Consider the following 144179-nt stretch of genomic DNA (forward strand, 5'->3'; position numbering starts at 1 on the left):
CGTCAGTCAAACGCTCATCAGTGTAAAATGATGTGTCTCATTAATACCTCATTTGTCTGATTGAAAATTATCATGTCAAGTTGCTAATGTCCCCCCTCCCCCCGGTCGCCATGATTTTGCCAAGTAAGACATGTTCCTGGATCAACATCTTTTGATGATCCTGGATCAACGTTACTGTCCAAAAATATAGACTTAACCCAATTCCTACCCCTAAACCTAACCCTACCCATAATTTATTCCTAAAATCAGTGGGAAATGATAGCTGATTAACAGGAGTCTAGAAGCACCTAACCCTGATTGTAAGCCCAAAAACAGATATTTCCTGAAAAGTTCTCAGATAATGTGGCGTTTCGTCCACACGGATCCGCCGTTTCCACACGGAGACGCTTTAATACGAACAACCAAAAATTTTTTATCGGATAGGCGTTTCGTCCACACGGATCCGCCGTTTGCCGAGTAAGGTGAACCGCTATTTTTTGAAACCGGGTCCCAAAGTGGATAAATTTGAAAACACCTCTACGTCACGTAACAGCAACAAAAACATGAACAAACACTGAACGATTGTCTTTTTATTAACTAACATTAACACAGATTAATAAATGTATTGTTCCATGTTCTTTTGTGTACCAACGCGCAAATTACAGCGCCACATACTGGTCTGGCATGTCTACAATCATTTTGCAGTGAGGACGCGGATATTTCCTGACGACAGGGAAAAAAAAGATCGGATTGTGGTATTCGTCTCCGTGTGGACGGGGCTCCAGGAACATGTTGTTCTTGGTGAAATCACGCTCACCCCCTCCCCCCAGCAGTGTCTTACCTGTGCTTTATGCAAACACTGTCTTGTGACTCTGTGCTAGTGGATGAATTTAATTTAAAATGAGGTAAAAATTAGAACTGATCATTCTAACTAAATATTTATGATTCAGAGTATATACCCTATACCATGATAGTAATGAGCACGAGGTCACATGAGGTTACAGTGCCTGAACTTTTCAGCTCATGCAGCAGAAATGTTGCTTAGCCATGGAGGTTTTAATTGTCTCATTTTGGGAAAAGGTCACCAGGTTAACCGTTCAGATCATTTTGTTCCTGCTGAATTTGCTTTTTTGAAGATCAGATTATGATACGTCTTGTGAAAAGGACATGCATACAATATGCATGCTGTGCAGAGGTTATGCATTTAATTGGAAGGTACAGACTCTTTAAGTCTGGGAAAAGATAAGCGTGCTTCATATTTTATTATATTGTTTTATATCATATTATGTTTTGATAATTGTCTTATTTTGCGGCATTTAAAACCTAAAATCAATTTCTTTTATAAAATGTCAGCAATACATTTTCACTTGGCTACTTTTTTTGATTGTACAAATGATTGTAAATTTGCAGACTTATTTAATTAGTACTTTTTGAATATCTTTATAATACAGGCAAATTCTGCTATTAATTGTTTTAGAGCTGATCAGACAACAAATTAATGCTAGATTATAATGTTCTGATGACAAGTGAATATGTTTGTAATAGTGCTCAAAAAACAAAACATTGAATTAATATTTTTATTAAAATCTTCATTTATTTATTAGAAAATATAATTATTATTGTTATTATAATATTAATAATAATTATTATTATTTAAAAGGGTTTCATTTTTAACATTTGCTGCTATAAAGAAATAATTTATTTTTTGTAATAAATAACAGTAATTTATAATTTTATTCTTGTTATTATTGTTATTATTCTATAATAATAACAGATGTTAATAAAAATGATTTATTAGTCATTGTGTTTTTGATTATTATTATAATATTATGATTTATAATTATAAAAGTTATTTTTTTTATTATTATTTTTTTTTTACATTTAACAATTGGGGTAAAGCAGCTTGTTATTCAAAAAAAGCAGGACTGAGGCAGTTCAGCAGATTTAATCTTTATGGGAAAGGATCTGCTTTTATTTGGCTCTTAAACGTGAATAATTGCTGCTATAATCAATGTTTCTTTGACAGGCCGTGCAGTGAGGTTTATGTAGACCCGTAGCTGCAGAAATCACTTGGGTTTTGTTACTTAAGGAGGTTAAAGATGTGGAGCATGCTGCAGCCAATCACAGACATTCCTCAAGGATTAATAAAAGGGCAGCTGTGACATCACTGTAAGATCAGAGCCACATGTTGTGTTTATTGGTGTTTAATCTGACCACAGTGAGTGTGCACATGCACACATGCACAAGATACCTCATACTAAGCACTGACATCTGGTTAAGAGATAGCAGGTCTCTTGAAAACATGCATCCTGTTGGAAATTCCTAGAGCAGATGTGTGAACGTATTCATGTTTTTTATTACATTAAACAAAATGGACATCCAACACTGCTGCCATTCTTCTCTCCTAACATTTGTTGTTTTTACATCATTTTATATCATAGAGAGTTATATAATCTTATTCTTGGTGTCCCTACTCATTTACGTCACTTTGATTTTGAATGTTGCCCTTGTGCATAAATGGATATGCTGATGTTACAGATGAATCATCTGTGTCGTGCAAGATTTTCCTAGCTTCTTTGATTTTACTTGAACACGCAATGAGAACCAAGAAGGGCTTTAGTCTTTTTGTGGTTTTTCTTTTAAATATTATGTACTTGCTTAATTGATATCCCCTGAAAACATTTATTCATTTAATGTATGTTTTTATCGAAAGCACAGTCATGCAAATGAGGAAAGCACACATAATTTATTGCAGGTTTAACACAGTGCGCGAATAGTACACAGATTGAGGTATAATTACAGAAGAAAAGGAAACAGAGAGAAAAAAAATTATCCTCAGAAAACCTATAAATCTGTCTAATATATTTTACTTTGGTTAAATTAAAATTTAAAATGCTCAAATTGGATCAAATGGTCAAAAAAGTGCAGAGAACCTCTATTTTATTCTGAGCTTTTATGGCATTTCTGTCATGCTCATCCTCACGTCCACTACAGGAAAAGAGATTAACTGTTATTAATTCAGGGGGATTTAAACAGAATGTTCAGGCTCACTGATTCAGGCCTGTATGTGCCAGTTGCTCTCGCTGGCCTAAATCAGAGGGCAACTGTGCCAACGTGAGTATGTCAGCATCTCTGACCATTAATCAGCATATTCATTAAAAAATCAGAAAAATAATCATAATTTCCACAACCTTTTTCTACAGTGATAATAAGACATTTCCAACCAGATTAGCATATCTGAATGATTTCTGAAAGATCAGGTTAGGGCTAAATAAATGCAGCCTTGATGAGGATGATAGACTTCAAAACATTTATCTATACACTCTCTTATAAATGTTAAACTAAGAGTTAGACAATGTTGCTCCTTTTGTGTTCCATGAGAGAAACAGTTCATATGGGTTTGCATGAAAGCAAATAAAAAGTCAGAATTTTTGGGTGAGCTATTCCTTTGAATGGGAGTCAACAGGAGTTTGTAGCCTATAGACAATTCAGAAATCCTTACTCTTTTGTATCAAGCAGACTGCAATACTGTATCTCAAATCTGCGGTGACCCACATCAGTAGTTTCTGCATTTCTCATTGTATTCATCTAATCCCAAGCGAATTAGATCTTGCGAGTCCGGATAATTTTTTTCCATCCCCTGAAAAGACCCACAGAACCATATTTTTCTTGTTCTAAAACCATCACCTCCACTCCAGTAGAACCATTAATGTCTTCAGCCTATTTCCTTGGTCACTAGAGCTTTGGATTTTGTATATTCAGTACATAGTTCAGATTTGGAGCATGTCTCCTCAGCGTTCACCGGGCTAGTCGTCCATATATGGGCCATCTGTGGTTTTCTGGGGCGGCGGGTAGGAGTTTGAGGTGGGTTTTAGTCAGCCAACTCTGACAAGACGATGGTTACACAACCCTGCTGGCCGCAGGATGTGAGGATAGAGGCTCTTTCAGACGGGGGGCATTTGAAAATGAAACCATTGTTGTTATTCATGGGACACCTCAGTTTGTAACAGCCATGATTACATCCATATGTGACCACTGCAGGGAAGCTTATACCCACAGCCAAGGGAAAAAGGAAAATCCACTGACGCTCAGTCTATTGTTACTGTATTTACTGTAAAAAGGATAGTAGGTCACTCAGAAAATCAAAAACCAACCATAGACGAAACATTATTAAAACACGATTGCTTTTCTGAGGTGACAAATCGGAAACATGCATAAGCCTTTAGTTAAACTTTCTCTCCCTTTCCCTTAAAACCACAGTGTTGGTTGCTTCAGTTCAGGATCTGGAAAAGATCAGGGACAAGCAGACTATCATCTTTTAAGCTACTTGTTCCAAAGATTGACAGATTGATCTTTCAGGCACAGCAGCCTGTCTTTCCATAACTCAAAACAGATCCAATAATGCTACCCTGCTAAAAAGACTAGATTCATTATAATTTGGTGCTGTTAATAGAATAAATTACCGAAAAATTAAAGTAAGTAATGCTAAATTCCTCCAAATCTCATATACCTATTGGATGGCCTGAGAGTGAGTATATTTTCTTAAAATTAAAATTGTTGTGGTAATGCTTTTTATTACCAATAAAATAATGTTGAGTTTTCAAATAATTTTGAGTAATATTTGACAGTTTCTAAATGCAACAAAATGTAAAGAGTAATTAAACAATCATTTAATAACTGCATGAGCAACTCAATAAGCATTCAAACATAACTGGTTAGAATGTAAATTTCTAGTACACACAATGAGAATGTAACAAACCATATCTGTTCTCATGAATATGCAGATGTGAATTAAATAGCCAGCCTTGATATACAGTAAACTGCTTTCGAAACAGTGTTGCTGAACTAATCTAAATCGTCCTCCAAACACAACAGCTAAATTGTTTACAATCCAGCAGTCTTTTGTGAGCAGCGTAGAATTTAATAGGAAGTCCACTGAAGTCTCTCCGCTCTTTGCTGTAGGTATATGACTTGCAGGCAAACATAGCTATCTCTTTCCCATTTAAATGCTAATGAATAGTAGGCTGGGGTGCTGAGAGTGGCAGCGGAGGCTGTGCATTTTTAATGTCTTATCTCAAAGGTAAAAGGTCCTGTGCCGTGACTGAGGGGTGATTACATGATCAGTCATTATTACAAGCACCAGAGGTGATCTGACCTGCGTATGTTTGTGTGTGTGTGAGAAAACATGCATATTCTTACAGGCCTGTCATGACAGAAATTAGGCAAAACTAAGAACAGATATTTATGGACTTGATCAAGAGTGCATGTGTAATCTTTTCATGATTGTGCATTAATCAAAACTTTTAGCTTGAAGTGTATACACACTAGAATTTATTTTATTTTTGTTAGACTATATAAAAAATTAAATATATATTACATATTAAAATATTGTTCTATATATTTTAAATATACTCAAAAATTTTTTTAAGTTTAATAAAATAAAATTACATAAAGTATTTTATTTTTTCATCCATCCATTTATTTAACTTTAATTTATTTATTTTTATGTATATTTAATGAAAATATTTAATTTTATTTTTAGTTCTTTTTCCATCAAGCAATGTTTTTGTCATAGGGAAAATACATCCCATCTGTATAGACGGATCTAGACAACTTTCCCTTGACCTTTATCTGTGAATTAACTACAAAGGAATTATGTCATTTCCTCCAGTCCATTTTTCCCTTGATTTAAAGTGCTAAGTGTTTTTCCATTCTGCTTTAATGCCCTTGACGGGATCCATCCATTTCTCCAGACGGTTTTAACTATTATCAAAGATAATGTCGAAAGAGGTTGTGGATCCCACTAACAATATTCCATACAGTCATATCTGATTCTAACACACTCCATAAAAATCCCAAGACATCTGCCTCGTTCTGAATGTCATTTTGATTTGATCTAAATTACCCAGCATCTGGTTGTACAATCATGGTATTTGATGATAATCATAAATGAGATTATGAAGCGTCACAAAGAACCGCAGAAAATCTTTCAGATAATCAAAAAGTAGTGATAATCGTACAATATATTTAGCTAACAGGCCTGCAGTTATAAATTACATGAAAATATTTGCATATAGATGATGGAATTTTTTATGAACTTGAGTAGTCAGTTTTGAATATTAAGCAAATATTTTGGATTTGGGTTAATCGCACTAAATCAAACCTTTATTGAATATATCACACACGAATCACGCTTAATCCACTCATCCGGAGTGTATCGCCATCTCCTTTCTATTTTATGAAATGGATTGGAATGTACTCACACGCACACAAGCCTGCACTTTGACTGACTGCTGATGCAGAGATAATGAGATGCTTTACTGTGCTGTGACTGGTAATTGCCTTGGCTTGGTGTATAAAAATCAAGGCCACTCTGTGTCTCTGTGTCATTGTCATCCTGGATCACACCTGTTATCGGTCTGCTTGGGCCGACTGCAACCAGACACTAACAGTTCACACACTCTCACTTACAGTACTCGGCTTAATCATTTCTTTTTAATTCTATCATATTCAAGGATATTTTTTGTGTGCTACATTTGCTGAGGCTTTTGAAATCCAGGCACAGTGAGTCATTTTGGCTATCGAGACTTCAGACTTGCTGTCCATTTCTTCTAGTGCACAAACACACACTGGTACAAAATGACATGCTTCGCTAGCAGACAGTCAGGTGTTGAAAGGAAGAAATCTCTCCCTTATCTGCCTATCTTAATCTGTGCTTCTTCAATGGGCTCGTCAGACAGAGAGAGTGTTTGCACACACATTCCAACTTCAAAGAGAAAACTTCATCAGCTATCACAGACAAAAGAGTGGTTTTAACTCCAGCTCATACATTCCTTTGTTTTAAAGAGTGATTTATTTTAAATATCATAATAGGGTCATAATTATTTAGTTTTAATAAACAAAATTTGATTTTAATAATCAAAATATGTTGCAAGGAATGTTGAATGTTGAAGCAAATGATATAATATGTAATGAAGTATTCATGCTTTTTGTCTTTAAGAAATAGTTTTAAATTTGATGAAAATGTACGCAAACTCAGGCCACCCAAGATGTAGATAAGTTTGTTTCTTCATCAGACCAGATTTAAAGAAATTGAGCAACAAACTGTGCATCACTTGCTCACCAATGCTACACTGCAGTGAATGGGTGCCATCAGAATGAGAGTCCAAACAGTTTATAAAAACATCACAATAATCCACAAGCAATTCACAAGAAGAGATGCTGATTCAAAGACATTTTTACTTTAAACAGTTTCTGGCTAAAATAGTCCTCTATCCACAATGCCACATTTTCTCAGTAAAAAGCTGTCTCATCTGAATCAGGAAAAAAATATGCACAGATCAAAAACTATTTACAAGCGAAGATCATCCAAAACAGTTCTAAACATATATGTTGGAGGTTTTTGATGTGAGAGGACAACAGGGGGTTGACTTTTTTATTGGAGGAAGCATTATTATGGATTATAGAATCATATTTTGGACAGAAGCAATGGTTTAAAAAAGGCCCAATGATGGATTTGTTTCTTAGAAAAATGTAGCTTTTCACTTCAGAAAACGCTAATTGATAGACTGTAGTCATGTGGATTATTGTGATGTTTTTATCAGCTGTTTGGACTCTCATTCTGATGGCACCCATTCACTGCTGAGGATCCATAGAGGATCCATTGGTGGGCAAGTGATGTAATAAATACATTTCTCCAAATCTGATTTGATGAAGTAACAAACTCATCTACATCTTAGACAGCCTGAAGATAAGTACAGTAAATTTGAGCAAATTTTCATTTTTGCTTGAACTATTTTGGAGACCGGATAACAAGAATAAGTATTGTGAAAATGCCATAAAAATGTTGCTTTTAACAAACCATTAGTCAAAACACCAATAAAGACAGACTGCATATAGACAGTTGTATTGGGTCAGAACATTGCAACATGACTTTCCACTCTAAATTACTCTCATAAAAAACACTAAAACATCAAAAAAAAAAAAACACACACACACACACACACACACACAACACACACACACACACACACAAAAACACTAAAACACTAAAACAGTGAAATAAATAAAATGTAATTCACAAATCTGTCAGTGAGCATTCTTAATTAAAGGTTTGTATATACTGTGGCTTGGATGTATTTTGCAATTCATCCATTTATTTGATGAATAGCCCTTACTGGCATTTCTGTGGTTAGGCAATAGCTATTTTGTGCAAACTTGGTCTAACATCAGGTTGTGCTATTTTTTGCACAAATACTCGGACACACAAGTATGCATGCAAAATCCATATTGCACTATGACTCCAGAATCTGAAATGCACAGAGGGGCTTTACAGTGAGTGCATAATGCGTTAAAATCAACAAATCTACAAATCATGCTGCGCTCTATGCCATTTTTACAGAAAAGTCACAACAAATCTCACAAAATCCTTATGTATTCTGCACTGACATGCCATTTTCGCTGTACTCCTCTCTCGTCAGGGCAGATTTCATACTTTACAGAATTTATTCTAAAATGGCATGAAATAAAATTGTAAAAAAAATAATAAAATAAAATCAGTCGTGGATTGAGCGAGTGAGTTTCACTGTGCTGAATAACAACAAACACATCTGTTTGTCATCATGCACTGTGAAATGTTCTTGATCCATGAGGTTGTCAACAAAAGTTCGATTTGGAGGTAAGTTGATCCAATCATGTTTATAATACTGCAAATTGTGTTGATCACCAGAATCCATGAACTTATACATTGTGCAACAGAAGCCTTGTGATTTTTAGTTTTGTGATCTAATAAAATCAACATTTCACCCAGTAAAAGTTTAAGTGAAAGGAAAGGAACACACACTTGAATAAAATGCCAACATATGATGTACAGTACCAAAAATGTTGGTTAATTTACAGAGATTTGTTTTAGTTTGGTTAATAGCTGACATCTAGCAAAGTATCCACTGTTCGAACACTTCAAAATCAGGTCTACTGTTTTATGAATACTGTGTTTTTGAATATCATACATGCTTTTTGCATGCTAAAGAGTAGTATGCAGGGCCCATTTGCTTCATGCTCGTGGTGAAACAGGCTTTTTTGTGTGATTTCTTTATATGCAGACTTTGTTTTTCCATCAGTATTTACTAAAAATAATAATTTTTTTTTTTGGTCATCTTGCACTTTAGTATCAGAAAATGACACGTTTTCCATAAGAAGGAGGTTGTATCTTAATGTTTAATAAATATAGATATTATTAGTCTATAATTATAGACACATTGTTTCCTTTATTTTCAGAACAATGCACTGCAAATGTAGTCTTTTCTCTTCAAAAAACAGTGTGCCACTGTTGTGAAGGCGTGTAGCGCGTGGGCGTCGCCCAGAGTGATAGAGAGTGAGTGAGAGCGCAGTCGTTCGCATGTTTGCCTGTAATTTAGTGAAGATAAGCGCTGCACCCCCATTACAAACATGTCCCGTGTTTTTGTTTTGATTTGTCTGCGTGTATTTGCAATGCCTAATTACGTTCAAAACATAAATGGGTGTTACTTTTAAGGTAAGTCTCCGCCCAGGGGGAGTAGCAGCGCTCCATCCACCTGCCAGACTACTTCAACAGCAGACAGTCAGTGGACCTGGAGCGCGCTCGCTACTGCTGCTGCGTGGACAAAAATACACGAGACGCGTTGAAAAACTCCGGGCGAGAGGGGATACGCGCACTTGAGCTGCCACGGAATCACAGTCACATAAATAAGTTTAAACGAGCTACTACTTTTAAGACACGTGTATGCAGTTACTTTTGACTGGACGCATTGTTTTGGTTTCTGTCCGTTTTCTTTGCGCTGGATTGCAAATGATTTGTACACCGGGACACACAGGACCGTTTGTGACGGACGGCTTGTAGGTGAGATCTGAATTCATTTCAGTTTATTTTTTATTAGTGTTGTTTTTATGGTTCACGTCACGTACATCCCAAATACTTGTTTGTATAAACGATCTGCACAGTTATTATCCAAATGTTTTTATACACGCTTATTTGTAAGAGGATCAGTCCATTACACGGCACCGAAATCCGATGAAGTCGAATATTTTAAGCGATTTATTGAGAGATTTTTGCTGGAAAAGGGTATGCCACTGCTATTGATAATTGAAGTTCATCATGTGCTGATTTTTTTATTATTAATATTTTTTTTATTATTATTATTTGATTGAAATTAGCAATAGGCCTAGTTGTGACAGAAATCAACCGCTTCAGTTTTTATGACTTGATACTTCACTGGGTTTTCTTTCTTGTCTTTTTTTTTTTCCAATCTCAAAAAGTCATTTTAAAAATAATGTTTTATATATATATATATATATATATATATATATATATATATCTATTAATTATTATTTCTTTCCAACACAATTAATTAAATGGCCATTATACACAAGCAATAAAAATATAACGTCTATTATGAATATTTAAATAAGTCAATTATGACAAAGTGAAATTTCCACAAAGAATTTAAAACAGTATTTTGCCATTTATTGGTAGACTAAGTATTACGGAATCAATAACAAATTAAGTAGAAGTGTGTAAATATCTGTGAAGATATCACTCAAGCTGTGACTTATCGGTCTGTCTCTATTACCAATTTCCATTTTCTTCCATTCAATAAAAAGATAAGTGAATGGTTATGTGAAATCTCAATCATGAATGTATCAGTGGATCCTCACCCCCTTCCTCCCTCCCTTCCCATGTAGGACCGAATAAATCTCTTGTGGGTCTTTGGATAAAGTGATCATGCAGGGAGCCGGGACTTTGGTGATGGGGACCCTTCTGGTGTCTGTGTTCTCAGCTGTCTCGGTCCACAGCAGCCCTTTGTCTTCCCTGCCACCCGCTTCTGTTCCACGAGTCTTCCTGTCCTTCAAAGGTAAGATGCATTTCTGTTGTAAATGCTGTGTCTCACACTGTTGCTCTGTGGATGACATCCACAAATTAACATAGAAATATAAACAATCGCTGCTTATATGAAATAGATTGCATGTGAAACATGTATTATTATATTTATATTTATATACTCAGCGTTTCCAGGAAACCAAGTCTCATTATAGTAACTTTCAGAGCATACGCTTCTACTGTAGTATTAAGCAAAAGGGTTTTTCTTATTGTTTTGTCAGAATCTCTTCTGTTTTTTGCTGCCTTGTCAGGTTACCTGTCTGTTCACCTTTCTAATTCAAGGAGTTTTCACAGTCTGCTGCCTGAACTAATTTTCTTTTCTGTTGCCCGTTATTGTGTTTCTTTAATTGGTTTTTCAAAACACTCTTTGGGATTGAGCATGTCTACCAGCAAAGACCTAAATTCAGAATTTGCGCTACACTCTGTGACTGTGAGTTTAACCCTTGCTGGGGGAATTGGATTTCGTGTTGGGTCAGTTGAGGTTTGTGCACGGCTCTTGGTTGGATAAGCAATGCAATTAGTTTTTAGTTCTGAAGCAGTATTTCCCTTGGGATTCTCTGAGCTGTTTTTTTTTTCTGAATATCTGTGTTCTTGGTAGTAGCCCATTTTCCAGGACTACGCATCCATGATTTCTTAACAGTGCAGTTTTATTGTAATTTTATTCTCAGGAATTGCAATTAGAAGGCAGCTTAAACTATATGTTTACAATATTTTCTCCAAAATGGAATACTGATACTCTATGCAATATTGGACTGGTTTGTTTCCCAGGACCCTTATGTCTGATCGTAGTGTACTTCTGTCAGTCAACACTGACACTGACCACTCTTTACTGCCAAGATATACACTGGAGACATACTACATGCATGCACTGGATGGGATATTCCAGTTTACGATATGACAAAATATGATCTGTGAGTTTCTGGAGATTATCAAAGCACTGTAGATGAAATAAAAGATCTATTCTGTTTTATGTAGGACGTGGTGAAAGCCCTTTGGATGGATTAAAGTTTTTAGTTGTGGTTACTTCTGCTCCTCTGTCCAGCCGCCTTGATTAAACACTTGAATCATGTTCCTCCCTTGAGAGTGAACGTCTTGTGAAGAAGGCTACATTTGTTTAGAGCTTAAACTCACTAAACATTCTGTTCTCTCCCACAAACAGCTTCAAGCTTAGTGGGATCTTGTTTTGGTTTTGTACTTGGATGTGCCATTAGAAAATCATTATGATGGCTAACCAAAATCCAGGCTTACGTTGTAATTGCTTGCCTCTGTGCCTTTACTCTTTGAGACACACAGTACATCCTGTTTTATATCCCTCTCAGTTACTTAAATGTGACTGTTTGAGCCATGAGGTCATCATCTGTTCACTGTTGTAACAGGGTTATGCACCATTCAGAATTACACAGAAAATGCCTTGTACATTTTATTTTATTTTACAAGCAAACTAAATGGGATGCACGATTGCAGTTTGAATGTAAGGAAGTAGTAATAAAATGAATTGAAATTCAAATAATTTTTAACTTGAAAATAAACATTTTTAAAGACCAATTAAAATGTTGACTTGGCAAAGCCTTGTTCGAAAGTTATAAAAAGACTTTTAGGTCTTATAAGTTCACTGATCTTCAAGCTTTGTATTACATTGCAAATGAACAATGTCTTTCTCCGTGTTGCCTGCACCTAGATATCCCTGTTTATTTGTCAGCATAAGTCAGTCGACAGAGGGGATTTATGGATGTTGACAATTTTGCCAAAAAGGAATGGCACAGCCCATTTTCTTTGTTTTAAAAATAAAAAATGCGTTTGTGCTGCATAAACTGCCAAGATTTATTAAAAAGCCTATCTTGCCAGTGGTGATTAGATAGATAGATAGATAGATAGATAGATAGATAGATAGATAGATTCTTCAGTTCTGAATTTTGAACAACCCTGTGTCGTAATATGTTGTTTTAATGTTTGCTATAGTAGTGGTTTTAATTTCATGCATGGAGTGTAATGATTCAGTTTAGCTTGAGGTCCGGTTTAAGAAAAACCGCGTAAAGAAAGAAATTGATACCTTTTAATGGATCCTCCCTGAGGGGATTCAGGCGTAATTCACTAGTACGTCCCTCATACACGCAAGCTTGAACACAAGCATAAATGCACCCACTCACACACACATTGACTGCGGTTCACAAAGATCTCCCTATTTCTGATAGATTCTCATTCTCCAGTTTGAGCATGTAGGGAGGGAGGGCAGGGAACTCTGCCAGACAGAGTCAGTTTTCATCTCTGAGGGAGGACTTGGCTGGTGTTTCAGCGGTGTCGGTGAGTTAAGAGAGCAGATACTGGTGTGTTCTTGTGCCCTTACACATTTCAGACAGTCCAGACCACAAGAACATCCCTGGAAGCCCAATCATCTGTGAAGTTCAAGGTCTAGGGCTCTGCAGACATGACTTATTACAAGTTCAGACTCTTTTCTAAGGCTGTTCACTTGTCTTTTCCCTGTTTATGGGAGTAACTATGATGTATTTGCCCTTCTCTTTCACATGCACACACTTCTTTTTAAATCCCCTCTTTCCCATGTATCTCTGCAAGCCTGGGATTTACATGCTAAAAGGTAGCCCAGAGGACTTACGAAGAGTCACATGACTGCCTAAGTTCATTTCTTTGCATATGAGCCCTCACATAACTCCTCATTTTTGGACATGACAGTGGATTTATGGGCATGTTTGTGTGTATTATATCACTTTACAGTGGTTAGGAGAGCCCAGGGATAATTCAAGGAGGAATGCTTGTGTGAATCGGTATTTTGTGTGTGTGTGTTTGAAAATGGTGCCACGGGTGTTGTTTGTGCACACTGTTTTAATTTAAATTCCATCAGTAGATTCTCTGAGGGGCAGCGCGCTTATTGCTCAATTTAGACAAATGTTCTCAGACAAAGAACACTTTAAAGTAAGTATCTCAAGGTGCATCAGTCGTTCTGAAGGCAGTGCATAAATTATCACGATTAAATAAGGCATTTAAAGTTGTGTGCTTCATTTTCCTTTTGCTGTTCATGTTAACACCTATGAAATGCTTTTTAAAAACACTAAAGCAGTAATAGGCAGTAGTCTGGATGAGAGTAAAAGCTCAATGTCTCTGGTTTGAGAGCTTTAGGAGTTATCATATAAGAAAAAAAAGCTTATAGAATCTATCTCCTTCACAAAGATCCATGACCCCGAATTTTTTTATTTTTATTATTATTATATGGATATAATGCCCCACACCAGGGCTTCTAGTATAATAATAAATCAGAATTAATAAATAAAAAAAAAAAAAAAAAAAAAAAAAACTGTTGCAGCATCAGTGCAAACTGAGTTTCTTCTATGTTAGTGTCTCATCAGAGAGGTCAGTAGTTGTAATGGTAGTTTTTTAATTAAATTTTTAAATTAACTTTAACTGAACATTAGATGACGGCAAAGAAAGAAAGAAGTGACTATAACCTTACAGTGCACACAGTTTCACACTTCTGGTCTAAATAAATCACACATATTAAGTAATAATTAAAAAATAATAAAATATAGCTACGTCAGGACAAAAACTTCTAAGAGTCTCATCAGAGAGGTCAATGAGTGTCATTTAGGTCCTTAATTGGTTAAATGTCTTTTTGCTGTAGGAATTTGCAGTTTAGTACTTTAGTACAAAACTAAAGATGAAAACATACTACACATATGCGTGCATTTGCATACATATGAATGGAACACAAAAGCTAGTGTGACAGCCATTGTAATAAAGAAATATGAAAATGACAAATTAATGTTTTATTAGTATTTATAGTTTAAGATTTAAGATTCTATGCTTGTTAGAGTGTGTATTAGCAGGTTTGACTTTATCTCACTGTATGTGCTGGCAGAATAACATCAAAGATATATTTATCTTTGACGTACCATCCTGTGAACTCGCTTAGATGCTTGATGTTTTGAAGTGTCATAAAATATCATGGTTCTGTAGCTGATGAATGGTGGTAAACCAAACCTGGCCCATCCGCATTTCTTTTTATACTGTATTTGCTTATCAGTACTAGCAAATAGCTAATACCCAAAAAGGTGTATACTCAAACTACTGTACATGCTTCCAGCCGCATTTTGATGAGCATGTTGAAATTAATCTAGAAGTTTTAAAAATATACTCTGACCTGGGCACAGTATATGTGTGTGTGCATTTGCCTGTGCTGGAGGCTTTTTTTATCTTCAAACAAGCCCTAATAACAGCCTATTTGAGGGTGCCAGAGGCTGAGGTTGTGACCCCAAAAAAACAGAAGCAGGTCACTGTCAGGGTGATTTGTCCTTGCTGTGTGGGAAAGATTGAACAAATTCCTGCTATAAATGCTTGTAATGCTAATCTGCAGACCCATTTAAAAGCATTTAACTCTTTTCTTGCTGTTCATTTCATTATTTCTGAGTAACACCTGGATGCGTAATTGGCCATGTCTGAAAAAGCAGAAAAAACTGCTGTACAAACATATCCAAACATTCAATTAGACCATTACACTGCTGCAGTGAGAACATTATCTCCCATACAGCTACTGAAAACAAAGCTTCCAAGATCATTTTGTATTTCTAGAGCATTTTGCAATTAGCATCTCATCACATTTTCAAATTCACTGGCTTTCTCTTGTTAGTTCAGAATATCTATTGTATTTTCTTTAAATGCTGTAAAAGCATTTTCTCTATTCCATTTTAAAAATTCTCATTTATTATTTATGTAAATGAGTTTGGCCTTAAGCATGATATCTGTTAGTGTTACCAGACAATAAACAAAGAAAAAAGGGGAATGAAGACATTTAATGAAAAGGAATGAGCTTTCTTTAATTGTAGCACATAGGGAACAAGAAAGAAAGAAAAGTGCTATGCATTTTTCATGTTATGACTGATTAGATAATGGATGAATCTACTTAATTTTGTGTAAATAAATAAAGCCACACAAATTAAATAGGCCTATGCCATTTTAAATGCTACAGGAGAATTTGGGCATCAAAACATGTTAATGCAAAGTATAAAAACTGAATATTCTTTTTGATATTTGCGAAAGATTATATTTAAAATATTATTTTACAAGATGAACTTTAACTGAGAGTTAGACAATGGCAAAGGTGAAAGAAAGAAAGAAGTCTTATAACCTTATACTACAACACTTATTCTTCACTCAATACTTTCCACTCATGACATGATTAGGTTTATCCTTCATGTTGTCTTTACCTGGGTTCTAACTGGGTCAATTGCACCACTAGAGACTTCTCTAAGTGCTTCCCTCTGACAATGCACACAGATACAGAGAGAATGAGAAATCATATGTGTGAGAGAGAAAGAGAGAGCCCGGGAGCAATCACTGTCTCTCTGAAAGATGAACCTCCTTCAACCTGCCAAGATATGCCTAGGAGATCTGCTCAGACAGAAGGTGAGACACTGTGTCTTTCAGTTCGCACACTAGAGAGACACTAACTTACAGCTGCGTAGAGACTGTAATGCCATTCAGTTACGGTTATTACTTCAGCATCCAGCTCACCTGTGGCGCTGATGGGAAAGTATTTGGAAAGGCCCAACCCTCTTTTGGCTTTCTCATTGGTGTCTTGTATCAATTTTCTCCTGATCAACCAAAAAAATGTGTTTGTCTCCAGGTATCGTTGAGGTTTTCTAATTTTAGCTGAAACATGCAGGCTCAGTCAAGCTCTTGCTTTATAAGTGAAACCACAGTGGTGTATCAGAACAGTATTAAAAACCAAAATGTGATGGGAATCATCAAAAATGCATTATTCTGAGCTGCTCCCATGAGGCTTTCTCTAATGGAGCTCTTGGCAGAGTAATAAACTTAACCTCTTGACCCTGCATTGAGTTTCAGCTTCATAAGAATCACTTAGAAAAGGCTGCATGGGACGTAGACAGACGTGGGCTCGGAAAGGAAGGCCTGCTCTTTGTTCTGTATTCTTTGTTGTGTTTGTTTTTGCCAAGGGTGATGTGGTCATGTGCTATATTAACTGAATTATGGCATCTTAGTCTCGCAGATAATAATGTTTTCTTTTGAATATCTCAGCTGTGCTACATTTTGTTGTCTTATTTTAGACCAAACACATTTGTATGTGATGCCATGGTGCAGCAGACACTGTTTGTGTCAAGGTGGCGGTGCATCCCAGCATCCTGTGCTGCGGCGCTGGATCTAAACTGTCACAGCGAGAGGAGAGTGGAGGTGACAGCAGCAGGGCTAAATATAGAGACCCTGCACTCCTACACCCCCCTCTTTCTCTCTATTCTCTGTCTTCCTCTTTTAATCACTAACAAAAATAAGTACCCTGGTGTCATGGTTTTTTAGACTTGTGCCATGGTATTATTTTAAGTAACGTGGCACATGGTAATCATTCAGAACCATGTACTGTCATACTCAGTTTAGCAAGTTTTTTTTTTTTTTTGGACATATAAAAAATATAAGTATAAAAAAATGTATGTGAAAATATAAGTGCATTACCACCACCTATCTTTCAAATGGACCATTGACACTCCTAATTGAGATTGTAGATAGAGTGTCAATGGTCCATTTGAGAGATAGGTGGTGGTAATGCACTTATAGGTCTGCTATCCCCCGTAAAGCAAGAAGAAGAATAAGACACGTCAGTGCCGGCTGTTGAAAATGCGTTTAGGATAGTTTGGACATTTTGGTGAATCAGAGGTAAAAAACAATATAAATACTGTTCGGTTTCTTGTGGAGAATGATCAAGACATCAAATGTATCGTCACAAGCTGCAGGGTTTAATTTGGTTTTGTTTGTGTATGTTTTTTTTTGACTCTCAAAGCCGTGATTCCTGTTCACTTCCATTATATGACTGGCAGTTCATAGTTAGAATTGGCCCATAAACTAAAGTATTAATATATATATATATATATGTATATATTTTTTATATATTGACTGCCCCTATATTGAATTACCATGGTATATGAGTTCTACCCTCAATCTACCATAGTACTGCCACTTTAAATCATTCTGCTTGTCTATCCTTTTGGATTTTGTGCTCTTGGATTTTGTGCTGTTTTCCATCAATTCCCAGTTCTCTATTTCATTACTGTCTCTTGGTTGTCTTCCTTAGCTTCTTTTCTCTGTTCTATATTTTCATCCTCTCTGCTCCCAGGGGAGGTGTCTAACATGTCACTCCCTGAAGGAGTGTGGAAGCGCTCCCATGAGACAAGAAAGAGTGCAGACATTCATTTGAGTGAGGTCTGGGTCACAGCTCCTCACATGAGTCACTCATTTGGTTAGTTGTGGGTGTGTAGGTGGCAGAGAAACATTCATTTTGAGAAAACTATCATCTATGCAAGGAGACTGTGCATCATACTTTTTATTTTTACAACATGTCATGTTGTTTGTTGGATATCAGGACCGGTTGTGAAAAAGATGACTGCTATGGATGCCATTATTGGCCTGTTTGTGGTTTAATGACAAATCAGTTACACTATACATCAGTTACCTAAGACATGAGCAAATGAGTATTTTAATGACTGTCTTCATCTGCATGCATGTTAAGCCATGTTCAATGTGTTCTCATGGGAAATAACTTATTTTCAAGGTGCAGATTTTTGTTTGAATTCAAATGATTTTTAAAAAAAAAAACATGAAGATTTAACCCTAAACAAAACCATCACATTGTGCTTGCCTTTATTGTCTGTAAAAGAACCATCTTCTTTCTCTGCAGACAGATATTTTGTCAGTCATCAGGTTTTTTTTGTTTTGTTTTGTTATCTCTTCTTGTAAAACACAGCCATATTCACAGGGCTCACACACTCTTGTCTTGTAACACTCATCTGCAGTCTGTGTGCTTTATCATTGCCTTTCTCATTGCTAATCAGCATTCACATTCACTCGTTTCTGACACTATCACTCCCCTCATGTTCTATTTTCTATCTGTCTGCAGCTCCCATCTCTGATACAACGTTCGCTTCAAAGGCATTTAAAAGCGTCAGGAGTGTAGATGGCTGCCTTGTTATAAAACCGCCTCAGAACCAAAGGTTATCCGGTCTGGATAAATGGTTGCACTGTCAGCCGGTTTGATGTGTTTCTTTCTGGAGTGTAACACAGGGGTTTCTGTAACCTAATGCAGAAACTCATGCAAAGTATCAAAACATTTTTCTATTGCTGTTGGAGAGCAGTTTTGGGAAAACTAAGCAAATCTTCTCACTTGTCACTTTGAGAAACAGGCAGGGTTGGTATTCTGCACTGATTTAAAACAAAGATGCTCTGTTTATAAGCTGTGTGTGTCTCTTATAGTTCTCCCATGCTGATTGTGTTTTGTGAGGACAGATGGAAATGTGTCAGACAGAATGAAAATAACCTGATTTATGTTTCCTGACTTCACTCCCTTTAAAATTTCCCATTGCTTTTTAGACTGAAAATAGCAAGATTCAAGCTGTGTTCAGCTTTAGGGTTGCAGATATATATATTAATTGATAAATCTGTTGTAAACATAGGTTACAATATAAATTGGTTTAACAAAAGTTTAAATAAGGTTACATTTTCTGCATAAATTTTTTTTTTTTGCTTTTTAATACTACCACAACATATATCAAAAATTACTAAAAAATATTAAACAGGCTTATTTAATAACAATGCTGTAAAAACAGTAATATTCTGAAATATTATTAGATTTTAAGATTTTTTAAAATATATTCTACAATGTAATTTATTTCTGTATCGGTAAAGCTGACTTTTCTGCAGCCATTACTCCTGTCTGCAGAGTCACATGATCCTTCAGAAACCATTCAGATATGCTTATCTTGCGCTCAAGAAACATTTCTTATTAATATCAGTGTTATAAACAGTTGAGCTGCTTAAAACTTTTGTGGAAACCGTGACAGATTTTAAAGATTCTTTAATTTATAGGAAAAAAACTGCATTTATTTGAAATAGATTTGTAACTATGTAAAAGCCTTTTGATCAATTTAATGCAGTAAAAATACTTGAAAGAATCTTGCTGACCCAAAAATTTTTGAACGGTTGTGTAAACACAGCAAATGTGTTTTTTATTTATTTATTTTTTATTTTTTGCATAGAAATACATTTTACATTACTTACAAAGAGCTCTCACTAAGACCCAGGTAATTTATTATTAATTACTGGTTTTGTTGATTAGTTGTTGCAGACCTAAACTGAAGTTTAGTGTTTTTTTTTTAAATGTTGCCACTTGTTTAGTGACAGTAAAACAGAGTGACATGAGCATTCTGGTGAGAGAAAGTCTCTGTCCTCTCCCAGACCTTAATTGCTCAGAGAGAATCCATGTTGTCTCGTCCTATTGTAGTCTTTTGCCACAAATGAAGAAAGAGAAAGACTGTGTGGTCCACTGTGAGTTGATTCAGTAAGACACACCAGCATTCAGGTCCGTTTATAATGAGAGGTTACAATAGGCTTTGTTACCAGGCAGCTCAGCTTCACTGAACCCCAGACCTGGACCCCCATGACACTTCTGTGCAGTCAGGGGAGTTACTGAAATGCTGGGCAACAGCGTGAGAGATAGAGACAGGGGAGACGCATGCAAAGGCAAATATGGTCAACAGCATCAAATAAAGTAATGAAAGATTCTTATAAATAATGATTCTTACAGGAATAGTGCACCCCAAAATAATTATACACTACCATTCAAAATTTTAGGGTTGGAAAGTTTTTTTTTCCACTTATGCTCACCAAAGCTGTATTTAAAACTGTATAAAAAATACAGTAACAGTAATATTGTGAAATATAAATGTCTCTTCTTTACTATTTTAATACATTTTAAAATGTAATTTATTCATGTGATGAAAAGCTGAATTTTCAGCATCATGACTCCAGTCTTCAGTGTCACATGATCCTTCAGAAGTCATTCTATTATACTGATTTAGTGCCCATGTGAATATGATCGTCAATGTTGAAGAAAAGTTGTACTGCTTAATGTTTTTGTGGAAACAAATGTTTTTTTTTAGATCTATTGTAACATTTTTGTCCCTTTTATTTTTTCTTTAGTGTTGCATGGGAAATATCAATATTCCGATTCATAATGGTTAATGAAAATAATTAAATTAAATTTTTATTTTTATTTTATTTTTTTCATTTGTGAGGCAACTACACCTTTTAAGTGGGTTTTACTAATAATTTCCCCCACAAAAAGTGTGTGTGCCTGTGACAGTGTGTGCATGTGTTCATACATAATTTTCCTTCCATCAGCAAAGACAACGCCTTTCCCTTGTGTGTTTACTGGTTTGGTTGCCATGGCAGCATTTCTTTTGTTACCTGTCACTGTTATGGCGCATTTCACCTGTTATTTGATAGCTATGTTTTTCTGCAAGTTCTTAGAATTTCTTAAAATTCACATTTTGATCTAACCGAATAGAGGAGGTCTTTTTTATATATAGTATAGCCATGGTAGTGACTACAGATACAACCATTTTATTCTTGGCTGACAACAGTAAGAAGATGAGTTGTTACATTCCCCAACACACACACACACGCAAACCAACAGAGAAAGAGAAAGATTCTCCCTCCAGATGTGGTCTGGGTGTGGGAGTTACAGCCTGGAGGTTACCAGACATGCTTGACCTTAGGGGGGGCCTGAGGTCAAGGGCACCTCTCCCTTCATGTTGTTTTAGACTGCCACCATTTATTACCATCTGTCAGTCAGGCATGGACTTTAATTCCACGGCAGTACTTAGACTCAGACAATGACCTGTGCTGACACACCAAAGCATCATGCCGGAGAAAACACAGGGGGAGCTAACCAATCAGAGCGCAGGGACGCCACTGGATGGAGAGAACAGAATGTGAATTCACAACAGGGGTTATTGGGTGATAAAAGGAAAAATGTGTCCATCATTGACTGGCTGGCATTTGTCCATCATGTTCGAGGACAGAAAAAAGAATGAGACGAAAAAATAAAAAAATACAGCATTTGTTTATCCTTAAAATAGAAGTGTATTTATGAAATTCAGTTTATATAGGCTAGATGGATGGATAGTGTAATAAGTAAGATTTTTAATGGTTTTAAAGTCACTTATGCTTAACAAGGCTGCATTTATTTGAGCAAAAAATACAGTAAAACAGTAAAATTTAAATATTACATGAAAAATGTTTTCTTATAAACAGTGTTGAATACAGTTTTTGCTGCTTAATAGTTTTGTGGAAACTGTGATGCACAACAAAATTTTAAGGTAAGATTACAAAAAAGTAAAAGAAATTGATACTCTTCAGCAAGAGTGCATTAAATCGATTAAACGTGATGGTAAAGTCATCAATAATGTTACAGAAGATTTCTGTTTTTAGTAAATGCTTGTCAGCATGTCAGCATAAATGCTGTTATCCAACTGTTTGATATACAATAAGTTATAGTAACTTAACATTGATGTTCACTTTACCTTATTTTTGCTGCAAAAATCTTTAAACAAAGCATAACCATTGATCAAAACAACACATATGGTGTTTTAAACAATGTTTTTAAAACAATCCGATGAGTAAATAATTCAGTGACTTACTCTTAAAGACCAGTCACGTGTCTCAATCCTAAATTAATCTGTAACTTGATCTGATGAATCGATTTGAATTAATGATTCAGTGAGATACTCATAAAGGTGATGCCTGTTTGATTTTCTTATCTGATTCTCAGAATAAGTAATATATGCTGTCGCTGTCCTACTAATACTATATGTCCACAGATGTCTCATTTGTTTCTGTTTTTATTTTAGGAGAAATTTCAGTACCATAATATTTTAGATAAATATAGGCCTAGTAATAAATGTATATCAGATGGTATATATCAATAGTATTGTCATCTGATATCACCTCCATGATACTTGTTTTGTAGGGAGTTTGAGAGAAAGATGCTGCTGTTACCATCTTGCTGTTTACTGGTCTTGGGATCATTTACGTAATGAGAGAGAATTGGAAACCTGATTTCACTGCGCTTGTTAAATGTTGATGTAGTGTTTTCTAAAGTATATACAAGTTAGAGCGAATTACATACCTGACAATTTAATGATAGGGTAGATAAGAGGTAACAATCATACTCACTTGAAGCACACTGGCAATCTACACTTATGTTTAATTCAATGAGAGTATGCATCCGTGCGTGTCTGTGCATCTCTCAGGTAAGTTTTTCCTCCAGATGTTCCTCGTCATTTCAGGGGAATGGCACATGTGGGCTGGAGAGTTAGATGGGTGGGAAAGATGGGCTTGTGGTTCTCCGCCAAATTCAGCAGGAGTCTCAAGTGACATTACATGCTGTGTAGATACGCGTGTTTATGAATGTCTGAGATGAGACTGGAATCGTTGGTGATGTTTGTGGTGGCAGTGAGCTGTTTGCTTATGTTGTTGTGTGATGAAATGATCTCATGCTCATTAAAGGCAAAGTTTGTTCAGGAGGTCAGTGAGATGATGCCTCAGACGTTCCCCTATTTTTGTACTTTGAAGTAAAGGGTTGTGAATGTAGACACCCCTAAGGCTGCATTGGCTCTTCTAGACTTGGCCGCTGTTTCTGTCTGTCTTTCTCTGTCTCTTCTATTCTTTTTGTCGGTTAAGACAGCTGACTCCACTGTGTGACCCTCTCTCTCTCTCTCTCTTTCTCTCTCTCTCTCACACACACACACATGCACACATACACGACACACAAAACTCAGCATTTGAACAGTTATTAGCAAATACTTAAACTAATAACAAAACATACTTACAGCATACAATCCCAAATTCACGAAACTATCATAGCAAAGTCAGAATTACCTTCTCTCCTAGGTTCACGAAACGATCGTCCATAAAATCACTTACTGCTCTGTTCTAAGTAATCTTAAAGATTCCTAAATGCATCTACTTTCGGAAGGCCAAATAAAGTGCTTTTGCCTAAATACACACAGCATCTCCCTGACATGGCTGCTTCAACACTAACTGCGGTTACTGAATCCAATCCTTCTTTCTTTGCATGAACATTTGGGCGGCATTACCCAAATATTTCCCCACAGTGACGTAGAGATGTGTGGGCGTGTTTAAATGAGCCATTTTAGGGGAGTGTGGCAGAGTCTTAACTTTGATAAAGAATATCTCTTTGGATTTGAGACTTTAGTCTTTGCAACTTTACAGATCTTCTTCATGCACCAAGAGCTTGTAACACTCCAAAGAGAAAGGAAAAATTGAAATCGCAACATATGACCCCTTTAAGTTTGTTTTGGACAGTATTTGTGCAATACTGCATTCTGTAAGATAATATGGTGTACTTTGTAAATGTAAATGATACCACCACATACTGCACAATAAATATTTTAATTATGATCATGATTTCTGCTTCTCTTGATTTAAATCATAATTGTCTGCTTGTAGTACTTGTCCAGTGGTTATTTTTCCTGAAAAACATTCCATTTTAAGTTGCTATTTCATTTCAATTTGCCATTATCCTGCATTGGTTACAAGCTTCAAGATTTTGTGGTTATGGTTGTGGTTGCCAGATATTAATTAAGCTTCGCAACCTGGCAACCATGCACACACGCTCTCTCAACTTACGGAAAGCTGGCAAACATATAAATTGTAGTTTAGCAATTTGCTCAAATAAAGGTGCAATACCATATTTTCTTTCATTTTTTGAGCAAAACATTTGATTAAGCATTTAACCATTAACATGCATGATTGATATCATTCTATTTTCCTCTACAAACTGTCACTTTGAACACTTCAAACACACACCTCACCAATAATTCACCAGTGAGGTCTTGGGATGAGGTCAGTTTTTGTCCATGCACAGGTGGACACTTACAAAAAAATCCAGAGGAAACTTTGACTGGCATATTGATATTGCTATAGTGAAATATTACAGGCTACAATTGCTCAGGAAATTCAGTTTTAATGAAAAAGATTGTCCCTCTGCTTCTTACATAAGATGGAAATACTCTAGACTCTCTTTAAATCCCAGACTTAAGCTCTTATCACATTTGGATATAAATTGATGTTGACATGTGGGTTACCCTTTTTTTAAACAGAAGAGAATAGATTGATAAGGATATATTAGGATTTAAAACAACACAAAGTATGAACAATCAAATAATTCTATTCAGATCCTTGTCATTCAGCTGTTTAAAAGAGGGTTCTTAAAGCAAATACAAATGTTTTACGATCATTAATTTTATCTATATACAGTTATTTTTTAGATATACAGCATACAACTTGATGGATATGTAAATTAAACTTTATATGTCTAAAAAATATATATCAGGCTACTGTTTTAAAAATCTTTTAAGAATCTCTAAAATAACATACTGTAGTAGGTCAGTGTAGACAGAGATAATCAATTTGCAGGCTGTTTATAATGATAAACTATTAACAGTTAACAGGTCATACTGTACAAACCTGACTCATTTATATGAGACTCCATGATTTAAAATGTTCCCATTGGATTAGTTTGACATTACCACTTTAACATTAGACAGTGGATGAAAGTACAAAGTTCTGAGAAGCAAGTCAAATATGCCTGCCAGAGGAAGTAGCGAGTCTTTTGGGATGGAGCCTGACAAGAGATTTTATTAATTGTGGTCTGATTCAGTTCAGTACTTGGACAGGATATTGGATCATATTTTCACCTCTAAAGACTTTCAGAGCCTTACGCTATAGAAACGGTAAAGCTATAAAGTCAAAATCATCACTCTTACAGACACATTCAGGTTAAAACCACAAGCTTGAGTATTATCATCCCTCGACAGTTCGAAAAATAGCACAAGGGCCAGATGATTTTTTTTTTTCTTTTTACAGCTAAGATTTACAGCTTGAATCTTGAGTCTGTCAAACTGGTCCCATTGGAGGCAAAATAGATATGCTAAACCATACCTTTTGCTGGAAAATAGACACAAACAGATGTGAAATAGGAGAGCAAGAAAGTTTGTGCATATGTCCCAACGTTCAAACCGTCCCACAGTTCATAGTCCGTTTGTGAGTCTCCTGTAAGCTGAGAACGCATTGACTCGATAACAAGATGGAAATGTAGATGGGATGTATTGGGAAAAAGAGCGTAATAGGATAAGAGAGGTGCATGCTGGAGAGACGCCAGGAGGAATGTGTTAGGTGTCTGTCTAGAGTCGGCTAACATCTGTTTCTGCGATTTTTGAGCGTGATGTCTGTGCTGCCTGCTTATTTTGTTACAGAGAGAATCAAGCTCTCCAAGCTGCTTCTCTGACGTGTGTGTGTATATATGTGTGTGTGTTGCGGCTACCCATGAGTGCATTGTAATCACCTTTATAAAATTCTAACTTACATTTTTCTGGTCATGCAGTATGATTGCATGCAGTATATAGTTACTGAAGCCATTTCTCACAATTATCAAGCAACCGATAATCGTTACTGATTATTATGAGTGCAGAAAAAAGTGAAAACTAGGGCTACACCATCTACAGTATTTAATAAAATCAATAATGAAATAGTTGACAAAAATCCCATTGTTGTCTGTGCTTTAAAGAGATAGTTCACCCATAATTTCAAATTCTGTCACCATTTACACACTCTCATGTTTTTCCAAACCTTAAAGGCTTGCTTTCTTCTACAGAACATGCAAAAAAAGGATATTTTGAAGAATATTTCAACTGTTTGTGTCCATACGGTCAAAGTCAATGGTGTCCAAAGCAAGATTAGATCCCACTGACCTTTTGTGTTACACAGAATAAAGTCATGCAAGTTTATTAAATAATAACAATTTTCATATATTCCATACAGTGAATAGCATATATTTACATTTTTTTTGTTTGTTAGCATTCAATCAGCACATTGTTTAAAGGAGAGTCAAGGCCACACAGGCGCAGAAAGCTCTGCAGATTTCCTCCGATTTTGAACAGCCGTTATTACTTATACACATTCCCTACCCTTAGCATGTTTGTTTATTAAAGATGTTGGACACATTTGTTGTGTATTGTAGTACTCTTAGCTTTGTTTATCAGATTTGACCGAACCCATTTCTACAGATTTCTCACTCCAAAATAACCCAGAAAATGTGCATGCTGCACAAAATATGGAATAACATGCATTTCAACTGCTTGCCATATTTATCTGTTCAATTAATTGATTGAAATAGTAATCAACAGTTTAATAATGATCAGAATAGCTGTTAGCTGCAGCTGTTAAATACATACAGATGTGTCTGAGCCTTAAAGTATAGTGACAATACTCAAAAGAAGCATTTTGATTAAGGATACTTATAACTGACAATGCTTGAGAATCCAAACACGGGAAGAAAGAAACAGTGTATTTGAACTTCCTTATCAAAATGTCCCAATTAAGTCCTCATGTTGAGACTTTGCTCAGCGATTTCCCACGTCAGAACTCCTGAAGACTGATCATGTTGACTTAGCCAGTGAAAGCATACCTTATTAATCCCTATCATTTCATTTTTTTTTCTTGTTTTTCCTTCACAGGCCGTTTATCACAAGCATGTTTCATTTGGCTCGTGAATTCAATTAGTTAACCGAACAAGAGAAAATCCCATTAGATAATTTCATGGCTGGTTTGGATTTAATTGACTGTAACATGGATTAAATGATTGGTCTTATTAAAACATGCAAGGTGATCCATTTTTATGGGGGCACATCTAACCTCTGGGACTATCTGTTGCAGATGTCAAACCAGCAAAAGAAAGAAGAAAAATAGGATGTTTTTTCTCGTCGCTGAAGCTTGCTAACTTTTTCCATTCACTGACTGTGATTTTTAAATGCACTTTATTCTCTCGCTCTTTTCATGTTAATCTCCATCATGCTAATAATAGGAATTTAGCCACTTTGAGACACTCGCTATTCTGTTTCTTTCATTTGCTCCTTCTGTTTCTGCTGGATATTGTCAGCTAAAGTGCTCTAGAAGAGAGATGGTGTTGGACACAGAGAGCTTAATGCAACAAAGGAAGAGCAGAACTAAAGAGAAGTTCAATGCCATCTCTCTGTGAAAATCTTTGTTGTCAGGGCTCAGAGGTCATGGGTCGCTTGAAAGGACTGCCCACTTGTCTGTCAAATGAGAAAGGGGGCTTTAGACCTAAAGCTCAAGCTCGCCTTTAGTGGGCGGGGTTAGCTTGTCTGTCACCATGAACTGCAAAGAGGCAGTAATCCATTGGCTTGTCAAGCTGTCAATCAGCTTAACATAGCATGGGGTATTATGTATTTATGCAGAAGATAAAAGCTAGAGACTGCTCTCTTAATCAGAATGGTTTTCAGTGTGCAATGACTCTGCATTTCTTTTTTTATTGAAATTCTTTCTTTATTGAAATTGAGCTGTTGTGGGTTAGTTTTTCTCCATTTACTATGATCAGTGTCTAGAGGTGATGGCCATTTGAATTGTAATTAAGTCTTACATGCTCAATTCGCCAAAGGCCACTTTGATTGCCCCTCACAAATATACTGGAACTTTTGGCGTTAATAAGAGTGAAAATTAGGCCACTTTTTGTCTTTAATTCAACGTGTCCTAAAAGCATAGTGTCTGTCTATTCTCTTTTGACATATAGCTTCTATAGGACATATGTGAACTAATGGGATTTGAACTACATTTTAAATATAGTATTTTGTATTTTAAATGCATTGATGTAGTACTTTAAATGTAAACAACTTTGCCTTAAATTACTTATTTCAGATTCTAGCCAAATGCAATATTATCACTGCCACAAACAAATTAAGGTTAAAAAAAATTAGCTTTCTGCAGAAATATAACTCAAAACACATATTTGGGTCTTAAAAGGCCTTTTAAAATGCAATATGATCAATCAATAAGAGGTCCTTACCAATATCAGCTCAAGGAAATAGGAAATAAAAATAATGTTGATGCAGTAGAAATTCACAAATTGTGCAAACATACACTTCTATAAAAGCACAAAACACAATAACATTTTTCTGTGTGTGTAAACCTTTATATTTTCTTCCTTTCCACATTAGAATTTAAATCTTTCTGGCATATCGTCTAATTTATTGTCTTTAAGATGTCTTGCTGCCGGCATCAGTCCTTATTAAATAGAGTCATTCCACGCAGGCTTTTTCTCACAGGCATTTGAGTGCCTTAAGTGGTTAATATGCATTTTGATTGACACCTCCTATGGGGGCTGGGGGAACGCTTTCCAATTCTTATGGTCTCTCTCCCATGAGACTGAGCTACATATGTTAATGTGTTTTAGTTTGCACACTTGTGTGTGTATGCGAGAGTATGAGAAATGGTGAAATGATAAGAGACATTGATGCATTCTGGTTGTTTTTATTACATTGTATGGTGGCATTGTGATGCATATCTTTTTGTGTCTTTGAGATCCTCTGCTTTTGAATAAAGCATGGCAGAGAGCACCAGAGCATTAGTTATGAGCACCAGACATTAATTATGTTACAAAAGGTTCCTGTTTTAAATAAATGCTGTTCAGCCTATTCATCAAAGAATCCTGAAAAAACAAACAAACACATATTTCAGTTTCCACAAAAACATTAAGAAGCATAACTGTTTCCAACATTGATAAAAAAGAAATTTTGTGCACCAAATCGGCACATTCAAATTATTTCTGAAGAATGTGACAATGAAGACTGGAGTAATGATGCTGAAAATTCAGCTTTGATATTGCAGGAATAAATTACAAATTTAAAATTTATTAAAATAGAAAACATTTTAGATTGTAATAATATTTCAGAATATTACAGTTTTTACTGTATTTTTGATCAATTAAAATCCAGGCTTTTTTCAAAAACAAAACTTTTGAGCCGGGAATGTAGATAGTTCTTAATGCATATTTGAAACGTAATTATTAATGCTGAAAATGAAGGTTAATGATAATGTTATATTATACTGTAAACATGTGGGTTACACTTTATTTTAAGGTGTCCTTATTACAGTATAATTATACATTTAATTACTGAGTAATATTAATTAACTACATGTTCTTACTGCATGGTTAGGGTTAAAATGAGGGTTTGGCTTAGGGTTACTTGCATGTCGGATACTTATGCATAATTTATTGTTATTATAATAGTAAGTACATGTAACGTGTAACAAGGACACCTTAAAATAAAGTGTTACCAAAATGTGTAAAAGTTGTACCTTTAATAGTAAAACATCTTGTCACTGGGGCAGTACACTTGAAGCTTTGTAAAAGCTTTTATAAACATTCCGTACCATATTTATTTTCTTACATGTAACACAAAAGAACATATTTAGCAGAATGTCAACTCACACTTATTGTTATTCCGGACCAGATTGATTTTCTTACATGTAACACAAAAGAACATATTTAGCAGAATGTCTGTGTTCTTTTATTCAATAGAATAAAAATCTTAAAAAAGAAGGTGTGAAATGATGAAAGATTGAATAATGATAAAGATAGAAACAGGAAGCACAGTAAACACTTGACACCATCAGTAAGATGAGGAGGAGAAATTGCACTCCAAATTCTCATGGACACATACATGGAATGATTGAATGTAAATTGAGGGTAAATTAGTTTAGAGCGACATTAAGGTATGCAGACCAAGACTTTTCATTTGTGCATGAACTATCCCTTTAAAACCACTGCCTGTCCCTGATTTTTACTGCATTCACAGTGAAGCCAAAGACAGAGGTGAAAGGAACTCAATGAATGAGTGCACCACAACGGCCAAATCAAAGCTTAGAGGCTCTCTCACACACTCCTAATCAGCAGGCGAGCAGTGGCTGCCGCTTTCAGATGCTTGTTTCTCGCCTGTCACATGCCGTTAAGGTCTTCTGCTTGGTTACGGGTCGCTATGACTATTCACTCCCGGCATGACCTGTCCTTTGTTTCCAAGCAACAGAGGTCAAGTGGATGTGTGCTGAGTATCCAGTAGGCAACCCACTGACCCCACATTTAATGACCCTGGCTGGAGTTTTAGTTAGTGCTAGTGTGTATGATAACCTTTGTGACCTCTTGACCCTGATCTAGCTAACCGGCGTAGCCATTGTGTGTTGAGTGGTTTTGCGGTGTCAGAGAGACGGACACCAAACTAAAGCACAATAGAGTGGTGAAAAGACTGCTTTTCACACTCTAGCAGGTTAATTTAAAATAATAGGATACTGAGTAAACAAAAAGTGTTTGCTTTCTTTCTTCCTTAGTTTTATTGAAAATGCTTCTTGAAATTCCTGAGATACCCCTGTCTCTGGGAATTTGTAATGTGGTACGCAGTAATTCACATCAGATCAGAATCCAGATCAGAATCTCTTTTCTTTAAGGTCTCATGCATCTCTTGTGACAGACATGTGCAATTAATACATGAGAGCATTGAAATCAGGATACAAGATTGCATGTCACAGCCACAGCCTTCTACAAAAATCATAAGACCTGTTCTCAGCAATAGCGAATTTGCAATCCCTGTATAAATAGCTCAATAGGAATGCTCTATAATACATAGTAAATAAATGTTTTTAGCTTCCTTAAGCTAGATACTATTAAAAAAAACATAAATAAGTGAAGAAGAATTATCTTTAACACCTGCATTTACTTTCTTCTTTATTTAACACTCTCACCTGACCCAGAACAAGTAGCAGAAGATAGAAAGATCTAGAGATGAAAGTGTGAAAGTAAGAGAGATTAAATGAGAAGGATCAGAATTATCCATCATCTCTTTCCTGGTATGTAGATACAAACTCACTGAAAAAAAGAATCCGAGGAAAACCGGAGGCAAAATGAAAGTCCAGCCTGATGTACTTAAAATTGAAGTTATGTTCTCTGAATTGTTTTGATGTTTTGTTATTTCTATTGTTTTTGAAGTGCCACTAACATGATGGTGTGAAACGCAGGCGGGAGGACCGATCTGGTGTTGAAATGCATTAAAAAGGAAAAAGATTAAAGGAGAGAAGGAAACAAACAGATCTCTGATTGCGCTTCTCGTTGGAATGCTCATTGAAAGATCTGCCGCAACCATCAGATTTGCCAATATGATAACACTGAACAGGAAGAGGAGCTGCGCTTATCTGTGTCTGTTTGTTGACAACTTCTTTTATAACGAACCATCCCAGAGATATCAGATGATAGTGAGATAAACACCTCAAGGTCTTCTAACACGTTTGCGTGTTTGAGTGTAGAGTGGAAGCTAATCAGGGTCATCAGACAAGGCTATGTTGGATGCATGCATGGAGAAATGGGGTTTTTTTGGTCACGAAAACTCAGAAAAGCTTGTTATGAATGGACTTGCCTCACATAATTTCACAGCATTATACCTATTTAGCCAGCTTAATTGAATTTATGCTTCTCAACAGCAAGATTTAGCACACCAACAATATGATGCAACTTAAAAAAGATCAGAAATGTAACATTTTTTTGTGCTGCTTAAGGGAAATTACTGCAAAAGCTGCATTATTTTGAAAACAGCTTAGCTGCTAACAAGCTGTTGACAATTATACCTAAATTGTAAGCGTCGCTACTTTTATTTTGTTTCTCCACAACACTGACTAGCATTGTTTTTCACACATTGGTTCCCACACTTTATGTTTAACACTTGAAAAGGAGTGCTACAGTTTGTTTAACTGTTCGCCAAGGCTAAGCCTGATTCTTCAAGAACATTAAGTGATACGAATCAATAATCTGAGGTGTTGTATTTGGCTATGTTCTTGTACATAAGACAAAATGAGAAAAGTCAGGGCCTACCAGACATACCATACATGATAGACTGTCACATCAAATCCTGATGTAAAATAAATAGGGCTAACTATAGTATATTATGGACTGTGATCTTGTGAAAACACATTCTGACATCTTTAATAAGCTCTTTAAACTAGAGCAAGGACTTTGGGTCATTGCACCAAATGGAGCCGTGGCCTGTTAATTATTACCACATTTCTGCTGCTTGTCTGCTGTTTGTGAAAAGGGAGAAATAAAGAGTTTTCAGAAATAATTCACTGTAGGATCACATGGGTCAGGGTAACACGTGGTGCTCGATTTGTCGCTGAGTGTGCGCCTGTTTCTGTGAGCGTGATCTATGACCCTCACTCTCACTGAAACTGTGGGCCAAAGCAAACAGGGGCTCCCACCAATCCCTGAGGGGAGACTCCCAACCGTAGAGATTCACACACCCCCATCTCCTCCTCTCTTTCTTCATCTTTGCTATATTGGTTCTCTTATTCCTACTATGTTCTTTCAATTCATCACTCTTCTCCCCAATTCACTCTTTTTTGTCTTTATTCTCATATGCTTTATAAGTTCTCCTTAGATGAGTAGCATTTCCCCTAGACTACCGCCGAAATGCCTGGTTATGAATGTACAGTGGCCCCAAAAGAATTTGGTCACTAATGCCACAAACATTTTTATGTCTTTGCAGTATATATACATTTTATTTTATATATTTTTATTATAACATTTTATTATAATATTGTATTATTAAATTATTTTATTATATTTTATATATATATATATTATATATAATATATATATATATATATATATATATATATATATATATATATATATATATATATATTTGTCATATTATTATTGATTCAGTGTTCAGATGTCCTTTAAGTGTCTTTGTTGGTTTTTATTTTATTTTATTTTATTTTATTTTATTTTATTTTATTTTATTTTATTTTATTTTATTTTATTTTATTATACATTATTTTATTTTATTATTCAGTAAAACACTATTCAATCAGAACATTTCACAAAAAGGCTGTTAAAAATATGAAACAATAAATGTAATGTTCAAAATTAACACTTTCCAGTTGTCAAATTTTGTGGAACATTATTACAATGAACACTGGTGGTTATTCTGCTGGCAGCTGTATTAATTTAAGTGAAACTGGATACATGGTTTGATATGTGACTTGAATGTCCAAAAGTATATATTATTAAATATGTCTTGTAAAAATCAGGCAGTGCATTTTCAGTTTTGTATGCAAAGTCACTCTAAGTGTAAGTTTTGTACGCAAAATCACCCTTTCACACTGCATGTTGGTCCCAAAAAATTGCCGGAAAATTGCCAGATAGCCTTCAGTGTGAATGCAAACATGTCCCGGGATTGATCCCAGGTTGGGGACTTAGTAACATTGCCGGGAACAGTCCCGGAATGAGCTCTGTGTGAACAAAAGCCATAACCAATGCCATATAGGGTGTGTCGTAGTGATGACGCACTTCAAAAGGTTGATCTGCCTTCAAAACACCTCTTTTTACCAGGTGTTTTGAAGGCAGATCAACGTTCGCAACGAAAAAATATGTGCAAACTGTAATGAAGCAGAGATCAGTTAGCTCCTCACTATCTGCGATGAAGATGAAATCGTTCGCCAGCTTAAGTGAAAGTTAACGTGCCTAGCGTTTTCGTCTTGTACATTACACATCACATCTTGATGTCACGTGTCACTGCAGGACCTTTACGGGTTGTGTGTGAACACGTACAGATTCCGGGACATTACTGGCAGTGTGAAAGGGGCATGCCGGGACACATTACCCGTGTATTTTCCGGAATCGCACTGTGAAAAGAATGAAAGCAGAATAGTGTGAAATGGGGCTTAACTGTGAAAGTTTAAACATAGTGAAATGATTTACAATAAGCGCTTATCAGTAAAAGAGCTTATCAGTATATTTTTTATCAAATTCACAAAGAATGAAAGTGAAAGTAAATTTGGAGGTCAGATGTGACTGTGTGGATGCTTCAAGTACGGGTCTTCAAATGCTTTGAAAGCTGCTTTTCTAAACCTTTCCATTTATTTACAGGCCCCACTTAAAAAACCAAAGTGAAGTTACTTGCCACATACATATACTATATGAGATACAATATATGTGTATAAAATGTTGCTTAACTGTTTAAATGCTACTTGGAGCCGCTTTGTTTATGTATATATTGAGTTGCAGATTAAATATGTCCCTCATGATTTCTGAAATAGTAGACTACCTCTATCATACACTCGGCAAGTTGTAAGTTTGTTTGCCCTTATTTGTCATAAGATTTTGATGGACAGATGAGAGAGAAAAAAGACATTTTATCTGTGTGGTTTGATTAAATCCTTTGCTTTAATCACCCCGTCCTGTCTTCCCAGAAGATAAGGGTGATGGAGTAATCCTCTGTCAGGGATGAGGGCTGTTAAAACCAATGCCTCATACACATGATGAATGTGAGAGGAAAGTTTTCATTCAGTTAAAGTCACACACACAATTCAATGAGAGCAGACTCCCTCCATCATATTCCGTCCACCGTCCTTCAACCGGTCACTCACATCCATGCGAGCTGTCAAGTGACAGCCCTTTGAAGCCAAGAGATAAGAGCTAATCTTCAAGTGATCATTTAGATGGACAGCTGAAGGTAAAGCTCAATCTCTGAAGATAAAGTTATATGTTTGTGTGTATATGTAAGATTAAATTTAGTTGGCTCTGCAGACAGTAGATACTAAAGTAGTACTAAAAACTAGTTGCTCCAGATGTCTTTCAAGTGTCTTTGCTTGTTTTATATCTCTTTTAAAATAAGTAGTTCTTACATTTTTAGTAAGTTATAGAACTTCTGAACTAAATTGGCCTTGCATTAAGAACTTGTTCTCTGACACAAGCCAGTTCAAATCAGTTTTCAGATCTAAAATGTTATTGTGTTTTACTGTGCCAGTACATAACTTGCTATCAATAAAAAAGAAGCTATTTTCTTTATAGAGATTGTTACTAGATTGCATTATTAGTGATGGCAAAGACACATAGACTTGGTTGAGAACTTGTTAGAACATGGCGGACCTGCCCTTGTGCTTAATTAAACCCTGAAATGAAAGAGATGAGGAATTCTAGCTATGTGCCAGGAATGCCCACACAGGTAAATGAGCTTTTATGTTATCTGCGGTCCCGTGCTAAATCTCTTTGTATAAGAGTGGAGTAGATTGTGTCTTCTGATAGAACATTCATATACTGGTACTTTGCAGAGTCGGGTGCTTCTCTATGGCTGGCACATTCCACTACGTTACCAAACTTCCAAGCAGAATGTTCTGCCGAGCTTGACTGTTGGATCTTGTTATAAAATTATTATTTTAAAATAAACTCTTTCCTGTCATAAATAAGTCCATTTCTTTTTGAGATGTTTAGGGAAAGTAAAATTGGAGACGTTATTATGTCATTTTTGTCTAACGGAAAATTAGGGAGTTTGGTGAGAAAATGATATACTGTGTTTTATTTATACGTATTGTTCGAATTTCATAAATTATCATTATTGCTATACAAACCACAAACAATTACCAAGTCAAAAAAGTAAGCCTAAGCTGCATTTAATCTATTTTCAACGTGTTTTTGTAACATCTATGTAGTCATCATGTTCTTAGGGTTGTATTACAGACCATTTAGTTTATTTTTGAAAAACTTTGATGGCACTTTTCCATCCTTTGGGCCTTGAGCAATCAAAAATTATGTCTTTTTAAACGTGGTTACGTGGTCTGGTGTCTCTTTTCAGTTGAGAGTTGCAAATTTGACCTTGGGCTGCTAAGTGTAAGCATGTGCTTCAGACTTTTAGCACAGATCTGTTTCACAATAGAATGGGGGATTGTTACAGTAAGATTTGGAATTGCAATTGTGCTTGGCCAATCTTTCCTGTATATGCTTTGCCAGCTATCTGCAATGAATTATTTCTTCCTCCACCATCCACCATTCTAAAGTTGATTCTCAAGTAGACCTTATCAGAGACAGAAGCCAATATGTTGTCCTTATATTCTTCAAAGGTTTCCTTCAGCTTGCTCTGCAATAGTGGAACATCTGACATACTGTAGTCCTCTGTTGTCATCCAAAGGGATGGTGCTGTGAACTCTATGAACCATATTGGGCCATGATATCTAATATCACGAGAATTAAGGAATCAAAACATTATAGTTCAATATGAAAAATGGATATTAATTTTGAGGTTTGCTAAAATTACATGTAACGGTGTTTTAAAATTATTAGTGTCTTTGAAGACCAACTTTAAGTGAGTGTTAGATTGCCAAAAGCTAATCTAAATAGAGAAATAAAGAAAAAAAGCATGCATAGTTAATATTCAGCATCACTGAAATCCATCAAAGTCTCTCACAGACCACATGCTGTACTCAGTTTCCAACAAAGGGAACCAAGCTTGTTGGGGAAGAGGAAAATAAAGTGTGACACTCCAGTATTGGTAGTAGAATTTAAATATAAGACTCGGGAGGCCCCATGAGATCTCTCAGAGAGCCAAAAATCCTCAAGAAATCCACCCTGTAAAAACAGGACTGTAACAATAATAATAACAAAGGACATAGGAATGTAGCCAGGGCACTGAACCTCAGGGAAACACTCCAGACTGGTCATATCCATACAGCTGGACAGATGCTGTTATACTGAGGAACTACTGTGACTTGGCAACATTTGTGGTGTTTGGATTAATTGTATGTGATTCCTTGTAGAGTTTGTGGATTTGGAGCGTGGCTATGCATCCAATTGAAAACCTATTATATTTAATACATCTTTGGAGGTGTCTGTAAGCGTTCCGGCTGCTTCTTTTATTTTGCTTTCATTATCTTTAATGTTCATAGTCCTAAAGAGTTGCAATTCACTTATTGCACTGACAAGTCCATATGTTCCGTATGAATTTTCAGAAACACTGTGAGTAAAACAAATGGGGAATAAAACACTGCGACCAACAGTCCAGAGAAGCATAACAGTCCTATGCTGAAGAGTCCCATCTGCTAATTCACCATAACCCAACAATGGCTTAAACACTGATATGCAATTACATGACCAGTGGCAGAACTATGTTACGAAAGATTTTCTTTTTCCCTTGTTTGTGTGTCACTTTACATAAAAGAAAAAACATGAAACTACTCTTTCAATCTGTCCTGTTTAGTAAAACAAACTGGGCTCAACTCGACGGACTAACAGAACACTGATTTTCTCCTTAGATTCAGTTACACAATACAGATTGCAACAAACCAAACTATAATCAAGGCTTGGCAGTATAAAACTGGTCAGTAGATTAGGATGACTGATGTTTGTGTCTTTCTCCTTAGATTCCAGGACGTGGGAAACTATATTGTCCTATGCTGAGCATTCTTTGGGGGTTGGGTTCATAGTAGGCTGTGTTATGTATCCATTTAGTTAAATCTGTTTTGCACATGCATCGCCACAGAGTGACAGTTTCTGTCTCGTTCAGAGCACAGCTCAGTGTGGCCCAGGCACGGCGCCATGATTCCGGTTTTGGATGGGCCAGTTGGGTGGGCAAGTATAGCCAGGCTATTTATTACTGTTATATAACCCTTGGTGCTCTTTAAATATTTTGTTTGCATTGTTAAAAGTTTCGGTGCATACAATGACCAAAAGAAGAGCGCTTTGGAATCTCCATTACGCATTCATACTGCGTTTCCCGATAACATTGGTCTCTTAGCGCGCTACGAACTCCTTCAGGTATAACTTAACTAAAGGTATACTACCACTAAAGTATACCATTGCTAGGCGTCTTCAGGGGTATCATCCTCCACTGAGACCTGCAACAGAAGAGCGCCTTGTTGAAGACTCCATTGTGTTCAGGGGTATTTATAACTTAACTCCACTACCTCGTCGCGAGGCATGTGGAAACGCTGGCGCCCTTGGAACGGCGCTGTTTTTGGTAAAACATTTTTGACGACTTTGGTTTTGTTTTATGCTCTTTTTTAAAAGATATTCGTTTTGCAGAAATTGACAATTTTGATCAATGTTTTAGCGCCCATATTTACTAATAAGAATATAATATAGCAGGGCACTTAGTGTAATTGACAAAAAAAAAATTTTTTGCTACCTAAAAGTTAATAATAATTTGTGTCAAATTGTCTACCCTTGGAAATATAAAACGCATTTTTTTTTGTCTGGACTCCTTTTTGTGAGTATATAAACACTTTACAATAAAAAATGCATGTACTGAATATTTCAAGTTTTTACTGCAAATAAATGCGACTCTTTCAATCTTGAATCACTGATCACATTATCTCATAATAAAATACAAAATCGCTGAATGAATGTCTACTGGAACAGTGGCACAGATCACTTCATGCCTTTCTTTTTGATCCTCAACTCGAGCGAATCACTACAGAGTCTGTACGTCTTCTTCGTATGGACGTTTTGAACTGGGTCACCGCAATGAATGAAATGCGCATGTAGTACCCCTGGAACGAATGAATGATGATCTGCAAGGAATTTTTCCTACAGAATATCACAAATGTCACTAGACCTGAACGACATCAACAAAGAGCCCCTCATAGTAAGATTGAAACCCTTTATAACGATCGCGTTAGTTACTGTACATATACAGATTGCAAAATCAAACCAAACTTCTGTATATATCAAGGCTATGGCAGTATAAATGGCAGAGGAGGACTGAGTGTGTCCTCTCAGGAAAAGACATCAATGTAAGAATCGACTGATGTTTGTGTCTTTCTCCTTAGATTCACTGGCCTGTGGCTCCTCAGAGGAGGACTGAGTGTGTCCTCTCAGGAAAAGACATCAATGTAAGAATCCACAATTTGCATATTCTTTTCTGCTATATTTATCAAAGTTTGATGTCAGAAAGATTTTTTTAAGGAAATGAATTACTTTAATTCAGAAAGAACGCATTAAATCAATCCAAAGTGACAAAGATACATAAGATTTATTTCAAACAAATGTTGTTCTTTTGATCTTTCTGTTCATCACGTTTTATTTCGAAATATATTAAAATACTTTTTTTTGTAATATTTCATAATGTTACTGTTTTATAGAAAGCATAGGATTTTTTTTTTCCAACACCAATATTCTGAATGGTAGTATGGTAGTATGTAAATATAATATATTTTTAATATTCTCTGTGTTTATTTTATAGGTGCCATTTTTCTCTCGCTTTCTCATAGTTTTAATATTGGTGCATCACTACTAATTACCACAATCATTGTAAATCCTAAAGTAGTTATTCCAACATGGGCATGTCAATATCCATCTGAAAGTATCATTTCGCCTTGACAGCATCACTGATATCATTCTGTACTGTATCAACAGGGCGAGTGTGGTAATTTCATCCGTCTAATCGAGCCATGGAACAGGACTCACCTGTATGTGTGTGGAACGGGAGCTTACAACCCCATCTGTACCTATGTGGACAGAGGCCAAAGGGCACAGGTAAACTGTCATTCACAGATGACCCGCTACCATTTGCAGGTCAAGGGTTCAAACGGTTGGCTACCTTAGTCAAAAGGTATTATTTCATTAGAGAGGAATGCTTCTCCACCCTGGAACAAACAGGATAATCTTTACCACCTGCATGTCTTTTGACTCTGTTACTTCAAAAAGTCCTAGTGTTTAGGAGGGTAACTGCATTTAAATATAGTCCTAATTTCACCTCCCTTCTTTCCCATGACCATGTCCCATCATTAACCACTCTCCATAAGAACATCATTCAAAATGGTCTGAGATCACATTGAAAATCTGGAAAGTTTTTTTACTTTAAATTGTAAACTGGAAGAAGAGATCTAAAAGAAATTGAAATGTATAATGAAAATGTATTTAAAATTATGTGCTATTTCTAGGACACTTTCCAAACATAAGCACATTTTTGACATTGATCATGTGAACTTTTTTCCACTCACATGCTGATTAAATAATTTGCAATTAATAAAAAACAATTATTAAAATGTTATTATGAAATTAGCATTTTCACTAGTGGTCTCAGGCTTTTGGATCATACTGCATTTGTTCACCTTTAATGGGGTTCTGCAATATGCATGTGTTTTTTTTTTCATACGCAAATGCAATTTTCATGTGTTAACAAGGGCTTGCAGCATGTGCATGTTTTAGACAACTTCATATATACTCATCTTCTTTGTCCACTATTGATACACCAAACTGCAGCCTTTATTCTAGCATCTAAACACCTTCTTGTTTGGACACAGCCTTGGCCATTCTCGTGGGTCCTAAATGAATGAATAGAAACAGGTCTTTATTGAGGCACACACCTTGTTTTATAGGGCATGCTCCAAGATCAGATGCCTCGTGTGGGAGGCCGAACCAATCGAGCCGCAGACCCTAGTGCTTCGCCAGAACCATACGCACCCAAGGTGGGAAATTAACTCTTCAGTGGGATTGAGGTCCTTTTTGTACTTTATTTTGGACTTTCTTAAGATGCACTTTCAAGATATGGTTTTTACTTAGAAGTGTAAGGAAAGGTTCTGTTCTCACAGTATTTGGATTTTCAACAGCTGGTTTCCTCAGCCGCTAAAGGCGTTGAGAGAAACAGCAGAGGAACTGTTGTCTTTAGAGCTTGTCTTTCTCAAGTTTGCCTACACTTGTCCAGAGCCTGCCTTTGGCACTGAAATCTAGCAGAACATGCACAGATTACTCCCACACCCACACTCCATCATGCTTGAAAGTGATTAGTCAGCAGAAAATTTATCGGTGGCTTATATTACATTTGTGGTGTGCGTGTAAAGCTTAGAAAGTACAAAGGTTCCAAAAACTTTTTGTTTATTATCCAAAACAAGTCTTTCGTTGAGACTTGAACTTGCTGATATATTCTTTGTGGCATGTTGTAGACTCTTTAGATGTCCTTCTACATTTCTGCTTAGATTTTAGTTAATGTGTTAATTCATTTTTAGATGTTTCCCAGTTGCTGTGCATTAATAATACTGTTTTACATCTGTGTGACTGTAGATGAAATGCAAAATGCATGGAGTGAAGTGGACCATTAGCTCGAAGAGATTTAGTTTTTCTAAATACCAGAATTTAATAGTTGTCACTAACCCAACAGAACCATATAGACTATTTTAGATTCATATGTTGAGAAGCTGATTGTGAGAAACTGTTCATTTTCTTTGGCAACTACCAGGAGACTTGGAAACTTAGGATTATGCCATTAATTTCTTTCTTCTGGGCAGTTTTACACTAGCTGCCTTTTGTCACATGGCAAGATATTGGTGTTGGCATTAGACAGTTATATGAGACGCCAACATTTAAAAAACAAACAATAAGTTACCTAAAGATATTTTAATTTATTTTACAACATCAAATAGTTTGTTGTTTTCATTTATCCCAGTGAACCTGTGTGCATTTCACTTCCTGGCTATACCTTAAACACTGGAAACTTAAAGTATCTAAGTAAGCTGAGAATCAATACTGCTCATCTAATGTGATCTATTGCGCTGTCATTAATGAAACCTTCATGCTTTCCCTGTTCCAGGAATACATTTTCCGACTGGAGCCTGGTAAAGTAGATTCTGGGAAAGGGAAATGCCCCTTTGACCCCAAACTAAACAGTGTCTCAGCTCTGATAAGTACGTACCCTTTCATTGCTGTCATACTACTATTAGAAAATATACAAAACATAATTTCTTTTGTTTCAGACTCGGATGAGCTCATTTTTCTCAAGTTTATCTGTCCTTATCTCCTTTATGCTCACTCTGTTTTGGCAGACGGCCAGTTGTACGCCGCCGTCTACATCGATTTTATGGGAACAGACTCGGCCATCTTTCGCACGTTGGGAAAACACACGGCCATGAGGACTGACCAGTATAACTCCCGCTGGCTCCACGGTACACACAAAATTTTTGAACCATGGCGTATCACCAAGACAAAGTTCTTTGTTTAGTGGGGAGAAGTGCCAAAGATGAATATTCAACATTGACCCTTCATCTTACCTCCTGCAAACCAACCTCATATCTCATACACTTTTGCAAAAAACAAACAAAAAAACAATACCCCTCAAGCAATTACTGCTTAGTTATACTCAATCCTTGACCCTTGTTATAATCCCTGACTATATTATAGCTGTGATTCCACTAGTTATCATTTTTATTTAGTTTTATATTTTCTGAAATGTATTTAACTATATTTAGTATTACTGTATTAGTATTATTAATATTTATATACCTGCCCTTAAATGCCACATAAAAGACAGGTTCATATACTTTTGCAAGCTCACTCTATTATATTTATTTTGATTAACAAAAATATTTTTTTCCCTGCCAATTTTATCTAATAGTTTGATCTTTGAATGTTTTAGACTGGATTTCCCTTGTTTTACATGTGACTCCTTGACTCAGATTCTTATTTCAGTTTTGCCTTTTTGCTCACAAGTGTCCACTGTGATAACCATCACAAATTTCATACAGATGTCTTACATGTGAACTGTTCAGTGTAGTGAATGAAAGGATAGACTAACAGAGAGAGAGGTCATCGCATTAAACGCATCGCATTAGTTGCACTTTCTAGTGAATGCTATTTAATATTATCCATTTGCTGTCCTTTTTATTTTCTCTTTGCTTTTTGCTCCAACCATAATTTATCTCTTTTGCTGTTCCCAAACTATAATTCATCTCTTTTGCTGTTTCCCTTCCTCTCCTTTTTTTCTTTTTCTTTTAGATCCAACATTCGTCCACGCTCAGCTCATCCCTGATAGTGCAGAAAAGAATGACGACAAGCTGTATTTCTTCTTTCGTGAGAAGGCCTCTGAGATGGGACAGACTCCCATGGCTCAGTCTAGGATTGGCAGGATTTGCTTGGTGAGACATTTTCTTAACCTTTGTCTGATATTCCATTAAAAAAATATCTACACATGCTAAAAGGCATTATTCATTTATTCACCCTCATGTTGTTCTAAACCCGTGTGACTTTCTTTTTCCATTATATATTAAACAAGAAATTTCTAAGAATTTGCTTATGTTTTTCCATGCAGTTACAAAGAATGAGGACTAGATTTTAAGCTTAAAAAAAGAATGACTGAGTAATTCACAAAAACGCCAAATAGAGCTGGGGCGGATATCAGGAATTTTAAGGTTTCTTGAAATTTGACTTTAAATATGGTCTTGTGGACTTTTTATGTGCTTTTGCATCATTTTTGAAGCTTGAAAAAGCTCCTGTCCCCATTTATTGTAACTATACAGGAAAGACAGACAAGGACATTCTTCAAAAAAATCATAGTTTGCGTTCCATGGAAGGAAGTCATATGAGTTTGGAATGACATGAGGGTGACTAAATGTTAACATAATCCCATTCATTGTTCTTTTAAGCACTGCAATAGTATACATCTTACAAATATTGGGTGTTCCTGTGCTGAACATGATGCTTAAGAAATCATATCCATGCAGGACAGAACTGTTGACTGACAGATCCTCGGGATCCATCATTGTCCAATGCCTCCTACATGAGCAACCGCTTGTTTCTTGGTTATTTTTTGCTGTTCTAATGTGAATCAAAGAAGCATGTTTGTAATGTGTGGGTAGCTGCTGGCGGCTGGTCACTGGGCATCGCTCCGTCTCATTATTGAAGTTGGCTGCTGTCCACAGCAGATGGGGCTGAGCAGTGCTCAAAGCCAATGTTTACAACCCAGTCACAGCCAGTTAATGCAAACCCACAGAAATAGCCCTGAGAGAAGGACAGATACTGATGTAAAGCAATGGCTTAATTTCACACATACAGACTGTCAAGGTGTCCATCAAATCAAACTTTACAGCTAGAATTTGTGTTGTGTCTAACAGTGAATCTTTATGGCTAACGTGACCTCACTTCCTCTACAGAATGATGATGGAGGACACTGCTGTCTGGTGAATAAGTGGAGTACCTTCCTGAAGGCTCGGCTCATCTGCTCTGTGACTGGCTCTGATGGCATTGAGACACATTTCGATGAGCTTCGTAAGTCTCTCTTTTAGCTGAGCCATAAATTTCCTGTGACTTGATCATTTCTGATGTTGATTACTGACATTTGATCTTGATTAGATATCTTTAGATCAGCATGCTGTACAATATTAAGTCAGATTTACTTTTGTTAAGTCAGAAAATGCTATTTTTAAAGCCCATTTTTAATTGTCCTCTTTGACTGTTTAAATTTAGTAGGACAGGACATTTTATATTAAATACAAGCAGTCCAAGAGGATAGTTCTATATAGTTGTGGTACCATAGTGAATTACTGGTGTGATCAGATAAAACAATAGTACTTTTGAATATATTAAACATAATATAATTTGAGTTTTTTATATATGGTAAATATCAATTTTTTTTTTTTTACTTTTTTTTGTAGGTGTAATATCATAGTAAGCTGATATATACCATAATGTCATAATGCCCCCTTATAAAAAATACTGAGGCAGTACCATAGTAAAGTGATGTTTCATTAGATAAACTATAATTTTAAAATATTTTAAATATACCATTGTACTATAATTTATGGTTTTTATCCTTTAAAAAACCAAAAAAACAATCCAAATACCACATTACTTTTACCTTTTTACCTTTTCATAAGTGTAATACTGTGGTACATTTATACAAACAAACATACCTACACAAAAAAAAAAATTACTTTGTACCAACCAAAATAAATAGCAACAACAAACAAAAAAAAGCAACTTTTCAATTTTTTAAGTATACCATATTACTATAAGTATACCATATTACTATAATTAGATTTTTGTATTATTATTATTATTTGATACATGTCCAAAATACCATGGTAATACAGTAATACTTTTCTGTCAGAGTATTTAACAAAACATTATGTACAAAAAGAACTGTATGGTAATGCTATAGTACTTTGTATTGCAATTTATGATTTTTTTAAACGGTACCCCATGGCACTTCCAAGAATACCATAGTACTAGCATGGTACACGGCCAAAAACATGGTATTGTCATAGTACATGTCTAAGACAAACATAATAGTACAAAGACACTTTTTGTTAGAGTGCTGATTATTTGATAAATCTTTCCATCTAATTCAGATATCTTGGGGACATTTTATGTTCTGTGATTCTGTGGAGATTTACAAAACATGAAATAAAACCGTTTGATTGACTCCATATATACAGTGAGGTGTTCACCCAAGGTACATTCTATTCAGTTCTGTTCTGTTCATTTTCACGGTATACTTGCTGAAATAAGAGGCCTCTTATTTCAGGATAGGGCATGATATAGCTCATTTGTGGAAACCGCTCATGTCTGATGGTTCAATGGATATGTCTCTCCAGAGGGTATAACTTGGAAAAAGTAATTTCCTCTCTTTCCTGTATGTGCAGCGTGTAGCATTTGTGCTTAAGCGTAAAGTGCCACAAGGGCCTGTGAGAAATCTATAGAGGCAAGCAGTTCTGAGTATGAAATTGAAGTTCATGTAGAGCTTAAAATGACAAATTGGGCTTTTAAAAACTGCCTGAAAATTGCTTTTTTTTGTGGTTCTATACATGATTGTGCATTTATGTGCACATGTGTGAGGTAACACATGCATGTAAGCTGCATCTTAACAGGCTTACACAAAATGGAGTCTTTCCCCGTGTGGGAGAGTTTGATTGACAGGACTGAATAGGATTGGCTGACAAACCAGCTGTAACAGCCTCTGCCACTCTTCAGAGGCAAATGAATGTAAACGCATGAATGCTGGAATTTTATTGCTTTTGCAATGTGCATAAATTGAGTAAGCGGTCGTTCTATGTTTGCTTCATTTCACAGCTTCCATAACATAGCGCACAAGGTACCCTCAGGACTCCTTTCTTCGTTTCTCTTTCTCACTTGGTTGGTCATTCTCCCTCGCTCTGCCACTGTGTTTGAGGAATGAACTTGTCAGTGGAGTTTTTGACTAGATGTTTTCCCTTTTCCTCAGAGGGGCAGTGAGGTTTTATGGGTTGTTTTTTGTGGCTTGGCAAGAGCGAGATTCATTTGCTGTAGTCTGGGATTTTCCCTCAGCACTTGATTACTTAGTCCGTTTAGCCGTGACTATCTGTCTGAGGTCATCTTCATTCCGTTCTTGATGGGACATCTGTCTATGCTTTTACCACTTGCCATCCTTATTCCCTAAACTATCTGAGTCTCCTTTTGTTTTCTTTCCTTCTGCCCCTTTTTTAACCTTCTTCTAGGTACCTCTGACTCCCATCCACCTTACACTGTCCTTCAAGTAAAACGTTGATGGTGCTCAACTGCTCTTACAATGAAGCCCCCCCAAAAATGGTCCCATTCTGCACGTTATACTCCCAATGGCCTTTTTCCATCTTTTACGTTTTGGCTAGCAGACTGGTCCTTTGTGGTTAATTTGTGTCGAAACAAGCTGGAGAATTTTGGAGAGCGAGACAAAGACAGAGAGGAACAGTGAGAGGGAAAGATTGTTTTGTGTGATGTAACTGAACGGCGATAGATTTGATGACTTGCCACATACACTCACAGACTTTTGGCTTTTCATGGTCAATGCTGATATGAAGCTGCAGAAATGTTGGAGTCACTGGCGGTGATAAACTGAGCTGCAAAAATAATGACTTATTTCAAACATGTTTCTTAAACAATCCACCTGTCTTCCATTATTAAAAAAAAAAAAGATCCATAACCAAACATTTGTTTAGCCATTGTTGCTATACCAAATAACTGTATGCTTAGACAAGTAATGCTTAAAATTAATTAGTGGAATTAAAAAAAAGTAAATTTCAATGCTTTCATGTCTGTTCTCAAAATATATTTGTTCGGTCACACAAGAATTTCCATTCAATTTGCCAAACATTTGCATTTTCTCACAAAAGTATTGCATTCCAAGAATAAAGTTTGCATTTGTTGCTAAAGCTTTTAAATATAGTTTTACTTCTCACCTCATATTATTTCTATCACAAAAGTTTTGTGAGCAAACACACAGTTTCTTGGGGGAACGTAGCAATGTGATATTTGGCCTCCCTTCTCATTTTTATTCCACCACCATGTCCCTTTAGGGGATCAGTAGAAAACAGCATGCCAGAGGTGCCTGAATGGAATACGATTTCTAGAGAATTTTCTAAGTGTGCTAATCTTTCCCGAAACCCCTTGTGTAACAAGGGACACTTTGTGACTGTTCTCTTTTGACTTTTTCAGAGCAAAAGTAGTAAGGAAGGCAATACCCAAAGCTGCTTAAACAGTTTTAAATATAAAAAACTTAAACTCAAAGGTGCTTAAAGCCATTAGCCGTTTTGCTAACTTCATCTAACAGTTAGCATCTGCATTAGACAATATCTACTTCATCCCCCCATCCTTGAACTACACACCCCAAACTCTGCCTTCCAAATACTTGTTAGCTAACCAGGTATCACCAAATATAAGCAATACAAGAGCGTTCTCTGACTGGCTACATATTTTGATGATTTGTAAAAAGGGGGAGCCACTTTCTGTCTCTTTTTTTGCTGTATCCCTAGCCTATAGCTGTCACAGAGACACATGTGATTTCTAAAGACCCCTATCCCTACTGAAAAAAAAACAAACAAAAAAAAAACAATCATCACAGAATTTGTAATGGCTTTTACAGGTTTTAATGGAAATTGTACTGGTTTTAATGGGAACTGTAATGGTGCCTATTAGTCGTTAATGGTTGGTCGCCTTCTATTGGTGGCTTGTTAAAACCACTAAATCCTAATGGAATATGTCCCAAAACACACTACAGGAAACCATTTAATAGTTTAATGGTTAAAAGTTGATGGTTTGTAATGTGTGTAATGTTACTATTTGTAGTGGAAACCATTAGAATTTCTGTGATGCTGTTTTTTCAGCAGGGATTTCAGTGATATCTGTCAGGTAGTGACATTTTATCTTTTAAATTTTATCTCTTATCTCTTACTTTAAATTTAGCTAGATGCTAAATGTAGCTAGCTGCTATGCAACTAAGCAACTTGTGGTATCAAGACACAATCAGGTGTTGTTATATAATATAATATCTCATTACATACTCGTTGTCTTACTACTTAGAAGTATGTCACCAACAAAGTACACACTTTAGTATGTGAATTTGCTCAATTGTTTTCAAATCCAGGATCTAAAGTAATTCAATCTTTCTTTCAGGGGACGTGTACATCCAGAAAACCCAAGACACCAAGAATCCCGTCATCTACGGCGTCTTCTCCGTGTCTGGGTGCGTAAGTTCAGGACGGTCTCTCCCCAAATTCGAGATCCAATCCTCACTTCTCCTCGACGCCTCTTACTAATCAGGCCGCTTATCAGATTGGCAAGGGAGCTTGAATAGATTTGCTTTCATATTCACACTCCAGTTGCCCACGGGGCAACACCCCCATTTCTCCGCTGCTGAAGACTGTTTCTAACATACTGAATAACAAGTGTTTGGCAGGCTTCACAGACAGTAGTCCTCCAACAGCACAAAGGAAGGAGCTTTTCTGTGAATCTGAGATGTGATATTCTCATAAGGACTTATCTACATAATACCACTGCTATCAGATGCAGTTAGAAGAGGATATTCGTGCACGCTAAAATATTATACAACTGGCCTCAGAGGGAGCTGTCAACATTTTAGATGAGGTTCACATGCTAATCATCTAGTGTAAATACACAAGGCTGTGTGTGTGTTAGAGCAATTCACAGTCTCGCTGTAGATTTCAGATCAAATCGGCGAAGCCCTCAGGCTCTGTCTGAGCTCTTTAAACCCAAAAGCACCATTCTTGGTGATAATAGTGAAAACTCTCCATCAACTGCAAGTGATTTCACAGCTCTATCTGTCCCTCTGTCTCTTGTTTCTCTCTCTCTCTCTGTATCTGTATTAGTGTTAATTTGATAAACTGCATTCTCTAGTCATATTTTGTCTGTAATACAGACAGTTGGGTCCAAAAGCGTAAGATCAAGAGAGGATTTTTCCATAACAAATTGTATTGTCAGCATATATATTCGAGAATTGAACTGAGTCTTAATATTTGGTTTGTCCTCCTTTTGCTTTAATTCCAATATGCACTAAAGTTTGCATGAACCTTGTGCAAAGGACTTCACATGCTTACTGTCACAAATTACTTTATTTGATTAGTGACCTAGTAATGGTCCATAATCTTATGTATTTCTTAATGTCATTATAGGGCATAACCTTCCTCTGTTTTATATATTTCAAAATCCTGAAACCTTGATCATTTCCAAGTTTAAATTAGATTTTGAATAGCATATTTTCAATGTGGTCTGACTTTTGGATCCCACTGTGTTTCTGAGTGAAAAAAACAAACAAAAAACAAATGTTGGCTGAGGCTTGATTTTAACCTGTAGGAATTGTATTATGGATTGTGACATTACATACAGTACAGATGGTTATAGTGGTCAGCAGATTTTCATAAAGACAACTGTATTTTATTTCACGGACATATAATGTATATATAGATATATTTTACTTTGTTTATCAATATTCCATTCTCTGTGTGACAAGGCCTGTGTGGTCCAATATGGTGTCTACCACCACTCTTTTTGTTTTAATGCATGGATTCTTCTCTTTCTGCATCTCTAGGTCTGTGTTTAAAGGTTCAGCAGTATGTGTGTATTCAATGGCTGATGTTCGCATGGTCTTCAATGGTCCTTTCGCTCATAAGGAAGGGCCAAACTACCAGTGGGTTGCCTACCAGGGTAAAATTCCTTACCCCAGACCAGGAACAGTAAGTGTCATTAGTAAAATTTAATACATTATATAAAGACAATGTTAAATAATCTTAGATTGCTGGAAAAAAAAAGAAAGAAAAAAGAAACTCAATTTTATCCCTGTGATTTCAGTGTCCAGGAGGGACGTTCACCCCCAACATGAAGTCTACTAAAGATTATCCTGATGAGGTTATCAACTTCATGCGCAACCATCCGACCATGTTCAATGCCGTTTATCCAGTCCACAAGCGCCCCCTAGTGGTCCGTACTAATGTGGATTATGAGTTCACCACCATCACGGTGGACCAAGTGGCTGCAGCTGATGGCAACTATGAAGTTCTTTTCTTGGGAACAGGTGAACTCGCTACACATCTCCACATAGACATAGTCTTGTTATGTTATGTTTTATATTTAGTTTCTACAGAAACATTATGCATACTCTAGTGTCTAAAAGTCTGGGACCACGTTGAAATTTGGGATTCAAAATCTGATTTTAATTTATAAGTAAACACAGTGGTTTAAAAAAAATAATAATTGTATGGAAAATGTGTAATAATTTAGAACTGCAAATTTGTAACACTTAATATTTTAATGCTTTTGTACACAACAAAGCAGCTCTAGATCTATAAATGCAATCTAGTACAGTTATTGTCTTTTTCTGTTTTAATAGCTCTTAAGTAAATTTCATTCTTTATAAAATTATATGTTATAAATATTTCTGACTCCTCTATTCTGGTCATTTACAGATAGAGGGACAATTCAGAAAGTGATTGTCCTGCCAAGAGATGATCTACAGACTGAAGAGCTGGTTCTGGAAGAGGTTGAGGTCTTCAGAGTAAGATCGTTTTTTATGTTCCCATTACACTTTGTGACAACACATTGAGAACAATATACTGTTTGTTTGTTTGTTTTTTTAATTAAAATGTATATTTTATCTTATTATATTTCATAAAATTCAAAAACATAGTTTATTTGTATTATATCATATTATTTTATATTTTTATATTTATTTTTTCAATAAAAAATAACTAAAATTCTTTTCATATTACAGGTTCCAACTCCAATCACTACTATGAAAATTTCTCCAAAACGGGTAAGTTGCACATCATTTACTGTATGATTCAGAACTTTAAAAACAAATTTTGAAATATTAATAGCGATAATACTAAGTACCGTTTTAAAGCAGGAATTATTTAAATTTCTTTAAGCAGACAGTTTTATGCAATGACGAGGAATATCTGTCATCGTGGGATTTTTTGAATCCCAAGTATATGATGTATTTTGAATGAAACCTTTCTTTTATTTTTCCTGTCTTCCTGTGTAGCAACAGCTGTATGTAAGTTCAGTGGTGGGCGTCACTCATCTGGCGCTGCACAGGTGTGATGTGTACGGAGAGGCCTGTGCTGACTGCTGCTTGGCCAGAGACCCTTACTGTGCCTGGGATGGAAAGTCCTGCTCTCGCTACTCAGCAAACCAAAAAAGGTTAGAGTTGCATGTGTGTAAATGTCTTTATTGTTGGATCATTATACTTAAAATATAACTTACAAGATTTGTTTTCCTCCTCTGAATCTTGTAGGCGGAGTCGGAGGCAAGATGTGAAGTATGGCAACCCTATAAGACAATGCAGGGGCTATAATTCCAATGGTGAGGAAGCTAAAAATACACTTAGTGTTAAGATTTTTTAGTCTTAAGATTAGATTGAAAACATATTTTGGAAGAGGTAAGAGAGCTCCTTTTGATTTTGGTTATTGTTTTAGAGAGTATTTTGTTTTAATTCCTGCCAGCCAATAAGAACACGTTGGAGACAGTGCAGTATGGGGTAGAGGGAAGCACAGCCTTCCTGGAGTGCCAGGCCAGATCTCCTCATGTGTCAATCAAGTGGCATTTCCAGAAGGAGAACAGTGACAGGAGGAGAGAGGTATGTGTGACAGAATTTTATGCCATAATTGATGTAATGTTAAAGCAATATCCTGAATGTTTTGAATTTTAATAATGCATTAACTACCATAGATATTATTTGCTTAATATAATCCTGTACACTACTGGTCAAATATTTGGAATAATTAAGATTTTGAATGTTTTTGAAAGATGTCTCTTGTGCTCACCAAGGCTGCATTTATTTTCTGAAAAATACCAAAAAATAGGAATATTGTGAAATATTATTACAATTTAAAATGACATTTTTCTATTTTGATAAATTTTAAAGTGTAATTTATTCCTGTGATGCAAAGCTGAATTTTCAGCAGCCGTCACATGATTCTTAGGAAATCATTCTGATGTGCTGATTTGCTGCTCAAGAAAATTTCTTCTTAGTAATAATGCTGAAAACAGTTTTTGCTGCTTATTGTTTTTGTGGAAACAGTAAAACATTCTACAGGTTTTCTTTGATGAATAGAAAGTTTTTTTTTTCAGAGTAGAATAGTATTTTAAAAATAGAAATCTTGTGTAAAATTATAAATGTCTTTTTTTACTTTTGATCAAATCAGCGAATGGTGGTCATTTCCAAACAAATATTAAGCAGAAAAAAAATTATAATTATATGATAATTGATTGCTATAAGAAATCTTTCCAAATAAGCATATTAGAATGATTTATGAAGGATGATGTGACACTAAAGACCGAAATAATGGATGCTAAAAATATATCTTTGTCATCACAGGAGAAAATTTAATTTTAAAATAGACAAGTCATATTTCACAATATTATGTTTTTTTTTTATGAATGAAAAAAAAAATAGCGTATGAAACTTCTTTCAAAAACATAAAAAATTGAATAAAAAAATATATATATATATTTCCCGTTTGCAGTTATAGCCGTGATGTGCTTTATTCTATAAATCAAATATTACAAAACAGCATTTAATTATTTGAAATTGATCAATGAAAAATAAAACAATTAATAATGACCAGTTACATGAAAAATCCCTTTTGACATCAATGTACATTTTAACCTTTTTTCTAACAACCTAATGTATTTCAGATCCGTTCTGATGGACGCGTTGTTCGTACGGAGCAGGGTCTCCTTCTGCGTTCTCTCCAGCTCTCTGACGGAGGGGTTTACCAGTGCACCTCCACCGAGAAGAACTTCAAGCACACGCTGGTCAAACTTCAGCTGGTGGTCCTTTCCGCCCGCACTGTCAACACCATCCAGACCGAATCGACCGCTCCCGCCGTGCCGCCTCTCCAGTCCAGCACCTGGACGCCCAGCGCAGAGCAATACAAAGACCTGCTGACCATCCTCAGCCAGCCAGAGATGGGCCTCATCAACCAGTACTGCCAGGACTACTGGCAGATGGGGGACGACCCCGCAGCTCACGCACACAAGAAGAAGGACCTCAAGGAAGTACAGAAGGACCTCCGGAAGCCACGAAACAGGAGACACCACCAGGAGCAGAGCAGCATGGCTGAGACATGAGACGGAAAAACATCCCACTCCATCCAAATGAACGAGACTCGAGGTTGACCTCAAAGTCTTTGACTACCATTACACACAAGCGTATATCCGCAACCATTATGACCGAGGAGAAAATAAACAATACGTTTTTGAAAATTCATAGTATTTATTGTAGGCTGTACATAGTAAGATTCTGTGGATATCTTTGTATGGAAATAGAGCAAAAAATAGAAAGACGATTCAAAAAGTTTTGTGTATAGATCTGTGCAAATATTTTGTTATCATTGTTACTTTTCTTCCAATATATTTATTACAACGGTATTCGCATAATAACACACCATGTGACTGTTATCATAAAACTTTATGTACATACCACTAACCGGATAGTTGGAATCTCTTGATGGACAGTTTGACTGCACTTGATGTTTTGATACCAGAGGAAAGATGGGACTGAAGCCGTTGTTCTTTTTTAGCCAAGCACGTGTTCTCATTCTGCAGATGTACGGATATAGAATTTCTACATATATTTGGTGCATCTGAGTATTCTGTGACCTCTCAAAAGACTTTGAAAAACACTTTATTATCATCAGAAACTCATCTTTTAATCTTCTTGATCTTCCATATGTTGCTATGCTAATGTGTGTTAAATATAAAGTCGTTTCTGTGTGTTATATGTTTGGTTTATTATTGATTACAGCCTCCTGTACAATATGTACATCACTTTTTTTTTGTTCTTTTCATTTATATAAATATGTACTATTGCACGCAAAATTTCAAAGAGCTGTGGGTTCAAAACCCATCCATCTCTTTGCAAAGCAGAATTGTTTTTAAATATGTACCTCTCCAAACATTTTTAGTAATAAGCATCCATGCAAGCACCTCTATACATATAACAGGTGATCATTCGGAAGCATTAATCATTTGGAACTAAACTTTAGGGGGCTTGTTTGAGTTTGCATGAATTGTATTTGTGCTGTACAGATATGTAGTCAAATTCTGGATATTGCTGTGTTGCTGTATGGTCTTTGACATAACTAATTGAGAGAGAGAGAGAGACTGTTTTCTAAAGACAGAGGACTTTGCCGAACTAGTGATGGAATCAAGCACAATTACCTGATGTTGTGTTTTCTCAACACGCATAGCAAACGGGCTGTGTGAAATGGTTGTTGTAAATGTGTTTTTTTTCTTTCATTTGTAAGATGTTATTCATCACTGTGGTTTGTCCCCTTGTTTTGTCTTTTTTAGGATATTCTAATGTGAAAAAGATCCTGAATGAGATCTTAAGAACAGTTAATATTATAGTAATGTATTTTTTATTTGTTTTTGTTTTTTTCATCGTTGTTGTTGACTAATTAAAGTTCTATATATTTTATAACAAATACAGGTTGGCCTTTCTGCATAAATGTTACTGGGTGAACCTATACTTCCCTTCTTTTGCAGTCTCTGCGTAAAGATTGAAAGAGGTTATGGTGAATATTGTTCACTTTACACCAAAAGTATACCAAGGAAGTTGGTCTTCAAATGTTGATTTGCCAAAGAACCACCATTTTTTTTCCCCAAAGAACCATTCAGTGAAGAGTTCTTAAACAAACCATTTTTTTTCTTCTGTGAAGAATATCTAAAGAACCTTTTTCCACCTTAAAGAACCATTTGTGCAGTGGAACGTTTTTATGGATGTTAACGTTTCTTTATGGAACCATCGATGCCAAGAAAGAAATTTTATTGCATGTGGCATAAGAAAAGCTTTATTAATACTAGTTTTTATTATGATTTATTATTATCATGTATTAAACAGCTTGGAACAAAATCTCAAAATCTTGAAATTAATTGCTACTGATCAAAAGTACAATGAAGAAAGTGTCTCTCTCAAATGCAACGCCTGTGGATTAAAATGTATCAATCAGATTGGGGTCAATAAGATCTGACTAAAGCTCTTTAAACGCTGCGCTGCACACTGTGTCCACAACATGGAAAATGTCAACTGATCCTGATGACTACAGTGGGAAAGTGAGATTAGAATTACTCATAGAGATTTCAATGTTCAACATCAAAAGCACCTTCACATTCAGACCAAGTTCTATTGAAATATAGCATAAACTGTAGGCCAGTGAGATGTAATTTTCTTTCATGAGGTCAAGCACATTTTACACAGAATATAGACACAGGAAAACTTATCAAGCTTAAAGTCAACATATCCAATCATTTATGAGACCTGTTAACTTTCAGCTTCTAACTTAAATATCATATCAACAAACAAGTAACGTTTGTAACGTCACATTATTCCACTTACATGGCACTTCTAATGTGCTCATGAAGACGATGGCCAGATTATCAGCTTTTGCTGAGCACAGCACCTTCTCATCCAATCTGAGGTTCGATGACCTCTCAACGGCTTTTGTCCTTGTTCTTCATTGGCCCCACCAACCCAGGTGGTCAGAGACATCTCCAAAAACCCTCTAAGACTCCAAACAATTCATCAGGTCACCAGTCGAGGTGTGAGCTGTGAGCACCTGGAAGCCTCTGGGCAAGCGATTGGTCATCCAAAAGGACTTCTTTTCCCTAATCAAAAGTCAGTATGGGGGCCGGGGCGAGTGCAGAGGAGAAACACTCCAGGGAGCTAGAGAAGAAACTGAAAGAGGACGCTGACAAAGATGCCAGGACCGTCAAACTTCTGCTGCTAGGTAACAACACACAAGCAGACTTGAATGATCGCTCAAGTCCAAACATGAAGAATAGCTCGTTTGCTAGATTCGGAAAACGGTATATTGCAGATTTGTTGTGAAGTCTTCCTGTTTAAAATTTCATAAAAACAGGCAATGGATTCACATCATGGCCATAAAGATTGAGAGAAATTTTATGTTTTAACTTTGTTATATGAAAGGAACATGAAGTATTCTTAGCTATAATTGCGAGATGAAAATTGATGCCTTACTGAAATTCAAATCAAAGTGTAGTCAAACTGAAGACTCAAAATGTGATACATCTAAATCTTAGTACAAAAGACACTAAATACATGCATGCCCAAAAATCAACTTACATTTACATTTAGTCATTTAGCAGACGCTTTTATCCAAAGCGACTTTGGAAGCAATCAAAATCAACAAAAGAGCAATGATATGCAAGTGCTATAACAAGTCTCAGTTAGCTTAAATGCAGTACATGTAGCAAGGGCTTTTAAATAATATAGTAAATAAAAAGAAAACACATAGAATAGAAAAAGAATAGAGCAAGCTAGTGTTAGAGTTTTTTTTTTTTTTTTTTGCTTTTGTTAATTGCATAATAACTGAAAAGAAAACAGATAGAATACAAAAAGATTAGAAAGTTAGTTGTTTTTTTTTTTTTTTTTTTTTTTTAAGAATCGAAATAGAATAGTGAGTGCTAAAGTGAGAGGGTCAAATAAAGATGGAAGAGATGTGCATTCTTGGATTCCAGAATCAAGACATATTAAAATTATGCATTTATTTTCAACAAAAGTTGTATCTCTGTTTATCATAACTGCAGGTGTCTTTGTCCGTGAAGTGATGTGGGTCAGGGTCATGGGATGTCAAGCTTGGACAAGGCTTAGGACAAAAATAATAAGCCTCAAGCCTCTTAATGTAATCCTCCAAAAGATAAACACAGTAGAGGAGAAGGATGTATTCACTGATTCACATATGCATGGCAAAATAAATAGATAAAAAATAAAATTAATTAATAATACAATCTTTTATCTTACTGTGTGAACGTCTACAGTTTGACTAATCTTAGTGGGTTTACCCCTCAAAACACTGGCACAATGTAGATCTATAGTTTTCAAATTGCCATTATAAAAATATTAAAGCAACCAAGGCTTACCACACTTTTGTCGAATCAGTCAGCTAATAATCAATATCAGAAATGTTATTATAATCCATGAAATCCATTCAAAATACTGATGAGTTTGTCTCATAACTTTTTATCTCAGCAAATACATGATACATTTTTAAGTGACATCATAAAAAAATGTATGCAAATATTTTATCCATCTATAATACATTTTTAAGTGATCTCAGCAAATACTTGTTACTGTAACAAAAAAAACAAAACAAAACCTACTACATTCTCCTTCAAGTCCTGGATAAAAAAATTTAAACATTAGCAACATGACATTTCACCTAAACAATAAAAAAAAAAACCAAAAAAACTAACTTACTTATTAACATCATGGGGAAGCTGGTAAAAATGAATAAAAAGAACAGCACGGGAATATGTAATAAAAATGAATTAAAGCAATAACCGCAAAACTAAACTGATTACTTTCTTCTTCAGGTGCTGGTGAGTCGGGGAAAAGCACTATTGTCAAACAGATGAAGTAAGTGCTGAGAGAAAAAAAAACTTATATGTAAGACTATACCCTTTAATTTGTATTCAGAGCTCTTTCATATGAATAGTTTGGTCAATTAAATTTTTAACATTATAATTAATAATTAAACTTTTTTTTTAATGACAGAATTATTCACAAAGATGGTTACTCCCTTGAAGAGTGCTTGGAGTTTATTGTCATCATCTACAGCAACACCATGCAGTCGATGCTGGCCATTGTGAGAGCCATGACCACGCTCAACATTTCCTATGGAGATGCTGCTGCACAGGTGCTCTACCCAAACATTAAAGCATCCATTAGTCATTTACAGAAATTATCAAGTTAAATGATGGAAAAGAACCGTAGTGATACCATGACACAATGAGTATATCAGATTATAATACTTTGGTATTGAATGATTATCAAATATACATGATCAAAACAACATGAAACCTTGTGCAAAAATATAAGATCCCACTTTATAGTAGGTGAGTTTAAATATTTGTGTATGTAAAAGATTATGAAATCATGATGACCTTTACTTGACTCTCTTACTCTAGCACTCTCTCTTCTAATTCTGTTCTTTAAAAAAAAAAAACCATGCCACTTTTAGACTTGCACTCTATTCATTTACCCAAATGCATACAAAATGATAAATATGTAAAAAGAAATTCCACATTCTTAAACTTAAAGTTGAATCTTGTATAGCTTATAAAATGAAGTTAAATTATTTTGAAGAATTAAAGTAACATAAAAACGTGTTGCCATGACTAATTGAACCAAATCATTTATGAAATCAATTTACCCGTTTGCTGCAGGATGATGCAAGGAAGCTGATGCACTTAGCAGACACCATCGAGGAAGGCACCATGCCAAAGGAGCTGTCTGACATCATCCTGAGGTTGTGGAAGGACTCGGGCATCCAGGCGTGCTTTGAAAGAGCCTCCGAATACCAGCTCAACGACTCTGCGGGATAGTATGGCCTCATAATTAGCCTTTTAAAGCATTTTTTAATATCCATAATCAAATCAGTAATCAAATTGTCTTGACAAACACTGCATTGATTCTTACTCTATCTCCAATATCTGAATGACCTGGAGAGGTTGGTCAAGCCTGGCTATGTCCCTACTGAACAGGACGTCCTGCGATCAAGAGTGAAGACCACTGGTATTATCGAGACCCAGTTCTCCTTCAAGGACCTCAACTTTAGGTACACCTTCAGCCTCCTCGATGATAGCTATGGCATGAAGTAAACCAACCAATGACCATCATTATCATCATCATCATCTTCTCAAAATTCCAAGCAAGTTTAACAATCAGAGGAATTGAATAAGATAAATTTTAATGGACAGCAATGCCAATAATCTTCTCTTCTTGGTCTGCAGGATGTTTGATGTGGGCGGTCAGCGCTCGGAGAGGAAGAAGTGGATCCATTGCTTTGAAGGTGTGACCTGTATCATCTTCATCGCTGCTCTGAGCGCATACGACATGGTGCTGGTGGAGGATGATGAAGTGGTAGGTTGCCATTGTGGTTCATCAATGAAACGCCAACCTGACATTTTGCATGCACTATTACTATGAGCTATTTTAGTAACAAACCCTGTTTTTCCATGGCGTTCCAACCAAAGAACCGAATGCATGAGAGTCTCCACCTGTTCAACAGTATCTGTAACCACCGTTACTTCGCCACCACATCCATTGTACTCTTCCTCAACAAGAAGGACGTCTTCGTGGAAAAGATCAAGAAAGCTCATCTGAGCATGTGCTTCCCGGATTATGACGGTGAGACAGCATTTTGTCTGCAAACAAAAATATAAACTTTATTCTTTAACATACAGATTCTTATCATTTAAATGGATTATATTAACACATTTTAAGGAGGGGTTCATACTGGAACATCACTTCTATAAATATCATAATTAGGCTTCTGTTTCTGATATGCAAAACCATGTTAAAACTACAATGCCATGCCTCTCTCAGGTCCCAACACCTTTGAGGATGCTGGTAACTACATCAAGGTGCAGTTCTTAGATCTGAACTTGCGCCGAGACATCAAAGAAATCTACTCCCACATGACCTGTGCCACAGACACAGAGAACGTCAAGTTTGTGTTCGATGCCGTAACAGACATTATCATCAAAGAAAATCTCAAAGACTGCGGTCTCTTCTAAACAAGCCATCTGTGGGATGAGGTGATTATAACATAAAGTCAGTAATAGTGTTGCTGTAGTAGATTAAATATGACTATAATTTCCATATGTGCATAATTAAAAAGTCTTTCTTCTTTTACAGAGCAGCTTAATCAATAAAACCCAATACTGACCCATTGCCCCTTGTTCCTCCCTGGGAAATGAGGAGTTCTCCAGTGCGCACACTGAATTGATCAAATCTTGAAGAAGAAATTGTATTGTTGCTGTTGGGATCTACATCTGATTAAACACACTGCACATAATTAAACATTAGAGTCTGATACATATTCATAGCAGCAAGTCATATATAACAACACATATATGAAGGGTGTTTGGCTCTATTAGTTTTTGCAGCGATCGATCCTGTAGATTTGCGACTACACTTCACGCAGCTGTACACTAAATAACTATCCTTCTGAAACACCTGCATATATGCTCTTCAGCATCTTCTTGCAAGAGTACATTATGAAGTATTACAGTTATACGTTATAGCAGTTACTGTATCAAGTTCATACTTTTAAGCTTCGACTTTAACAGGAAACAAAGTTCTGTTTTATTTACAGAGGAGTTATATCATGTCTCATGATCAGAATCTTTATGTAAGATGGATAACTTTGATGAAAAGATAGCATGTAATAGGTTGTTTAGCTCAGGAGCAGCTAGCTGAGTGAATTGTATAAATGAAAAAATCAAATATTGATAAAAAGGGCACAACTGACTGCAAAACCATTTACAGCCATGCAAATGTAAACTGAATGAATAAAGCTTTTGTAGAACCTGATGTGTTTGTCCTTTAAGTGTCCTGAAAAGATGCAAACCAATGAACAAATTAAACCACACTTGGATTGTGGAGTGTTTAATATACACTTACATATACAAAAATATTATTTCTTGAGAATGATTTATAATTTAATTAATCATTTTATGAATATAGATTCTTATCAATTTGTATATTATAAAACCTGCTAAATTGAAGCCTCAACACCAGCATAAACAGGTTTATTAATTTTTAGAAGTTTAACTTATTGACCACAGAAAATAACTTTGTTTTCTGTGATGATTGATTGTAAGCCAGAGATGCTACAGTACCTGTACAGTTTAAATTGTGTTTAACCCAGAACATTTACTTAAGAATATCAAGACCTGACTGTACCATTAACTGAAGTGAAAAAACAGCTCCATCAAGCTGGACTGTCAAATAGATTTGCAAAGTCATGGTTTTAATTTTGATTTGATACAATGCACAGTGTAGACATCCACCTTTATGTCTCTTTGGACTAAAGGTTAAATCACAATCTGATCAACTTTAATTAGATAATACTTGTATATGTTAAAAACAAATCTTAACAAATATAACCCCTATTTATGAGAGTATCCTCTCTGTATGTGCCCCAAGGAAATTATAATCTATAATACCAAAGAAATGAATTAATCTCTTATCATACTGATCATTCTCAGAATCCCTTATATCTGACTTTTGTTTGGAAAATATTTGCACCAACAATTAAGCACTAAAAGAGTTATTGACGTTACTTGCACAGCACATGCATATCACCTCTGCATTATCAGAGACTGCATTATGGCATACTACTGATCCTGAGGACTGAAGAAAAATAAAATTTGTTAAAGGCACGTTTTTTTTGTTGAATGTAATATTTGGTCCAATAAATGTCACAATTTTGAAGTATTTCCCTGTTAATATGCATATTTGTTTACGTACAAAATAGAGGAGTGGAGACTAATTACTAGATGTCCAGACCTAATTAAGAGACACTCTACAGTACTTCCTCATCCTGCTGTGTAAAATGTACCAAATTATGAGGTTTGTTCTGTCAAAATAACATGTGAGTGGAGATTTCAAACCTTACCGAACATGTATGCTACATAACAAAACCTTTCCAATTTCATCACAATACACTGAGAGCAGAAAAACAGAATGGGTACAACAGGAAATGAGGAATCATGCAAAAAAAAAAAATAGGCCACAGTGTTCTACACCTTGCAAACCAAGCCACAAAATATATATTAAAAAAAAGAATGCGTCATACTGCAAAGTGAAAAACATTTCAGAATGCAGTTTGATTTGTATTAAATGAAGCCCTTCTGTTGTGTGTGTTCCTGTAAGGCGTATAAGACAACTGTTTTTGAAATAGAAAGCTTATTTGAGAGCTTGTTCCTGGAGTAGAAAATCTGAAAACATGCATACCATCTCAACCCACTGAAGCCCTTTATAATATCAAGTTTCAATAAACATGGCACTGAAGAAAACATGTAACAGTGTGTGTAAACACACTTGATTGCACAATATAGAAATTGATCAGCCCAAACAATCAAAAGCAGTTTTGCAATGCATTTTAGGATTCTGAAGTGCAAAACTGCCCTGACTTCTTTTTTTTTTTTTTAATGCTGTGGACCTTTGCTGGCTGGATCTGAATACATAGCCAAACCCAAATACCTGGTCCAAATTAAGACAATAGATAAAAATAGAAGACAACTTTTAAACACAACAACTGATACTGGTTGATTTGTTGACCACTTCATGTGCAAAAAGAGAATGAAAAGTTCTCTGATATTATTACTGAACCCCTCCAGGGGGTTTGTATGTGTTGAGATGTCCAGGGACAGTACTGATGTCAGGACAGCCCCACCATGTGGTCTATTTGCCTCATGTATATGCTCTTTAGTGGAAGGCCGTACCGTCGCTCTTCAGGAATCCTTTCACACTATTAGACAAATGAAAATATGTCATTCTTATTTCTATGACCACTTTAAAGATCCATTGTCATGTCCCTGAAAAAAACACTACTTTAAACACTGTAAGTACATTTTGAATTATGTTTTAAAGGTTTCATGTTTAAATTATCAAAAAAAGCACATTAAACAAAAAGGAGTTGCTCATATTTTTACGTTAAAAAAAATTGCCCCAAGAAGCTAAAAAAAACAAGGGGGGGGGGGGGTTGGGTCAATGCCAATTATTTTAATAAAGCATATAATTGACTAGACAAGCTGACTGGGAAAATAAAAAATAAAAATAATAAAAAATAACTTACCCCTACCCTTTAACAAATTTCATTTTAATACAAGAGAGTAAAACTGGTTTCATTTATTAATATCCCCACTACTAATCGTATTCATAAATGGAAGGAAAAATACTGTTTATTAAATAAATTTCTTACGTTGCTTATGTTGGCTGGGGGCTCTTTATTAGGCTCTTCACACGGAAATTGGTCTTCCCAACTTTTCTCCCTGAAGCGCTGATCTATCGGCACTACATGGCCTTCTGTAGTGAAGATGTACTTACTCTCAGACTTGTGCAGTGGATTATCTTCATCAAAGAGCTGTAAAGGAATGTTAAATATCATTTAGTGATGGACATGCATAAAAATTAATGTTTGGCTAATAAACTTGGCTGACTATGTTTGTAGTTTCTCAAATAAAAGTATGGCTAAAAGCAAAACTAGATGCAAGAAGTGAGAACAGGAAAATATAAAGGGAGAATAGTAGACAACGAACCAGGTAAAGGTATTTGCAGGTTTCGCTGAGGAAGAAACTTTCCATGCGATCTTCTTTGGACTTATCCACCACATGATGGAGAGTGGCGTAACCACACCTGAGAAGCATATAACAACTGTCCTGAGAACATGCCAGCATCCCAATAAAATCACTTTCTGCCATTTTAAACCATATACCTGACTTTGGTATTTTTTTCAAGGCTTTCAAGAATGTCCATCCCAACATGAAGATAAAAAGGATTCTTGGTTGCCTGCAGAGAGTCAAGTTTATCATTAATTACACTGTAATGCTGTGAAGTCTAAAAAATCTGGTTATGATGGGACCGGGTTGTACCTGATAGAGTAGGTATGTGGATTCTACTAGTTCTGGTCTTAAAGGGTAGAAGAGAACATCTGGGGCCTGAAGTTGCCAGTTGTATCTTTCCGGAAGAGCACCGAAACGCTTCCAGATTGCATAGTAGAAGGCATGAAGGCAAATGGCATTTTCAACATCTCCATTCAAAACCTGAACAAACAGAGATGTGTCCCTGGTTAGAACCCAAATGAACTCTGTGAAAAAAGGCTGTCAGTGGGTCTACTTTTAGTTCAACAATCCAAAGTCCAGTCAAAGCCACTTGAAGGCAAGCCTGCAACCATTAGCTGAAAAAGCGTAATGGCTGAAGCTAATGCTTCCGGTCTGTCAGTACTTGGGAAAGGAGACCAGAGGCCGTTTTTTTTTTTTTTTAATGGATATCAATGGAGGAGAGGCTTCACTACACTGAATAAACATCTTTTTAGAGGAAAAGGCTTATCATTTAATGAATCAACAGCCTATCTGCTAATCTTCAATGTTTTACACCAAGCAATACTTTTAAATTTGACTATTTTTAGAGTTTAAAAATGCTGTTTTATAAGAGAAGTCACTGACTTTTTGCGACAGGTGTGATTCAGCTTACAGTATTTTCCATTTATTCCTATGGTATCCGTAAACTGCGATTGAGTGTCACACAAATCTGACTGAAATTCATTGACGTCAAGGCTGCAATGTGATTGGTTATAACGGCACACGTGATCCGAGTTAGCAGTTACGCTTTCTCCAATAGTAAGTAATACAGACCCTCTCATCTCCCTATAGTAAGATAATCTTTGGGTCCATTCTGGCAATAAAGTATGTCAGTATGCACTACAGTAAAGCAGCAATGTATGTACTTGTATAACAGAAACACACTATACATGTTCACTATCAATACAGTTGTTCTACATAGTCAGCTGCCTTAGCAGAAATAGAAACAGAACCTCATCAGGGGCTGATTTAATATGCTATAAAACTATTGTTGTTCTAATAAACAAATGTACCTAGCAAACACAAATATTGGGCAAAATAGCATATTTTTAATTACACAAATATTTTTTGATTTTTTGCAGTACTGAATGAAACAACTATAGTTATAATTATATATATTATACTATTGTTCAAAAGTGAAATTTTTCAGGATTCTTTGATGAATGGAAATTGTTGAGCTAATCTTTATGTATCTTTGCTCAAATTTTTTTGATCAATTTAAAGGAATCTTTGCTCAAATTTTTTTGATCAATTTAATGGATCCTTGCTATATTCATTTCTTAAAAGAAAAAAAAAGTACTAACCCTTTTTGAACAGGTTGTATTGCATTATTAGATTATATAAAGACAATGGAGAGATTGAGTGAGAGAAGCTAAAGTCATACCTGTAGTCCAGGGAAGAACGCCTGCAGAGAGTCAATCCATGTGTTCATGATCTGTCCATTAAACATGTTCACATTCACATAGAGTGGTGGGTCACCATCTCCTTCATTACATGCCTCTCTTCTGTAAAAAGTCAAAAATAAATGTGCACACTTAAGACAAGTTTTGCCAACAAAAATATTAAAGCAGTTTAATAAGAATTCATGAATGAACACCCTGAGGTGTGAGATTACAATGTCACACCATAACTTCTGCATATCCAAGCAGTTATAGAAAATGAATAAAAACCTTAAATGTCAATCCATTATTGCACTCATGACTACACAATCCAGTTACGCTTATAAAATTTGATTGTAAAGAGTACATTCGTTGGCTGCAAACCATGTCACACTTAACTACAGATCCCAAGTGACACACTTTATCTGCAGGTGGTTAGAAAACCACATGCAAATTCCTTTGGAAGCTCAAACTGCAGCCACAAACAGCTGTGGTCACACATGCACACGTTTATAATCACCCTCTTCTCAGGTGGCTCTGAATGCTCTCATAAACTGCAGAGAACATCCTGTAGTCTTCTTTCTCTCCAAACAAAATGTAGGACTTGAGGAGGTACTCATAGAACGAGTCCATGCCTGCACCGAGACCGCTCTGCTTCCCTACCCACTGACCAGTCTGAATGTTCACCACATTCCCTGGAAGATGGAATCATTACTGCTCAGACAAAGGCATGTGATCACAAAGACAATGGATTCAAAACAAAAGAAAAAGAAAAGATCTATACAAGTGAAGTAATTTTTTAAAAGGATAGTTCATCCAAAAAAAAAAATCTCTAATGAACGTATGCCAAAGAATGACACTTTTTTTTTTTTTTTTTTTTAAATAAAGTCTTTTTTGTTTTCTTTGCACACAAAAATTATTCTTGTAGCTTCATAAAATTAAGGTTGAGCCACATATGTCACATGGACTATTTTAAAAATGTCATTACTTCCTTTCTGGGCCTTGAATGTGGTAGTTGTGTTGCTGTCTACGGAGGGTAAGAAAGCTTTAGGATTAAATCAAAATATCTTGTGTTCTGAAGATGAATTAAGGTCTTAATGGTTTGGAAAGACATGAGGGCAAGTAATTAATGATAGAATTTTTATTTTTGGGTGAACTATCCCTTTAAGATAGGACTAAAACAGACCAAAAAAATAAATAAAAATCAACCACTTACCCAACAGCCCAGTTTCATTGCTTCTCAAGTTCCAAAGAGCTTTAACAGCACGCCGGGCAACCCACTCAAATGTAGAGTCGCCAATCAGACGGCTCAGAATGCCAAACTCGACAAGCAGAGAGCCCGCCCCTGCCGTACAGGTCTCATTGATGCTGTCAGGAGGGACGCCTCTCTTTAAATTCACCTGCACAAAAACATGGTAGGACCCCAATATCAAATGCAGCAAAAACAAGGCATCATCTCTCTAAAATATTGCTATATAATTTGGCCTGACCCTGGGATAGGGGATGCCTGTGCTAGTGTTCTCGAAGGCAGGTAGTAGTCGAACGGCCAGGTCATGCGCCAGATGCAGCAGCTCATTATCATAGTCTTTCAGCGCTATGTCCCCAAACGGGTGCCGTGGATCAGTCAGCAGAATATGGGCCGAGATTAAACTGCCTAGAATTCTGAAAAGGGAACAAGTTAACTACACAGATCCTGTTTTAAACACATTTTTATTTATTTTAGAAGAAGGAAGGAGAAGATCAGCATAATTATTGCATTACGAAGGGTTTGTTCTGTCAGTTATGACAATTATGTTATCATATGTTCACCTTCATGCTATAAACCACTGAACAGACTGAAATAAAGAGATCCATTAAAGAAAATTACTGCACCTAATGTTGGCCTCAAAGACTTGAACAGTGGAGTCCTTGTCAAAAGAGACTGTGTCAATCACAAGCTTAACAGCTCGATGGAACTCTGTCACATTTCCAAGAACCTGCAGGGATAGGATCTAAACTTTATAACAGTGCATTAATGTACATGTATGACTATAAAGTTATTCTGAGGTGAAACAAAAGTGAAGAATTCCTGAGATTATTTGTAATTAATAGTCCTGGAACAAGATGCATAGTTTGTTTAAGTGAGGCCATATCTTGTATTGATGCGTAATTTTTATTTATTTTTTCTAGATAGCTGAAAGTTAATCGTAAGCTCGGATAAACTCAAGGTTGTTTACTAGGACACATTTATCATGAAAACTGCTACTCCCTTTCTCCCTTCTCTAGTAGTGAAGGACACAGCATTCGTGAAACATGAACAGAACAAATTTTAGCACTGGTTTCGAAACATGACTGTGTAATTTATGTTGTAGAACAAAATGTGAACCTGTCTTCAATTTACATAAACCGCAGACCTTTACTCATAAATTAGCAGTTTTAAAACCCAAGGAGGAAATCCGTGGCTAGAAATGGTTATTCTGTTCTGTATTTTAGGACTATGAACTGACCATTTCATGTTTGTTTTTGTTTTTTTGTAGAAGATTATGCTATACAGCAGTTCAGCTGAATTTTGTTGTTGCATCTTAGACAAACTTACTTACAAAAACCAAAGCATCCTTTTACTGACAGTTTAAAAGTAGAAAGCTTATTTATTTATTAACATTATCTAATAATTTGTGAGGATGAAACAAAACCAGTTTCATATATAAAGTTAAACTTAAGCCATCTGTACAATAGGCTGACTTACCAACAGCGTATCAAGAGCATCAATGAGGGTCAAAGAGTAGTTTCCAAGCACATCGTTGATGTTGATATTTGATCTAGGAGAAAAGCACAAGCAAATGTATCTCAGGTTCATTATTCAAATACATTGGGTTATAATAAAGCCAAAAAAAAATATGCAGTGGTGGATATAAGAGACATTTCTCATTTTCCATGCATCATATTCAGAGACACTGGGGCTTATTTGAAAAGTTGCAACTTGTTACTTAGTCTGCTTAAATACATGTGACAATTATGACGGTCACCTCTGAGAAAAGAAAAAAAATCACTACGAAAAGAGCTAACGTTATAAATATAATTGTGAATTTAACTGAATTGAACTTTTACTCGTGTTATCAAAAGACTAAGAGAAAATAAGCTTGATTAGCCACATTTTTGTGACATAGGAATGTCATTCCCATTCAGCGCACGTCTTTATCAGAACAATCTGTGTAAATTAACTAAAGAATGATATTCAGATATTACTTCTATTCCGAGAATTTACTAAAGCTTACATCCGTCAAAAAATCTAAGAACAAGAATAATGATGACATTATGCAGCAGGAAGTGGCTGTGTTGTTTCGTGAAACACTACAGATGCTCGTTTTGAGGGGGGATATAATATAACTCACGGGTTAAGCACGTCAGGCCCTCGACCTTCACAAGCGATAGGGTTTAGTTCGTCCTCTGGAAAGGCAAACTTCATGTAGTTATCATATCCGAAATAAAACATGTCTCGGGCCATTCCCCTCATCTTGACTTTCAACGCGTCAGGGAAGGAGCTGTACTTTCTGTCATAGTCATCTCTGCCCTCCTGGAAGAAACTGAGGTAGGACTTCTTTGGTGAATTCCCACTAATCTTGGAGCAGGTCTTTGCTTGAGGGTTTCTGTTATCGTACATGTGCTGTAACCAGGCGTTAGTTTTGACAGTGGCTCGGTCGCCATCCTGGAGAAGTTGGATCTTATGCAAGTTGAACGTGAATTTGATGGGGAAGTCAAAGCCCCAGCTGGGTCCCAGTCCAAACACTAGCCACACCGCGCAATTCAGCAGCACCCTCAAAACGAGAAGACCCACGACTATTGACCTCCATTGCATCTTTGCCTGCTGTCGGCCTTAAAAGTCATAATTCACTTCGACGTCGCGACTTATCGAAGCGCAAATGTCAACAGTTTTCCTCCTGCTTTTAGTTCTCACACACTTCCTGTCAACAAACCAGCCCCTCCCTGATCCTCAACGCTGATTGGTCAGCCGTTGGTAACGTCACGACAGAGAGCAAATTGTTAATGAAGACGTCGATCACACAAGCAGTAAGCAGCGGAAATGTCGTGGCAGCTCAATTTAAAAGCATCCCTGCATTTCTAAGCCAATGAGAAAATCACGTGTTGTGTGACTATGTGTAGTCTTATGTTTAGTTACTACTGATTACTGCTACTAATGCTACAATTACCTAATAATAATTAAGAATAATACTAAATGTTAATGGAACAACAACTCTATTTGATAGTTCCAGCAGTATTTATCAATTTGTTATTAAATAAATAATGAAAATACTTCATATAATGATGAATAAAAAGTCCTATTTTTGCTCATTTTTTTTTTATTTACAATTCATTTTTAATAGAATCAGTATTATAACGTTAACATTGCAATCAAGTACTGATATATATGAACTATTAAGTACACAGAAACCTTAGATACAAGTACCACATTTACTGTTATAGTAGCTACAAATAATTTGACAAAAATTTTAAATCAAAATCCTTAAAATGTGTGATGATTAAGGTTGAACTAAGCTTAAATGGGAAGAGCAATAGCAATGTTTCATTGTTTTAATTAGAAGTAGCTTAAACAAAATGTACAGATGTACTACACCTTTCAAACTTTAAATTTGAAAACAGGAGATAGCATATGCATATATAGCTTCACATACTTAATTCCCCATAACTTGAGATAAAAAAAATAAAATAAAATCAGCCACAATGCAAGATTCCTCCTACATGTTGACAATCTATTTATTGGTTCATCATATTTACAAAAGTGCATTGATAATAGTGGGGGTTCCAACATTTGTCTCTTTTCACAAATATTTAGTTGAGAATGACAACAGTACAATAATCTACCTTAAAAAGCATGCCTTCATTCTTGCAGTTCAAAGTAAGCTGTCTTGATCCAATCTAGTTCCAGGTAGGCACACCCGGTATACTGTTTATCTTGAGGGACAGATACACTGCACAAGGCACTTTAACTTCACCTACCTGCTCTATCTCAGCTCATGAACAGGATGCAAAGACATCACTGAGCTAAATGAAAACCTTTACTAGCAAAACATTCATCCTCTCAAATATACTTACACTCATTTCTGTAAAAATCTCTCTGAATCATCATTTGAACTGTTTATTTACTGGACTGCTCCTCGTATTTAAAGATTACGGATTTGTCAAGAGACAGTTTGGGGGGAAAAGAGAAAAGGAAAGAAATAAAAGCAACAGTCCAAACCATACTACACACTCTCAAGAGCTTAACCTGACAGACTGGAGGAAAAAGGCAGAACACGATATTAAAGTTTGAACTATTCTCAGTTTTTAAATAGATTTGTTCAGGAAACCCCAAGTGGAGACCACCGGAGCTGCTTGGATTTGCAAACCCATGAATCCATAATGTTCATCTGACAGCAGGTTGTAAGAGGTGGAGGAACTCATTCTGCAAGCTAGCGTCTTTTAGCGACTGATGTATCTTTGACGTAACTGATGCAGTTGGGAGGAGGAGCTTGTGAAGAATTATGGGAACAGACGAGCAGGGTAGTGTGAGAGGGGCGGTATGGAGAACTGTACAGCTTCACAAAGTGAGCAAGATGTGATGTGAGAGTAGCATGGCAGCGGATAAACTTGGACCCTCTGAAGACACTTTCAGCTTCTTCTTGACTTTGAGTGCTGGATTAGCCATTGAAGTGTAATGTCTGTGAGGTTCAGGGGACATAACAGTGTAATTTGTGTCAAGCAGACTGGCAACATCATATAGCAGGCAAAACAACTCATCCTCATGGAACATTACTTACCAATGTTATCTTTCTCTTTGCAGGAAATAGAGTAGCAGCAGATCTCCCGGTCTTGAATAGCAGCCAAGTTCCTAAAGAAATAGCACATGAGACAGAATTAATACAGCAATTTATATGGTGTGGCTTCATTTCAGGCCAACAAGTTATTTCAGGATAAACTGTGAACAGAGTCCTACAACAAGAGGAAATAACGAAGCTCCTACAACTCTTAGCCAACAGATGGCAGTAATTCTCACAACAACATGAGACCCCCAAGCCACACAACCTTTTCATTTCATCCAGACTGATGGTTAACTTACAATCTCATCTAGACATTGTGACTCATCTCATTCTCAATTCATAGAAAACACAAAAGAATCTCAATCTGACGCTGGCAAAAAAAAAAAAAAAAAAAAAAAAGTGGTGACAAAAGAGTGAAAAAAAATAATGCGATTAGATGCGAGAGAGAGAACTGAAACTGATTTTTACAAATAGTGCATTCCTTTATAATGAAGATAAAAATAAATAAACCGAGATGACCAGAGCCAGTAATGCAATTTCCTAATTATTATAATTATATTAAGTTTTCTATTATGGCAATGTAATCTTATTAGCGTCATATGATTTGGCAGAATGCCATCAGAGACTGTAAAAGGCAGAGCCAGCCCAATCGTACACATATGAATGCGAGAAATCATAGCACTAAATGTAGCAGCTTCAGCAATGGATGTCCTACCTTCCTTCTACCTCAAGAACATGCATGTGAATAGATCAGTTATTGAAACAATTTTGGCAAACAGTTATGCAAACTGGCTAGAGAGAGAATTTTATAAAAACCTATACTGGTTAACAATTTATTTCCCCACCCACGTGACCAAATTATTACACTTTCTCTTTCAACATTTTAATATAAATAATAAATCTATTTAAGTAAGCATGATCCATTTTTGTTCTATGTTGACTTTAAAGTGCACCTATTATGGATTTTTGAAAATTACCTTTCATGCAGTGTGTAACACAGCTCTAAGTGAATGAAAACATCCTGCAAAGTTTTAAATCTGAAAGTGCACCGTGTATAAGGTTATTGTCTCTCAAAAGAAAGAGTCAGCTCTGAATCATTTAAACGAGTCATTTTAAAACACATCCCAAGCCGTTAGCATTAACATGAGCATATTGCCCGCCCACTTGTTACGCGCGCAGACCTGGAAAAACTTGAACCCCCCTCCCTCAAACACCGTAGCGGATTACTGTGGATAGCATCGTGTCAAGAAGACGCTGTGCTCTGCACTATGAGGGTAAATCCGTTCTTACCCTCAGATTTGAAAATACAAATTCATTCTTTGCCACTAGGTGCTGCTTTTCAAGTGTTAAAAATAGCTGTTTCCGCGGTAACGGCTGTACACAAAGCAGCACTGTGCTCACAAACGCTGCTTTATCAGGCATTACAGGCATGATGAAATGGCAATGAAATCGACCAATCGGACCAATCACCGCAGATTAGCGAGACGCAAAGGAGGGGTTTGGAAAAATTAATCATTGAGCAAATCGTTTGGGAGTCATTGAGCAAATAAGGGAAAAAGAAATGCATATTACAAGACAATGAATGTATGACAATGTTTTTTGACCTTGCATGCACGTCAACCAGTTGTTGGGGACTCCCAAAACCAAAATATGAACCTTTCATAACCCATAATTTAATTCAAAAAGCAGCGGAAAATCATCTACTGCCTGTGTGGTGTAGAGCTTCTTACATTTTTTCAATTAGCTGTTTCTCATCCAACGCATTAGGTAGATCTCTCTTATTCCCGAGCACCAACACCTGAAACACAAAAACATTCATAAGAACTGATGCAATAAGGATGTTTAAGCAATGATGTGCTGTAAAAACAAGGACAAGTGGCTTACAGGGATTCCTTGTAACTGTGGCTTGTCTAAAAGATTGTGCAGCTCGTTTCTTGAAGCTTCAACCTTCTCCCGGTCTGCTGCGTCCACCATGTACCTTTGAGAGAAAATTAAAAAGAAATGAAAGAATGCACATTTTATTACTTTATAATTAAGAATACTGTCCTCTTTCCCTCACAGAAGATGGATGCACTAATACTTACACAATTGCGTTCACCCCACGACAGTATCGCTCCCACATGCTCCTGAACCTTGGCTGACCTCCTATATCCCAGATCTGCACAATAATCAGACCCATGTTAGTTAAAGTATTGCACCTAAATCCCTATAAGAAGCCAAGATTAATCGTTAGGACCAAACCTTGATGGTGACGTTGCCTTTTGTGACCTTCCTCATGTTGAACCCGACAGTTGGAATCATGTCTTCGCTGAACTGGCCTGACTGAGAAAAAAAAAATTAAAAAAAGATATTAACTCATGGAACTGCTTTCATTATTTCACCTTAAACAGTTTTTTTTTTTGTGTGTGGTTTTGACACCCAATTTCTTTTCCTGTTGTTTTAAGCGTACAGGCCTGCAGTCACTGGTATTTAAGGGCCTTCCATCAGAAACATTTATTTGATCTATGATTCATAGTGAAAGTTTAAACAAAAATCAAGCTAGGAAACTTCTGCGTGGTATATTGCGATCTACTGTACTAACCTACTGAAATTCTCACATTCAGGTCACTGCCACTGTCAACTCTTCTGCCAAGTAAAGGTTTTGTGCCTGCATCGCACATAAAAATGTGCAATCGACACCATCATGGCACCAAACGTTAACTGTTTGAGAGCTTGTAAACTGATGTGTAATTTTGCAGTTGCAATAGAAGTTCATACATTCCTCATGTTTATTCAAACAACTCACTCAATCGCAAAAAGAAATCTGTCACCCCATTTAGCAATTCATATTTTGTACTATAAGTCACGTCATTAATAACCACTAATGAGCCAGGACTATTTGAATTGCACATCTAAACCACAAGACCACCTTTCCTGTATTAAATCAGTTTTGATGTGGTCTGCCTTTAATTTGGAAATTCCCTCCCCATAAACACTTTCCCATATTTGTCATGCTGTTGCCAGTAAAACGTTACATACATCAGGACCACCTCCCTTCAGTTCTTGACTGCATAGTCATATCTGCAGATGTAATTTCCTCCATTGGCTATTAATAGTGATTATCTGCGTCAGTCTGATAATAAAAAATATCAATATTTAATAATATTTAATTTTTAGAAAGCTATATCATGATGCTTACTATACCATGCTATAAAACTACTCATAGTGAGATATAAGATTTTTCACAACTCCCACAAGTAGTATATTCGTTTTCAAAGTTATTTTTTTTTTAAATGTACAGTATGTCTCATACTAAAGCAATAAAAGACAATGGAAATAACTGCCCTTGACAAACATTCTTCATCTTTAGAACAGCAATTTTGTCACCCAATCAAGCAAACTAAAATGCAGAATCTCGCTTCTCTGTGAATTCTAATTTCTTAACAGCATGTTTACTAAGTGGAAAATAACTAAGAATATGCATGTTGCCCTGCAACACATCGTACAAAACATAGCTAAGGATTGCGGTGTCAACATCTCTGGCTGCATGGCTCTTGCGGCTAATAGTGAACAAAGGATACTGAGTCAGCACACTATCTCAGGCTGTCTGGCAACAGGGAGAAAGATAACTAGCTCCTTCACACGAACAGCCATCATTGCTCAGAGAGATGCTTCAACAAGATATTCTGACAGAGTCTGTTTGAGCACCAGGTGCAAACAGGGCAGGGCAGGGCAGGGCAGAAGCTCCCGCATCTTTGTGTCCTGATGAAAACAGAATTGCACTTGTTGCTCCATTTGAACAATTAATGAGATATCAGTTCACACATGGTCACCTCAGGAGATGCAATTTCCACCTGAGGTGCTGAAATGATTAAACAGCAAGAGTCTATATAGCGATGGTGGAGTGTAGACTGCAAAATCTGTTCTCCTGAAGGCTGTGAGGCAGCAATTCATTACATGATGCAACAAACAAATTCAGCTGCAGTATGTCAGGTCAGAAAACAAACACATATACAAATATATTATATATCCTAGATATAGTCTACACACAGTATATACAGATATACATATATATATATTATATATATATATATATATATATATAATATATATATATATATATCATATACAGAGACATATATACATATACACATATACATATACATATATATATATATACATATATATATATACATATATGACATATATATATATACACATATATACATATATATATATATACATATACATATACACATATACAGATATATATATACATATACATATACATATATACATATACATATATATATACATATACATATATATATATATATATATACATATACATGTAGTATACATATGTATATGTACATGTACACATATATACACATACACATATATATATATATATACTCCATATATATATACATATATATATACATACATTGTATGGAATTACACAGCACAACAGGATATTGTGACACATAAGCAATAGGAAATGTTTGGATTATGAAATAGTGGAATACATACATACATATATATACATATATATATATATACATACATACATATATATACATATATATATATAGTTAAACATACAACAGCTCATCACCCTTCAGCATATATACATATATACATACATATATATATATATACATATACACACATCTTTTTAAAATCTGTACTGTTCCCTAGAGGTCGACCGATTTATCGGTTTTGCCGATTAATCGGCACCGATAGTTGATTGCTGGAACAATCGGTTATCTGCAAAAATCCATGCCGATAGTTTTTCTGCGTTTCGTCCTTTGCTGGAGACGGCTGATAGTTTCCCGGGTTGCGTCCGTTGCTGGAGCGGGGGGGCAGGGTTTCATATTTTATTGAAGCATCCCTGGGCGCCGCCATTGGCTAGCGGACCCCCACCTGCTGTTAGCATTGCATTGACTCCCATTCATTTTGGTGTCACTTTGACAGTGAATAACTTTACATCTGAGGTGTTTAAAGACTCCATTTGTCCATTCATTATTTCTAAAGAAACACAAAAAATGTATAAAAGGCCCTATTACCTTGTATCTTACGTTATGGCCCCGTAGAAGCAGTTTTTGTAAAAATAGGCTAACGATTGCGTCATAACCTGCGACTCTCTGTCGCACAGTAGAGAAATTACCGTATGGACAGGAGGAGAAGCTCGCAGGCAATCTTTTACTGCCTATGAGGCATGAAGTCAAGGGAGAAGCCCATAGAGAGTCCATAAAGCAACGGGACAAAATTGTTCAACAACGTTTTGAGGAATTCGGTGGGTGATTCAGATTTCTCTTGGCACAGCGATTAGAAGACTTACAATTGTCAGACAGTTTGCTCACGTGACATCTACGTCATCAAGCTCAGTTTGAGTCTGCGCAGTACGCTCGACCACCAGGAAGTGCGTGCTTCTAATTGACTTCACTTGAATCAGTTGAATCCAACGGGGTCGCTGTGTCCATTTCTTTTACTGTCTATGTGCTGGGGCGGCTGAGAAGGCTCTGTTTTCATTATACAGTGCGAGAGCGGCCTCTAGTGGTTGAAATCACTGACAGCACGTGCTGTTTGTTTAGACACGTGACGCTGCACGCTGAACAGAGCAAGAAGCTTCAGACGCGCCATTCACATAGTTTTCCATTAAATTACATTTAATGTAATTGTGTAATGTAATGTAGTCGTTGTTAATGTACATAATGAATTGTATATTGAGCATTTTCATCGAAACGTTTGTCTTTCTGTGGCTCTAATAAAGTCGGTATGCTTCATTTATAGAGCTATAATATAGATCACTCTTTCCGTTTTTTAAACACTGAACTTCAAACTTATTTATGCCTCACTGTTCATTCTTTTAGTCAGCTTGTGTCCGTTTGGTGAATAAATAAACAGTTTTAGACCACTGCTCGAGCTGAACGCGACGCGTCCGGAGTGTGCGTGATACCGATGAGTTCTCCTAGACTCAGCTCTGCTCTTTTATTTTGATTAGACAATCACTTGAGTGTTCAATAAAAGAAGCAGTTAAAGTGCGAGAGTAAACACTGTGCTGGTATAATTGTAGGGCCCTATGTTTCCCGCGATGCAGAAAACGCGGATAGAATCGCGGAATCCATTCATAAAAACGAAATTCACAGTTCAGCGCGCGTGACGCTCGCGGTGATTTCATTGTCTGCCGTCTCACTAAATGAGGACTAAACACATGAAGAACATCTCCAGAACTGCTCTGAGAGTCACTTCATGAGCATTTGACCTTTTGTTGATTTGAGCAAAAGCATCATATCACATGCACAGAATTGTAAATGTATTCTTTTATTTTGCAACCCGTCAAAATAAAAGCCCGGGTTTGAAGTCTATTTTTCAGTAGAATGTACATAGCCTACTACTACTATTAAAATAAAACAAGCATTATTTTTTAAAGATTAATCACACAACATTTCTTCCATGTTTTAATTTTAATAGTAAATCCCCTTTGTTTGCCAAAAAAGTTTGCTTAATTTTAAGTAATTAAAAGATTTGATAACAATAAAAATGTAAATACAGAGAATTTTTGAGGGGAAAAATCATTAGGCTTCTTTAAGAAAAAATTAATTAAGTTGTTTTATGCGTTCAAATAATTAGACATGCTAAAACAGAATTTGGTAACAATAATAAAAATAAAAAAATAAAACATTTCATAGGGCCCTAATCATGTAATTTTTGTTAAACTTTTATTAAACTGATTTGAAAATGTGTAGGTTTCATGATTTTATTTAATTAGACTTAATTTATGATTAATAAACTTTAATTTAACTATTAAAAAGGAGTGGAGAAAAATTAAAATGTAAAAAAACAGAATCCAGAAAAATTCAATAACAGAATTTGGAAATAAATAAAATGGAATTTAGGAAAAAATTAAACAGATTTCATAGGGCCCTATAAGAGTGTGGTAATTTCAACATTTACTATTACTATTACTGTTATTATTATTATTACTATTACTACTTTTTTTTTTTTTTGTAAATGAAGCACTATTTTAGTTTTTTTTTTTTTTTTTTTTTAGTATCCATTTTAAAAACTATTGGTTAATTAATCGGTATCAGTGTGGTCCAACCTAGCTATCGGTATCGGCAAAATCCAATATTGGTCGACCTCTACTGTTCCCTACCTTACTGCCTTACATATCAATAAAAAATATTAAATAATAATAACAATTGTGTGTTTCTTTCTATATAATCAGGAATTCATATTTACTAAATAAAAAAGAAACATTTTTAAACAACCTTCTGTGATTCAGAGTTGAGGTGGTCTGCCTTGATGAGGGAAATCCCCTCTTGTCTGCTTTTCCACATCTAGTAATATGTGACCCTGGAGCACAAAACCAGTCATAAGTAGCACAAGTATATCTGTAGCAAATTTTTTGATTAATAATTTGCATTGCTAAGAACTTAATTTGGACAACTTTAAAGGTGATTTTCTCAATATTTAGATTTTTTTGCACCCTCAGATTCCAGCTATTCAAATAGTTGTATCTCAGCCAAATATTGTCCTATTCTAACAAACCATACATCAATGGAATGATTATTTATTGAATTTCATTAAAAAAATTTACCCTTTTGACTGGTTTTGTGGTCCATGGGCCTGATTAAATATGTCAACTTTTAATCAGAAAATGCAGTCCTATATTCTGAAACGTATTCTTTTACTGCATTAATTTTGCATTTGCTGCATTGACCCTGTTCAGCTGAACCAAACAATATCAAAAATCCAAGTGAAATATTTCCAACCAATGAATATTCAAATTACATGATGCAAAATGTAAAAAAAAAAAAAAAAAAAAAAAGTGGGCTAATGTGACCAATTCATGAAGTTAAGGTGATAAATCTGACTTCCCTAATCACATGATATGTACACCACTGCTTATGAAGGGGCTCCAGAATTTAAGACTTCCCTTTAGCATGCTCACTCATGATTCATAAGCATGTCAGGCACGCAGAATATCTTGAACTTCAAAGAACTCTCAATCAAAAGGTCAATCAGACCTATTCAGGAGAGGAACATTCTGAAAAAGATTTCAGGAAACTCCACAAGTGCTCTCAAACAGTTTGAAAGAAGTGATTACAAAGTCAGAACTACAAATACAGGTATCAAACGAGGCAAATGCTCACACTAAACACCAAGTCTTTTGAGCAATACAAATGAAATCTGAAAAGCTTTCTCAGTTTACCACATTAAAAGATTTTAACCTTACAGTATCTAGCCTTCTACCGAAGCAGATAAAGAAAAAAAGTAACTGAACTACCAGCACATTATCTTATTGTGTACTCATGCACCAAAAACACATGATGAGGACGTCACTTGACCAGGAAGAACCACATTAAAACGCGCCTGAGTCTTGTGACTAATGGCAGAAACTCCCACATTGTCTAAACACACACACACACATACATAAATGCATACAGTGCATTCAAAAATGCAGACAGACGGTAGAACTGCTTGTTGTTTTTTTTAAGCTGACTGACTTTTTTCATGGAGACTGTACACTGAATAAATACATTACTTTCACATTGCTAAAAAAATATTTGATTTTAAATCAATTCTCTTCTTCTGAACTTTGTATTCATTAAAGAATTCTGAAAAAACTATCATAGTTTTCACAAAAAAATTATCCAGCACAACTGTTTTTAACACTGATTCAAAGAAAATTGTAATAATAGAGGAAAACTGGATCATCCAATGAACACTATCTATGCAGAATACTATAATTAAGACATAAAAAATAAGGTTGAATGACCTTCACACCACACCATGCACTAAAAACACATTAGACCGGCTCCCAAACATAAATAAATCAAAAAGACAGTAATTCTATACTTTATAAGATAATAACTAATGCTATGTCCACATTAAGGGGAAAGGGTTGATACACCAGAGTAACTCAGAAAATAATTTTCTTCACCGTTTAAGAATGTTTTTCATCATTGCACAATACTATTATAATTACACTAAACCTTTAACTACCTGACCAGTTTAACCATATTTTCTATGTACAGCAATTACTTTTGTGCACTGCTCTGTATTTAGATTGGATTAGGGTCAGGGTTAGGAATGATCTTGCAGAACAAGTCTTATATGCTTGAGAGTACAAGGTTATATACTAATTTTTATTTATTTTTTTACCCACAAATGTGGTCCAGCCAGACTCAAGGCACTTGTTGCACCAACAAGTGCCTTGATGCACTGCAGAGAAATAGTATGTATTATTAGGAAATTATTAGTGACAAATAGGCTTACGCAGAACAAGTATCAAGCAGCATATCACTGTCTTGTCTTTACATGTGCAAAGACTCTAATAAGTGACTCACTTTTGATCGGTGATACCTGCATTGATGAATACTGATGTTGTGGAGAAGATAAGAAAGCAAGATGACTCATGTGCTTCCTAGATCACACATCCAGTTTCCCAACAGCAAAAACAAACTCATCAAAGGAACAACAACAACAGGATATTTGAGCATGAAACCCGCTTATTATGATTTAATAACTCAAATATTGAACTGAACTGAAATATTAAACAGCCTCATTCTTCTTTAAAGGTGCACTCAGTACATTTTTGTTCATGTTTATCTGGCTCTTATTTGTTTCCATATATATGTAACTTCCATATAATAGACATTTTTTATACAGTTTCAGTGTTCTTCTCACATTGTTGGTTGTTTGTGTTTTATGTGGCTGTGACTGCTTCCACGTACTGTCACTAAAAAGGTAAGGCTGTTTGCAGGACAGCAGTATACATGGTGCATCTATGATGGTTGTGTTATTTTTAATTGTTATTAATAATAATAATAATAATAACTGTATAAACTGCATGGTTGATCATATGAAGCCAACATGGTGGTGTCCATGATGGGGTGACCTAATCTTAAAAATTAATAAATAAAAAAATAAAAAAAAACGATACTTGAAAAAGTGAAGTTGCCTTAGCATTTTTAATTAGAAAACTGTGAAAGTGAATGCTGAGAATACACTGGGTTGTAAATTCACATGCATGGGATTGGAGTATGTCACTCTAATCATTCCTGCATTAATTATTCTTTACTTTTAAGCTCTTTCATGATCAAAACAGTATTTAAGCATGCATAACATCCATAAACCTAAACAATACATCCAGTTAGTTTTGATTGCCATCATCAGTCGGATTTTAATTTCTCTCTAGAACTCAGATCAAGAAAACAAATGATTAAACTTGAGTTGAAATTAGTTGACATTATTACAAGTAGGTTTTGGTGTCAGTGATATGTAGAGCTCATTTACGATATGTATTTAATAAACTGTCAACTGAGTTCAAAACAAACCACCCACTATGCAATCAAATTCGAGATGGTCTTTTGGGAGCTAATGTTAGCCTTAGCTTTCCCAAAAACGTAGAATTACGTACCCTAAGCAAGTCTTGCCCACTAATATACTGTGAATTCAAGTTAACCTAGCTCCATTATCTATTATATGTAAGCAAACGTGATAAGTGTCTGGTGTACTGGACTGACATTCAGTCTCTTAGATTTGTTGAAGTAGCTTATGCTAACCGCAAACACTCACCGCGATTACGTTAACAAACGTCGTTTTCCCCGAATACTGCAGCCCGACGAGGGTTAACTCCATTTCTTCCTTCCAGAAGAGAGACTTAAACCAGTCCAGGAGACGGTTAATGAGTGCCAACATTTTGATGCTGAATTAAACAGGTCTGTGGTGGGTTTTTTATTGTTTGCAATGTTTTTCACCACTAGAATCGTAACGTAGTGTTTGGAGGAACTGATCGCTGTCATATGACTGAAACGTTTGTGAACTCAGAGTGTGTCATGTGAGTTGAAGTTGCGCCATTCTTGCGCAGGCCTGCAGTACCAAAGGAAAGTCATTTCAGCGACGGGGGCTATAGAAGGTTATTGAGTTCGGTCTGTCCTTTTGCTCAGAGTTGAGGTATCCTTGGCCAAGTGTGCGCCTAATATGTCCAGAACTTCCTGGCCATACTTCCATTTTATATAACGTATATTTCTTGGCTTGTGTACCACGCATATGTAATCCATATCTCATTGGATAAGCCACTACACCACCCCTTGCAATGCAACTATATAATGTGTGAATGTAATAATAAACTTTGAAGAAGTTTGTGAACAGAGAATTGGCCTCATGTTCATAATTCTTTTCATGGGCTCATGCAAGGACTGAGAATACTGGGACGGCATCGAAAGACAAAGAAATATGTTAATTTAACAATTAACGTGAACAATTATAGCCTATATTAGAGTATTTATCTGTTAGTTGATAAAACAGCCTACAACTGTTCATTGTAAGTTCATGTTACTTAGATCCATTAAATAATATTAACAGACACTTTTTAATAATAATAGGCTACATGCAAAAAAAAAAAAAGTTTATGTTGAAGTTTGTAGGTGTCCAGGTACATGAACCGAATAGTCAAATGTAAAATAACACTGCATAATCTAAAAAATTAAATATACAGTCAAACCAAAATTTATTCAGACATCTTCAACATTTCTCACACTATCAGTTTATTTGCTATAGTAGAAAATGGTAATAATATAAGAACTCAAGAGTTAAACTATGTCAGGACAAATTCATCTTGATAATGTCAGATAGTTAATTATAGTGTCCATCACCACTAATCATTATATATATATATATATATATATATATATATATATATATATATATATATATATATATATATATATATATATATATAATATATAATTATATCTGGTGTCTGAATAATTTTTGGTTTGACTGTGGATTAATTCTTGTTAAAACTATAAAGTAATTTACTCAAGAGCAGTGAGCAGTGATTTTCCTTCCTTTATTTTCTTGGATTAACATTAAGGACACTTACAGCAGCTAGTAAATTAGGCGCGGTCACTTTAAGAGACAAGTGCACCCATTATGATACTCATAATCGGGCCCTATAATCGTCACCACCTTTCACCCCACCAGCAACAGCCCCGTGTTGTTCCTATTATACAGCTTATAAAACTTAAAGTTATGTAGATCCTAAAATATATTTTGCATGTACAATAAACAATAATAAAATAGCCTACATTACATTTCTTGGCAAAAGTCATTGTAGTGCTACAACTCTATATATTGGCCAATGACCATAATACAATTTTATCATTGAAAATAAAATGCCTACACAAAATTGCTGAAACACTAGTTTTTATGATTCTTTCGAACCGAAGCAAGCCAGTCCAGTGTGTCTTCAATGTCATAAAGTAAATACCGTCCCCACAGCGTAAAAACCATATGTAGCCACATACTACTGCTGTTAACGGGTTTGAGTTTGCCTCTCTGCAATCTCTCCTCCCTTCTCACTCCATTTCTTCTGTCTCGCTCCCTCCTCCTATCAGTGTTGTCTTTCTCTACTCTTGGATGTCTTACCTCTCTCTATCTTAATGTCTATATACATGCGCACACATGTATATTTCCTCATGAGTTCAGATGTTCAGACCAGGACGGGGGCTATAGGCCCGAAGGTCCTATAAATTTATGTAGATCCTAAAATATATTTTGCATGTACAATAAACAATAATAAAATAGCCTACATTACATTTCTTGGCAAAAGTCATTGTAATACAGTGCTACAACTCAATATATTGGCCAATGACATAATACAATTTTATAATTGAAAATAAAATGCCTACACAAAATTGCTGTAACATTAGTTTTTATAATATTAAAAAAAAAAAAAAAAAGTCTATTAAAATATCCATTGATGTAGTACCAGTGACAATATTTAAAATATTCCACACTTTCAAATGCAGGATCCAAACCTAGCATGCAACAATAAGACAAAAAGAGTTTTGTTTAGCAAAAGTATGCAAAGGATAGATTTTATATGTACAGAACCTATGAACTATAAAAAGTGGACTAGGCTATAGAAAGTATCAGTGACAATGAAAAATAAACGTGCTTAACAGATGTGAAATAACTATAAAATGACACATACAAGCAAAAATTGCACATACAAGCAGAAATCGCACATACAAGCAAACAGAGGACAAACCACCCTATCTCATAATTCTCATGTGACAAAAGAAAAAATCAGATATGAAGCATTAAATACTAAAAAAGCTTGCTGTTATGTCTGTTAATCTTTGGTCCAATACTTATGAGGTATTTATTCTATACATTACTATTTCCCCAGGTAAATCTTTTGTGATACCTTACATTTGTAATGTTTAATTACACACGTTCCTTAATTGCATAATGCAAACTGTTCTCTGCCCTTGTAGAAACTCGGAATCTTTTAACAGTTTTTACACTTACAAGTTGACAGGAAGCATCACTCCTGTTGTACGTCTTGCATAAATCCACTTCAGAGAGCAAATTTTGTATCAGAGCAAACATAAACATGTCACTTTCTGCTCATTCCTCTTCATATGAATCCGTTTTGAAACTGAGAAGATAACACCTTTGTGCAGTGATCTTCACATTGCAGAGAAACTTTAAAGAAATCTGTGGACATCATGCTTGCAAGGGACTTCCGAGAGCTCTGTCAGGTTCTTTTCCTCACCCTCTTCCTCCTTGGATAATTTGCAGCTGCATGTATCTGAGGGCAATACCATCCTATGTGTGCACGCCGGTTTGCATACTGTGGAAAGACACAATTAATTCAGACATGGGAATTTCATTTACAAAAAAAAATAAAATTTTGCATAAGGTTTACTAGTATAGATAACTAGAAATAGGATAGACATTAAAATGTAACTTACTTTTTGTACGCGTCTTGTATCTGAACATTTTAAAAGCAGTATACAAGATAAAAACCAGGCAGGTCAACACAGTGACTGCTAAACAGGCCACCATAAAAGAATGAGTCTGACTCTCATTGTTTTGTATTTTCCTTTGGTCTCCTGGGTCACCTGTTGTGAACTTTGCTGTGGAAAAATAAGAAAAGCATTTGCAGCATTTCTTAATCACATAGAAAATCTAAAAGAAAACAAGGGATGTGTGGCAACTGCCTTGTTTGATAGCAGATTTCACACAGAACACTAATTTAAGATGCCTCTTCAAAATCATCAAATATTCTTCAATAAATTTAAAGGTTATATACTGAGTATTCATATTCCATATATATATATATTATTAGGAATTATTAGAGTATTTTAAAATTGAGATTTCAAATTTTGAAATAGACACATTTTGTTCAAAATATTAGGGTCAGAAAGATTTTTCTTTTTGTTTTTTTAAGAAATTAATATTTCATTCAGAAGGAATCCCTTAAATTGATCAAAAGTGACCATAAAACATTATATAGATAGTATAATAAACAAGATAGTTCAAATAAATGCTGTTAGGGTATATATAAATTATAGGCTTAATTTTGAATTACGAATATGGGATATGAATGGAAATCCATGGTCAACAGGCATATGAGCCCCATGACAGTATGTTGAACATGTAAGCAGTGAAAAGTACCAACCAGAAGAGCCACATCTTGCATTGTGGGTCTTGTTTCCAGGGAAGATTTCACCATCAGCACATCTAATTTCAGAAAATCGGTTATCATCTAATAAACAATCTCAAGGCATTCTCCAATGAAATATACCAAACACAAAGCTTTACTTTGTAATGGATTTACAGGTGCTGTCCTCAGCATCATTGTAAGTGTTTTCTGGACATAACTCACAAACGTAAGTATATTCAAAGTAACCTGCCAAAACAGTAAACAGAAAAAAGCAGCTGAAGAATTTCAAATAGTATTTATACCTTGTTAATGTCTCTTAACCCTCATGCCCTCTTCACACTTTGACCACAAAAAGTCCCCATGGAAAGACCCACTGATATGATGAGCTCATAAATAACAAACATAATGGACATGAGTCATTTCATTTAATAATAATAATAATAATAACAAAAACACTTTACCATTTCTCTTCAGCTGATGTCCAGGTTTGCATTTTATCCTGGGCATACAATTTTCACATTTTTCATCAGAACATAAGTGATTATCTTTGCAGAAACACTTGTTCATAGCCGAAATATCTGTTGAACATTTCTCACACACACTGTCATTTTTGTTCTCTGAGCATTTTACTTTGGGATACTGACCTGTAAAAACAGTGAATGACATTCAAATCAACATTTTTCACATCTTACTTCAGTATAACAAACATTGAACTTTTTCCAGAGGGTTCCACCAATAATATCAATTATCTGTTATAACAGCGTTTAAATGAAACTTGAGTATTAATGTGTGCTAATAAAGCTGTAACTCAACTTATACATAAGAAATATGTACAGCACTAAAGTTTAGCATTCTACATGCATTAATCACAAACAAAGAATACATATGACAGTGTTCCTTCCAGTCTTGAGAATATTATAATGATCTTACCTAAAGGACAGGCTTTACAACATTTCTTTCCATGTTCATACTCAGTGGTCCAGTCACAGTTTACATAAGCCAGACTCGAAATCCAGCTGCCACAAACACAGAGCAGCATAAACCAGAGCTTAGCAGTGTCCATTGTATCCCAGTGGTAGATTGAGCATTGTAACCTTTCTCACTTGCCTTTTAAGACTGCTGTGACATCATCCTGTGACGTTTTCTCACACCCACATGAAGAGGCGTGCAGGGCCAAAACCAATGTGACCAGGACTGAGAGTAAAAACATGCCAAGACCTGCAACCAGACTGCGTTGAGCTTTTATTACACAATCTCACTGAACATGTTCCAAAGAATTTCTTTATGAAGTATGTGTTTTGGGTCATTTGGGAAATGGGAAACAGGGAAGTAAAAAGGGGAAACTTCTACAATATATGGGGGAGGAAGAAATTTATGACCCTCAAATCTTTTCATCTTTTCCATTTAAGGACAACAACGTCTTTGATGTTGTTGGTTGAAATGGAAACTATGGCTGGATGTGAATATTCAGGAAATATTTATGAAAAAGTCATCCACTCTTTCACAGATCATAAGATGATTGTGGGTCATGGTTTATCCAGAAATGAAAACATGTTATATTCACCCTCATGTTATTTCCAAACTTTCATTTTCTTTCTTTTGTAGAAATGTATAGTTGTATAATGTAGATGTTCTACATACATGGGGGGGGGGGGGGGGGGGCACATTTTCCAGAATATCTTCTCTTGTGTTCCACAGAAGAAAATCAGTCATACACATTCTTAATTTGTATCACCAAGCGTGTCAGTAATCATGTGGTATCTTATCACATGAGGCCCCAACAGGGAACAGGTATGTACCAGTCTGGTGAAAGGACAACTTCTCCTTCAATATCAGCTAAAACTCACTACAGTATAAGCAGTAATTGGCAGAGGAAATGACTGCAGTGGTGTCGCTACATTAGGGGTCAGTTGGACCAGGACCCATAAGTTTGTTTGCCTCTGTAATGGCTGTTGCAGCTGATTGTAAATTCTTAGGTTTTCACAGCAATAACAATTTGTTAGAGGACTTTTGGCACTTTTAAATTCAGTTACAGCAACAGAGTGATGGAGAAAGTGAAGAAGAGTAGAATCTATACACAACCTGAGCTGGAACCAAACACTCCAGCATTGCAGCCCATACACCAACCACTGGTGCACATAGACCGACCACTAGCCCACTGCTTTATCAGCCAGACTGACTTTTCAAAGAATCTAGGAAACCTAAGCAAACCACCATCTTCAGTTTTAACATGCATGTTACAGAAGTATTCAAATACTAACTGATATAAAACTTCTCCACCACCTACATACTCTGCTAGGGGTAATAAAAACATTGCCGTCACCAGCGTTATCGAGGTCATCTATAGTGTGTAGTGTAAAAGGAAGGACCACAGCATCAGAAAGAATCTCTAAAACCTCTGCTGATAACATCTTTACCAGTCTGAGAAAAAGTTTCAGTCGGAAAGAGTGTTTTGTTTGCAATTTGTAAGATTACTTAAAGCGAACATGAAATAGCATTCACAACCCATTGTACCTCAGTAATGTGACATATTTCTATGCGAAATAAGATATTGGATTCAGTTTGATCATGAAAAATGGGATTTCCACCAGTCCACCTCTTCCTCTGATGTTACAAACGCCACACAGGATATTAGATTACAGGTATTACAGGCTGTTATAGCCAAATATCTACTGACCACATGTTCAGAGCCAAAAATAAAAATAATAATAATGCTAGAAAATAATGTTTTAAAATTTGGTAAAAATGAAAAAAAAAAAAAAAATCTTGAAAGAGTGAGAAACAGCACTGTCAAAATATGGGGGTGGGGGTGGGGGGGTGGGGCTGTACTAATGCATGACCTTTATGGTTTCCATAAACTATCATTACTGATTTGCACCATTGCCATTTTCTCTGTTATGTCAGTGGAATTATATTAGGTATATTTTTATTATTATTATTTTTTTATTTTTTTATTTTTTCTTGACCTGTACTTAAAAGAATAGTAATAATTTAATTGATTTTAACAAAGACTATTCCTATGAACATCTTTGCTTACTGAAAGTTTATAAATGCTTAAAAATCTTTCAGGTCTTGTTTTGTGTATGAGAGAGAATAGACTGAATCGTGCTTAGATTTGCACGCCAGCTTTGACCTTTAATTCAAAGATAAACACGCACCCTCAAATATCAACTCCTATACTGACAGTGCTAAATCCATCCATCATTTACAAAGTCATGAACATTGTTATAGTCTGCATATGCATCTGAACTTTCATGATTTTAATTGTTTTAATAAGATTTCAGTGGAAAAAGCCTGAGGTTATAAGGTCTTGCAAGTGGAGAGGATTGGACAAGATAAGGAAAATGTGCACTGTTGTCAAGTCAAGTCACCTTTATTTATATAGCACTTTATACAATACAGATTGTGTCAAAGCAGCATTTCAATGTTAAACAGGAAAATATTGTGTTGATAATGCATGAGGACAAAGTTGATTTTTAAGTTAAAATCAGCTCATCACTGATTCAGTGACGTCAACATCCAGCTCTTCAATTAGTGTCTGTGCAATTAAGTCGACAATATTGCCAGAAATTAAGTGTCCCCAACTAAACAAGCCAAAGGTGACAGTGGCAAGTAAAACCAAAGCTACATCGGTGACAGAAATGGAGAAAAAAAACCTTGGGAGAAAGCACAGATGAAACCAGTATGGTGTGGTTTAATTCCTGGCTGCAACACAAGTCAGAGGACTCATCTGGTTCTTTTAGCCTTTGCTGAGTAATTGTGCTGTTGGCCGACAAGGTCTTCGCAGGGGATCTGTCTCTAGGACTCATCTAGTTGACACGGTCTCCACTGACATTCAGGGCTGTAGAGGTCATCTCTAAGTGCTGATCCTCTATCTGGTCTGGATACAAACTGGATCTGGGTGACTATGGAGACCTCGGAATAAGAATGAAACAGACTAATATTAGCAAAGATGCCATTCTTCTTAACAAGTGCTCCGGGTGTTATGGGAAGTGTTCCCGGTTCCAGTTGACCTAATAATGCAGCTGAACAATTCTTTAATGGATTTAAATGATAGAAATCAGGTTAAATAGATGAGTATTTAATCTAGATTTAAACTGACAGAGTGTGTTGGCCTCCTGAACAACGCAAGGGAGATTGCTCCAAGGTCTTGGCAATAAATAGGAAAAGAATCTACTGCCCGCAGTCAATTTTGTTGTTTATCTAGGGTAGTGATATTTTTTAGCTAAAGTGGATCTTGAATTAAATGTTATAAATATATCAAAAACATTAAAACATTAAATAGTTTTTCCGACATCTTCTATTTTGAATGAGATTGCTTGGACCATTTTATAGGAGTCATATATCAAAGGAATATTTCACCCAAATATGAAAATTTGCTAAAAATGTACTCACCTTCAGGTCATCAGAGATGTAGATGAGTTTGTTCCTTCATCAGAATAGTTTTAGAGAAATTTAGCATTATGTCACTTGCTCACCAATGAAACCTCTGCAGTGATTGGGTGTCGTCAGAATGAGAGTTCAAACAGCAGAAAAAAACATCACAATAATACACAAGTAATCCACATGACTCAGTCCATCTATTAAATTTCTGTGAAGTGGAAACTTATAATATAATATAATATAATATAATATAATATAATATAATATAACTAATATAACATAACATAATCATAACATAACATAACATAACATAACATAACAAATAATAACATAACATAACATAACAATATAATATAATATAATATAATATAATATAATAACATAACCATAACATAATATAATATAATATAATATAATATAATATATATATAATAATATAATATAATATAATATAATAAAGTTAGAATCCTTTATATAATGTGGGTTTTTTTTTTACTTTTGAAAGACCTCTGGTCAAAACAAAACTCAAAACAAAACACAGATGATGATGTCATAAAGAACAGGTGGTCCGTGTGGTCTTGCAAGTGTCATGCGCACAAATCTCTTGCGCAAAGTCTACACCCAGCGGAGCTGCTGCCATTTCAGTGCAGCTGATTGAAGTGGTCTATGTGAAAGGTCACATGCTCTGCAGGAGGTTAACGTCACATAAGCGTAGATCTAACTATGACACATTCACACTCTGCTTTTTTTTTCTCGGTTGTGTGTAAGCTATTAAAATTGATGAGCCAACATATGTCACATCCAATGTGATCCCACTGTGCATCACAGAGTTCATGTTACCATATATTGGCATACTCATCAATTCTACACGCAACTCAACCCTGAAAAACACAACTATTGCAAGCAGTTCAGTTGAAGCATGAAAGACATACTGAATTTGTATTTTTTGTGTGTGTGTGTGTTGAGTCTGTTTGACGTACACAAAAAGCTGCAAGTTTTAGCATACAATAATATAAAACATACAATAATATAAAATTATTAGTGCTGTCAAATGATTAATTGCGATTAACTGCATCCAAAATAAAAGTTTTTGTTTACATATGTATGTGTGCTGTGTATATTTATTATGTACTGTATATATAAATACACACACATGCATGTATATATTTCAGAAAAAAATTTTTATGTTTATATATTAAATATATTTATTTATGAGATAAATTATATGAATATAAATATAGACATGCAAATATTTTCAAAATATATGCATGCATGTGTGTGTGTATTTATATATACATAATAAATATACACAGAACACACACATATATTATGCAATCAAAAACTTTTATTTTGGATGCGATTAAGTGCAATTAATCATTTGACAGCACTAAAAAATATTATAATGAAACAATTAATGTGATAATGTTTTTATAAATACTTTATGCATTATACAGAAACATATAGCCATTCATAGAAAATATATTTAAAATACTGTTAAAAACAAAACATTAAATAAAATGTCTATTTGTTATCTCACTAAATCAGTCACATAAAAAAAACATTTATTCAAATAAAAATATGATGATTTGATAGAATTTTTTTTTTTTTTTTTGCAAAATAGAAAATCATATTGCAGACTCTTTAAATTTGTTTTAAAATTCAAATGCATTCTGATAAAAAGTTTAACATTTTGCAAAACCTTTTCAAAAAGACAAAGTCCATTTCATAGCATGGGTCTGTAAGTTATTGTTTGTAGAATCAAGGTTTAAATTTGACAGTGCACCTCAATTAAGATTCTCTAAATGCATAATTTCAGCTAATTTTCAACTTTAGTCAGATGAATGCATCAGCCTACTCTCTGTTACAAGAAGTCAACTGAAAAACGTGAGGGGAACTCTGATCTTCGTGGCAGTAAGGCTCTTTGACAAGAAGGCAAAGGATGTGGTTCCTTCTCTTGAACAACAGATGAAGTAAGGAAATGAACAAGTTCCAAGATTACAGAGCTCTCAGACCACTAATGCAACAAGATTGCATCAAAAATGTTCTGTTGGTCATGCAAGCATGGCAGAGCACCAGTTACAGTATCTGAGCAGAAAACTGATTTTAGATAATAAAAAAAAAAAAAAAAAAAAAAAAAAAAAAAAAAAAAAAAAAAAAAAAAAAACAGCTCAGGCTTACAGCCAGGATCAGGAAGTAGTGTGATTTTTGTTTTCACATCTAGTTCTTGACATCTGCAGCCATGTGGCCCTGCAGAGGGTGCTGCTACATCAAATAGAATAGAGAAAATGAAAACATATCAGAATAATTTAGCTACTACTTCTATGAAATTTATGTCGAAGATTACTTTCTATAAACTACAGTATTTCACATGCTTTCCACCCCCTTTTTTTCTGAAATTCGTGCATTGAGCTGGTCTGTCAGGGATTTTTGTGGTTAACAAACATGACTTCTCATTTCAGATCCTCTACAGAGAAGTTTCATCTGTACAGGGGTGGTCACACTCTGACGCAAAATGAGACGTCATCACTTTTTAAAGTGGATGAAACAAATAGAAAACACATATAGAAATGATCTCCACATCACATATGTGACCCTGTACCACAAAACCAGTCATAAGGATAAGATATTTATAATAATCAAGCTTTCCATTGATATATGGTTTGTTAGGATAGGACAATATGTGGCTGAGATACAACAATTTGAAAATCTGTGCAAAAAATCTAAATATTCAGAAAATTGCCTTTAAAGTTGTCCAAATGAAGTTCTTAGCCATGCATATTACTAATCAAAAATTACTTTTTGATATATTTACGGTAGGAAATTTACAAAATATCGTCATGGAACATGATCTTTACTTAATATCCTAATGGTTTTTGGCATAAAAGAAAAATTGATCATTTTGACCCATACAATGTATTGTAGGCTATTGCTACAAATATACCTGTGCTTCTTATGACTGGTTTTGTGATCCAGGGTCACATATTGTATAATAAAAATAAAATAAAAATCATAAAAACCTATCTTCGGTACATCTCATTGATATATTTGTCCAAAAAAAAATAGTCTTGTAGTATTATTGCTAGTTATCTAAGCAGTCAAACTTAGTCAAGTCAAGCTAAATTAAACTGCCTCGTGGCTTCATAAGAGGGAGGTGCACACTGGCATTTAGCTTCAAGGGCTGGAACGTGAGTACTTGTGCGTGGATGGAAATTTTGAAGAAGTTCAACTGAAACCTGTCACCTCCCCAGAACTTCCGTGTGTTTTGCGTTTCTAGAGACAGGCAGGGGACGTTGTCGACTATCGGAAGAAACTTAAATGTAGGAGGGGACAATACCAGCTCTGACGTTGCTAAGTACACTTGAAATACAAAGATCCAAATGATGAAAATGCATGATTTAAATGTCCGTATTAGTTTTGAGTTTTGAGACCAGAGCGTTGACACCAGAGTTAATGCAATAAGAAGAAAAAAATGAACAAATATCATTAAAAATAAAAGAAAAAATTTTTACAAAGTAATATTACATATAACAACAACAACAACAAAATAACCTGATATTTATACTACAGAATATTAATAATATTTTAGACTTAGTCCTTTATTTAAAGCTGTAAATGAGACACCATATAATCAGACACATTGTACAGAATGAAAACAGACATAAAATAAAATATTACAAATATTACTGCCTACAAAAATGTCACTGGTTTATGCAAACCATTTATTTCCATTTCACAGAAACAAAATTAAATCTTTATAATTAGGCTACACACACAAAAACAAAAAAACAAAAAGGAAAGATTCTCAGACATTGTCCTTAGCCCACCTAAATATGGAAAAACTCAGATCATTTGTCATTTGTCTCAGGAATTCATGAGTCACTACAAGGCATGTCTGTGGTAAACAATTATGGCAACATGGAAATGACTATAATAAGGTTATGGCAACCATCGATCTACCTACAGCTGTCGAATGAAGTTCAGACGATGTGAAGATTTTATTTCAAATTCACTAATCAGTAGAATTCAAAGTAGATCTGTCTCCAAGTAATGAATTGAAATCAATTCAAGGCTTATATTAAATTAGCCATCTGAATTCAAATGGATGAGCATTTACACTACAAAAGCAATGACTTTCAACACCTTCACATGTGGATGAATCTCAATTTGTTTTGGACCCCGAATGTTTCAAACCGGTTGCCAAAACAGGTATAAACAGGGTCTTAAAAAACCCATAATGTAAGCTACTTTTGACTATTTATAATCATTCTTACAACATCCACTAAACACAAAAATGTTGATAATACTTATAATATAAAAAGTTTCTTCTACAATGTAAGACAATTATAATTAAGCACTGATTATTATTGTTTTTTAAAGGTATAGTTCACCCATTAAACACTCTCAAGTTGTTCCAAACCTGTATGAGTTTCTATCTCCTGTTGAACACAAAAGAAGATATTTTGAAAAATGTTGGTAACCAAACAGTTGACAGTTGACTTACATAGTTTTTTTTTCTCCATACTATGGAAGTCAGTGGTTGCCGTCAACTGTTTGGTTATCAACATTCTTCAAAATATCTTCTTTTGTTTTCAAACAAGATACGCTGAGAATATTCGTAACCAAACAGTTGACGGCAGCCATTGACCTCCATAGTATGGAAAAAAATACTTTATTCATTGGCATGTTTGTTTACCAACATTCTTCAAAATATCTTCTTCCGTTTTCAAACAAGATGCGCTGAAGAATATTGCTAACCAAACAGTTGACGGCAGCCATTGACTTCCATAGTATGGAAAAAAATACTGAAATATCTTCTTTTGTGTTCAACAGAAGAAAGAGACTCATGCAGGTTTGAAACAACATGAAGGTGAGTAAATGATACATTTTTTGGGTGAACTATCCCTTTAAGTGGTGTTATTAAGTGGAAATTTAATGAAGTTAACAGCAATTTAACTAGTTATATAACAACTAATATTGCATGCATAAAAAATATTCCACAAAAAGAAACACTGAGGCCGTTAACAACTGTGTTAGACGAGCAAAGACAGGCACTTTTCCCCGGATTCTTCAACAGGCTTTCTGCATACACTTTCTAGAGAAAATAAATGTAAGAAGGATGAATAAAGAGTAGCCACACACACACACACACACACACACACACACACACACTCACACAAGTGGTCGTATGGTAAACTAAGGGTACTCCACCTTTTCGAAAATCCACTTTCTTGTGGTTATGAATACAGTGGGTGACTTTACACTTGTGGTACAGGAGTCCAGCCAGCAGAATAACACTAGCACATGCCATAACCAGCCCTAGAATGAAATATGATTTAAATATTAGCATGAAAGATACAAATTGTACCTGATTATTAACCTGGAAGTAATAAAGGAAGATTACACAAGCTGTAGAAGCTGTCTTTTTTTGTGTTGATGGGAGAGGAGACTGTAGTTGTTGAAGTGGCCGTGGAAGTAGTATGGGCTTTGGGAGCTTCTGTCACCTCTTCCGAGGCATTTTTGCAGACAGCATCAGAAGTGGTGGTGCCTTGGATATTAATCCCACTTTTACACCTACAGAGCAAAAAATTAATGTAGTTCTCTTCATGAAACAATCATATATAGTTCAGTCGAAATCAAAATTCTGTCATCATTTACTCATGCTGATATCATTACAAACCTGTTTGACTTTTCTTCTACATAACACAAATTTAGAAAAAGTTTCTTAGTAATTTTCTTTGCCCATACAATGAAAGTTTAATTTTATCTACAACAATAGCTGAAACATTCTTCAAAATATCTTCTTTGGTTCTCCAAAGGGGGGAAAAAATCATACAGTTTTAGAATGACATGAGGAAGAGTAAATGATGACACAATTAATGTTTGACTAAACATCTCTTTGTAGTCTCAGTGCTGAATCATTAAACTTGCACAAGAGGGCGCTGATTAAGCTGTTGAAATGATTAATATGCTTCTGGGTCATTACTGAATTTCATTCAACTTTTACTGGGGAATTTTTATGCTCCCCCTCAAAAAGTAGGCAATAACATTTGAATAGGGTCCCCTTTGTATATCTGGGTTCGGGGACATCGTTCCTTGTTGTCTCCCCTTGACAACAACCCTTTGAATTGACATTTACATGAGGCTATAAACAGTATATCCTTTGAAATTAATTTTTTTTTGCTATACATAAAAACTTACTCTCTCCATTTTTTACAAAACGAGTCATGTTTGTCTGTGAAGCCATTCTGACATTTTTTGCATATTCCTAGAAGAGAGACATAGTCCAGGTGTCATGAGATGCTCTTTAGTTATTTGATGTGCTTCAGTAAGGCAGGATTTAATGCGTACCTCTTTCATCTATTCCAGAACCTTTTTCACAAGTACACATATCTTCCTTTAGCGGATAAATGGGTATAAAGCCTGTTTTACATTTGCACTGAGTGTCACTGGTAGGTGTGCAAGCACTGAGTTCCTCACTACCTGAGGAGGGAAAATTATGTAAGTTATTGTTGAAAATACACATCAAATGGTGTAAATTAGATACAAAATATTGGGTGGTTTAAAGTATATTACAGCATTACATACATTATACAATAACATTCTCAGTTACTAAATCTATCTATCCAAAAAAAAAAAAAAACAGTGACACTTACCTTTTTCACATTTGTTGCAGTTCTGGCAAGCAAAATGTGTTCCAGGTTTAGAGCTATATTGTTCTAGTGGACAGGCCTCACAAATTTTCGTATTATAATTGAGCCTCTGACCTACAATTAAAAGATATTTTAATGAGGTGTTATGTGACCAATATCCTTTCAAACTGAATAGTAAGTCCCAAATTCAGGTATTTATCAATAATCATACATACCTGGTGGACAATTTGCGCTTGCATTTTGGTGAAGCAACAGTAAACACAGAAGAGTTGAGAGGACTTTCATGTAGTAGAACATGACAGTAACACTGTCGAAGAGAGCTGGAACTTTACGCAACTCTCAAATGAGAGGAAACAGCGACTGAAACCTCAACTCAACAGACAAGGTGAAATTACCCAAACAGGCAACCTCCCCCACTTCATTCCATTCAGTTACGCATTTTCTTCAGATGCTCTGAATCTGACTGGTGCATGCCAAATTGTTATTTGCCCCCCTCCCTCCTGTTAGAAGACAAAGCATCTCACAGTTTACATTCGCTTCTTGACAACATCCACTCAAAAAAATGGTTTTCCTTGTGTTAAGTCAAAGTCTTTAATTTATCTTAGAGTTTCTGTTTTGGAGTGCTTTGGTTTTGCAGTCTAGTATTGTGTAATCGGTTTATTGCGCCGTTAATAGATGATTGTGAGCAGTTGGGAGATGTGAAAGCGCATGACTCTCTGTAGCGTATTGACTTTAGTATATATATATATACTGGGGCTGAAACAATTAGTCGACAACGTCGACAATAAAACAAATTGTCGACAAATGTTTTTGTTGAGTAGTGGTTTGATCTCGTATGACCTTATGTGAGAGCCTGCAATAATGCTGTTTGACCAGTGTGGCGCTGTAGCGCAAGACTGTAATTCAGCTCTCCTGATGCGATTCGAAAGAAAACAGCGCTTCAGTTAACCTGAGAACCTGAGGCTGCTGAGCGCGTTTGGATGAATATGTAAATATATACTGCGAGCCTTTCTCTTAATAACAAAATAAACACTACAAAAACTGACCGCGATGTAAAAGCAGCCCTTAAGAACACATTTGATTACAGCGATGTGGATGTTTGCACGAACTCTGAAGTTCGGCACTCCAGTAAAGAAAAGTCCAGTCACGTTTATTTATATTACAGTCCTTTATGCAATAGATAGCCTTACATTAAGCAGCTTTACAGTATTAAACATGAAAATACAGAGTCAGTGTCGCTAGAATTATAACTTGATTTTCTGTTTTAAAGCAGCTCTCCAGTGTGGAGCTAACTAATGATAAAAACCTTTTATTAGTGGGGGGGAAAAAATCATTAAAGTTTTAGTTTGGTTTGATCTAGCGCAGGACTGTTTTGATTATCATAACCCAATAAGGTATTTTAAGAGAGATTGTATTTATTAATAACATTTTTATCCAAAAATAAAACGTCCTATCACTTACCTTTATTATACATATGGCTTACAAAAAAGAGATGTTAATAGGCAGAATGATTTGTCATTCAGCTACTTTCTCATATAGCTAATTAAATGGCGAATAAGAGTTTCTCTCATCTCATTTTGTGTGCCAAATATATTTATTTGTGTAAATTAATTGTATAATAGTAATACTTAATGACTTTCAAAAGCAGAAGTAGTTACCTTTATTTGTTGGAATATGTATATTTTAACTAATTGCATAAGCTGAATAATCAATAAATGTGTAATAAGTTCCACCTTTTTGGAATGGTAAACATGACACTATTCATCACTCACACAAATAAATCATTTAATATTTTGATAATTGAATTGTTTTTTGCAGTTAAACTGTTTTTTTTTTTTTGTTTGTTTGTTTTTTTGTAACAAATTGCACTTCATGTGTTTACAGATTTGTGCAGAATTTGAGACATACAGAATTACCATAGGCCCATTAGCATCAACAATCTTTGCCAAAATGGATCCACACTGCAAAACATATGAAGATGTTTGCAAACTGAAGAAGAGTCCTTGGACGAATAATTAAACCCTCTTGGTGCCCACTACTCAGGTAAGAACAACTGCACTCAACAAAATCTTGTATTAAAACATTATTCACTCACTGGCCACTGAGTTTTAGGGTTATGGAAATTAACAAAAAAAGACAGATATAATAAGATTAGGTTTATTAATACATTAAATACAAAATATGTGGTATTACTATAAACTGACAGATTACAAATGCATTAGCCTCCCAAAAACAATTTATTTTGATGCAAGGAAAGTTGTGTCTAAACCTGCTCTTGGAGAACCAGTGTTCTGTGGAGTTTAGCTCTAACACACCTGCCTGGAACTTCTAGTAAGACTTTGTTTTTGTTTTAAAATTCCCAAAAACCTTGATTAGCTGGTTCAGGTGTGTTTAAATGACTAGATCACCCAAAAATAAACGTCATTAATTACTCACCCTCATGTCATTTCAAACCCGTAAGACCATCATTCATCTTCAGAACACAAATGATGATATTTTTATGAAAATCTGAGAGCTTTCTGAGCCTCCATAGGCTGCAATGCAACTGAAATGTTCCCAGACCCAGAATCGTAGTAAGGACATCAATAAAATAGTCCATGTGACAACAAAGGAAAAAACTCAATCAAACAAAACTATTACAATACTTTTTGTGTGCAAAGAAAACAAAATAATGACTTTATTCAACAATTCTTCTCCACCAAATCACATATTCCGCCGTTATGGAGAGTAACAAGAGGCATGAACATTTTTTTCCTCTGCATGTAAACAAGGCTTAGCACATGCGTGTTCTATGTCAGCAGCACCACGCGCATGCATTATTTACGTGCTCTTGATAATTTCTCGGATTTCATCAAAAATATCTTAATTTGTGTTCTGAAGATGACCGGGATCTTGCGGGTTTAGAACAACATGAAGGTTGAGCAGTTAATAATAGAATTTTCATTTTTGGGTGAACTATCCCTTTAATTGGGAATATTGCTAAACTCTGCAGGACAGTGGCTTTCTGTGCTGATCTGGCCCAGTACTATTTTCCACTGTAATGTTTGTTAGAATTCAATCTTGACCGCTTGGCTTTATTTCCCATAAGGAAATAGATGAATGACTGACTTTTTTTTTTTAACTTGTAATTTTAGAAAAAAATGAAAGGGTAAATTTCTTGTTTGCATCTTCAGACTAATGAAATTGAAGTACCCAAATGAAGACCCTAGCAGTATGGAGTATATGTTTTTTTTTGTTGTTGTTTTTTTTTTTTTCAAGGTTAATAAATGCTTTGTTAAAGTTAATACACAAGAATTTGAGTACTCCGTCCTTTTAAATACTTCTAGGATACAGACGTTGCCAGCAATCAGGAGGCGATCCAGAAGACTCGTGGGAATCTATTTGAAGGTGCAGTCATTTAAGACAGCCCAGCAGATGTTGGAGTGTTGGAAGATAAAGTTCTTCAGGAGCAGTGGACGGTTTGGACACTAACTTGAGCAAAAACCATGTTGCATTTGAACTGATAGATGGACTGAACTGGAGCAAGGTTCCTATTCCTGGATTAAGGTTTGAATGGTTACCCATAAATGCCAATCAGAAGATGACAGTCGTTTGATATTTCTGCTATTTTGTGTAATTTTGTAATGTGGTTACAACTGTATTTAACTGTGTAATTATTTATTGCATGTTTAACATACACTTTGATCATTTGTGACATCTTGTCTTTTGACTCATTACAAGACAAATCCCACAAAAAATGCTTTGTTGAAGGGAGTAACTTTAAATCTGACGAGAGTCATTGCAGGTCTGGTATGAATTAATTGGATTTATCCTGATGAAGTAATCAAATTCAATGACACATTAAGTTGCTCTCTCTTTCTATGTATTCTAATGACTCAGACATGTTTTGCATATAGGAAAAGTCAATTCTTATGTAGCAGTACTGAAAACAGGTATGTCTGACACATTTAGGGCAGAGTAGTAGTGGTTTCTTGGTTTACTGGTCTGCTGTTTACAGGAAAAAAGGTGGGGGGGGGGGGGGGGGTGTATGTTAGAATATGCATGTTTTACTCTTTATCATCAGCTGAGAAAGAATGAATTGGGATAACAGTACAGAAAAAAAAGCAAACAATGGAGTAGGCATAGCAACACCAAAAACAAAAACACTGAAATGTGTTCCTGGGATTGGAAAATGAGTCTGTAAAAAGAAAGATAACAACAATGAACGGCATCTTTCTCTTTGCAGAAAAGGGTGCAGAGCTTCCAGTTACCATGACATAGTGCAGATTTTATCAAAGCTTCTTCCGGTTGTCAAACAGAGAAGTCTGTGATCCTGTATTAGAAAGAGGATTTAAAAAGTCCTTATAACTATGTAGAGAATTATGACAGCGAAAAAAAAAAAAGAAAGGAAAGAAACAAAAAGAACTGAAAAGTGGATCACTTTTGACTACACTGGGTGTTTTCCCAACAAAATGACTTCTGCACTAATGTGCTCTTTATCAGACAGTTCCTCGGCTTTGAAGATAAAAATAGAAATAAAATAAAGGTGATGACACATTGAACGGAGTATGTTCTCTCAGTTGACCTACTTCTGCTCAATTCTTTTTTTTTTTTTTTTATAAGTAATTGAAAATCTTCAAGGTGAAATATCATGAAAACCCTGAAAACATGAAAGACTTTTTTTTTTGGTAACTCTTTCTCTGCAAGCTTGTGAAAAAACGAGCCATTTGAATTTTAGCAAAGCATGATAACTGCTCTGTCTTTGGTTGAACTGATGAGCAGATCTAATATATAAATGTGATTTTTTTTTTTTTTTTTTTAGCCTCATGGACATAACCAACTGTATTTGTAACTCATGTGTGTTTTTAACATAAACTTCTGTGTATTTGACAGAGAACATAGTTAAAGTCCATGTGAAAATCTACAATATTTATTTTGTTAGTGCACATTGTTAGTGTTAAGGTGAATAATTTATCTGTGCAAGGTAATCTTTAATCAAAATCGGATTATTTGCTAACGCTCCAGAATGGGGCTGATGTTTTCACTATAACTATATATCCATCCAACATTCATTTTTCTTTTTTGAAAATAATAATAATAATAATAATAATAATTCAATCAGGAATTTGATTCTGAATAAAGAGAGAAATATTTCAACATTTTAATGCGGAGAATGCCATACTATAAATTAATAAACTTCATTCAGAATTCATACTATGAGGACTTTCGGTCCTGTGGACTTGCAAATTCTTATATTCCATCACACTCACATTTTTATTTTTATTAAAAAAAAAATATTTACACAAAATAAATGAAATCACAGTTTTAAACATATAATTCATATTGGGGTGGTTTCCTGGACAGAGATTAAGCCTAGTCCTAGACTAAAATGGCCCTTTAAACCAGATTAACAGAAATCTGCTTTCTCTGTCGTGGTTTTAAATAGTCTTTGGTCTAGTCCAGAATTTAATAGGCTGATTTCCTGGAGGAAGACTAGAGACCAGGAGGTAGGTTTAACTTCAGATCAACATGTGTTTCTAGTCTTTATATAGCAAAATTATTGGCACCCTTGGTGGATTTGAACAAAGAAGCCTGTGAAAATAAATCTGCACTGTTAACCATTTTGATTAAAAAAAAAAAAAAAACACACACACACACACACACACACAAAACCCTAACCTTTCTTAGAAGTAAACTGGAAGTGAATGGAAATCTCATTTTAAAAGAATTGTTTTTCTCTAATACACATTGGCCACAACTAATGGCACCCTTTTATTCAATCATTTTTGCAACCTCCTTATACTAATTTAACAGCTATGGGTCTTCCCCTGTATAATGCCTGATGAGTTTGGAGAACATCTGACAAGAGATCAGAGACACAGATAAATTTGTAACATTTCTCGTTGATTAAAACTCTGTAATTATTGTCCTAATGCAGAAATTGAAAAGTTTAATGCTTTAGCTCTTTTCTTACATTTTTGTTTCTTTTTGACTTTCTATTTTGTGCTATTTTCTTGACTTCATATTTTGTGAAGCTCAACAATCTGTTGCTGCACATCTGAACTATATTCTTTGTTTATTCTCGTTGTGATAGATGTTAAAGGGAATTTGGCCTGTGTGTTCGTCATAGTTATATTCCTGTTCTTAGTCACCTTGGTGTGCTAAAAGTAAAAAATAAAAAAAGTAAATATAGTAAAAAATAAAAGTGAAAAAAGTAAATATGAATTGGAACACAGATCATCAGTCATTTTATTCATAAGAATTTCTAGAACTACAAATAATTGTGGCCAATGTGTATTACAGAAACGTTTATTTTCATTATGTGGTTTTGTTGAAAAGTTCGATTATTATTATTATTTTATTTTGGCTTGATTCGCTTTTTTTTAGTCAAGTCAGGTCAAGTCTGCTTTATTGTCAATTCTTCCACATGTATAGTACATACATACAATTGAAATTGCGTTACTCTGAGACCCCCGGTGCATACAGATAACACTAACAGTAGAGCCTAAAAATCTAGATCAAATATAAAATATAAGATATAACTATACAATAAGGGAATGTAAAAAAGACATAATAAAAATAAAGTTAAATAAAGCAAGATCAAAAGGTAAACATTATACAGGTGTATTTTCACAACTTTCTTTGATCCTATTTTCTTAGGATGCCAATATAGTTCTGACCATGACACACACACTCTCTCTAAAACAGCTGCTTTATGTATAACACAATAAATAATAATAATAAAAATGTTGCAAAACTGACAACAGTTGATTGCAAGAATTCATTACAAAGAGATTTCCATACATTACATTTCACTTATCCCACCCCAAAAAAAAACATTTCACTTTACTTTCAATAAAAAAAAATTTTTCTATATTTAAATTTAATAATTTGAAACGTAGCAAAATAAATTATGACTGTGACGCTTTCAACCTCATAATAAAAAGAAAAAAATCTGAAATGTGTTTGTTTTCACAAAAATAAGATAAAATACCTAAAGCTGAAGAAACACCCATGCTGATTTTGATGGAGAATCACTGAGTTCAGAGACGGTCACACTCACCCCAGGCCGACAGATGGCGATGATGACGCCGTGATTATTTTCAAACCGCCAGCTGATGATCACATCGCTCTGCGAAGAAGACAGCGGCTCAGCTTTGTTTACTTTAAAGATGGATGCTCAAATACATGTATTTTCTGAAATCAGTTGCTATCTAGTTTAAAACCAGACACTAGAATGTAAAATAAAAAAAAAAAAAAAAAAACACAGCATGGAGGAATCGTGGAATTTTGAGTTCTTGTCTCGTATGGTTGACAGTCTGGTGTCTTTTCTGTCTGAATTTGTGGACGACTGGCTGGCCAACGACATGAGAGTTGCAGTGTTTAAGATACTGTTCACCTGGCTCATCATCAGCCTCGTAGCCATCCACTTTGCCTGGAAAGTGTACGGGAACACTGTCAACGACATGTACTACAGACAGGGTGAGTGTTTGCCAAGGTGCTCTATTATGCTGCTCCACCTAATCAATAAGAATTCCCATAAAACAACAGTTGAGTACAGTTTTGTGACGGTATCTACCTGTATTTTGCACCTTTTAAAAGGTAGTAATTAACTATGCTTGTGATAATTCTTCAGGGACTGGAGGACAGAATGGCGGGACTCCTGACACTGCGCCTCATCTGAGCGGATGGTAAGTAACCCGCATTTCTAGTGTTCGTTGTGAGTCAGTCACGTGACAAATGAACAAAAGACGTGAAATTTAGTTCATCGTTGCTTACTGATTTCCAAATTCTAACTCTGAATATAGACAAATAATGCGTGTGTGGATGAGTCCGGAACATTTGCTATTGAAAAAAAAATGATTTGATGAGCGGCTTCTGAACCATTCACTGAGAATCGAATTGTTCGGAGCGAACAACTCACTGATTCGCTGAAGCGTGTCTTGTGCATTTTGAATTGAGCCAGTGTCTTATCAGTGTATGAATCCAACGCTATATTTGCAATTTTAGAGTTAGGAGCTTAGTGAAGCCTGCCGTTATACCACACCATATGAATGTTGTGCTGGTAGCACATTTTGACGTGTTGTTATTTCACTGACAAGCGGTTCTACTTCCATTTTTTTCCTAGGGAAAGTGCAGCTGGGGATGCCATGAAAACTCACCGTGAGTAATGTACCTGCAACTGGACTAAGTGCACAGACACATATGATGGACTAAAGCAATTACATTCCTTCAAGAAGACTAAATAATAATAACTTGTGCAACTGTATCGGTTTTACTCGTGAAGATGTCTGTGATGTAAAACTCCAAACACATGAATATATGCGCTACGATACCTGACAGAATGGTGCTGTGCACTGGACAGATAGCATTAAAGGAGCTTGCTGTGATAAATAGCAGCTCTGAATCTCTGGAAAGCTTTAGTTTATTTGGATTGAATTCTGGAAGTTAGTAGATAGCAAAACTTGAACAATTCTCACACAGTATCATTTGACCAAAAACTGACGAGAATACTAGTCAAAACGAAGGTCCCAAATGTTCACATTAGTCATCTGGTATGTATGTAGAAGTCAAACATTTAATTTCAGTGATGTAAGAAAATAGATTTGACTGTACAGAGATAAAAAGACATTAATTGTGTCTCTTACAGTTGTCCAGTAGGTTACTGCTGTCTTTTTGCAGTGCAAATAATAAATACAATTTGTATCTGATTGTGTATTAGTTTTCTGTTATTACATAATTAAATTGTATTTCAGTCAGTGCACAACAATACGCATTGAAAAGCACCTTACATTGGTTCAGGACCAAGCAAGAGTCATCCATAAGAAGAAAAAACATTACTGGCTAAAATAAGTGTTAACATGAAAAAAATCATAAAAAGTGAACTAGCTTAGAGGGAAAAAAAAAAATAAAAACATTTATTCCTCCATAATTTAGTTGCTTCCAGATACAAAACAACTTGGAGTCAAATTATTGGAAGTCTCTTTCGGCTGTTGGTGGCAGCAGCATAACATGCACATCCATCACATTGGTTCCTGTCAGTCCAGGCATGAGTAACCGTCGTCCTTCAGAGAGCTGTGAGAAAAATGTGAACGAATCATTATTGGTGAGAAAGCCATCGATGTCCAGACCTTGAGACGTGGCCTCTTCCATCAGTTCCCCGTCTGTGACGGCACCAGCTGCCTCAGTGGGGCCATCCTGTCCATCGGTTCCTCCACTGAGGAACACTGCACCACACTTTACTTCATCACTACTGAGCTCAAGCCCCACCCGCAAAGCCAACTCCTGGTTCCTCCCTCCCATACCCTTTCCTGTCAGTTGCACAGTGGGTTCCCCTCCAGCCAGAAGACAGGTCGCACCCCAGCCTTCCTTCCTCTCCTCTACGAGCACGTTCATGGTGCGACACAAGTCCCAGCTTTCTACCCCAACCTCTGGTCCAAGCTGAAGGATCTCTGCAGCGAGTTCTGGAGGAGGTTCCTTTTCTGGGTAGCATGCAAAACGTGAGAGCACCCCGTATAGCCGTGAAACAGAGCGAACGTCACCACATACTCCTGGAGACAGAATGACGGGTCGAAGTCCTAATTCAACAGCCTTACGGCTTGCACATTCAAGAGCAATAGTGTTTGAGCCAATTACAACATTTAAAACATGATCTTTGACTTCTTCTGGCTGTTCTTTCACCTGTGACCTATAATGGGGTCTAAGCACCTCTTTCACAGAGGAAGGAAGAGAGCCAGAGAGCTTATAACGATCCAAGATATCCCAGACCTCCTCTAGCTTGGAGTTGCTCCTGACAGTTGGACCGCTGGCTATTAAATCCAGAGGATCTCCAATGACATCTGACAGAATCAATGCCACTACCTTAAAGAGAATGTGATGACAGAGTAAATATTATGCTCAAGTAACACCATTGGGTATTGCTCATGAGACAATTTTACATGTCATTTTTTTATGTAATAGTGTTACCTGGGCTGGGTTGGCACATTGGGCAAGGCCTCCACCCTTCAATAATGACAGGGCTCGTCTTACTGTATTTAACTCCTGAATTGTGGCCCCTGCTGCTGCGAGTTTTCGTGTCACATCCTGTTTCTCCTGCAAGGACATGGGTGGGGCTGGAGCAGGTAAAAGAGCAGAACCACCACCTGCACGTAGATGTATGAAAAGAAATCATGAACATTTCAAAATCTTTCAGAGAATACACTACACTTCAAATGTTATGGGTCAGTAAGATTTTTTTTTTTTTTAAATAAAGTAATATTTTATTTAGCAAAGATGGACTAAATTAATCAAAAGTGACACCAAAGACAAATATGATGTTACAAAAGATTTTTATTTCAAATAAGTGTTGCTCTTTTCATCAAAGAATCCTAAATACATTTATCATGGTTTCCACAAAAATTGTAAGCAGTTTTTAACAATTTTTCTTGAGCACCAAATTATAATATTATAATTGACACTGAAGTCTGCAGTAATGGCTGCTGAAAATTAAGCTTTGTCATCATAGGAAATACATTTTTAAAATATATTAAAATAGAAAAACAGTTATTTTAAATTGCAATAATATTTCTTAAAATAACAATTTTTACTGTATTATTGATCAAATAATTGTAGCATTGGTGAGCTACCATTTTTCAAAAACATTAAAACGTTCCTAACTTTTGAATCGTAGTGCACCTTGTCAAAGGAAAACTGTATATATATAAAGAAAATAAGTTATAATACCAGAGATGAGCACGAGCAGCAGATCTTTCTCAGTCAAACCACTGGCCAGTTCTTGAATACACTCTGCTGACTTCTGGGCATCTGTATCCGGTAAATTGTTCCTTGCACCTTCCATCACTATAATTCTGCTGTTATTCGCAAGGAGCATCTTCCTGTCCGGACATACAAACAGTTTTTAAGTAACACCCAGACTGTACTGTGTGCAGCTAAATACAAATACAAACCTTGCTAAAAACGTGGACGTCAGCAGGGCTACATGACTATATTTAGCATGAAACGTATTTGTAGGATCAGTGAATTTTTCTTGCATTGTTATATTTTCATGACAATTAAGGAATTCCACCCCTAATTCTTATGCTAAAATAAATAGATAAGATAGATATTCTAGATTTATTATTTAAATCAGCATGAATTAGGTACACCAAATATTTTATTGTACAATTTAAATAATAAATCATTAACTGATAATGAACCAATTTCTTGTCACATTACAGTAATGAGAATGTTTCACATAAAATTCATACTCTTTTCCATGATTGCGTAGTGTCTTCTGGATACCATGAGGCACACTGACCACCCCTTTAATTAGATGGTCTCCTACGATCCTCTCTGCTTCTGCTGCCATCCCCAGCACAGCCTTTCCAAAGCCCACCAGATAAAGGTTATTTGTAAGTGTGAAACTCTGTCCACCCACAAGTAGTTTGTCTCCATGTCTCTCCAGACTCCTGCGGACCACTATGTCCGGCTGCACACCTTCAACCGCTGCAGAAAACACAGCCCGGGCTCGAGTGTCTAATGACGACATACTGCGAGAGCACAATGATGCTAAGCTCACCCGCAGTGGGTGCTGCAGGTGAAGAGAACGTGAGAAAGCAAGAATCTGAGCCATAAACCAATCAAACTATCCACATCAGATGAAAAGAGCCACTTAATACCTGAGGGGAGAAAAAGATATAAAATAGATAGATTCATATCACTGAAAAATATCATTGGCCAACAAACGTTTTATGTCTGAATTATAAGAAACGTTTAAGAGAAAGTATCTGTGTTCCTTACATCAGTATAACACGCTGACAAAACAGCATGAGAATTACTCTTTAATATTACCCAAATTCACTCTTGTGATGTCTAAACTTTGTTTCGTACCTTTAAAATCATTTTGGTCTGATGTGAACAGATGTAGATATACAGTAGGGTCAACAAATCTGACAAGGTAACATTAGAGGCTACCGAAATACATTACTCACACTATTTCACTCACAATGGCGCATTGCCATGGATTTGGCGACTCTAAAATATTTTCTAAAATAATTAATATTTTCAGTGACCCAAAAATATTTAATGTTTTCAATATTTACTCAAAATATTGGTACATTTTGGGACTGAGGCTTCTCATAAAATCCCATACTCTGACACTGTGACACATTCTCATATAAAAAAAAGCGTATTATAACATCAAAAAACTCTTATATTGTGTTATTTTTTTATATTGTTTAATTTTATATTGCGTTATTATATGGCATTTCACTTATAATATATCATATTAATTGAATATTATAATCAGAAATAATGCAATCTTTAGGGCTGCATACAATATAAATTAAAATGCTTAAAGTTTAAAAAAACAACAACAAAACAATTTCTGAACATAGCCACAACTAAATGACCAACTGTAGTCAACAAGTGACAAAGTCAATATATAATACACATTTTCTATCATAACAACAACGGTGCCCTTTTCAAACACAATTCTTACACAGCCTTCATTGGGTTTATGAGAACTTACCTGCACACTGTTCCTAGCTATCCTAAAGCTCTTTTAAGAGCTGACAAAACCTTTTGAGAACTGCATTACACTAGAGCCTGCCCTGTGTACTGAGTGAGTAATGATTGACTAATTGTTGACCATAAGCCAGAGAGAAGTTTTCGAGCTAACGTTAGCCAGTTACAAGATGTTCGTGCATTAATCAAGAGTTAATCCCGAAACAGTAGGAGGCGGTACTACAATAGCCTTGTGACACTAAAGTTAAAGTCCAGTAATGGTGGTCAGTGTTTAACTTACACATGTCTATGGATGCAACCACCACAAAATACATCAAAAAAAAACACTTCCTCACAAAACAAATCAAATCAAAGATTTTTACCTCTGTTTTTCCTCAATACTCCAACCTCTGGTCACTTCAGACATAGAAAACAACATAAAAAGTCTGAACAGCGTCATTTTAATTGGTTTATCAGTCCGGCCTGGTTTATACGTTCATAATTACAACGCCCCCTTTCACTGCTTGTTGTTTACAAGATCGACTCACATGTGAAAGGCCCCCTCTCGATCAGCAGGGCAACAGACCATAGTTCACGAACGAAATGTCAGTGCCACTCCAAATCGGTGTTTTGAATGAATCTTTTACGTGCAACGAATCATTTAAAACATCGACTCGTTCGTTCGGTAAGTCTAACCAATGAAATGCTCCGTCACAGCCCACACTCGTATGCTATTGGCTGGAACTACTGTCAAGGCAGAAAAACGAGTCAGTAGAGATCGAGAACGATTCGTTCTCTTAAAAGATTAATTCACGAACTAACACAACAAAGTGACGTGTTCTGCAGATGGGAAATTATCAACAGAATACTTAATTTACCGTATTTTACACAAACAAATTTCTTATCACGTAGGAATTATAAATTACTTATTTTGTTTAGCGTTTGTTTACAAGTGCACATATTCTGTTTACCATTAATAGTGCGCCTGCGACTATCTATTACACTAATAGAAAGGTGGAAATACGAGTTGAATGAAACGCAACATATCTACTTACACTACAATGTGAATATGCTTTGTGTAAAAAGACTGTTCTTATGAAGCAATAACGTATTTTCTTCAGAAGGTGGCAGTGTTCAATAAGTCAGCTAATTTAAACTAAAACCATGCAAACATATATTTGTAACATTCATAACATGAAATTGCACACCAAAGTATGTACAAATTTAGTCGTATTTCACAGTTAGGCTATTTCTGTCACCAAAACAGCGGAGGTGACAGCTTCATACTGTGTATGACATCATTCTTCCTGTTATCAGTGTCTCCCAGCTCCATCTGTTACTCACACCCATTTGGAGAAGAGTATAGTACAACATCATAAGCCCCCATTTACAAGTTCCAAATAACTTTTCAAATAACTTTCATTGTGCAGGGCATGGGTAAACTCAATGTTTTCTTGACTAAAAACCTACATTTTATTTAATTGTCTTTCTATTATATACATGGATGATCCACAGAACATATGTTCTCCTCAAGTCAGAAATGATAGCCTTAAAGGGACAGTCCACCCAAAATTCTGTATCATTTACTCCTCATGCCATTTCAAACCTGTATTGCATTTCTGTCTTCAGATAGAAAAATATATTTGAAAGAATTTTGGTAACCAAACAGTTTCAGGTCTTATTGACTTTAGAATTATTTTTTTATTTTTATTTATTTATTGATTTTTTTTGTCTATTTGCTGACCAACATTTTTCAGAATATCTTCTTTTGTGTTCCATGTCATGAGAATGACATGATGACAGAATTTTCATTTTTGTGTAGACTATCCTTTGAAGAGGTCAACAGTTATTGTTTCAGTCAGCAAGAAGAAATTAATCTTCTAAAAGTTTTGTAAAATATTGTTTAAGGTCATTTGTCATTTTATAATGTTTTAAAATTCACTAGCATACTTTTTTAAAATATGCAACCGAAATTTGATGGACATGTTCAAAGCCTCTAGTTGACTAGCCAAAGCTAGTTGACGGTACTGTTGTCTTTTGTTTGTTGTACTACCTATTGCAGCACTTTTTTGTGTTGTCATGGATAATTGATGTACAGAAGGCTACGTAATTCTCAGGTGGCTGCAGATAGCAGATGGGAAGAGGTCACTCTGCTGGCTGATATTTTCATTCTGCAGCACCAGCGACCCTCCATCATTCTCTGTGTGTAGTCTCCCCTCGCATGCCTTTCGTCTCTCCCGTCCTCATGGCAATCATATGCTCCGTTATTTTATAAAGGGCTCATATTTAGCTACTGTGTGTAGGGTATCAAGCCATTGGACGTTTTCCACCAGTGATCACTTATTCACCTGAGGCCTGAGAGGAATGCAATGAGATGATGATGGACTGGAACGACAACCATACAGATATGATAGCAAAGAGCTGGCAGGTGACTTTCAGCGCATACTAAGAGAGGCTGCGATTTATGAATACTCAGCAATAAGGAACTTCATTTGCATGACTAGAGGGTATCTGGCATCAGTACGGGGGACAAGCTTAACTCTCTGAGGTGGCTGAACTCTCACTTTCAGTAAGTGACTAAGATGAATCACTTTACTGTGTGCAATTAGATCTTCTCACTTTTTCATTAAAGCCAATATGGGGAATAATGGTAAATGGAGAAGATGGAAACAGAATTAGCAGGCTCGAATACTTTATCATATTCCATTGCACATTCATCGCCGAGGTTTTTCCCCGATTGCACCATCGCTCTTGTTATTCCATTAGAGCAAAAACAAAGAGAAATCACTCTTTCTCATAACCGTATTTGGCTCGTGAGTGGCCATCTTATTGCCTTTGTGCTTTAAATATCCTGAAGCTTCTGGCTGTGATCTACATTCATATATTATGCAGAATATGCATGAAGCAAAGTTCTTTGATGCTTTGTATTTGGGGTTCTGATCGTGGAATACGTTGAAATTCGAATACTCACAAATATTATGCATGCAGGTTTATGTATAGGGACGTGTAGAGATTTTACCATGACAAGATAAAACAAATAAACCTTAAGTTGAAAGCATCCTCCTATATCCATAACATCTCAATAAACCAAATAAAATTGCAACTGAACTTGACGGCCAGTAATCATTGTGTATTTTTTAAATTATAATTATCATTTGATCCGTAATCCATTTTTTTTTTCAACATATTACACGTGAACTCATTGCCACGAAATGAAACCCTCAAACCCACAAACCATGTCATGCTGTTCCCTGTCAGTTAACTGCTTTTACAGAGCCTCACAAACAAAAGGGATTTCACAGACTTCCTGTCTCTCTTCATTACCTTAAAAGGCTGATTATTATTGTGACTATGCCTTTGCCAATTATTCCTGCTTCCCAGAAAGCCCACCTACAGTGACTCTGCTCAAGTCCCTCAAAAGACCTCAGGTTTTCAGCCTCTGAAACATGGGAAGTGACAGCTTAGAGTTTTCATAATAAACCGACTCAATAGAAGAATCTATGTGTCTTGTAATGAAAGAGACAGATGGACAGAGACAAAAGAGAAATATGTGAATAATTTGGAAACGGGGAAAAGCTGAAGGAAGAAGGAACAAAAACAAGCACATTGATGATCTAATTGAAATTTTAGCTCACCTTAAAGTTATGGTAAAGATTAGCCTTTCTGGAGGAAATATAATGAATACATTGGGCAGCAGCATGCAGGTAAATCCGAGTGTTCTCCATGGGGCAGCTTCCAGTGCTCTGCTGCTAGGCAACTGCTTGGGCACTATGTGACTCTTCACATGACAACATTTTTTCTGAAGCAATTAGGACAATTCAGAACGTTCAGGTGTTTCCTAAGTGCCTGTTGCTTTTGCTTATAAATCAACTATTGCAGACAAAAAGTACCTAATTTTCCTTTAGCCTGGACTGGGTTTGGCGACTCAGTATATCCAGAAAAATACTTTATGATCTCTGTTATGTTAGTGAACAAGTAAATAAATAATCAAATAAATAAATAAATAAATAGCTTGTTTGAAAAACAAAGCTGCACACTTTTCTACTTTATTTTCAATTTTGTACTGTACAATTTTCTATATACTGTCTGTAAATAATTTTGGACTATTTATTATTATTATTATTATTATTATTATTATTATTCTTTTTATTATATTAAATCCAGTACAGGTCTTGGTAAGAATTTTTTGTTGTTGTTTTTAAAAAGTTTCTTATGCTCACCAAGACTGCATTTATTTGATAATAAATAAAAACACTAATATTGTTAAATAGATTTACATTTTAAAATATCCACTTCTATTTTAATATATTTTAAAATGTAATTTATTCCTCTTTTTTCAGCAGCCATTATTCTGGTACTCTTGGTCTTCACTGTCACATGATCCTACATAAATCATTTTAATATGCTGATTTGGTGCCCCAAAAACATGTCTTATTATTACCAGTACTGAAAACAGCTGTGCTGAATATATGCAATTTTCAATGGCTAGAATGTTCAAAAGAACAACATGTATTGGAATCTTAGTATTATTATAAATGTCCTCACTGTCAGTTTTGGTTGATTTAATGCATCTTTGCTGAATAAAAGTATTAATTTCCTGTTTTAAAAATAAGCTGTATATTAATACAAAATTGTACTGTACTTACAATTTTATTTTATTTTATTTTTATTTTTTTTTACATATAGCCATGTCTTAAATCAAGCTGAGTATGTGCTTTACACTTTTTATGACTTGTCAAGTTCAGGAAACCTGCATAGTCAATCTAATAATGTACTTTCCTTTGAAACAATGTAAAGGTGTTTCAGTTATCTGCTGTATTTTTACTGTAATTGGAGGAGATGTGGTTATAGCATGCATGATTTTGAATGCGAAATGACATTTCACAATCGTGACAACAACGTATTATTTCTTCTGAGGATCAACCACATCCTGTTTCCTGTTCACTTTGGTTAAAAAGAACCCTTGTTATTTTCTAAGAATGGACAATTCCATTACTCTGCACAACTGAGTGACAGAAACAGAGATATATGAGATTACCATGCCTTTGTGCGCAGGAAGAGTGTTGCCCATTTATGGACCTTCAGAAGCAAAACAAAGCTCAAAAACAAAAAGTTAAAAAATAACAAATGACTGATTTATTTGCTTAATTTGTTCAAGGGTGGCTGTTACTTCAAAATTGTCAGCCAGTTTCAAGGTAAACAAAGAAAGAAAAGTTGATACTGAAAAACTATTTATTCTCAGAATGACTCTTAAGACAATGAGTCAGTGGTTGCTGTATAAAATGCTTGAAGACACAAATCTCTCAATCTGTTTCAGTGATTCCAGCCTGAAAAAATGAAAGTGTGCTTCTCATGACCTTTGACCACGGCAGTTAACCTTAATATGATAGAAAATCAGCCCACATACACTCTCACGGTCTGAAACCCTCACATTCACCCCTGTATTCAGAGACTGTCTCTTCTTTGACAGTTTTACTGCTTCTTAATGATTAAACAGGATCTAAATCATGTCTAAGCAAACAGAAACGGAAATAACTCAGGCCATAATGATATTTAAGAGCATCCCCTTCACTTTCGATGTATCCCCAGAGTGCACATCTATATTTACAAATGAGTCGGTGTGAATATATTGTGACAGCAGTATCAAGTGAATGTTAATCAACCCTAATGCTATAAAAACAAATCAACTTGGCTGAGTCTAATTAACAGATGCATTATTTAACATGACTTCCCTTTGAATGTTCTCTTGATTTTTGTAGCTTGATTGTCATAACTTCTGCTCCAGACCAAAAAAAAAAAAGTTTGCATTGAGCTCTTGAGAGAACAGGATGTAAAACACAGCAAGTATTGTATTCTCTCTAAAATGTGAATTATGTATGGGTCATTTTAAGTTTTTAAGGATGTTAGCTGCAGTCAGATGTAATAATTCAACATCACCTTCACCAGAGGGGTCCAATGCTGTGGCAGCATAATTACTGTTATCAGGGCCCCCTGTCTGGGTCGAGTAAGAAACAAACCTAGGGGTGCACAATCAGCCAGAAAACAAAGATTCATGCAACACACACACATATGTTTCTCTCTAGGCATATCTGGCAAATCATTGGTTAAACATTCACTGCCTGCCTGTTTTTCTTAATTTCACTCCTTTTTTTCAGAACATCTCAAGGATTCCAGCGCTTTATCCCCCTCCATCTTTGAATAACTCTGTGGGATTAACTGTGATAAAACTACAAAGAACTTGAAACATTTCTTCCCTTCTTCTTCTTTCACAAGACTGATGGCTTAATCCAAAGCAAGTGAATTCTAAATATTTTTCTGTCAACATAACACATTTAGGAAAGCCCCAAATAGCCTATTAAAATATTAAAATATTTTCTGGATCTTATTTACCAGGCCACTTCATTAGGCTGGGGCTCATGCACAATAGAATGGATTCCCATATGAGGAACAGTTTCTATTTTATTTTTATTTATTTATTTATTTATTTATTTTCAGGCATTTTTTTCTTTTGGATGTATTATAGCAGACTTATCAAAATAATTTTAAAAATGCAGGGCAGCAAAGTATTTTCCTCAGCGTTGTGCATTTACTTTATATTATTCCTTATTTCATCATCTATCATCCTGTTACAACCAAACTGTCTAACTGGCAAACCAGTATGTGTGTAATATAACAATAAAACACAATTTAACAATATGAATCAATGATTATTTTGCACATACATATCATCTGACTAAAGTATTTATGCATATTACACAGTATAATCAGTAATTTCATACCCATAAATTCACTAATTACATTGATTATATTATTAATCTTTTTTTGTCTATAGATTTTAACTTTTTTATTTAAAATTCAGTTCATTTTATAAAATAATTGTATGTGCATTTAAGTTTTTCATCTAATATTTACATTTTATTTGATTTCATTTTATTCAAATAAAATGGTTTATTGGTTGTTTCAGATTTTACTGCATAAAATTTCACCCCAAAATGAAAATTCTGTCATTATTTACTCACCCTCATATCTTCCCATATTACTTTGAGCTGTTTGAGCACACAAGATAATATATTAGACAGAATGGCACTGCACTAATAAAAGTAAATAGACACAGGTGCTGCCAAGCTCCAAATAAACATCATGAAAACAGTGTGAATTCATATTATGGATTTGTGAGAGGAACAAACTGTAATTTCAGTTGTAATCCACTGAAATATCACAGCCGATTTGCTCTTAAGCATATGAAACCTTGCCAAGCACACAGAAAAACCAATAGGGTTCTGTTGTTCTAAAAAAAAAAAAGTTGTCAAGTACTGTAAATGATGCAAATGATTGACAGAGCTCAATTTTGGGTGAACTATCCCTTTAAATCAGGGTTTAGGAAGAAGGGTGGAGTTGGGGCTTGTGAGGGAAGGCTCAAAGAGTCAAAGTCAATATAAGGTCACACATAAACACTTACTGGGATGTCAGGGAATGCTGATAATGCAAATGTATCCTCCTCTGAAACATGCTCAACAACACATATGAGCAGAATTCCGTTTCTGTCTGTGAACCATACATTCAATTAGCTAATATTTTCATCCTCAGTCACACACAAGGTAAAAGAAACCAGAAACATTAAAAAAGATGAAGCAAACCTCTAAGAGAGCCCTTCCTTCCTTTAAACCATCACCATTTCTGCAGAAATTAGGTCAACAGAAGTGTGATGGAGTGGGGCTGCCTTTGATGCTGTCCTTTAACCCATAAATACTGCATTGAGGGTGGGAGCAGATATAGTTACTCGTGGTAGAGAGAGACGACTGGAAGCGAGAGGTGAGGATTGATGGCTTTTCTCTATAATGTGGCACTTTTATTGTCCAGGGACACCTGATAAGGGCCAGAGGTTCCCTTCATGCCATTATCAAGTTGTTCCGCAGATACCACAGGAACATCATCGTCTCGTTTGAGCAGGAAGTAAGAATCTGCCATTGTCAAATCATCTGTGCTCTTACAGGCGACATCCATTCATCAGAGCTGTCTTCAAATGTCAGTGCAAGAAGCATCTGTTCCAGCTAAGCAACTCACTTTATGCTCATTGTGTGCAGATCTGGAGTTAAAAATGAAATAATTTGCTTAAATATGGCTTGTGACAGGATCAAATTCAGCATGAATGCATCAAATAAACATGGTTCAAGAAGTCTCAAATGCTTATTTTTTTTTATTTGAAATGTAAAAATGGGTTTGAGCTGTATCGGGGTAGAGTACAGACAAATGCCTGATTAATCTCAGAGTACTGGCTAGGAAAATAAAAGCACACCGCAAGCCAATTGAAACTGTTAATTAGGTCCTAAGAGAAATCTCTTCTAGTGCAAAATCACAGCATACAATTCATATATTTAACAGATAATTAACAATCCTGGAATGTTTTTTTGAAGACATCTGTGAGATTTTGTTTCTCACATTTATTTTTAACCCATATCACTTCATCCTCACAGCTAGAAACATCCACAGGAATAAAATGTTAAATATATAAAACATGATAGGCTGATAGCTGTATTTAACAATATGAAATGTTACAATTTGAGCTGTTTTCTATTTAAATATATTTTAAAATGTCATTTGCGATGGCAAAGCTGAATTTTCAGAAGTTTCAGCATCATATGATCCTTCAGAAATCATTCTAATATGCTGATTTGGTCCTCAAGAAACATTTCTTATCACCAAAGGTAAAACCGCTGTGCTGTCTAATTTTTTTTTTTTTGGTAAAAATTGTAATGCAATTTTTCATTATTTGATGAATAGACAATTCAAAGAATAGCATTTATCAGAATTTTTAAATATTTTTTTAAATATTATATTTATTATTTTTTCATTATAAATGTCTTTATTGTCACTTTGATCAATTTAATGCATCCTTGCTGAATGAAAGTATAAAATTATTTAAAAAAACAACAACACAATTTACTAACCCTATACTTTTGTACTTTTTACATAAGCTGAATATAATATTTATAATGTATATACAAAGTGTATAAATATACAGCATATGTAGTTTACAAAACCATAAAATAGAGCTATACAGGCACTCACGACTGTGCTGTACTGGGAATATACTCACAATTAAAGGGCATTGTTAGGTACAAAGCACAGATGGACTGTCATGAGACAGAAAGACAGAGAGAAAGACAGGTGCACTCTGCAGGAAGTCATGGAGGTCCACAGTATGAGTGTGAAGTCCCACTGCAACAGAATAACAATCACTCTGTAAAGATGAAACTCTCGCAGTCAGTGTCCACTGCTGAGTAATGCCAAACCCACCCTTTCATCCTCACCCTTTCATCGTAGCAGAGGTTATGTTGACACATGGGTTAGAGAAGTCTCTCACTCCATCTCTCTGTCACTGTCTCCATTCTCAGTCTGTCTTTCAAAAAAGATGTTTCAAACAACAAAAACAGAAAGCTCTTGACCCTTATACTACACTGATGCTCAAAAGAAAGCTCTCATAAAAAAGCAAAATAGATTTTAATCAAAGGATAGACAGCTTCTGAGAAAGCAAAAAAACATAAATTTAAAAAAAGAAATACTTCTACTTACTTTCTACTTACATGCCCTAAAATGTAATTGTTTTAAATATAAATGTAAACAAGTTAACATATTAATATTCACAAGCATCTAAGCAGACAGGAAAACAGGTGACACACAGCTTTTAATGAACAAAATACATTACTTATAAAATATAAAGTAGTTTCTTAAAGGCTCGCATTTTGCTGGAAATCTCGCTATTTTATGCAAATTGAGAGTGCACGTTCTATACTTTATTATGAACAATGTTTCTTCATACATGCTCACATCTGTTTAATAGGCCACAAAATGAAATCACTTACTATTTATCTTTATGGCACTTAATGCTAATAACCCATTTAAAGTGTTTACAATGCAGGAGCTGCAGTACCTGCAAACTTAAAAGGGAATTGAAAGTGCACTATTTTTCCCCACTCAGAAGCCCTCAAAAAAGATTAATTGAGGTCTAAAAATGGCTACTGCGACCGTGTGGGTGATTGGCTTGGTAAACAAGCCTTTTCTCAAAGTAGGACAGTTTCATAATTTGGAGAAAGAAAAAGAGAGAGATTCTATTTAAAAAGCTAGTAATTTTGAGGGCATTGCTTGAGATAATTTAAACAAATAAGCTATCGAAACAAAGTATATCATCAGACAAAACATTCTTGCATTCTTGCAAAACATTCATGATCATTATGCTTCAGTTTAACAATGCAGCAACATTTTTACCCAAATGACCAGTTTCCGTAAAGGTCCAAAGTGGATTCAGGGCTGCTTTCAATAGTATTTTTATTTTCGTAAGCCAAATTGTAGATGTGAGGCAATGCACAGAGGCTTGGCTTCCCACACACTGTGAGGGGAGATTAAATTTTGATTAATTTCTCACAGCTAGAGGTGGCGGCTATGGGCTAGTTTGATGAGCAACGTTAGTCTTACTGTGATCCATGGCACAAGGGAGGTCACTAATCTCTACTTGGCTTTAGTCTGACCTGGGTCATCCCATGGTTCTTGCATTTCTTGAACAGTATCTTTAATAACTAACTTCAGGTTGTGCATAATGGCTGCTTTATCGGAAGAAACATGTTTTCAGTAATGTGATTTCAATAGTTACCTACTTGAAAATTTTATGTATATTCTTTGGTGATAATTGGGTGTTGATTACCAACTTTTATGGAAGTGACAGATCCAGTGTGGAGACACTGTGGGATATGGTGGTACAATAATAGTCTGCAGCACCTTCAGAAAGTCCAACATTTTCCCCCCATGTAGTCTAAAAAAACAAAACATCATGCGTTTTTCTGGAAGTTGCGTTTAAATTCCACCATATCTCTGTTTGAATAGGCATGATTCTTCTGCGTCTGACAGTATTGACATAAAACATTGCTGTCCATGTCAGATTCCTCTTTGGATGCATTCAGAAAGGATTACGGCAGATGCTATCATGGTTAATTTGCCATCAATATTCAGTTGCTTCACACTGAAGTCTTTTTTTTTACACCTCTGAGAGGCTACAAGGTGTTTTTTGCAGCTCTTTGCCTGCAGGGAGTTGACCTTGTCAGTGATATTTCTGTCTGAGTGCCTGGAGACATCTCACAGATGCCACTGCCAGTTTTGGCAGATAGAGAAATGGTGGGTTGCCACAGAAACAGGACCGCTGGGAGGGGACATACAGCAGATTCCTGCAGACTGAAATTCAGCACGTCTGCAGAATAAAGATTGACTGTAAATTGCAACTGCAGCCCTACTGGTCTTTCAATGCTGATCTGATAATCTGATTAAAACAGATGATAAAAGCAATAAAATATAAGCAATAATCCACAAGAAATCCATGGGACTCCAGTGCATCAATTAATGTCTAGTGAAGAGAAAAGAGTAAATTTTCAGCAAATTTTCATTATTCCTTTCAGAAAATAAAATAAAATAAAATAAAATAAAATAAAATAAAATAAATTAAATTAAATTAAATTAAATTAAATTAAATTAAATTAAATTAAATTAAATTAAATTAAATTAAATTAAATTAAATTAAATTAAATTAAATTAAATGAAATTATAGTTCTGTTTAGAGCTATCCGTGGAATGATTCTTTGGGGAACCTAAAATGATTTTTCAATGTCCCTGCTTTCTATTTAATACTTTATTTTATTTTAAATATTATCTATTTCAGAACACATTTTTTACATTTTCTAAAGAAAAAAACTAATTATAAAAAAACTAAATCTAATTTTACCAAATGAAAAGCATGCATACTGGTTATACATTTTAAGGAAACAGTGAATTTATAGGCTTTATGAAAGAACAAGACCAAAAAAGAAAGAAAGAAAGAAAGAAAGAAAGAAGACCCAGACCCACACAGTCTTAAGACCATAAGATCAAGACTTGAACTCTGCTAGAAGAATCCATGACATTCAGTGACATTTCTAGTATCTTTTCCTACACAGCCCTTTGAAATGTCGACACCATCCATTGCAGGATGGACACACTTTTAATATTTACAAAACAGGATTACATCCTTATAACTGGGCTCCATTCTAATCTTTTAATTAGAATTTTAAAACAGTGGCAAAAATCTATGGTCAACAGGTCAAGAACACTTGCTGGCAGCTCCACCTCAAGCAAATAGATATCTTCATTTATGAGCCAATTTACTTAAGAGATCCCACCAGACAGCAGGCTGGGTGGGTACCATAAATGGAGATGTCCTAATGGAAAAATCTTGTTGGAGGAGCATGAAAGGTCATTTAATTTATTCCAGCTCCAGTGAACCATCTCTTATGCTCCTTAACCAACAGCTGTGACTGCGGTGACCTATCTCTATGGCTATTAGCATGATGCAAATGCAGATACAATGCATTTTATATGCACACCTCATTCATAATGCCATGCTCATGATATCATCATCATAATTACATGTTATATGATATTATAAAAGTATACACTGATTATTATCAACACAGAGGAGAAAGTAAACTGAAGAATTTGTACCAAACCAAAAGTGGTATCCTGAATAGTGAATTATAAAACGGATAGTTCCGGTCCTTGATTCTGATTGGTTGAGCCAAGTTTGAAGCTGTTGTAAATTACACTACAAACATACAACTTTGTTTGCATTTGTGTGTTGCTCGGCAACCACTTTGTTGGAACCACAACCATTTCTGAGGAACTACATTGTTTGGCAGAAGAATAATGTTTTTATTAATATCATTCCATTTTATTTGCTCTTTTTTATTTTGTGAAACCTTACTACATATATGGAATAAACATTTTTTTTAAAAACAATAAGCCCCGTGAAGCTGTGGTTTACAGTGAATTTATAACAGCTAAGGGTATTTTAGGCACGACGCAACGCCCTTAGCTGTTATAAAGTCACTCTAAACCACGGCTTCTTGGGGCTTATTGCTTTATTTAATACCATCTGCTAATATTCAGGTTTTAGCTGAAATAATGCTCCTTGTGTCTCTTCAAATTGGCCTTTTAAAAACAAGATCAATGCAGCTGTGTCAGATCAACCCGATTTCATGAATGTGCATATACTGTAAATAGTAAGTTACACCAAATAAAAACGAAAACTTGTGGTATTGATATGAAAAATGGACTTTGGTGTGTATATGCTATGCAATGGATAGGATTAGGGTTGTGGGGTAGATGCGTATAATATGTAGGCTACGCGAAAACTGCATATTATATGCACACCTACAAATTCTGTATCATATGCACGCGAAAACTGTGTATTATATGCACACCAAACACGTGCGTATCATATAAACGCCAGAGTCCATTTTTTGCGAATCAATTCCATGTTCTTGTAAAACGTACTTCAATAATCTTGGTTTTGTTTACATCAGGGGCTTAGTTTGCGGGGGGATATAACCACACAATGTCTCATGACTCTCTTTATCACGTTTTTTATAGGCTTATTTATTGTGTAAAAATTAGTCTGACTTGTTGTAGAATTTATATTAGATAATCTGTTAAGGGAATCGATTATGTAGATCTTATCGTATTTTAGATCTTATGTAAACAAGTAATTAATAACTATGATGTTACTTTATTGCAGTTATGTTATCAACCAACTTTGCATAAATGACAAAAGGCCATTTCACAAAAATAAATAGGCCTATATACGCAAACAAACAAATAAATAAACCTAAGGAGTGAGCATGACCCGATGTTCTGTTGATTTGTGCTATCCTGTGAGATTTTGCTATCTCCCATTTAAACAGTGGGTAGTACAATTCGACAAGGAAAAATGCTGCATCTACACCTACCACAACCCTAAACCTACCCAGAGTAAGGTTAATGCAAATACATTAATTATGTGTTATATTCGCGGTTGAAGCTAGAAGGGATACAGCTACAGGAAACCAACTATAAATATTTTTTTTCTACCTATTAGATTGTGTTTTATTAAAGTCTACACCTATCCTAAGCCTAAACCTACCCTGACAGTAATGCAGATACATTAAATACGGTTGTTTAGCATGAGAAAAAGCACACAATATTGATGTGCGCATGTGCAGTAAACCCTGGTAGGAAAATCTGACTGGTAGGATAAAATGTCAGGACACCTGGACTCTAATAAAACAGTTCACACTTCAATCCCACTAATGTTTAAACAAACCAAAACTATGCCCTTGATTTATCTTCTAAAAATATGTATTTACTTTGTACTTGGACGCCTATTACTACTGCAACTCTCCTGATTGTGGTACAAACCAAACAACTTCTGAATGCAAACCGAAAAAGACATGCCATTGAATTCTCTTTATAGAGCTTCTTCCCTGAGGCTATGACCCTTCTTAACTCCACCAATCTAACTTGCACCTGCTCTCTTACTGCATTGGTCACAGTATTTTGCAAACATGTATTTGCACTACTCATATTTTGCACAGACTGTACATTGTTCAAGGTATTACACTGTACACTGTCTAACATTGTTACTGTACAAAGCCCAGTAAACTATTTCTATAAAATATTATTGCACTACTGATATTTTGCATAGAATACATTGTTTAACAATACTATTGTACACACCACCAACTGTATTTATACATATAACCCTATATAACCCATATAACATTGCACTCCTATTTATATTCTATGCATACTCTGCTTAATATTGTATATAGCAACTCCACTGTTATAGCTTCACTTACTCTGCACTTATCTGTATATAAAACACTATATTCTTGCACTTCTGGTTAGACGCTAACTGCATTTTATTAGCTCTGTACTTGTACTCTGCATAATGACAATAAAGTTGAATCTAATCTAAAAAAAAAAAAATAAAAAATTCTAATCAATACATACAATATGTCATATATTAATTTTATATGACTATGTAGCACACTTTAGCCAATATTGCTAGGTATTTAGTTTTTTTCTCTTTTTTTTCTCTCTTTTCTTTTTTCTGAGTGTATTGCATTGCATTACATCCTATCAGTATGAGAGCACTTGGCATGAAGTCAGGGGTAGCTGACAGAAAGCAATTAAATACCTGAACAGCCCAAGGAGGAACCTCCTCCAGTTTAATTCTTTGGCAAATCCTTAGCTCTATGTGTGTGGGTGATTCTTAATTATTCCTCAGAATCCTTTTCACCTGGCTATTGAGTCTCTAGCAATCTTTCAGTCTTGGCCGATGAAAGTGGTATAGGTTAGGTCCCTGAAGAGGCAAAAGAGCTTCATTAGAAAGATGCAATTTTCTCTCTGAAATGAAATGAACTGGTAATTGCTGATAAAAGTTTCTTTGGTCATAAAAAAATTATGATAAACTGTAAGAGTGATATAGTCTGTTCTATACCTCTCAGTTGAATTATTTGACTGATTCATTTTGTGTTTTTCCTTAACTATTGGTAAATGCGACCAACCAGCTGGGATAATGCCCAGCTGACTGTACATTGTTCAGCCTATTGCATAACTACTCATCAATAAATATGTGGATATTTAATATTGATTAAGTAGACACTATTTTACAATTTTACCTGTATATTATCTTAAAGTTTCACTAAGAAAAAAGGGCCATTACAAGGAAAACTGTCCTTGAAAAAAGATGAGCACTACAATAAAATTACAGTAGTTAATATGGAATAATGTTTATATGGAAGTCAGTAAATTGAGACACTATCAGTGTTGTTACTCTAAAAAAAACATCTTCAACAGTGTAATGAGATTACTGTACAAATTACTCTCTCCAAAAAGTATTTAATTACTTATTAGTAATTACTTTCTAAATACTATATCAACCTCGATTTAAGTTAATGATATAAGGATAGACATAAAACATTTATTTTAATTATTTCAAATAAATAATAGATAACTACATAAATTATCTGGTCACACTTTAGATTAGAGTCCAATTTTCACTATTAACTAACTATTAACTATGACTTTTGCCTCAATATACTGCTTATTAATACTTAGTAAAGTTGTTAAGTTTAAGAATTGGGTAGGATTAATAATTTAGAATAAGGTCTTACAGAACAAGACATTAATATGTGTTTTTTAAGTAATAATAAACAGCCAATATTCCAGTAATATTCATGCTAATAAGCAACTAGTTAATAGTGAGAATCGGACACTAAAGTGTTACCAATGTTCTTATTAACTCACCAAAGTATTAAAAGTGAGAAGGGTACATAAAAAACATGTATTTTAAGTTTAGACTCTAAATTCTGATGTTAAATCCACTATTGTATTGTATATAAATGTTCTACAATCTATACACAGTATTAAATTTAATTACTTAAGAAGTAACTTTAATTAAATTACAAAAAATAAACAAATAAAAGGAATCCCTTACTTTACTCTTTCAAGGGAAAAGTAATTAAATTACAGTAACTAATTACACCCAATACTGGACACTATATGGTGCCAGTTGCATTTGCATGAAATAAGAGTGAACGAGTCTGCAGAGTGATACAAGAGACGTCAAAGTAGATACAATTTCAGTTGCCTGGAAGGGGGTTTGCTATAGGCAAATTTAGATGATGAATATTAGGAAATATTATCGCTGGATGCCACAAATGCACAACCAGAATCAAGAAGCCTTTTCCAGAGACCAGTGAAATAAGGTATTCTATCAACCTAGTGTTTTGTATAGTGAGTTCATTTGTGCTCGAAAATGATACAATATATAGTAAGGATCCTTGACACCCAAGATGAGAGTCTTATTTCACTGATATATTTCTAGAAAATGCCTTCTTAGTCAGAGAATAAAGATTAAAGTTGGGATTTCCCATCCACATAATTATATTCATTATTACATAAAACTGATTGCATCAGTTTCTAGTCCGTAGGCCAGATTTGTATTTTTTTTTTGCCGACTTTCACTTTCTACATACAAACATTCACTTTCTAAGACATATTAAATCTTATCTAGACAATTTTTCATTTTAATTCCAGTCATTTTCACATTTCAGATCAGAAATGTCAATATCATGTCTTCTTAAACTTCTTTATATGAAAGAAAGACATTTCAGCTAAGACCTGATCTGAGCAAATGCAAACATTCAAGAACAATTTACTAGCCATCTTGACATGGGATGCAAGTAGCATAAGACAAACCAGTAGGAGGATTCTCTGACAAAGACAGATTAAATGGGTGAAGTCATAATTTCCCATTGGAGGGGTACTGTATGTCAAAGAGGAAATCAAACTACATACATGAGCGATGGTTCAGAGGCTCAATATACCCCTTTAATATTGTTTTGGGGAATTCTTTGGATTTATGACTCTCCTTAGGTAATTCAGATAGTGATGCCTGTGAATGTTTGATATTAGCAAGAGACCTAGCATTTGGCTGATTAAAACCAAGCTGAACACTCTGGGCTGCATGTGCCAATGGAGACTGGTTAATTATCCACATTACCCCTAATCACAATCTTCTTTGGTTTTGGTTCATTTTCTCTTTACTTCTGTAATTTTCTGGCTCTATAATGCAACATGTGGCCAGTAACATTTGACATAAAATAACAATTAATTAATTATTTTCTATTAATGTAAATGATCTCTCTCACAAACACACACACACAAAACCCTGCAATAAAATAAACATCCCATAATTTGTCCTTGCAAGAACTTGGTGGCAATAACGTTAATCATATTTTTTGTAATTGCATTCCTTGAACTCATTGCTCTATTGCTGTTAAGGATTTGTAATGGAGATCTTTAACATCAAGACCAAAATGAGTCACTCATTTACTTAAAAAGAAGCGGGGATAGGGGAAACAGAATAGGAATTAAAGATAGAATAGAATAATGACACTCGACTTGAAAATCATTGTATAAAAAATATCTGAACAAAACTGTATTTTATTTTTGTTTGCGCTGTAATATGCAACATATTTTGCATGTGTAAATTACAACAAAATTAAGTGATTAACAGATTCTACCCAATTAAAAAAAGAAGAATCTGAGTAATTAAAAAAAAGCATTTTTCTACTAACTAATTATTTAACATTCACATTTCTATTGCTGGTTTACAATTCTTTAATCTGCAAAGTTAACTTCTAAATCAAAAATTACGTTTGAGAAATTCCAAAATGTTCAAATTATAGTTGATACAACATTACAGAACAATTGCTAACGTTTTTCAATAGACAGTGTATCAAGTCTAAACTCACCTTGTCAGCTTACACTGAAGTCCTAAGACAAATTTGTTAATATATTTCAGTGCACAACAGTTAAACTGCCTTACGAAAGAGAGAAAGAAACAATGCATTCTCTATGAATACTGCCAAAGACATATCAATATCGGATCAGATATAGTGCTACAGCATCAATCGACCCAAAGTCAATCATTGACAATATCTATGCTGTGCTATCAAAATATAATGAACAAAAAGAAAGAGCACAGCTACTAACATGTCTCAGAAGCTAAACAAAGCTGCCATATTGAAAGTCAAAGAAGAGGAAATGGCAATACACTCTACGAAAAAGTCAGTCTGAATAGTTGCTTGCAGTAAAGCAAAGCAGGAAAAAGGAAATCCATGTCTTTTTTACGCACAAATAAGCAAAGATGTGTCTTTGTGCTCTAAAGAAGAAAAAATGTCTGGTAAGCTTCACCACATGTAATAACTTCTTGTTGTGTCCACCTGCGTCGGCTTAGTGTCTGAAGAACCATCCTTGTCCTTTTCGCTGTCTGCCTCCCATAAGTTAATAAGGGGAGGATAGAGTTCGTTTAAGGGGATGGAGGAGGTTTTCTGCATGTACTTCTTTAAGGAGTGGTGGTAGTTCTTCCTCTTCCATCTCTTTGCTATGTATAGCGTGATTGAGCCCAGGCTGATGATGGCCAGTATTGTGCCCATGACTGCCGCCAGAGCCGTATTGGTGCCTTGCTCAGAGATCTCTACCGCAAACGTAGCGTGCTTGGTCGTGACGTTGACGCATGACTTCTGGGTCTGCTGGTGGATATTGGAGACCGAGAGACAGACCTCATACTCAGTGGCCGGCTGAAGGTGCGTGAGGTTATACTCATGAACATCCACAGGAACTTTAGCCGTATAGGTGATGTGAGGGTTGTCGATTTTCATGGTGGCTGATGACCACTTCAGATTGGACGTCATGACGTTGGAGTTCACTTTCCAGGATACTAAAATTGAGTGGGACTCTGTTTGTTTCACGTAGATCTTCATAAGCTGGGTGCTATCCAGGAGAGTCCCGTTGACTCGAATTGCGGTCACCCGAGTGTCCGCTCCTTCCGTATTCTGAGCCACACAGGTGTAGTGGCCAGAGTCGTCCACCTGAATGTGGGATATGCGCAGAGTCCCTGCACTGCTGAGTTGGTATTTATCGGATACAGTATCTATCATGACTTTGTTACCAGATGGGGTCACCCAGTATATTTCTGGTTCAGGTTCAGCCATAGCACGACAGTCAAGGTCTACCGTCATCCCGATATCTAGGTTGAGGTGATTGGGGAACGTGTCGTGAGAGATCATTGGCAGACACTGGCCTGAAGATTCACGAGAAAGTACGTCTCTCACACGCTGACCTCTAACCTCAAGTGGCATGGCGCAGAACATGGAAAGAGGCTCCATAAATCGAATGGTTGTCTTGTTTGAACTCATCCACTGAATTACACAGTCGCAGCGGAGCGGGTTGCTGTGGATACTGATCTCCCTCAGGTTGGGCAGGGATTCAGCCGTTGCTTGGTAGAGAGAGTTCAGAGCGTTGTTATTGAGCATTAGACTCTCTAGTGATGGCAAGTCACGGAATGCTAAACGGCTCACATAGGAAAACTTGGGGTTGTTGGTGGCTTCAAGTTTGGTCAACTCTGGAAGGTTATCTAGGGCAAGGTGATCAATGGACACAAGTTCTCCCATGTTGTTAATGCCAAGTTCTTTTAGTCTTAGCATGTTCTTAAAGTCGCCATCTTTAATTTTATGAATTGGATTCTTGTTCAAATCCAGAAATTTCAGGTTTGGAAGCTTCTGCAGAGCAGTCTGTGGCACCCGGACTAGTTTATTATCATAAAAGGAGAGACTTTCCAGGTTGTCTAGTCCAACAAATGCATTGCCTGGGATATCAGTGAGCTCCATTCCTGCCAGGACCAGGCTTCTTAAGTTGGTAAGAGGTTTGAAGTTCAAATCCAGGATGCCAACCACAGGATTTTCCCCAATCATCAGGATCTCCAGGTTGGGGATTGATTCAAACCAGCGGCTGTCAATGGCCTTGAGTCTGTTGGAGTTCAGATGGAGTCTCAGAAGGTTACGCAATCCGGCGAAGGCATTGGGTGCAATGGAGCTGATCTGATTGTGATTAATGTACAGCTCCTGTAGATTGGTAAGGTCTTGCAAGCTGAAGTCAGGCATCTCGACTATTTGGTTTTCCTCCAAGTGAAGCGTTGTGAGTTGCGACATGTTGGTCAGACCAATATCCCGAATGTTGCTGAAGTTGTTCTGGGAAAGGTCGAGTTCTGTGAGATTCAGTAACTGTTCCAGCTCCTCACTAGTTCTGGCAATGTAGTTACTTTGCAGAAGCAACACCTGGGTGTCAGCGGACAGGTTCCCAGGGATGCGTGTAAGGTGAAGGTCATTGCAATCAACAGTAGTGGCTTCTCTGTAGGTGGACTGGGGTGTGAACCAAGGCCGGATCTCGCACACACAGAGCTGCGGACATTCTGTACTCTGAACTGAAGAGAGGCCAAGTAAAGCCAGAAGCAGGAAGAAACAAATCTGGCCCTGCACAACAAAAAAGAAAGTCCCTCTTGCCATTCTGACTGTAAATGTTTATCCTCTCAGATCTGAGCTGGAATTCCTATAGCGCCAAAATAGATGGTGAGGTGAGATTCTCATTCAATAGAAGTGTTGCAGAACAGCCCTTTTATCCCTCTGAAAGCTTGAACAGTGAGGTCAAAGAGCTTCCGAAAGATTTAAAAGAGTGTAGTTCCCAAGGGGCTCATATAGGTTTGAAACTTCTTCACAGCATGAATCTTGAACTTTAGAGTTGGCCTAGAAAAAAAACAAACAGAGAAAAGCCTGTTACAATACTCAGTGGAAAAATTTCTTTACGTGAAGAAATTGTGTTATAAAAGCATATTCTAACAAACATTTAACATATGAGTTGAAAGCAGAAAAAAATGTATTCAAACAATCTACACATGAATGAAGCAAAAATTTCACAGAAAAAAGAAAATGCTTAAGTATTTTCCAGGTAAAATGAATGTCCAAAAATGAGGATAAATGTACTTGCATTGACAGATTTATTTTCTATATTTTTTTCATTATATAAAAAAAACATATTTTACTTGTTTACCACAAAAAATATTAAACTATAAAAGTTTTAAGCAAATATTTCTAGATAAACACATAAAAATGACTAAATGAGTGAAGCATTATGTAGAAGAAATATAAAACTTCACAGAAGTAGGTGAAATTGGAAAAAGATTTGTCACAATATAGTTACAAATACCTGCATTAAGTTTCATAATTGTTAAATATTTTTGTTCCAAACTAAACCTGTATACAAATATAAAGATGTGAATGTGAAAACCAGAGGCACAGGCTTTTGTTTACTGCAAACTGACATGCATGAAGAGGTGGATCAAAATGGTGACCAAAGGAAAGGAAGGAAATATTATTTCTCAGGTGATCAAACAATTGCTATTGTAAACAAAGACTGAACATTAGTGAGGTGTAGAAATAACTCTGTACATTTATTCATAGTCTTTCCTGTCAAGATATTACCATACCCTGATTCAAAATGGTTTTCCATTTAGGATAAATAACAACAGTATTACCTCTCTTTGCAGCAATTATGTAAAACAAAATGCATAAAAAGAAGATATTACGCAAATGTGAACCATGACAAATCAATCATATCAAATCAGGTAAACTTGACTTGATTCTGCATACTCGGTAGGAAATATGTGTTGTCCTAGATTATGAAGGATCATTTAACACTAGAAGGGCTTTTGAAGTTTGGAATAAAATAACCAAGCATATTAAGCATCCTTTGAAGAAAAAGGCACAAAAAGGTGCCATGTTATTGTGTCTTTGACAGAGCATTGAACGGGGCATCTGCTATCCCATATGGTGCTAATGCTGACTCAATCACACAAACAGCAAGCCAGAAGGATTAAGTCCTTGCCAAATACCATCTACATTAAGAACAGATACTCCTCCACAATAGTTGCTCAGCCTTGTTAATGTTTCTTAACGGCAAGATTCAAAACAACTGAACTACACTCATCCTGAAAACATAAGATTTAAAGACCCAAGATCTGAAAAATTCCACCCACATGACATTTAGATTACATATGACAACTTCAGAAATATGTTCACTTCAGAGCTTTGGAGTCTCTCGTGAAGCTGAATCCACCAACAAATACAAGCTTGCACAGCTTGAACAATTTTATGTCTCATACTCCCAAGAAAATGAATGGAGGAAACATGGTACAGCTGGTGTAAATGAGTCCTTTAATGTGAGAGTAGAAATCAATAAGAGGCCTGATCTCCCCCCTGTGGCCAAAGGAGCATTAGGGCAATTTAGAATAAGAGCTGACTGTAACTGCCAGTTTTAGCAATTCTCATAAGAGTGCAGTACACAGATGGGACCCGGCCTGTGTTTTTAGAGTTATCAGCACCATCTTTAAAATATTTTGTAATGCAATACCAAATGACACCTTACACTGAAAATGGCATTAAACTAGTGAAGACGGAAGCCAAATCAATAAAATAATTGAAGGGGTGACTTTGGCATTCCACTGTTTTAACATTTAACATTTTCAGTCCATTTATCTTGCAGGTTTAAACAAGAAAAATGACACAATGAAAATATACATTATCTAATTATCTAGGCTGTAATACAATATATCACACAATGACATGTGAAATATCTTAATAAGGTAATTAAGATAGATTAAACTTTAAGACTTAAAAAAAATTTAAGAGAGACAGATGAATGAATGAGATGAAAGAAAAATAGAAGGACTAAAGTGTTCCATCATTTTCCAGGAATAGCAACTAATTTTTATCAGAACACAATCATTGCTTTCCATGACACTCAATTTGTTTTATGTCTTAAAGGGATAGTTCACCTAAAATAAAAAAGAAACTCTGTTTTCATTTTAAACCAACTAACCTGTAAGACTTTTTTTTCTGTATTACAGTAGAAGATATATTCAATAATGATTTGCCTTTGATACAAGTAAAGTCAACAGGGTCCAAAACAACACTGGATCCCACTGATTTTCATTATTAGGGTGAGTAAAGACGAATTTTCACTTTTGTGTAAACTGTTTAAATATATGTGACCCTGGACCACAAAACCACCTGTCATAAGTAGCATATTTGTAACAATAGCCAACAATACACTATATGGGTCAAAATTATTGATTTTTCTTTTATGCCAAAAATCATTAGTATATTAAATAAAGTTTATGTTCCATTAAGATGTTTTGTAAATTTCCTACCATAAATATATCAAAACTTAATTTTTGATTAGCCATATGCATTGCACAACTTCATTTGGACAACTTTATATGCAATTTTCTGAATATTTATATTTTTTGCACCCTCAAATTCCAGATTTTTAAAAAGCTATGTTGGCCAAATATTGTCCTATCCTAACAAACCTTACATCAACAGAGAGCTTATTTATTCAGCTTTCAGATTATGTCCCAATCCCAAAAAAATCTGGCTTTGTGGTCCAGGGTCACATATAAGATGCTCCTGTTATGGTATTTTCCATTGTTTAAAGTCAGTAAACAATGGGTCAAATGCACCCATATATTCTGCCATTTTCACATGAATTATGTTTAATTTTTTTACCAATATTGAGGTCAATCTGAGATTCAGCACTTAATAGCAGTATTTACCAAAGTGGAGGCCAAAACCTTACCAGTAAGTAGGATAAAGTAATCCAGAGATCACAATTTCATTTAAGACTGTATACTGGGGCTTAAAATTAGATTAAGGCCTAGTTGTTTTTCTGTAGTTCAGAGAAATCCTTTTTTTTTTTTTGCACCCTCAGATTCCAGATTTTTAAATAGTTGTATGTTTGTGAACATTTCATTGATCTTTTGGGAGCAGAGTTACTAAACAAAACTAATGTTGATGCAGAGTGTTGTAGGATTCAAATAAGCCTAAATAGAAGCTTTACCTTTTTTCTTTAAAGTAAGGCCTCATAAATTAAAATAAAACAGAATTACTCTTTTCACATTTCAATAGCGGTATTTTGGAAAAACTGTGCACAGGCTGCAATTATGAATGGAAGAAATATGATTTAACAAAACAAACATTTCTCACAGTACCATTTGCCTAAGGACCACACATATAGGACACCCTGATGATCCTCATAAATATTCCATCTTTGTAAGTAAACAGGATCTGAATCCAAATTAATGGCTATTTATGTCATTCCAACCTCATTAGGTGAACTTCTGCAACCAGCTTGCTTCCTGTTGCCCAGCCCATCATCCTGAACTTCCCCTAGTCTTAGATAACAAAAGACAGCTGTGAAATTCTGTGGAAGCCCATTTGAAACACCTGCCATTTCAGATCACCGACAGATGCAGATCTGTTCTCTGCAGAGAGTGAAGACTTCTGTTTTGAAGACATGTCTGATCTATGGGTCACAGTACTGCCAGTGTCTGACAGGGTATTATTTCAAGTTTGAGGAAAATGTACACTTGAAGCCTGCAAGTTTATTTGAAGTGTACAATAAGAGCTAAACCAAGATTTGAGTGTGATCCTGGTTAGCTCTTTGTTTCAATGCCCCAAATATTAAGTGAATTTAAGTGATTACAAACATACAAGTCTGTCAAAGAAACTTCCAAACTGGCTGTAAAATAAACTCTAAAGATATTTAGACAAAGAAGATGCACTAAAACTATCTCCTAAATAAGCAACTTGAGCACAGTAAAGTGCACTTTTTAAATCTCACAGAAAATCAATATTTTAACTACTACCAACAACACTAATGGGTTTATGCTCGTGTAAAAAAAGGGGGTATTTGGATTGGTACGCAAGCATGAGCTAATGGCAAGGATCCACAAACATTAGAACATGTCAGTTGTTGTTCATGATTTGATTCAGTGATTCATCAAGCCACTTATGAATAGCAACAGAAAAAAAAATGTTGTTGCTACAGATATGAACAGGGCTGATTGTGTTTCTCACAGCCTACAGGACATAAAATATCCTAAAAATACATTTCCAGGAAACTGTATTTGCTTTTCTAACCCTCTATATGCACATAGCATTCTGTGAAGGCAGAGGAAACACTGGAAATACATTCCCAGCATACAATACGAAAGTCCAAATAAACAAGTGGAGAAACCCAAAAGGCCTGATAAAATGGCTCACAACGTCATCTCCAAAAAATGACCATCTTGTCTCTAACTCAGTCTTTTCTCTGCTAATCTCCTCAAGGGGCTCACTTCCTAAAAACCTTCACAGAAAGTGAGTGAGAAATTAATGGTAATTAATTTTATTCTTGGATCATAAAGGCTTTGCAAAGGGCCAAGAGAGCAGATCTTTTCACATCCAACATTCAAGACCGTCTACGCTTGCCAACTCTTAATCTGAGGGGTATTATTAATTGCATGGTGAATCATAGCTTTGCCCAGGGTTGAACTGTGGGGTAATGGCATGGGCAGTAGAGTGCTATAGAGATGGGGACTATTGCAATTGCCATAAACACATTGATCGGCGATCAAATGGAGTACTCTGTGTCACTGCACAAAGATGAGTGCTGAGAAGTAAATGCACGGGAAGCCCTAAATGTCCCATTTCAATTCTTTTCAGCACTGTGTGTTTCAAACCATTTGCACTTATAAACATCATTGAGTGGATTACCAGAATTTGTAATATCTTTAAAAAAATATCTTATCCAGATTATGGTTGCAGAATTAGTCAAACAGCTGCTTGGTCTATTCCACTTTTTATCTCTGTGACCAACACAAAAGACAGACTTACTCCTTTCACCACTATAACACTGACCACTGCTACTTCCAACCCCAACCCCACCCCCCCCCCCCCCCCCCAAAAAAAAATGCTAAATTCCAAATTACATTAATTAACTTTACAAATTACCAATTTAACAATTTAAATGAACTCTTACAGTTCCACTACAGGAGCAATATTATTGTAAAAAATAAATAATTAAATAAATATATAATAATCTTAACAGAAGTTTTTATTGCACTGACTCTCACTATGTCATAATATGTTCATATTTATTTAGCAAAATTGTATCTTTATATATTATGAATGAACATTTATATTAAACCAATTATAGGATAAGAGCCATACAATCCTTAAAATCCACTGGGGGGAAATGTTACCTTTTTCCACGGACCTTTTAAAGCTGGACCCACCTGCAGGCTATACTATTGTCTTCATCAACATATGCCTGACATTTTCTTTACGTTCTTGTTGCTCATGAGGACGCTTCTCTTCAAATGTCAGAAGACAACTTCTGCAACAGACGCAACAGCTGCAACAAGGGGTGGCGTCCCCAGGGACAATACAACCCCCCACCCCCCAAACCTCATTATACATCCTTCCCTGACTAAAAGACGTCTTCCCGTGTTTATTGTCTTAGGGAAGTTGTGGCGTCTTATTTCGAATGAGTAAGCAACGAAACATCTGCTGAAGTGCCTGGCTGGACATTGAGATGCAAATCACATTTCTGCATCGCCAGCCTGACCCCATGCGCGCGCCTGCGGTAAGCCAGCAATAACGGGATATGATCAAAGTTTGGGATCGATTTCCGCCACAATTACAGTGTAAAATCACTCTCAGGAGGCTAAATATAACAAACGAGTGACTGTGAAGAATTTAAACCATGCAAATGGCATAATAAAGTAGAAACAGAAGTAAAACTGATACGCCAAACAAGACGCAACCATGCTTCACGCATGCTGTTTTATCGTTGCCTGCATTCTCGTTTGATGTAAAGCTTTAAAAAGTCACCGTTTACCATTCCCATCACATTCTGCTTACTCCTTATACACACACATACGTTGTAGCATTATCTTTTACCAGGCTATTGTTCTGAGAAATACAACATAGATTGTGTGAGCTCATAAACAAACCATAAATTATGAAAAAAATCACAGCCGATGCGTGAAGCATGGATCAATCTCAAAACCCAAATCATCCTTGCAATTAAATGCAGTAAATCACGCCGTATGGCAGGCCATTTGAACATTATTCCTTAAAACTATAATTTATATATATATATATATATATATATATATATATATATATATATATATATATATAGTACTTATTCTTATATTTTTAGTAGGCTACTGCATTTCTTGTTCTAAATACTAGTAAGTTATCCAATGTTGACTATCACATAATCCATTCTCTACATAATAGTACTTATTCCTTTGCTACTAGTCAGTTATCCAAACAGTATTTTTTATTTACTTATTTAACCAGGAAGGTCCCGATGAGATACAATATCTCTTCTACCAGGGAGTCCTGGTCAAGATAGGCAGCAAAGGACAAAGTTACAAAGAAATATCACAACACAATGAACAAAAACAAAACAAAATTGAGTAAAAAGTAACTAATCCATTGTTGGTACCAGTTTGCAAAACTTTGTAACTTAATTCTATATATGGACTCTTCCTAATTTTTCTATTAGGAAAAATATAAATTTTGGGGAAAGTTTATAGCTTATAATGAATAAATAGCCTGCTAGTATCTAATAGCTGCTTGTAAAACTAAAAAAATAAAATAAAAAAGATAACCACTACTACTGGATTTATTCATAATAATTTTAAAAAACAAAATATGGTTTATTATACTATTTATAAATAAGTATTATTTATAAACAAGTATCAATATGAAAAGAGACAGTAGTTAAAGTAATAAATGGTAAAACAGCTTGCCATACACCTAATCCATAGACGAGAAGCCTAAAAAAGCACCATGGATACAATCTATTTTCAGTTTACAAGAAGGAAACGCATTTTGGGTGACTTTAAAACCACAGCTCATTCTGACAGAAAAAAAGGGTTTGCAAGTAGCTCAGTTTTTTTTTTAAATCATTATTATTATTGCACTGCGAAAATCTGATTAGTTCCCAGTGGTTCTTATTTAACATGCACAGATGCTCGTGCATAAAAAGAACAGTATGTGGATGCTTCAAAATCTATCTGAGCATACCTCTTTGGTTTGCCAGCCTACACGGTCCGAATGGCATTGAAGTCCTCCCTCCACGCTGACTGGTTCATGCACTTACAGTATCTAGATACAGTATCTATGTCCTTGCGAAAGAGCACTGAAAGAAAATCCACAGATAATAAATGCTATCTCGTCGCTTGCAAGTTCCGTATAATGAACTGCTTTATAGCGGCATCGTTTCGTTACATCCACTCCGCAAAAATTCATGTGCAATTTTCTCCAAGCGCAGGGTCAGGTTTTGCATGGATCCTTGCAACGGGAATCCGCTGACTGGCTCCCATCCGCCGTGTCTCCGTGTTACTGTGGAGCCCGTGCTGCGTCGCCAAGGAAAATATGATGACAGCACCTGGCGCTGTCCAGGCGAGTCAGCTGATTCCCGAGCAGGCGATTGGTTGCTAGCCGGTGGCTGTCACTCGATTCCCAAGCAGAGCACCATCTGTTCAGGGATTGTTGTGATGCGAACAAAGGCGGGCACTGGGGGAGCGCGGTGGGGATAACGCGGGGCGTGGAAGCTGAAATGTTAAGGAGCTGATATTCTCTTATGAGAACGTCTTCCACTGACTCCCTCCTCCTCTTTGACGTAGTGATGGAGGACTCTGCATGGTGTCCCACTCACCAAAGATTTATAAATGAGACAATGTTCCTTTGTTCGATGCCTCACTTTGAGGAAAGTCCATCCATCCTTATGCATTGTCTAGAGATTTTCAGACAAAATGTCCTGTTTTAAAACAAAGAATACATTTCCTAATCACAATTAAATTAATTTGTGTTTATGGAGAAGAGGTGTTATGAAACTTTTTGCTCAACATAATATGCAAAAAATACACAAATAAATAAATAATTAAAAAGAAAAAAAACAGGAGACAAGTGGTGGATAAAAACATATTTCAGAGCTAATTTATTTGCCTGTTAATTAGTCTGCTCACATAAAGCACACACTTGATAAGAGGAAAAAAAAACATCATGCAGTCAGGGTGATTCATTTCCAATTCACATTTAAAAGGTTGTAGAAATAAATTACTTTTTTTTTTTTTAATTAAATTCATAATTAGTGTTTTGGAAATTGGTGATCTCTGGACTAGCACATGCAAAAATACCAAAAAAAAAAAAAAAGACCCTTTACAGTGAGGTTTATTATTAATATTAGTTAACAAGATTTTACAAAGTATTTTAAAAAATACTTCTAAAGCACTTATTTATTATTTTAACTCATTTACTAATCAAAATCTAAATTTTAATTCTGTTATTTAATGGAGCTGAGCTAATTAACAGTTACATTTTTATTTCCTAATGTTAACAAAGAATAATAAATACCAAATGTATTGCTCATTGTTATTTATTGTTAGTTAATGCATCAACTAATTGGACATGATTGTATAACGTTACCTAAAAATGATACGGCCTGATTCAAAGGCACATAATGTGACTAAACATCTTCTGATCTACTGTATTTAGATACCACAATTACCCAGAGAGTCAATGAGTTTAAACCGCTGGATGAATGCGTAGGCGCCTTTTCTGAGTCACCTTCACATATAAGTGGAAAACTGGAGACAAGCAGAGAATACAGCTCCTGCACTGCCTCCCCCATGGTATTCTTTATCCCCATTGAGAGATTCAGACAGATGGAGTGCTGTCAGTGTCTGTGTGTGCGTGGGTGGGTGCAGATAACACAGGGAAACTTTTTGAGGTCACTGTTGCCCTGAAGGCCTTAGCTGGCAGGTATAGAATCACTATAGGGACACTAGCTAGATTTGCATTGTGATATGATGGTGAAGATCAAACAGGTGCACCAACATAACGAAACCGTTATCTTACAGCATTCTAGGAAAAAAAATCATACCATGAAAAATCTAGGAATAATTAGCAAAACAACACCTTTTATGTGGTAACATCTAAGTCAAAAATATTATCTTATATGACTGAATGAGCGTGACTATTAGGTTACACCAACAAACATTTCAAGAACCTGTTTGGATAGAAATAGCTGCAGACTAAGACCTTAAATAAAAGTAAATTAGACACCATGCTGACATTTAACAGCCTTGCTTCAGTTGCAGAAAAAATTGGATCACACGCATTGACTGAAGATATTGATTTATTCCATTAAGACGAACAGCAAACAGAATCAGATATGTCTGCTTTAGAGGATCCCCTCAGCATGCTAATCATGCTTAACAGGTTCAGTCAGTTCATGCATAAATATACATCTTAAAACATCAGTATGCATTTTTATGAAGTAATAAAATCAGACTCCGCAACAGCACATAATATTCAAAAAAGGAATCTGAAATGCTGAATTCCATTATGAAAAGTGATATCAATAGAACGATTTATATAGTTTTTTTATTCTAAAATGGAAAAGCATAATTATAATGTAACACAGATGCTTAGAATAATGTAATCAATATTTTCTACTCTTTGGATAAAATAAAAAAAACTCTGAATCAGTACTGCTGGCATTAGAATGGCCACCATCTCATTCAGACTGACACAGAGGTTAACAGAAGTTAAACTGGAGCCTGGGGTTAGTCTAGCTATCTGCCACAGCGAGATTTAAAATCATGTATTTGTTGTGAGATGGTTCACAGAAGCACTGAGTCAGGCGGGACCTGTGGATATGGGGTGCTGGCAGAGGTCAGTCTGTCAATAAGGCCACATTAGAGTCTTGGTGTTCTTTAGAGGTGAGACAAGAGGACATGGTCCTGTACAGCAAACTGCTCTTTAGAGCACGCATGCAAGCAGTGTTACAGGAAACAGGAAAATCATCAGCTTTTCTGTTTAGATTTTAGTGTTTTACCCTTGTCCCAGATCCAGACTTTAAATCCTAAAATATGAAAATATTTATTATACAAGTTTTATATTTTTATATCAACAATGTTCGAAATAAAGAGTAAAATAAACCATATTGTGTACAACTTTTTTAGTTTCTTAAAACATACTATGTTTTCACAAATTTTGATTGTCACAACCAACAGCTTTTTTTATAAAGTTGGTGATGCTGAAATGAAATATGAAATGAGAGTGAGTCAAACGCATAATGTCATCAAACAAATTACAATTCCACACCCAAATTAAACTACACATGCTGCTTCACAAAAAAAAAAAAAAAACTAAAATAAAAATTAAAACATAAAATTAAACTGTTCTTAATATTTCCCCAGAAAACAACTGAGAAGCTGCAGCAGTGCAGGTTTGTTAAAGTTCATTGCTGAAGTGTTCATGCACCTCTAAATGTGAGTGAGTAAAGGAAATAATGGGTTTAGTGTGAATCTGAGTAAATATGTGAGCTCATTTTGTGCTTCCCTGATCAAATGATCAACTTTTAAATTCTCACACGGTCATCTAAACACAAACCTACACAACCACACACACATACGCACAATATACATGATCCAAAGCAGACAGGTCCCCATTGTCCCGTGATTCACTATTTTACAGTGTCAGCATCATAGCTTTAATGTCATAAATCAAGCACACACATTTATACACACAAGTACTTAAATAGCTTATTATATATGCACTCTTCTGTAGAAAAGAACAATTTTCTCCATGGCATTCTCATCTCTCCAGCCCACTCCAAGAAAGAACTCCTCCATAATGCATTGCTTCTCCTCACAAAACCTCTCAGTTTCTACATTCAGAGAATCATCATGCTAACCAATACCCAAACCAAGACCCAACCCAAATCAAAACATCAAATAAAACATCACATAAAACTAATCATAAAAGATAATTAAAATAAAGCAAGAAATAAATAAAATAAAAAATAAAAAGCTTAGGTTTAAAATAAAAAGAATAATGGCCTAATTTCATATGCTTTTAGTTCTACAATAACTTTAACCTAGGGATAATGCTCATGGGGAATGTGTTTGCTCAAGAACCAGCGAAGGAACAGATTAAACCCGAAAGCATGAAATCACCAGCTGTATTGCGGTTTCTCATGGGTGGGAGGTGAAAAAATCATGGTGGTCTCTCCTCTACAAGGTTATGGTGGTTGATTGTAGTAGTTTCTTTTCACTCAAGAAAAAAAAATATGATTGATTTATTGTTTAATAACACCTCAACATATATTTATGCCCAAATTACATTTAAAAAAAAATAGTAAACGGTTGAGGCTGTCAAAATCAGAGAGAAAAAGTCACATTATTGTAATTAAGACAAAAGTGACAGAATGTACCATGGTATTTTTTGAAGAAGCTTTGTAAATACCATGGTATATGGTAAGAGAAGAATATAGTAATCATTCACTACCATGGTATATATCAGTTTGGTAAACCATGGTATTGTGTCTGATGAATCTCTCAGAGATGGATGATGTGCCCCTCCTCCCAAAAAAGCAAACAAACAAAGAGAGAGACTTGATGGCAAAATCTCTTGTCTTGGGGTCACAATGGTGACCATGTTTTGGGTCAGGGTTATGACCTCTTGCACAGAGAATGGATAAGAAGAGAAAGGGTGGGGGATTCTTTCAGGGCAAGAAATTCTCTCACATAGAGCAGAGGGAGCTCATGCCTGCACAGCAACGGTTGCCAGGCAGATTGGATGCCTTGATAGTTCCTCTCTCGATGGTAGAATCTAATCCCCTATAGCAAAGCATGTTCAATTGTCAACCCAGTCTTGCTCTCCCTCAATCTCCGCTTTATATGAACTGCACAGCCAGACTGCAATTTCCCCCTATTACAAACAGAATTATACTTGCTACTTTCCTCAAGATTGAGGTTCATAATCATGAAAGTACCAAACGAATTGTAGCCTACAACTGCTGCAATGCAGAGCCACAAATCACACGCACACACTTATTGCTATTGTTCATCCATTAGGAAAATGCAATAACAAACCACTTGAAGCCTGCTGAACTCAACCAGAAATGTTTTGCATTTTTAGATTTAGTAGAATAAAAAAGTAATTGGATGAACTGGCTAAGAACAGTGTTAATAGTAATGTTTTTCAAAAGCAAAATGTTTAATATATTGAACAACCTAATATACTTTTAACCCAGATTTTTTGTAGCAATCACATTTTGTTTTAATGTGCTTTAATGGATGCAAAAAGCTTACATTTTGGAGAGACACTCCCATATACTCACCCATTTAAAATTTAAAGCCAAACTATGCAATATTTAATTCCATCAAGATTCATCCATTAAGATCCATTAACTAAAATCTCCTCCTCTCTCAAAGGAGGTTGTGTCTTCGCCATATCACGTCAAAGAGGCGATTCACTTGGTCCACATGTAGTTTAAATATTAAGCAGCTCTGCCTGGTAACCAAATATATGCAAACATAAATGTAACAAATGAATGAGTCATTTAAATATAAATATAAATAATATTTGAATGCTTTTCAAATTTTTAATAAAAATTAAAAATAAATGTACAGTATAAAAAAATTAAAGTGCATTTTATATTTCTTACTTCTTGCTTTTATACTTCTGTTTATTCAATTTAATGAAACTGCTGTCTCCGAGTACACTGAAGGAAAGTCCTCACTATTCAGGTCAAAGTGAATATTTCATTGAATGTTCTAGAAACTCTGAGGTTATGAGCAGGTCTACAGCTCCTGGTGAGATTTAAATCTATTTTTTCCCCTTTGACAACAATGTTATTTTCTTTGTTTTAGTTTTCAAATAAAAAGCATCTAATGCAAATAAAAATAGATATAATTTGTCAGAGAAGCAATGAAAGCTATGAGATAAGCATGAATATGTAAATTATATATATATAATTTACATATTCATGCTTATCTCATATATATATATAAATATAAAAAATAAGTGTCATTTATATATATATACACTGTAAAAAATAAGTGTCATTTTTTAATAGCAGATTAACAGATTTTAATAGATTAACAGATTTTAATAGCAGTGTGCGTTGTTGAATTTACTGGTTTACATTCAAATTTTCTTGTTTGTAAATAATCAGTTTTATACTGTAAAATTTACAGTTTTTGGCCATAATTGTGTTTACAGTTTTTCTGTATTTTTTACCAAAAGTATTCTGGCAACCACAGCTGCCAAAATTATTTTGTAAAAACTACAGACTTTTTTTTACAGTGTATATGTATATATATATGTATATGTATATATATATATATATAGAAACCTTATCAGATATGTATACCTGCAGTATCTGCATTCGCTCTTAATCTGAGACAGTTTATCCCTCAGGATCTCAGCACCATGGATAGTAGTAATAGAATAATTTTGCAAAGAGCTCTGAACTACTTGTGAGTCTGAAAGAGAGCAAGGAAAACAGTCAGAAGTGAAAAAGTCAACCATTCATACAAACTTTGTCTCTTATCATAGGTTTCAAAACAGATTGTGTGCCACTTTCAATCAATGATCCCCCATCACCCGGGAAAAACAAAACAAATCTGTATAATCCAATGCACTGAGAGATTATATTTAGAGGCTTTTTTCAGCTTTAATGGGGGGCTTTGTTCATCTCAGCATCAAAAATAAGTCTCCGCCATTCAACACAATAATATATTAAAGAAATAATACAAAGTGTTACAAAAAAAAAATACTACTATTGACACTGTTCAAAATAAAGAACATAGAAAAGAAATAAGAAACAACGAAACCTTTGCATACAAATCAAATAAAGAAAAATACTAAAACTAACACATTTATAGGGTTATAAGGATTACTAGCACATGCACAAAATGTGATTGATAGTAATGAAGAAACGTTTAGGCAGTTAAAGGCTTAATATCGACTTTTTCCTCCTGTACACTTTACACAATATAGAATTAAATTATCACAGAGATTGAGATCCAGACAATCCTTTATATCGAATAACTCACATTACTACTTCCTCTCACTGTGCCTAGTGTTTGGTAATATAACAGAGGGCTAAAATTGGGAATACAATGTCTTTCAGCAGATATGGGGTGCCTCGTCATAAAGCCATTGCAGTTTAGAGCTTGCAATAATTTATTTATTTTCTCCAGCCGAGCACTGTTAACTAGGCCACCAATGAATAGTGAAAGATTGGTAAAACTATTCTAAATTACTACT

General features: G+C 35.5%; 9 protein-coding genes across 11 annotated transcripts; 3 read left to right on the forward strand and 6 right to left on the reverse strand.

Annotated features, from left to right (window-relative positions):
• The first annotated feature begins 38985 nt into the window (after positions 1–38985).
• Positions 38986–54181, forward strand: LOC109091491 (semaphorin-3F-like). The gene is made up of 16 exons (XM_042726329.1): positions 38986–39027; positions 39212–39274; positions 39798–39917; positions 41971–42064; positions 42203–42322; positions 43152–43291; positions 44306–44420; positions 48558–48627; positions 49990–50134; positions 50250–50472; positions 50864–50952; positions 51169–51210; positions 51442–51599; positions 51694–51761; positions 51902–52035; positions 53097–54181. Exons 1-16 carry the CDS (start codon positions 38986–38988, stop codon positions 53529–53531), a joined length of 2058 nt encoding a protein of 685 aa, XP_042582263.1. The 3' UTR covers positions 53532–54181.
• A 152-nt stretch (positions 54182–54333) lies between these two features.
• On the forward strand, positions 54334–60801 carry gnat1 (guanine nucleotide binding protein (G protein), alpha transducing activity polypeptide 1). The gene is given in 7 exon segments (XM_042726330.1): positions 54334–56191; positions 57798–57840; positions 57979–58120; positions 58650–59041; positions 59217–59346; positions 59460–59613; positions 59812–60801. Coding segments are annotated over 7 exon segments (1158 nt in total). The 5' UTR covers positions 54334–56085; the 3' UTR covers positions 60003–60801.
• Positions 60802–61219: 418 nt separating this feature from the next.
• Positions 61220–69225, reverse strand: edem1 (ER degradation enhancer, mannosidase alpha-like 1). Its single transcript, XM_019105265.2, has 12 exons — positions 68605–69225; positions 67959–68031; positions 67106–67209; positions 66724–66895; positions 66450–66633; positions 65754–65928; positions 65239–65359; positions 63867–64037; positions 63710–63783; positions 63534–63630; positions 63197–63358; positions 61220–62743 (listed from the first exon to the last, which is right to left on the reverse strand). Exons 1-12 carry the CDS (start codon positions 69066–69068, stop codon positions 62654–62656), a joined length of 1887 nt encoding a protein of 628 aa, XP_018960810.2. The 5' UTR covers positions 69069–69225; the 3' UTR covers positions 61220–62653.
• Positions 69226–69960: 735 nt separating this feature from the next.
• On the reverse strand, positions 69961–81847 carry LOC109091498 (ADP-ribosylation factor-like protein 8B-A). The gene is made up of 7 exons (XM_042726331.1): positions 81598–81847; positions 73270–73350; positions 73113–73186; positions 72913–73006; positions 72759–72826; positions 71029–71099; positions 69961–70929 (listed from the first exon to the last, which is right to left on the reverse strand). The coding sequence occupies exons 1-7, from the start codon at positions 81718–81720 to the stop codon at positions 70880–70882; spliced, it is 561 nt and encodes a 186-aa protein (XP_042582265.1). The 5' UTR covers positions 81721–81847; the 3' UTR covers positions 69961–70879.
• A 1005-nt stretch (positions 81848–82852) lies between these two features.
• On the reverse strand, positions 82853–86565 carry tnfrsf18 (tumor necrosis factor receptor superfamily, member 18). The gene is made up of 7 exons (XM_042726332.1): positions 86411–86565; positions 85942–86124; positions 85639–85726; positions 85496–85557; positions 84786–84950; positions 84340–84664; positions 82853–83843 (listed from the first exon to the last, which is right to left on the reverse strand). Exons 1-6 carry the CDS (start codon positions 86541–86543, stop codon positions 84519–84521), a joined length of 777 nt encoding a protein of 258 aa, XP_042582266.1. The 5' UTR covers positions 86544–86565; the 3' UTR covers positions 82853–83843; positions 84340–84518.
• A 7890-nt stretch (positions 86566–94455) lies between these two features.
• Positions 94456–97960, reverse strand: si:ch73-361p23.3 (tumor necrosis factor receptor superfamily member 9). Its single transcript, XM_019103273.2, has 7 exons — positions 96729–97960; positions 96517–96627; positions 96212–96343; positions 96062–96128; positions 95265–95434; positions 95072–95179; positions 94456–94955 (listed from the first exon to the last, which is right to left on the reverse strand). The coding sequence occupies exons 1-7, from the start codon at positions 96808–96810 to the stop codon at positions 94894–94896; spliced, it is 732 nt and encodes a 243-aa protein (XP_018958818.2). The 5' UTR covers positions 96811–97960; the 3' UTR covers positions 94456–94893.
• A 5652-nt stretch (positions 97961–103612) lies between these two features.
• On the forward strand, positions 103613–105389 carry LOC109089141 (T-cell leukemia translocation-altered gene protein homolog). The gene is made up of 3 exons (XM_019103281.2): positions 103613–103974; positions 104129–104183; positions 104621–105389. The coding sequence occupies exons 1-3, from the start codon at positions 103764–103766 to the stop codon at positions 104661–104663; spliced, it is 309 nt and encodes a 102-aa protein (XP_018958826.1). The 5' UTR covers positions 103613–103763; the 3' UTR covers positions 104664–105389.
• On the reverse strand, positions 105220–109660 carry glyctk (glycerate kinase). 3 transcript variants are annotated; one of them, XM_042726334.1, is made up of 5 exons: positions 109524–109660; positions 107739–108149; positions 107215–107366; positions 106459–106634; positions 105220–106353 (listed from the first exon to the last, which is right to left on the reverse strand). In XM_042726334.1, the coding sequence occupies exons 2-5, from the start codon at positions 108101–108103 to the stop codon at positions 105463–105465; spliced, it is 1584 nt and encodes a 527-aa protein (XP_042582268.1). In that variant the 5' UTR covers positions 108104–108149; positions 109524–109660; the 3' UTR covers positions 105220–105462. The 3 variants fall into 3 exon arrangements, with proteins under 3 accessions (XP_042582268.1, XP_042582267.1, XP_042582269.1); XM_042726333.1 differs by lacking the exon at positions 109524–109660 and adding an exon at positions 109359–109517; XM_042726335.1 differs by lacking the exon at positions 109524–109660 and adding an exon at positions 109001–109293.
• Positions 109661–125813: 16153 nt separating this feature from the next.
• On the reverse strand, positions 125814–137663 carry lrrn1 (leucine rich repeat neuronal 1). Its single transcript, XM_042726336.1, has 2 exons — positions 137139–137663; positions 125814–129962 (listed from the first exon to the last, which is right to left on the reverse strand). The coding sequence occupies exon 2, from the start codon at positions 129723–129725 to the stop codon at positions 127572–127574; it is 2154 nt and encodes a 717-aa protein (XP_042582270.1). The 5' UTR covers positions 129726–129962; positions 137139–137663; the 3' UTR covers positions 125814–127571.
• Between the last annotated feature and the right edge of the window lie 6516 nt (positions 137664–144179).

The sequence above is a fragment of the Cyprinus carpio genome, chromosome B6 (assembly GCF_018340385.1).
Source record: "Cyprinus carpio isolate SPL01 chromosome B6, ASM1834038v1, whole genome shotgun sequence".
In the NCBI taxonomy this organism is placed as follows: Eukaryota; Metazoa; Chordata; class Actinopteri; order Cypriniformes; family Cyprinidae; genus Cyprinus; species Cyprinus carpio.

Coding starts and splice junctions, on each gene's coding strand:
- LOC109091491 (XM_042726329.1), top strand. CDS start 38,986: ATGTCACTAGACCTGAACGACATCAACAAAGAGCCCCTCATA. Junction 44,421..48,557: donor GACACATTTCGATGAGCTTC/GTAAGTCTCTCT, acceptor TCTTTCTTTCAG/GGGACGTGTACATCCAGAAA. Junction 50,473..50,863: donor AGTTCTTTTCTTGGGAACAG/GTGAACTCGCTA, acceptor GGTCATTTACAG/ATAGAGGGACAATTCAGAAA.
- edem1 (XM_019105265.2), bottom strand. CDS start 69,068: ATGCAATGGAGGTCAATAGTCGTGGGTCTTCTCGTTTTGAGGGTGCTG. Junction 66,896..67,105: donor GTCTTTGAGGCCAACATTAG/GTGCAGTAATTT, acceptor TTCCCTTTTCAG/AATTCTAGGCAGTTTAATCT. Junction 66,634..66,723: donor CAGGCATCCCCTATCCCAGG/GTCAGGCCAAAT, acceptor GTTTTTGTGCAG/GTGAATTTAAAGAGAGGCGT.
- LOC109091498 (XM_042726331.1), bottom strand. CDS start 81,720: ATGTTGGCACTCATTAACCGTCTCCTGGACTGGTTTAAGTCTCTCTTC. Junction 73,187..73,269: donor AAGGCAACGTCACCATCAAG/GTTTGGTCCTAA, acceptor ATTATTGTGCAG/ATCTGGGATATAGGAGGTCA. Junction 73,007..73,112: donor CGTGGGGTGAACGCAATTGT/GTAAGTATTAGT, acceptor TTTCTCTCAAAG/GTACATGGTGGACGCAGCAG.
- tnfrsf18 (XM_042726332.1), bottom strand. CDS start 86,543: ATGGACACTGCTAAGCTCTGGTTTATGCTGCTCTGTGTTTGTGGCAGC. Junction 85,558..85,638: donor ACCTGTAAATCCATTACAAA/GTAAAGCTTTGT, acceptor TTCTGAAATTAG/ATGTGCTGATGGTGAAATCT. Junction 84,665..84,785: donor ATACAAGACGCGTACAAAAA/GTAAGTTACATT, acceptor GTCTTTCCACAG/TATGCAAACCGGCGTGCACA.
- si:ch73-361p23.3 (XM_019103273.2), bottom strand. CDS start 96,810: ATGTTCTACTACATGAAAGTCCTCTCAACTCTTCTGTGTTTACTGTTG. Junction 95,180..95,264: donor AGACAGCTTCTACAGCTTGT/GTAATCTTCCTT, acceptor ATTTCATTCTAG/GGCTGGTTATGGCATGTGCT. Junction 94,956..95,071: donor GAAAGTGGATTTTCGAAAAG/GTGGAGTACCCT, acceptor TATTTTCTCTAG/AAAGTGTATGCAGAAAGCCT.
- LOC109089141 (XM_019103281.2), top strand. CDS start 103,764: ATGGAGGAATCGTGGAATTTTGAGTTCTTGTCTCGTATGGTTGACAGT. Junction 103,975..104,128: donor CGACATGTACTACAGACAGG/GTGAGTGTTTGC, acceptor ATAATTCTTCAG/GGACTGGAGGACAGAATGGC. Junction 104,184..104,620: donor GCGCCTCATCTGAGCGGATG/GTAAGTAACCCG, acceptor TTTTTTTCCTAG/GGAAAGTGCAGCTGGGGATG.
- glyctk (XM_042726334.1), bottom strand. CDS start 108,103: ATGGCTCAGATTCTTGCTTTCTCACGTTCTCTTCACCTGCAGCACCCA. Junction 107,367..107,738: donor CTACGCAATCATGGAAAAGA/GTATGAATTTTA, acceptor ATGTCCGGACAG/GAAGATGCTCCTTGCGAATA. Junction 106,354..106,458: donor AATGTGCCAACCCAGCCCAG/GTAACACTATTA, acceptor ATTCTCTTTAAG/GTAGTGGCATTGATTCTGTC.
- lrrn1 (XM_042726336.1), bottom strand. CDS start 129,725: ATGGCAAGAGGGACTTTCTTTTTTGTTGTGCAGGGCCAGATTTGTTTC.